Below are 144,179 nucleotides of genomic sequence, written 5' to 3' on the forward strand. Positions count from 1 at the left end.
CGGCTCTCCATCAGTTGTGAACATCTATTGGTTTATCCCAAGTCACTAAGCATATTTTTATTAGGTACACCTGTTTTTCCTTATACAGCTGTTTCTGGAGTATAGGGTCGCATACTCATAAACCCAGTGTAACTCAGAAACGCATCTAATAATCCAATAAACCCATCATAACGTTGAAGAATCACAAATCAAACCATCATAAGTCACGGTCTGTCCGTGGATATGGGCGTCATCAATTCCATTGTATTCAGTAATGCTGTACACCATTAACAATGGCAGACTGATTGGGAGTGGATATTGATAGCACAATAAATGTCAGTCATTAGAGGGCTACTTCTTTAACCTGACTGAAGAACTGATCTAATGGCTTTAGTACAGTGCATGATTATGTGAGATGTTTTGAGACAGAGTAGTACATTTGTGAATGAAATTTTATGGCTTTTTTTCAATTAGTAGGAACCATTGTGTGTGGAAAAGTGAGAAAATTGCTTTCTGCTGTAGAGTCTGGCATTCATTGTAGATTTAAGCTTATTTTTCTGTGAGCAAATCTTATTCAATAAAATACTACTCTTTATACTAAAAAACAAAAACAGTGGTGATGTGTGGTCATTATCCTCAGCAAACTAATCCAGGGAAAGAAAACCAAACGCCACATTCTCACTTATAATGGGAGCTGAAAAATGAGATCACATGGACACAGGAAGGGGAACAACACACACTGGGGCCTTTCGGGAGGCAGAGCGTTAGGAAAAACAGCTACTGCATGCTGGGCTTAATACCTCGGTGATGGGTTGACAGGTGCAGCAAACCACCATGGCACACGTTTACCTTAGTAATAAATCTGCACATCCTGCACATATACCCCAGAACTTAGAAACGAAACGAAACAAAAGAAAACGAAAAAGCAATAGCAAAACGCTAAAGGCATAATAAAGTTTCAAACTCAGAAAGTGACCGACCAATGTTTGGTTCAAATCTTGGTTCTCAACCCAGGTGCCATAAGGTCAGGAGAAAGAATTTGATTACATATTGTAAATAAGACATGCAGCAAATGACCAGAAAGATTATTCTCAACATATGTGTGTCTTCTAATTCAATGGTGACGCTATCTACCGGGACATAGCATTAGATTCCAAAGGGCCGAGTCCCGCCAGACAGGCCTCCCACACTAATAACAATGGGCAGCCCTACGTTGTTTTACCTGTGCTTCTCAGCAACTGGCTATAAATCAGGTTGCCACCACTCCCAGATTTAGTTGCATTCATTTGCTGGAAGAGCTCACAGCACGCAGGGAAACACTTACACTTGCCTTTGTATTTTAGCGGACATTGCAAAAAGTTGAGAGATAAATGTGGGGCCCGGCATGTGGGAAGGGGCGCACTACCTTCCGGGAAGTGTTATCCAGAAGCTCTCTGAACCCAGTCCTTTTGGGTTTTTATGGAGACCTCATTCTATAGGCATGATGTGTTAAACCATAGGCTATTGGTGATCAACTCCACCTGAGGCTCTCAACCCTCCCTGGAATTTGGGGTTGAGGCTTTGCCATTCTCAGTCTGACTTAAATAATTTACCCAAATGGAATTTTAAAACCGATGAGCATAACTATAATCTTAATTAGATGATTGGATTATCTGGAGCCACACCTTGATATTCCTCACCCGAGCACCCTCATCCAACGAATGCTCCACCCAACTGGCTCCCAAGTCTCTACGTGGTTCCAGAGCAAAAGAATGTTTATACAACGCATATCTCCACCTTTTCTTCAAAGTCTTTTCGCTTACACGGAAAGACTTCTTAAACTGCCATGCGTCAGGGTCAGGGGGAGGTCTTGTTACAACACAGATCTGTGCATCTCCGGGGTTTGATTGTGGCAAGGGTGCTGCTGGTGTGAAAACCACAACGTGGGAACCACGGAACCACTAGTTGTTTTTCAGTGTTTCAGTGTATACAATTCCTAATATATCTGGCCAAGAAAACTTGTAAGTTCTTAGATTGACCCCAAGGTGGCGCATGGAATCAATGCAGGAGAACAGTTTCTTAGGAGGTGTAGCCTGGGAAAGTTGGGGGTGACTGATGGAAAGGAGGAGTGAAGCTCCGCCCTTTCCGCTGCTAGGCTGCGCCCGAGGCTATTGAAACCCACCCTGGCTGGCCTGTACTCAGATCTTCGCGGAGCGGATCAGCGGCCGGAGCGTTTGGCGGACTCTGCGTGGACTTGGAGCTCACAGCGTCTTGCGACTTGGAAGCGGATTCAGAGGACAGGACAGAACACTTGGGCAAGTGAATCTCTGTCTGTCTGTCTGTCTCATTGGTTGGTTGATTTCCATTTTCTTAAGGGGCACATACCTCACACCGCACACACACAAACACACACACACACACACACACACATGCACGCACACACTCTACTTACTTCTGCGAGTTAGAAAATGAGAAGGGGCCCTGGGAGCTGCAGGGTTCCTAATCATGTCTGCCCCTAAGAACAGTAGGGTCTTGTCTGGCTCTTCTTATGAACAGTCCCCCAGCCCGGACTCCCCAAGGTCCATGCGAGCCTCACCCAGCTTCTCCCTCTCCCCTCTCAGAAACTCAGGCTTAAGGGGAAGCTCCCCACCAGGGATCCGGAGCTACCATTCACCATCCCCTAGGGCTTCACCACACTCACCTCTGTCATCACCAGAATCCCACAAGCTCCCATTTCCCTGTCCTCACCGTGATGGACAATTACTGAAGCCATTTGGCTCTCTCGTGTCCTCCTCTGAGGATTCCTCAGAGTCACCACGTTCATCAGTAATATACCACATGTTCTTACTGCCATCACCCAGCAGCTCACCCCCAGCTCTCGGGGGGTCTCCTGTGTCTCCCAGCTACTCTCCAAACACGGACCCTCCAGTCTGTCCCAGCTACTCTCCAACCACGCCCACATTTCAGCGCGGGTCAGTTCCAGGAACCCAGGGATCACCACCAAGCCCACCACTTTCACTGAGTTACTCCCCAGTCTCTAGCACGTCTTTATCTCCAACCCTCAGGGACTCGCCTGTCTGTCACAGCTACTCTCCAAACACGCCCACACTTCAGCGGGAGTCCGTTGCAGGCACCCAGAAATCACCACCAGACTCACCAATTTCACTGCGTTACTCCCCAGTCTCTCTCATGTCTTCACCATCCCTCAGGGACTCTCCGGTCGGTCCCAGCTACTCTCCAACCACGCCCACATTTCAGCTGGAGTCAGTTCCAGGCACCCCGGAATCACCACCAAACTCACCGATTTCACTCAGTTACTCCTCAGTCTCTAGCACGTCTTTATCTCCAACCCTCAGGGACTCTCCTGTGTGTCCCAGCTACTCTCCAACCACGCCCACACTTCAGCGGGAGTCAGTTCCAGGCACCCAGGAATCACCATCAAACTCACCAATTTCACTCAAGTACACTCCAGTCTCTCTCACGCCTTCACCAGCCCTCAGGGACTCTCCTGTCTGTCCCAGCTACTCTCCAACCACGCCCACATTTCAGCTGGAGTCAGTTCCAGGCACCCCGGAGTCACCACCAAACTCACCAGTTTCACTCAGTTACTCCCCGGTCTCTCTCATGTCTTCACCCCCAGCCCTCAGGGACTCTCCTGTGTGTCCCAGCTACTCTCCAACCATGCCCAGATTTCAGCGGGAGTCAGTTCCAGGCACCCAGGTATCACCACCAAACTCAGCAGTTTCACTGAGTTACTCCCCGGTCTCTCTCATGTCTTCACCCCCAGCTCCCTGGGACTCTCCTGTCTGTCCCAGCTACTCTCCCACCACGCCCAGATTTCAGCGGGAGTCAGCCTCCCACACTCCGGAATCACCTACAGACTCACAGACTTCACTGAGGTCCTCCCTGGTCTCTCTCAGGTCTTTGCCCTCAGCCCACAGGGACTCTTGTGTCTCTTTCAGCTACTCTCAAAACTTCTCTAGATTCCAGCTGGAGTCAGTTCCAGGCACCCACGATACACCACCGAACTCACGAATTTCACTGACTTACTCCCCAGTCTCCCTCATGTTCTCACCCCCAGCCCTCAGGGACTCTTCTGTCTCTCTCAGCTACTCTCCGACCATCTCCAGATTTCACCTGGAGTCAGCTTCCCGCACCCAGGAATCACCTACAAACTCACGGACCTTACTGCAACCCTCGCCCATTTCTTTCACCTCTTCGCCCCCTGCCTGCAGGGACTCTCCTGGGTCTCCCAGCTTCTCTCCAGCCTTCCCCAGATCTCTGCCACAGTCAGCCTCAGGCACCCAGGACAACCCTAGACACTCACAGGCCTCACGAGACTATCTCCCTATGACCTGTACCTATACAGGGATGGCTCCCAAGCATCCCTCAGTGACCCCAAACCCATCTCCACTTACACTCAGACACTCCCAGGGCCTGACAGCTACTCCCCGTTATTGTCCTTCAGTTCGAAGCCCTGGCCAATCTACTAGCCCACATGACGCAGTTACCTGGCCATTTCTCCACGGTTCCCGTGAGGGCCCCACACCCAGCCGCACAAGAGCCCCTCCTGCATTCCGTCCTCACACGCAGGCCTGTCCATCTACTTGCTACTGTCACACTCTTGCCAGCAGAAGAGGCCCCTGTAATGGCCGATATCACCACCCAGGCTATCCTCACCCCACAGCTGTGCAGCGGGACCCTCCTGCTGGCCCACGTGGCTGCCAGAGCCCATGCTGGCACGACGCTCCAGCAGGTCGGCGTCCCTGCGGGCCACACTACCGGTGACATGGCTAGCATGGCCCTCCTTCCTGACAGTGACACTGTTGATGTGAACCCCAGTTTCACATCTGTCATTTGTAAATAGGACCATTTTCCCTTTTCGCTCTCCCTTCCATTCACAGGGCTTTGCATTCTCTCTGTTTCTGCCTCCGTTTCAGATATTTACTCACCTTTTTCTCTCTCACTATGTCTGCCGTGGTGTCCATGAGAGTGCGCCACGTAAGATTCCCCCATTAAAAGTTATGAATTGAGTGGCTTTTAGTATACCTGTGGCTGTGCACATTCAATTTTAATCCGCAATCCATTGTAGAACGTCTTATCACCCCCGACCAGAGAAGAACCCTGTAGACATTAGTCACTCCTCATTCTGTCTCAAACCCTCTCCCTGACCCTCAGCCCTAGGTAGCAACTACCTAGTGCGATCAATCCCATATGCATAGATTTCCATATTGTGGACATTTCCTATAAACGGAATTGCACAATAGGTGAGCTGTTATGACTGACATAACACGTAGCACAATATTTTCAAGATTCATCCACATTGTAGGCTTACCCACAGGGGGAATCCATTTTTATGGGGGGGTTTTAGTAACACCGGTGTTTTCTCCTTCCTTTCGTCCTTCTTTCCTCCCTTCCTTCCTTCCTTCTTTCCTCCTATTTCTCTCTTACTCCTTCTGCCCTCTCTCTATTTCATTTGCCTTAGGTGCATCCCACATTCTGCGTTTTTTTGGGGAAATCCTCGACAGGTGCAGGAAAATTGTGTTACTGTAACTATTTACCTCTATCTCGATTTCACGGCTCTCCATCAGTTGTGAACATCTATTGGTTTATCCCAAGTCACTAAGCATATTTTTATTAGGTACACCTGTTTTTCCTTATACAGCTGTTTCTGGAGTATAGGGTCGCATACTCATAAACCCAGTGTAACTCAGAAACGCATCTAATAATCCAATAAACCCATCATAACGTTGAAGAATCACAAATCAAACCATCATAAGTCACGGTCTGTCCGTGGATATGGGCGTCATCAATTCCATTGTATTCAGTAATGCTGTACACCATTAACAATGGCAGACTGATTGGGAGTGGATATTGATAGCACAATAAATGTCAGTCATTAGAGGGCTACTTCTTTAACCTGACTGAAGAACTGATCTAATGGCTTTAGTACAGTGCATGATTATGTGAGATGTTTTGAGACAGAGTAGTACATTTGTGAATGAAATTTTATGGCTTTTTTTCAATTAGTAGGAACCATTGTGTGTGGAAAAGTGAGAAAATTGCTTTCTGCTGTAGAGTCTGGCATTCATTGTAGATTTAAGCTTATTTTTCTGTGAGCAAATCTTATTCAATAAAATACTACTCTTTATACTAAAAAACAAAAACAGTGGTGATGTGTGGTCATTATCCTCAGCAAACTAATCCAGGGAAAGAAAACCAAACGCCACATTCTCACTTATAATGGGAGCTGAAAAATGAGATCACATGGACACAGGAAGGGGAACAACACACACTGGGGCCTTTCGGGAGGCAGAGCGTTAGGAAAAACAGCTACTGCATGCTGGGCTTAATACCTCGGTGATGGGTTGACAGGTGCAGCAAACCACCATGGCACACGTTTACCTTAGTAATAAATCTGCACATCCTGCACATATACCCCAGAACTTAGAAACGAAACGAAACAAAAGAAAACGAAAAAGCAATAGCAAAACGCTAAAGGCATAATAAAGTTTCAAACTCAGAAAGTGACCGACCAATGTTTGGTTCAAATCTTGGTTCTCAACCCAGGTGCCATAAGGTCAGGAGAAAGAATTTGATTACATATTGTAAATAAGACATGCAGCAAATGACCAGAAAGATTATTCTCAACATATGTGTGTCTTCTAATTCAATGGTGACGCTATCTACCGGGACATAGCATTAGATTCCAAAGGGCCGAGTCCCGCCAGACAGGCCTCCCACACTAATAACAATGGGCAGCCCTACGTTGTTTTACCTGTGCTTCTCAGCAACTGGCTATAAATCAGGTTGCCACCACTCCCAGATTTAGTTGCATTCATTTGTTGGAAGAGCTCACAGCACGCAGGGAAACACTTACACTTGCCTTTGTATTTTAGCGGACATTGCAAAAAGTTGAGAGATAAATGTGGGGCCCGGCATGTGGGAAGGGGCGCACTACCTTCCGGGAAGTGTTATCCAGAAGCTCTCTGAACCCAGTCCTTTTGGGTTTTTATGGAGACCTCATTCTATAGGCATGATGGGTTAAACCATAGGCTATTGGTGATCAACTCCACCTGAGGCTCTCAACCCTCCCTGGAATTTGGGGTTGAGGCTTTGCCATTCTCAGTCTGACTTAAATAATTTACCCAAATGGAATTTTAAAACCGATGAGCATAACTATAATCTTAATTAGATGATTGGATTATCTGGAGCCACACCTTGATATTCCTCACCCGAGCACCCTCATCCAACGAATGCTCCACCCAACTGGCTCCCAAGTCTCTACGTGGTTCCAGAGCAAAAGAATGTTTATACAACGCATATCTCCACCTTTTCTTCAAAGTCTTTTCGCTTACACGGAAAGACTTCTTAAACTGCCATGCGTCAGGGTCAGGGGGAGGTCTTGTTACAACACAGATCTGTGCATCTCCGGGGTTTGATTGTGGCAAGGGTGCTGCTGGTGTGAAAACCACAACGTGGGAACCACGGAACCACTAGTTGTTTTTCAGTGTTTCAGTGTATACAATTCCTAATATATCTGGCCAAGAAAACTTGTAAGTTCTTAGATTGACCCCAAGGTGGCGCATGGAATCAATGCAGGAGAACAGTTTCTTAGGAGGTGTAGCCTGGGAAAGTTGGGGGTGACTGATGGAAAGGAGGAGTGAAGCTCCGCCCTTTCCGCTGCTAGGCTGCGCCCGAGGCTATTGAAACCCACCCTGGCTGGCCTGTACTCAGATCTTCGCGGAGCGGATCAGCGGCCGGAGCGTTTGGCGGACTCTGCGTGGACTTGGAGCTCACAGCGTCTTGCGACTTGGAAGCGGATTCAGAGGACAGGACAGAACACTTGGGCAAGTGAATCTCTGTCTGTCTGTCTGTCTCATTGGTTGGTTGATTTCCATTTTCTTAAGGGGCACATACCTCACACCGCACACACACAAACACACACACACACACACACACATGCACGCACACACTCTACTTACTTCTGCGAGTTAGAAAATGAGAAGGGGCCCTGGGAGCTGCAGGGTTCCTAATCATGTCTGCACCTAAGAACAGTAGGGTCTTGTCTGGCTCTTCTTATGAACAGTCCCCCAGCCCGGACTCCCCAAGGTCCATGCGAGCCTCACCCAGCTTCTCCCTCTCCCCTCTCAGAAACTCAGGCTTAAGGGGAAGCTCCCCACCAGGGATCCGGAGCTACCATTCACCATCCCCTAGGGCTTCACCACACTCACCTCTGTCATCACCAGAATCCCACAAGCTCCCATTTCCCTGTCCTCACCGTGATGGACAATTACTGAAGCCATTTGGCTCTCCCGTGTCCTCCTCTGAGGATTCCTCAGAGTCACCACGTTCATCAGTAATATACCACATGTTCTTACTGCCATCACCCAGCAGCTCACCCCCAGCTCTCGGGGGGTCTCCTGTGTCTCCCAGCTACTCTCCAAACACGGACCCTCCAGTCTGTCCCAGCTACTCTCCAACCACGCCCACATTTCAGCGCGGGTCAGTTCCAGGAACCCAGGGATCACCACCAAGCCCACCACTTTCACTGAGTTACTCCCCAGTCTCTAGCACGTCTTTATCTCCAACCCTCAGGGACTCGCCTGTCTGTCACAGCTACTCTCCAAACACGCCCACACTTCAGCGGGAGTCCGTTGCAGGCACCCAGAAATCACCACCAGACTCACCAATTTCACTGCGTTACTCCCCAGTCTCTCTCATGTCTTCACCATCCCTCAGGGACTCTCCGGTCGGTCCCAGCTACTCTCCAACCACGCCCACATTTCAGCTGGAGTCAGTTCCAGGCACCCCGGAATCACCACCAAACTCACCGATTTCACTCAGTTACTCCTCAGTCTCTAGCACGTCTTTATCTCCAACCCTCAGGGACTCTCCTGTGTGTCCCAGCTACTCTCCAACCACGCCCACACTTCAGCGGGAGTCAGTTCCAGGCACCCAGGAATCACCATCAAACTCACCAATTTCACTCAAGTACACTCCAGTCTCTCTCACGCCTTCACCAGCCCTCAGGGACTCTCCTGTCTGTCCCAGCTACTCTCCAACCACGCCCACATTTCAGCTGGAGTCAGTTCCAGGCACCCCGGAGTCACCACCAAACTCACCAGTTTCACTCAGTTACTCCCCGGTCTCTCTCATGTCTTCACCCCCAGCCCTCAGGGACTCTCCTGTGTGTCCCAGCTACTCTCCAACCATGCCCAGATTTCAGCGGGAGTCAGTTCCAGGCACCCAGGTATCACCACCAAACTCAGCAGTTTCACTGAGTTACTCCCCGGTCTCTCTCATGTCTTCACCCCCAGCTCCCTGGGACTCTCCTGTCTGTCCCAGCTACTCTCCCACCACGCCCAGATTTCAGCGGGAGTCAGCCTCCCACACTCCGGAATCACCTACAGACTCACAGACTTCACTGAGGTCCTCCCTGGTCTCTCTCAGGTCTTTGCCCTCAGCCCACAGGGACTCTTGTGTCTCTTTCAGCTACTCTCAAAACTTCTCTAGATTCCAGCTGGAGTCAGTTCCAGGCACCCACGATACACCACCGAACTCACGAATTTCACTGACTTACTCCCCAGTCTCCCTCATGTTCTCACCCCCAGCCCTCAGGGACTCTTCTGTCTCTCTCAGCTACTCTCCGACCATCTCCAGATTTCACCTGGAGTCAGCTTCCCGCACCCAGGAATCACCTACAAACTCACGGACCTTACTGCAACCCTCCCCCATTTCTTTCACCTCTTCGCCCCCTGCCTGCAGGGACTCTCCTGGGTCTCCCAGCTTCTCTCCAGCCTTCCCCAGATCTCTGCCACAGTCAGCCTCAGGCACCCAGGACAACCCTAGACACTCACAGGCCTCACGAGACTATCTCCCTATGACCTGTACCTATACAGGGATGGCTCCCACGCATCCCTCAGTGACCCCAAACCCATCTCCACTTACACTCAGACACTCCCAGGGCCTGACAGCTACTCCCCGTTATTGTCCTTCAGTTCGAAGCCCTGGCCAATCTACTAGCCCACATGACGCAGTTACCTGGCCATTTCTCCACGGTTCCCGTGAGGGCCCCACACCCAGCCGCACAAGAGCCCCTCCTGCATTCCGTCCTCACACGCAGGCCTGTCCATCTACTTGCTACTGTCACACTCTTGCCAGCAGAAGAGGCCCCTGTAATGGCCGATATCACCACCCAGGCTATCCTCACCCCACAGCTGTGCAGCGGGACCCTCCTGCTGGCCCACGTGGCTGCCAGAGCCCATGCTGGCACGACGCTCCAGCAGGTCGGCGTCCCTGCGGGCCACACTACCGGTGACATGGCTAGCATGACCCTCCTTCCTGACAGTGACACTGTTGATGTGAACCCCAGTTTCACATCTGTCATTTGTAAATAGGACCATTTTCCCTTTTCGCTCTCCCTTCCATTCACAGGGCTTTGCATTCTCTCTGTTTCTGCCTCCGTTTCAGATATTTACTCACCTTTTTCTCTCTCACTATGTCTGCCGTGGTGTCCATGAGAGTGCGCCACGTAAGATTCCCCCATTAAAAGTTATGAATTGAGTGGCTTTTAGTATACCTGTGGCTGTGCACATTCAATTTTAATCCGCAATCCATTGTAGAACGTCTTATCACCCCCGACCAGAGAAGAACCCTGTAGACATTAGTCACTCCTCATTCTGTCTCAAACCCTCTCCCTGACCCTCAGCCCTAGGTAGCAACTACCTAGTGCGATCAATCCCATATGCATAGATTTCCATATTGTGGACATTTCCTATAAACGGAATTGCACAATAGGTGAGCTGTTATGACTGACATAACACGTAGCACAATATTTTCAAGATTCATCCACATTGTAGGCTTACCCACAGGGGGAATCCATTTTTATGGGGGGGGTTTAGTAACACCGGTGTTTTCTCCTTCCTTTCGTCCTTCTTTCCTCCCTTCCTTCCTTCCTTCCTTCCTCCTATTTCTCTCTTACTCCTTCTGCCCTCTCTCTTTCATATGCCTTAGGTGCATCCCACATTCTGCGTTTTTTTGGGGAAATCCTCGACAGGTGCAGGAAAATTGTGTTACTGTAACTATTTACCTCTATCTCGCTTTCACGGCTCTCCATCAGTTGTGAACATCTATTGGTTTATCCCAAGTCACTAAGCATATTTTTATTAGGTACACCTGTTTTTCCTTATACAGCTGTTTCTGGAGTATAGGATCGCATACTCATAAACCCAGTGTAACTCAGAAACGCATCTAATAATCCAATAAACCCATCATAACGTTGAAGAATCACAAATCAAACCATCATAAGTCACGGTCTGTCCGTGGATATGGGCGTCATCAATTCCATTGTATTCAGTAATGCTGTACACCATTAACAATGGCAGAGTGATTGGGAGTGGATATTGATAGCACAATAAATGTCAGTCATTAGAGGGCTACTTCTTTAACCTGACTGAAGAACTGATCTAATGGCTTTAGTACAGTGCATGATTATGTGAGATGTTTTGAGACAGAGTAGTACATTTGTGAATGAAATTTTATGGCTTTTTTTCAATTAGTAGGAACCATTGTGTGTGGAAAAGTGAGAAAATTGCTTTCTGCTGTAGAGTCTGGCATTCATTGTAGATTTAAGCTTATTTTTCTGTGAGCAAATCTTATTCAATAAAATACTACTCTTTATACTAAAAAACAAAAACAGTGGTGATGTGTGGTCATTATCCTCAGCAAACTAATCCAGGGAAAGAAAACCAAACGCCACATTCTCACTTATAATGGGAGCTGAAAAATGAGATCACATGGACACAGGAAGGGGAACAACACACACTGGGGCCTTTCGGGAGGCAGAGCGTTAGGAAAAACAGCTACTGCATGCTGGGCTTAATACCTCGGTGATGGGTTGACAGGTGCAGCAAACCACCATGGCACACGTTTACCTTAGTAATAAATCTGCACATCCTGCACATATACCCCAGAACTTAGAAACGAAACGAAACAAAAGAAAACGAAAAAGCAATAGCAAAACGCTAAAGGCATAATAAAGTTTCAAACTCAGAAAGTGACCGACCAATGTTTGGTTCAAATCTTGGTTCTCAACCCAGGTGCCATAAGGTCAGGAGAAAGAATTTGATTACATATTGTAAATAAGACATGCAGCAAATGACCAGAAAGATTATTCTCAACATATGTGTGTCTTCTAATTCAATGGTGACGCTATCTACCGGGACATAGCATTAGATTCCAAAGGGCCGAGTCCCGCCAGACAGGCCTCCCACACTAATAACAATGGGGAGCCCTACGTTGTTTTACCTGTGCTTCTCAGCAACTGGCTATAAATCAGGTTGCCACCACTCCCAGATTTAGTTGCATTCATTTGCTGGAAGAGCTCACAGCACGCAGGGAAACACTTACACTTGCCTTTGTATTTTAGCGGACATTGCAAAAAGTTGAGAGATAAATGTGGGGCCCGGCATGTGGGAAGGGGCGCACTACCTTCCGGGAAGTGTTATCCAGAAGCTCTCTGAACCCAGTCCTTTTGGGTTTTTATGGAGACCTCATTCTATAGGCATGATGGGTTAAACCATAGGCTATTGGTGATCAACTCCACCTGAGGCTCTCAACCCTCCCTGGAATTTGGGGTTGAGGCTTTGCCATTCTCAGTCTGACTTAAATAATTTACCCAAATGGAATTTTAAAACCGATGAGCATAACTATAATCTTAATTAGATGATTGGATTATCTGGAGCCACACCTTGATATTCCTCACCCGAGCACCCTCATCCAACGAATGCTCCACCCAACTGGCTCCCAAGTCTCTACGTGGTTCCAGAGCAAAAGAATGTTTATACAACGCATATCTCCACCTTTTCTTCAAAGTCTTTTCGCTTACACGGAAAGACTTCTTAAACTGCCATGCGTCAGGGTCAGGGGGAGGTCTTGTTACAACACAGATCTGTGCATCTCCGGGGTTTGATTGTGGCAAGGGTGCTGCTGGTGTGAAAACCACAACGTGGGAACCACGGAACCACTAGTTGTTTTTCAGTGTTTCAGTGTATACAATTCCTAATATATCTGGCCAAGAAAACTTGTAAGTTCTTAGATTGACCCCAAGGTGGCGCATGGAATCAATGCAGGAGAACAGTTTCTTAGGAGGTGTAGCCTGGGAAAGTTGGGGGTGACTGATGGAAAGGAGGAGTGAAGCTCCGCCCTTTCCGCTGCTAGGCTGCGCCCGAGGCTATTGAAACCCACCCTGGCTGGCCTGTACTCAGATCTTCGCGGAGCGGATCAGCGGCCGGAGCGTTTGGCGGACTCTGCGTGGACTTGGAGCTCACAGCGTCTTGCGACTTGGAAGCGGATTCAGAGGACAGGACAGAACACTTGGGCAAGTGAATCTCTGTCTGTCTGTCTGTCTCATTGGTTGGTTGATTTCCATTTTCTTAAGGGGCACATACCTCACACCGCACACACACAAACACACACACACACACACACACATGCACGCACACACTCTACTTACTTCTGCGAGTTAGAAAATGAGAAGGGGCCCTGGGAGCTGCAGGGTTCCTAATCATGTCTGCACCTAAGAACAGTAGGGTCTTGTCTGGCTCTTCTTATGAACAGTCCCCCAGCCCGGACTCCCCAAGGTCCATGCGAGCCTCACCCAGCTTCTCCCTCTCCCCTCTCAGAAACTCAGGCTTAAGGGGAAGCTCCCCACCAGGGATCCGGAGCTACCATTCACCATCCCCTAGGGCTTCACCACACTCACCTCTGTCATCACCAGAATCCCACAAGCTCCCATTTCCCTGTCCTCACCGTGATGGACAATTACTGAAGCCATTTGGCTCTCCCGTGTCCTCCTCTGAGGATTCCTCAGAGTCACCACGTTCATCAGTAATATACCACATGTTCTTACTGCCATCACCCAGCAGCTCACCCCCAGCTCTCGGGGGGTCTCCTGTGTCTCCCAGCTACTCTCCAAACACGGACCCTCCAGTCTGTCCCAGCTACTCTCCAACCACGCCCACATTTCAGCGCGGGTCAGTTCCAGGAACCCAGGGATCACCACCAAGCCCACCACTTTCACTGAGTTACTCCCCAGTCTCTAGCACGTCTTTATCTCCAACCCTCAGGGACTCGCCTGTCTGTCACAGCTACTCTCCAAACACGCCCACACTTCAGCGGGAGTCCGTTGCAGGCACCCAGAAATCACCACCAGACTCACCAATTTCACTGCGTTACTCCCCAGTCTCTCTCATGTCTTCACCATCCCTCAGGGACTCTCCGGTCGGTCCCAGCTACTCTCCAACCACGCCCACATTTCAGCTGGAGTCAGTTCCAGGCACCCCGGAATCACCACCAAACTCACCGATTTCACTCAGTTACTCCTCAGTCTCTAGCACGTCTTTATCTCCAACCCTCAGGGACTCTCCTGTGTGTCCCAGCTACTCTCCAACCACGCCCACACTTCAGCGGGAGTCAGTTCCAGGCACCCAGGAATCACCATCAAACTCACCAATTTCACTCAAGTACACTCCAGTCTCTCTCACGCCTTCACCAGCCCTCAGGGACTCTCCTGTCTGTCCCAGCTACTCTCCAACCACGCCCACATTTCAGCTGGAGTCAGTTCCAGGCACCCCGGAGTCACCACCAAACTCACCAGTTTCACTCAGTTACTCCCCGGTCTCTCTCATGTCTTCACCCCCAGCCCTCAGGGACTCTCCTGTGTGTCCCAGCTACTCTCCAACCATGCCCAGATTTCAGCGGGAGTCAGTTCCAGGCACCCAGGTATCACCACCAAACTCAGCAGTTTCACTGAGTTACTCCCCGGTCTCTCTCATGTCTTCACCCCCAGCTCCCTGGGACTCTCCTGTCTGTCCCAGCTACTCTCCCACCACGCCCAGATTTCAGCGGGAGTCAGCCTCCCACACTCCGGAATCACCTACAGACTCACAGACTTCACTGAGGTCCTCCCTGGTCTCTCTCAGGTCTTTGCCCTCAGCCCACAGGGACTCTTGTGTCTCTTTCAGCTACTCTCAAAACTTCTCTAGATTCCAGCTGGAGTCAGTTCCAGGCACCCACGATACACCACCGAACTCACGAATTTCACTGACTTACTCCCCAGTCTCCCTCATGTTCTCACCCCCAGCCCTCAGGGACTCTTCTGTCTCTCTCAGCTACTCTCCGACCATCTCCAGATTTCACCTGGAGTCAGCTTCCCGCACCCAGGAATCACCTACAAACTCACGGACCTTACTGCAACCCTCCCCCATTTCTTTCACCTCTTCGCCCCCTGCCTGCAGGGACTCTCCTGGGTCTCCCAGCTTCTCTCCAGCCTTCCCCAGATCTCTGCCACAGTCAGCCCCAGGCACCCAGGACAACCCTAGACACTCACAGGCCTCACGAGACTATCTCCCTATGACCTGTACCTATACAGGGATGGCTCCCACGCATCCCTCAGTGACCCCAAACCCATCTCCACTTACACTCAGACACTCCCAGGGCCTGACAGCTACTCCCCGTTATTGTCCTTCAGTTCGAAGCCCTGGCCAATCTACTAGCCCACATGACGCAGTTACCTGGCCATTTCTCCACGGTTCCCGTGAGGGCCCCACACCCAGCCGCACAAGAGCCCCTCCTGCATTCCGTCCTCACACGCAGGCCTGTCCATCTACTTGCTACTGTCACACTCTTGCCAGCAGAAGAGGCCCCTGTAATGGCCGATATCACCACCCAGGCTATCCTCACCCCACAGCTGTGCAGCGGGACCCTCCTGCTGGCCCACGTGGCTGCCAGAGCCCATGCTGGCACGACGCTCCAGCAGGTCGGCGTCCCTGCGGGCCACACTACCGGTGACATGGCTAGCATGACCCTCCTTCCTGACAGTGACACTGTTGATGTGAACCCCAGTTTCACATCTGTCATTTGTAAATAGGACCATTTTCCCTTTTCGCTCTCCCTTCCATTCACAGGGCTTTGCATTCTCTCTGTTTCTGCCTCCGTTTCAGATATTTACTCACCTTTTTCTCTCTCACTATGTCTGCCGTGGTGTCCATGAGAGTGCGCCACGTAAGATTCCCCCATTAAAAGTTATGAATTGAGTGGCTTTTAGTATACCTGTGGCTGTGCACATTCAATTTTAATCCGCAATCCATTGTAGAACGTCTTATCACCCCCGACCAGAGAAGAACCCTGTAGACATTAGTCACTCCTCATTCTGTCTCAAACCCTCTCCCTGACCCTCAGCCCTAGGTAGCAACTACCTAGTGCGATCAATCCCATATGCATAGATTTCCATATTGTGGACATTTCCTATAAACGGAATTGCACAATAGGTGAGCTGTTATGACTGACATAACACGTAGCACAATATTTTCAAGATTCATCCACATTGTAGGCTTACCCACAGGGGGAATCCATTTTTATGGGGGGGTTTTAGTAACACCGGTGTTTTCTCCTTCCTTTCGTCCTTCTTTCCTCCCTTCCTTCCTTCCTTCCTTCCTCCTATTTCTCTCTTACTCCTTCTGCCCTCTCTCTTTCATATGCCTTAGGTGCATCCCACATTCTGCGTTTTTTTGGGGAAATCCTCGACAGGTGCAGGAAAATTGTGTTACTGTAACTATTTACCTCTATCTCGCTTTCACGGCTCTCCATCAGTTGTGAACATCTATTGGTTTATCCCAAGTCACTAAGCATATTTTTATTAGGTACACCTGTTTTTCCTTATACAGCTGTTTCTGGAGTATAGGGTCGCATACTCATAAACCCAGTGTAACTCAGAAACGCATCTAATAATCCAATAAACCCATCATAACGTTGAAGAATCACAAATCAAACCATCATAAGTCACGGTCTGTCCGTGGATATGGGCGTCATCAATTCCATTGTATTCAGTAATGCTGTACACCATTAACAATGGCAGACTGATTGGGAGTGGATATTGATAGCACAATAAATGTCAGTCATTAGAGGGCTACTTCTTTAACCTGACTGAAGAACTGATCTAATGGCTTTAGTACAGTGCATGATTATGTGAGATGTTTTGAGACAGAGTAGTACATTTGTGAATGAAATTTTATGGCTTTTTTTCAATTAGTAGGGACCATTGTGTGTGGAAAAGTGAGAAAATTGCTTTCTGCTGTAGAGTCTGGCATTCATTGTAGATTTAAGCTTATTTTTCTGTGAGCAAATCTTATTCAATAAAATACTACTCTTTATACTAAAAAACAAAAACAGTGGTGATGTGTGGTCATTATCCTCAGCAAACTAATCCAGGGAAAGAAAACCAAACGCCACATTCTCACTTATAATGGGAGCTGAAAAATGAGATCACATGGACACAGGAAGGGGAACAACACACACTGGGGCCTTTCGGGAGGCAGAGCGTTAGGAAAAACAGCTACTGCATGCTGGGCTTAATACCTCGGTGATGGGTTGACAGGTGCAGCAAACCACCATGGCACACGTTTACCTTAGTAATAAATCTGCACATCCTGCACATATACCCCAGAACTTAGAAACGAAACGAAACAAAAGAAAACGAAAAAGCAATAGCAAAACGCTAAAGGCATAATAAAGTTTCAAACTCAGAAAGTGACCGACCAATGTTTGGTTCAAATCTTGGTTCTCAACCCAGGTGCCATAAGGTCAGGAGAAAGAATTTGATTACATATTGTAAATAAGACATGCAGCAAATGACCAGAAAGATTATTCTCAACATATGTGTGTCTTCTAATTCAATGGTGACGCTATCTACCGGGACATAGCATTAGATTCCAAAGGGCCGAGTCCCGCCAGACAGGCCTCCCACACTAATAACAATGGGCAGCCCTACGTTGTTTTACCTGTGCTTCTCAGCAACTGGCTATAAATCAGGTTGCCACCACTCCCAGATTTAGTTGCATTCATTTGCTGGAAGAGCTCACAGCACGCAGGGAAACACTTACACTTGCCTTTGTATTTTAGCGGACATTGCAAAAAGTTGAGAGATAAATGTGGGGCCCGGCATGTGGGAAGGGGCGCACTACCTTCCGGGAAGTGTTATCCAGAAGCTCTCTGAACCCAGTCCTTTTGGGTTTTTATGGAGACCTCATTCTATAGGCATGATGGGTTAAACCATAGGCTATTGGTGATCAACTCCACCTGAGGCTCTCAACCCTCCCTGGAATTTGGGGTTGAGGCTTTGCCATTCTCAGTCTGACTTAAATAATTTACCCAAATGGAATTTTAAAACCGATGAGCATAACTATAATCTTAATTAGATGATTGGATTATCTGGAGCCACACCTTGATATTCCTCACCCGAGCACCCTCATCCAACGAATGCTCCACCCAACTGGCTCCCAAGTCTCTACGTGGTTCCAGAGCAAAAGAATGTTTATACAACGCATATCTCCACCTTTTCTTCAAAGTCTTTTCGCTTACACGGAAAGACTTCTTAAACTGCCATGCGTCAGGGTCAGGGGGAGGTCTTGTTACAACACAGATCTGTGCATCTCCGGGGTTTGATTGTGGCAAGGGTGCTGCTGGTGTGAAAACCACAACGTGGGAACCACGGAACCACTAGTTGTTTTTCAGTGTTTCAGTGTATACAATTCCTAATATATCTGGCCAAGAAAACTTGTAAGTTCTTAGATTGACCCCAAGGTGGCGCATGGAATCAATGCAGGAGAACAGTTTCTTAGGAGGTGTAGCCTGGGAAAGTTGGGGGTGACTGATGGAAAGGAGGAGTGAAGCTCCGCCCTTTCCGCTGCTAGGCTGCGCCCGAGGCTATTGAAACCCACCCTGGCTGGCCTGTACTCAGATCTTCGCGGAGCGGATCAGCGGCCGGAGCGTTTGGCGGACTCTGCGTGGACTTGGAGCTCACAGCGTCTTGCGACTTGGAAGCGGATTCAGAGGACAGGACAGAACACTTGGGCAAGTGAATCTCTGTCTGTCTGTCTGTCTCATTGGTTGGTTGATTTCCATTTTCTTAAGGGGCACATACCTCACACCGCACACACACAAACACACACACACACACACACATGCACGCACACACTCTACTTACTTCTGCGAGTTAGAAAATGAGAAGGGGCCCTGGGAGCTGCAGGGTTCCTAATCATGTCTGCACCTAAGAACAGTAGGGTCTTGTCTGGCTCTTCTTATGAACAGTCCCCCAGCCCGGACTCCCCAAGGTCCATGCGAGCCTCACCCAGCTTCTCCCTCTCCCCTCTCAGAAACTCAGGCTTAAGGGGAAGCTCCCCACCAGGGATCCGGAGCTACCATTCACCATCCCCTAGGGCTTCACCACACTCACCTCTGTCATCACCAGAATCCCACAAGCTCCCATTTCCCTGTCCTCACCGTGAGGGACAATTACTGAAGCCATTTGGCTCTCCCGTGTCCTCCTCTGAGGATTCCTCAGAGTCACCACGTTCATCAGTAATATACCACATGTTCTTACTGCCATCACCCAGCAGCTCACCCCCAGCTCTCGGGGGGTCTCCTGTGTCTCCCAGCTACTCTCCAAACACGGACCCTCCAGTCTGTCCCAGCTACTCTCCAACCACGCCCACATTTCAGCGCGGGTCAGTTCCAGGAACCCAGGGATCACCACCAAGCCCACCACTTTCACTGAGTTACTCCCCAGTCTCTAGCACGTCTTTATCTCCAACCCTCAGGGACTCGCCTGTCTGTCACAGCTACTCTCCAAACACGCCCACACTTCAGCGGGAGTCCGTTGCAGGCACCCAGAAATCACCACCAGACTCACCAATTTCACTGCGTTACTCCCCAGTCTCTCTCATGTCTTCACCATCCCTCAGGGACTCTCCGGTCGGTCCCAGCTACTCTCCAACCACGCCCACATTTCAGCTGGAGTCAGTTCCAGGCACCCCGGAATCACCACCAAACTCACCGATTTCACTCAGTTACTCCTCAGTCTCTAGCACGTCTTTATCTCCAACCCTCAGGGACTCTCCTGTGTGTCCCAGCTACTCTCCAACCACGCCCACACTTCAGCGGGAGTCAGTTCCAGGCACCCAGGAATCACCATCAAACTCACCAATTTCACTCAAGTACACTCCAGTCTCTCTCACGCCTTCACCAGCCCTCAGGGACTCTCCTGTCTGTCCCAGCTACTCTCCAACCACGCCCACATTTCAGCTGGAGTCAGTTCCAGGCACCCCGGAGTCACCACCAAACTCACCAGTTTCACTCAGTTACTCCCCGGTCTCTCTCATGTCTTCACCCCCAGCCCTCAGGGACTCTCCTGTGTGTCCCAGCTACTCTCCAACCATGCCCAGATTTCAGCGGGAGTCAGTTCCAGGCACCCAGGTATCACCACCAAACTCAGCAGTTTCACTGAGTTACTCCCCGGTCTCTCTCATGTCTTCACCCCCAGCTCCCTGGGACTCTCCTGTCTGTCCCAGCTACTCTCCCACCACGCCCAGATTTCAGCGGGAGTCAGCCTCCCACACTCCGGAATCACCTACAGACTCACAGACTTCACTGAGGTCCTCCCTGGTCTCTCTCAGGTCTTTGCCCTCAGCCCACAGGGACTCTTGTGTCTCTTTCAGCTACTCTCAAAACTTCTCTAGATTCCAGCTGGAGTCAGTTCCAGGCACCCACGATACACCACCGAACTCACGAATTTCACTGACTTACTCCCCAGTCTCCCTCATGTTCTCACCCCCAGCCCTCAGGGACTCTTCTGTCTCTCTCAGCTACTCTCCGACCATCTCCAGATTTCACCTGGAGTCAGCTTCCCGCACCCAGGAATCACCTACAAACTCACGGACCTTACTGCAACCCTCCCCCATTTCTTTCACCTCTTCGCCCCCTGCCTGCAGGGACTCTCCTGGGTCTCCCAGCTTCTCTCCAGCCTTCCCCAGATCTCTGCCACAGTCAGCCTCAGGCACCCAGGACAACCCTAGACACTCACAGGCCTCACGAGACTATCTCCCTATGACCTGTACCTATACAGGGATGGCTCCCACGCATCCCTCAGTGACCCCAAACCCATCTCCACTTACACTCAGACACTCCCAGGGCCTGACAGCTACTCCCCGTTATTGTCCTTCAGTTCGAAGCCCTGGCCAATCTACTAGCCCACATGACGCAGTTACCTGGCCATTTCTCCACGGTTCCCGTGAGGGCCCCACACCCAGCCGCACAAGAGCCCCTCCTGCATTCCGTCCTCACACGCAGGCCTGTCCATCTACTTGCTACTGTCACACTCTTGCCAGCAGAAGAGGCCCCTGTAATGGCCGATATCACCACCCAGGCTATCCTCACCCCACAGCTGTGCAGCGGGACCCTCCTGCTGGCCCACGTGGCTGCCAGAGCCCATGCTGGCACGACGCTCCAGCAGGTCGGCGTCCCTGCGGGCCACACTACCGGTGACATGGCTAGCATGACCCTCCTTCCTGACAGTGACACTGTTGATGTGAACCCCAGTTTCACATCTGTCATTTGTAAATAGGACCATTTTCCCTTTTCGCTCTCCCTTCCATTCACAGGGCTTTGCATTCTCTCTGTTTCTGCCTCCGTTTCAGATATTTACTCACCTTTTTCTCTCTCACTATGTCTGCCGTGGTGTCCATGAGAGTGCGCCACGTAAGATTCCCCCATTAAAAGTTATGAATTGAGTGGCTTTTAGTATACCTGTGGCTGTGCACATTCAATTTTAATCCGCAATCCATTGTAGAACGTCTTATCACCCCCGACCAGAGAAGAACCCTGTAGACATTAGTCACTCCTCATTCTGTCTCAAACCCTCTCCCTGACCCTCAGCCCTAGGTAGCAACTACCTAGTGCGATCAATCCCATATGCATAGATTTCCATATTGTGGACATTTCCTATAAACGGAATTGCACAATAGGTGAGCTGTTATGACTGACATAACACGTAGCACAATATTTTCAAGATTCATCCACATTGTAGGCTTACCCACAGGGGGAATCCATTTTTATGGGGGGGTTTTAGTAACACCGGTGTTTTCTCCTTCCTTTCGTCCTTCTTTCCTCCCTTCCTTCCTTCCTTCCTTCCTCCTATTTCTCTCTTACTCCTTCTGCCCTCTCTCTTTCATATGCCTTAGGTGCATCCCACATTCTGCGTTTTTTTGGGGAAATCCTCGACAGGTGCAGGAAAATTGTGTTACTGTAACTATTTACCTCTATCTCGCTTTCACGGCTCTCCATCAGTTGTGAACATCTATTGGTTTATCCCAAGTCACTAAGCATATTTTTATTAGGTACACCTGTTTTTCCTTATACAGCTGTTTCTGGAGTATAGGGTCGCATACTCATAAACCCAGTGTAACTCAGAAACGCATCTAATAATCCAATAAACCCATCATAACGTTGAAGAATCACAAATCAAACCATCATAAGTCACGGTCTGTCCGTGGATATGGGCGTCATCAATTCCATTGTATTCAGTAATGCTGTACACCATTAACAATGGCAGAGTGATTGGGAGTGGATATTGATAGCACAATAAATGTCAGTCATTAGAGGGCTACTTCTTTAACCTGACTGAAGAACTGATCTAATGGCTTTAGTACAGTGCATGATTATGTGAGATGTTTTGAGACAGAGTAGTACATTTGTGAATGAAATTTTATGGCTTTTTTTCAATTAGTAGGGACCATTGTGTGTGGAAAAGTGAGAAAATTGCTTTCTGCTGTAGAGTCTGGCATTCATTGTAGATTTAAGCTTATTTTTCTGTGAGCAAATCTTATTCAATAAAATACTACTCTTTATACTAAAAAACAAAAACAGTGGTGATGTGTGGTCATTATCCTCAGCAAACTAATCCAGGGAAAGAAAACCAAACGCCACATTCTCACTTATAATGGGAGCTGAAAAATGAGATCACATGGACACAGGAAGGGGAACAACACACACTGGGGCCTTTCGGGAGGCAGAGCGTTAGGAAAAACAGCTACTGCATGCTGGGCTTAATACCTCGGTGATGGGTTGACAGGTGCAGCAAACCACCATGGCACACGTTTACCTTAGTAATAAATCTGCACATCCTGCACATATACCCCAGAACTTAGAAACGAAACGAAACAAAAGAAAACGAAAAAGCAATAGCAAAACGCTAAAGGCATAATAAAGTTTCAAACTCAGAAAGTGACCGACCAATGTTTGGTTCAAATCTTGGTTCTCAACCCAGGTGCCATAAGGTCAGGAGAAAGAATTTGATTACATATTGTAAATAAGACATGCAGCAAATGACCAGAAAGATTATTCTCAACATATGTGTGTCTTCTAATTCAATGGTGACGCTATCTACCGGGACATAGCATTAGATTCCAAAGGGCCGAGTCCCGCCAGACAGGCCTCCCACACTAATAACAATGGGCAGCCCTACGTTGTTTTACCTGTGCTTCTCAGCAACTGGCTATAAATCAGGTTGCCACCACTCCCAGATTTAGTTGCATTCATTTGCTGGAAGAGCTCACAGCACGCAGGGAAACACTTACACTTGCCTTTGTATTTTAGCGGACATTGCAAAAAGTTGAGAGATAAATGTGGGGCCCGGCATGTGGGAAGGGGCGCACTACCTTCCGGGAAGTGTTATCCAGAAGCTCTCTGAACCCAGTCCTTTTGGGTTTTTATGGAGACCTCATTCTATAGGCATGATGGGTTAAACCATAGGCTATTGGTGATCAACTCCACCTGAGGCTCTCAACCCTCCCTGGAATTTGGGGTTGAGGCTTTGCCATTCTCAGTCTGACTTAAATAATTTACCCAAATGGAATTTTAAAACCGATGAGCATAACTATAATCTTAATTAGATGATTGGATTATCTGGAGCCACACCTTGATATTCCTCACCCGAGCACCCTCATCCAACGAATGCTCCACCCAACTGGCTCCCAAGTCTCTACGTGGTTCCAGAGCAAAAGAATGTTTATACAACGCATATCTCCACCTTTTCTTCAAAGTCTTTTCGCTTACACGGAAAGACTTCTTAAACTGCCATGCGTCAGGGTCAGGGGGAGGTCTTGTTACAACACAGATCTGTGCATCTCCGGGGTTTGATTGTGGCAAGGGTGCTGCTGGTGTGAAAACCACAACGTGGGAACCACGGAACCACTAGTTGTTTTTCAGTGTTTCAGTGTATACAATTCCTAATATATCTGGCCAAGAAAACTTGTAAGTTCTTAGATTGACCCCAAGGTGGCGCATGGAATCAATGCAGGAGAACAGTTTCTTAGGAGGTGTAGCCTGGGAAAGTTGGGGGTGACTGATGGAAAGGAGGAGTGAAGCTCCGCCCTTTCCGCTGCTAGGCTGCGCCCGAGGCTATTGAAACCCACCCTGGCTGGCCTGTACTCAGATCTTCGCGGAGCGGATCAGCGGCCGGAGCGTTTGGCGGACTCTGCGTGGACTTGGAGCTCACAGCGTCTTGCGACTTGGAAGCGGATTCAGAGGACAGGACAGAACACTTGGGCAAGTGAATCTCTGTCTGTCTGTCTGTCTCATTGGTTGGTTGATTTCCATTTTCTTAAGGGGCACATACCTCACACCGCACACACACAAACACACACACACACACACACACATGCACGCACACACTCTACTTACTTCTGCGAGTTAGAAAATGAGAAGGGGCCCTGGGAGCTGCAGGGTTCCTAATCATGTCTGCACCTAAGAACAGTAGGGTCTTGTCTGGCTCTTCTTATGAACAGTCCCCCAGCCCGGACTCCCCAAGGTCCATGCGAGCCTCACCCAGCTTCTCCCTCTCCCCTCTCAGAAACTCAGGCTTAAGGGGAAGCTCCCCACCAGGGATCCGGAGCTACCATTCACCATCCCCTAGGGCTTCACCACACTCACCTCTGTCATCACCAGAATCCCACAAGCTCCCATTTCCCTGTCCTCACCGTGATGGACAATTACTGAAGCCATTTGGCTCTCCCGTGTCCTCCTCTGAGGATTCCTCAGAGTCACCACGTTCATCAGTAATATACCACATGTTCTTACTGCCATCACCCAGCAGCTCACCCCCAGCTCTCGGGGGGTCTCCTGTGTCTCCCAGCTACTCTCCAAACACGGACCCTCCAGTCTGTCCCAGCTACTCTCCAACCACGCCCACATTTCAGCGCGGGTCAGTTCCAGGAACCCAGGGATCACCACCAAGCCCACCACTTTCACTGAGTTACTCCCCAGTCTCTAGCACGTCTTTATCTCCAACCCTCAGGGACTCGCCTGTCTGTCACAGCTACTCTCCAAACACGCCCACACTTCAGCGGGAGTCCGTTGCAGGCACCCAGAAATCACCACCAGACTCACCAATTTCACTGCGTTACTCCCCAGTCTCTCTCATGTCTTCACCATCCCTCAGGGACTCTCCGGTCGGTCCCAGCTACTCTCCAACCACGCCCACATTTCAGCTGGAGTCAGTTCCAGGCACCCCGGAATCACCACCAAACTCACCGATTTCACTCAGTTACTCCTCAGTCTCTAGCACGTCTTTATCTCCAACCCTCAGGGACTCTCCTGTGTGTCCCAGCTACTCTCCAACCACGCCCACACTTCAGCGGGAGTCAGTTCCAGGCACCCAGGAATCACCATCAAACTCACCAATTTCACTCAAGTACACTCCAGTCTCTCTCACGCCTTCACCAGCCCTCAGGGACTCTCCTGTCTGTCCCAGCTACTCTCCAACCACGCCCACATTTCAGCTGGAGTCAGTTCCAGGCACCCCGGAGTCACCACCAAACTCACCAGTTTCACTCAGTTACTCCCCGGTCTCTCTCATGTCTTCACCCCCAGCCCTCAGGGACTCTCCTGTGTGTCCCAGCTACTCTCCAACCATGCCCAGATTTCAGCGGGAGTCAGTTCCAGGCACCCAGGTATCACCACCAAACTCAGCAGTTTCACTGAGTTACTCCCCGGTCTCTCTCATGTCTTCACCCCCAGCTCCCTGGGACTCTCCTGTCTGTCCCAGCTACTCTCCCACCACGCCCAGATTTCAGCGGGAGTCAGCCTCCCACACTCCGGAATCACCTACAGACTCACAGACTTCACTGAGGTCCTCCCTGGTCTCTCTCAGGTCTTTGCCCTCAGCCCACAGGGACTCTTGTGTCTCTTTCAGCTACTCTCAAAACTTCTCTAGATTCCAGCTGGAGTCAGTTCCAGGCACCCACGATACACCACCGAACTCACGAATTTCACTGACTTACTCCCCAGTCTCCCTCATGTTCTCACCCCCAGCCCTCAGGGACTCTTCTGTCTCTCTCAGCTACTCTCCGACCATCTCCAGATTTCACCTGGAGTCAGCTTCCCGCACCCAGGAATCACCTACAAACTCACGGACCTTACTGCAACCCTCCCCCATTTCTTTCACCTCTTCGCCCCCTGCCTGCAGGGACTCTCCTGGGTCTCCCAGCTTCTCTCCAGCCTTCCCCAGATCTCTGCCACAGTCAGCCTCAGGCACCCAGGACAACCCTAGACACTCACAGGCCTCACGAGACTATCTCCCTATGACCTGTACCTATACAGGGATGGCTCCCACGCATCCCTCAGTGACCCCAAACCCATCTCCACTTACACTCAGACACTCCCAGGGCCTGACAGCTACTCCCCGTTATTGTCCTTCAGTTCGAAGCCCTGGCCAATCTACTAGCCCACATGACGCAGTTACCTGGCCATTTCTCCACGGTTCCCGTGAGGGCCCCACACCCAGCCGCACAAGAGCCCCTCCTGCATTCCGTCCTCACACGCAGGCCTGTCCATCTACTTGCTACTGTCACACTCTTGCCAGCAGAAGAGGCCCCTGTAATGGCCGATATCACCACCCAGGCTATCCTCACCCCACAGCTGTGCAGCGGGACCCTCCTGCTGGCCCACGTGGCTGCCAGAGCCCATGCTGGCACGACGCTCCAGCAGGTCGGCGTCCCTGCGGGCCACACTACCGGTGACATGGCTAGCATGACCCTCCTTCCTGACAGTGACACTGTTGATGTGAACCCCAGTTTCACATCTGTCATTTGTAAATAGGACCATTTTCCCTTTTCGCTCTCCCTTCCATTCACAGGGCTTTGCATTCTCTCTGTTTCTGCCTCCGTTTCAGATATTTACTCACCTTTTTCTCTCTCACTATGTCTGCCGTGGTGTCCATGAGAGTGCGCCACGTAAGATTCCCCCATTAAAAGTTATGAATTGAGTGGCTTTTAGTATACCTGTGGCTGTGCACATTCAATTTTAATCCGCAATCCATTGTAGAACGTCTTATCACCCCCGACCAGAGAAGAACCCTGTAGACATTAGTCACTCCTCATTCTGTCTCAAACCCTCTCCCTGACCCTCAGCCCTAGGTAGCAACTACCTAGTGCGATCAATCCCATATGCATAGATTTCCATATTGTGGACATTTCCTATAAACGGAATTGCACAATAGGTGAGCTGTTATGACTGACATAACACGTAGCACAATATTTTCAAGATTCATCCACATTGTAGGCTTACCCACAGGGGGAATCCATTTTTATGGGGGGGGTTTAGTAACACCGGTGTTTTCTCCTTCCTTTCGTCCTTCTTTCCTCCCTTCCTTCCTTCCTTCCTTCCTCCTATTTCTCTCTTACTCCTTCTGCCCTCTCTCTTTCATATGCCTTAGGTGCATCCCACATTCTGCGTTTTTTTGGGGAAATCCTCGACAGGTGCAGGAAAATTGTGTTACTGTAACTATTTACCTCTATCTCGCTTTCACGGCTCTCCATCAGTTGTGAACATCTATTGGTTTATCCCAAGTCACTAAGCATATTTTTATTAGGTACACCTGTTTTTCCTTATACAGCTGTTTCTGGAGTATAGGGTCGCATACTCATAAACCCAGTGTAACTCAGAAACGCATCTAATAATCCAATAAACCCATCATAACGTTGAAGAATCACAAATCAAACCATCATAAGTCACGGTCTGTCCGTGGATATGGGCGTCATCAATTCCATTGTATTCAGTAATGCTGTACACCATTAACAATGGCAGACTGATTGGGAGTGGATATTGATAGCACAATAAATGTCAGTCATTAGAGGGCTACTTCTTTAACCTGACTGAAGAACTGATCTAATGGCTTTAGTACAGTGCATGATTATGTGAGATGTTTTGAGACAGAGTAGTACATTTGTGAATGAAATTTTATGGCTTTTTTTCAATTAGTAGGAACCATTGTGTGTGGAAAAGTGAGAAAATTGCTTTCTGCTGTAGAGTCTGGCATTCATTGTAGATTTAAGCTTATTTTTCTGTGAGCAAATCTTATTCAATAAAATACTACTCTTTATACTAAAAAACAAAAACAGTGGTGATGTGTGGTCATTATCCTCAGCAAACTAATCCAGGGAAAGAAAACCAAACGCCACATTCTCACTTATAATGGGAGCTGAAAAATGAGATCACATGGACACAGGAAGGGGAACAACACACACTGGGGCCTTTCGGGAGGCAGAGCGTTAGGAAAAACAGCTACTGCATGCTGGGCTTAATACCTCGGTGATGGGTTGACAGGTGCAGCAAACCACCATGGCACACGTTTACCTTAGTAATAAATCTGCACATCCTGCACATATACCCCAGAACTTAGAAACGAAACGAAACAAAAGAAAACGAAAAAGCAATAGCAAAACGCTAAAGGCATAATAAAGTTTCAAACTCAGAAAGTGACCGACCAATGTTTGGTTCAAATCTTGGTTCTCAACCCAGGTGCCATAAGGTCAGGAGAAAGAATTTGATTACATATTGTAAATAAGACATGCAGCAAATGACCAGAAAGATTATTCTCAACATATGTGTGTCTTCTAATTCAATGGTGACGCTATCTACCGGGACATAGCATTAGATTCCAAAGGGCCGAGTCCCGCCAGACAGGCCTCCCACACTAATAACAATGGGCAGCCCTACGTTGTTTTACCTGTGCTTCTCAGCAACTGGCTATAAATCGGGTTGCCACCACTCCCAGATTTAGTTGCATTCATTTGCTGGAAGAGCTCACAGCACGCAGGGAAACACTTACACTTGCCTTTGTATTTTAGCGGACATTGCAAAAAGTTGAGAGATAAATGTGGGGCCCGGCATGTGGGAAGGGGCGCACTACCTTCCGGGAAGTGTTATCCAGAAGCTCTCTGAACCCAGTCCTTTTGGGTTTTTATGGAGACCTCATTCTATAGGCATGATGGGTTAAACCATAGGCTATTGGTGATCAACTCCACCTGAGGCTCTCAACCCTCCCTGGAATTTGGGGTTGAGGCTTTGCCATTCTCAGTCTGACTTAAATAATTTACCCAAATGGAATTTTAAAACCGATGAGCATAACTATAATCTTAATTAGATGATTGGATTATCTGGAGCCACACCTTGATATTCCTCACCCGAGCACCCTCATCCAACGAATGCTCCACCCAACTGGCTCCCAAGTCTCTACGTGGTTCCAGAGCAAAAGAATGTTTATACAACGCATATCTCCACCTTTTCTTCAAAGTCTTTTCGCTTACACGGAAAGACTTCTTAAACTGCCATGCGTCAGGGTCAGGGGGAGGTCTTGTTACAACACAGATCTGTGCATCTCCGGGGTTTGATTGTGGCAAGGGTGCTGCTGGTGTGAAAACCACAACGTGGGAACCACGGAACCACTAGTTGTTTTTCAGTGTTTCAGTGTATACAATTCCTAATATATCTGGCCAAGAAAACTTGTAAGTTCTTAGATTGACCCCAAGGTGGCGCATGGAATCAATGCAGGAGAACAGTTTCTTAGGAGGTGTAGCCTGGGAAAGTTGGGGGTGACTGATGGAAAGGAGGAGTGAAGCTCCGCCCTTTCCGCTGCTAGGCTGCGCCCGAGGCTATTGAAACCCACCCTGGCTGGCCTGTACTCAGATCTTCGCGGAGCGGATCAGCGGCCGGAGCGTTTGGCGGACTCTGCGTGGACTTGGAGCTCACAGCGTCTTGCGACTTGGAAGCGGATTCAGAGGACAGGACAGAACACTTGGGCAAGTGAATCTCTGTCTGTCTGTCTGTCTCATTGGTTGGTTGATTTCCATTTTCTTAAGGGGCACATACCTCACACCGCACACACACAAACACACACACACACACACACACATGCACGCACACACTCTACTTACTTCTGCGAGTTAGAAAATGAGAAGGGGCCCTGGGAGCTGCAGGGTTCCTAATCATGTCTGCACCTAAGAACAGTAGGGTCTTGTCTGGCTCTTCTTATGAACAGTCCCCCAGCCCGGACTCCCCAAGGTCCATGCGAGCCTCACCCAGCTTCTCCCTCTCCCCTCTCAGAAACTCAGGCTTAAGGGGAAGCTCCCCACCAGGGATCCGGAGCTACCATTCACCATCCCCTAGGGCTTCACCACACTCACCTCTGTCATCACCAGAATCCCACAAGCTCCCATTTCCCTGTCCTCACCGTGATGGGCAATTACTGAAGCCATTTGGCTCTCCCGTGTCCTCCTCTGAGGATTCCTCAGAGTCACCACGTTCATCAGTAATATACCACATGTTCTTACTGCCATCACCCAGCAGCTCACCCCCAGCTCTCGGGGGGTCTCCTGTGTCTCCCAGCTACTCTCCAAACACGGACCCTCCAGTCTGTCCCAGCTACTCTCCAACCACGCCCACATTTCAGCGCGGGTCAGTTCCAGGAACCCAGGGATCACCACCAAGCCCACCACTTTCACTGAGTTACTCCCCAGTCTCTAGCACGTCTTTATCTCCAACCCTCAGGGACTCGCCTGTCTGTCACAGCTACTCTCCAAACACGCCCACACTTCAGCGGGAGTCCGTTGCAGGCACCCAGAAATCACCACCAGACTCACCAATTTCACTGCGTTACTCCCCAGTCTCTCTCATGTCTTCACCATCCCTCAGGGACTCTCCGGTCGGTCCCAGCTACTCTCCAACCACGCCCACATTTCAGCTGGAGTCAGTTCCAGGCACCCCGGAATCACCACCAAACTCACCGATTTCACTCAGTTACTCCTCAGTCTCTAGCACGTCTTTATCTCCAACCCTCAGGGACTCTCCTGTGTGTCCCAGCTACTCTCCAACCACGCCCACACTTCAGCGGGAGTCAGTTCCAGGCACCCAGGAATCACCATCAAACTCACCAATTTCACTCAAGTACACTCCAGTCTCTCTCACGCCTTCACCAGCCCTCAGGGACTCTCCTGTCTGTCCCAGCTACTCTCCAACCACGCCCACATTTCAGCTGGAGTCAGTTCCAGGCACGCCGGAGTCACCACCAAACTCACCAGTTTCACTCAGTTACTCCCCGGTCTCTCTCATGTCTTCACCCCCAGCCCTCAGGGACTCTCCTGTGTGTCCCAGCTACTCTCCAACCATGCCCAGATTTCAGCGGGAGTCAGTTCCAGGCACCCAGGTATCACCACCAAACTCAGCAGTTTCACTGAGTTACTCCCCGGTCTCTCTCATGTCTTCACCCCCAGCTCCCTGGGACTCTCCTGTCTGTCCCAGCTACTCTCCCACCACGCCCAGATTTCAGCGGGAGTCAGCCTCCCACACTCCGGAATCACCTACAGACTCACAGACTTCACTGAGGTCCTCCCTGGTCTCTCTCAGGTCTTTGCCCTCAGCCCACAGGGACTCTTGTGTCTCTTTCAGCTACTCTCAAAACTTCTCTAGATTCCAGCTGGAGTCAGTTCCAGGCACCCACGATACACCACCGAACTCACGAATTTCACTGACTTACTCCCCAGTCTCCCTCATGTTCTCACCCCCAGCCCTCAGGGACTCTTCTGTCTCTCTCAGCTACTCTCCGACCATCTCCAGATTTCACCTGGAGTCAGCTTCCCGCACCCAGGAATCACCTACAAACTCACGGACCTTACTGCAACCCTCCCCCATTTCTTTCACCTCTTCGCCCCCTGCCTGCAGGGACTCTCCTGGGTCTCCCAGCTTCTCTCCAGCCTTCCCCAGATCTCTGCCACAGTCAGCCCCAGGCACCCAGGACAACCCTAGACACTCACAGGCCTCACGAGACTATCTCCCTATGACCTGTACCTATACAGGGATGGCTCCCACGCATCCCTCAGTGACCCCAAACCCATCTCCACTTACACTCAGACACTCCCAGGGCCTGACAGCTACTCCCCGTTATTGTCCTTCAGTTCGAAGCCCTGGCCAATCTACTAGCCCACATGACGCAGTTACCTGGCCATTTCTCCACGGTTCCCGTGAGGGCCCCACACCCAGCCGCACAAGAGCCCCTCCTGCATTCCGTCCTCACACGCAGGCCTGTCCATCTACTTGCTACTGTCACACTCTTGCCAGCAGAAGAGGCCCCTGTAATGGCCGATATCACCACCCAGGCTATCCTCACCCCACAGCTGTGCAGCGGGACCCTCCTGCTGGCCCACGTGGCTGCCAGAGCCCATGCTGGCACGACGCTCCAGCAGGTCGGCGTCCCTGCGGGCCACACTACCGGTGACATGGCTAGCATGACCCTCCTTCCTGACAGTGACACTGTTGATGTGAACCCCAGTTTCACATCTGTCATTTGTAAATAGGACCATTTTCCCTTTTCGCTCTCCCTTCCATTCACAGGGCTTTGCATTCTCTCTGTTTCTGCCTCCGTTTCAGATATTTACTCACCTTTTTCTCTCTCACTATGTCTGCCGTGGTGTCCATGAGAGTGCGCCACGTAAGATTCCCCCATTAAAAGTTATGAATTGAGTGGCTTTTAGTATACCTGTGGCTGTGCACATTCAATTTTAATCCGCAATCCATTGTAGAACGTCTTATCACCCCCGACCAGAGAAGAACCCTGTAGACATTAGTCACTCCTCATTCTGTCTCAAACCCTCTCCCTGACCCTCAGCCCTAGGTAGCAACTACCTAGTGCGATCAATCCCATATGCATAGATTTCCATATTGTGGACATTTCCTATAAACGGAATTGCACAATAGGTGAGCTGTTATGACTGACATAACACGTAGCACAATATTTTCAAGATTCATCCACATTGTAGGCTTACCCACAGGGGGAATCCATTTTTATGGGGGGGTTTTAGTAACACCGGTGTTTTCTCCTTCCTTTCGTCCTTCTTTCCTCCCTTCCTTCCTTCCTTCCTTCCTCCTATTTCTCTCTTACTCCTTCTGCCCTCTCTCTTTCATATGCCTTAGGTGCATCCCACATTCTGCGTTTTTTTGGGGAAATCCTCGACAGGTGCAGGAAAATTGTGTTACTGTAACTATTTACCTCTATCTCGCTTTCACGGCTCTCCATCAGTTGTGAACATCTATTGGTTTATCCCAAGTCACTAAGCATATTTTTATTAGGTACACCTGTTTTTCCTTATACAGCTGTTTCTGGAGTATAGGGTCGCATACTCATAAACCCAGTGTAACTCAGAAACGCATCTAATAATCCAATAAACCCATCATAACGTTGAAGAATCACAAATCAAACCATCATAAGTCACGGTCTGTCCGTGGATATGGGCGTCATCAATTCCATTGTATTCAGTAATGCTGTACACCATTAACAATGGCAGAGTGATTGGGAGTGGATATTGATAGCACAATAAATGTCAGTCATTAGAGGGCTACTTCTTTAACCTGACTGAAGAACTGATCTAATGGCTTTAGTACAGTGCATGATTATGTGAGATGTTTTGAGACAGAGTAGTACATTTGTGAATGAAATGTTATGGCTTTTTTTCAATTAGTAGGAACCATTGTGTGTGGAAAAGTGAGAAAATTGCTTTCTGCTGTAGAGTCTGGCATTCATTGTAGATTTAAGCTTATTTTTCTGTGAGCAAATCTTATTCAATAAAATACTACTCTTTATACTAAAAAACAAAAACAGTGGTGATGTGTGGTCATTATCCTCAGCAAACTAATCCAGGGAAAGAAAACCAAACGCCACATTCTCACTTATAATGGGAGCTGAAAAATGAGATCACATGGACACAGGAAGGGGAACAACACACACTGGGGCCTTTCGGGAGGCAGAGCGTTAGGAAAAACAGCTACTGCATGCTGGGCTTAATACCTCGGTGATGGATTGACAGGTGCAGCAAACCACCATGGCACACGTTTACCTTAGTAATAAATCTGCACATCCTGCACATATACCCCAGAACTTAGAAACGAAACGAAACAAAAGAAAACGAAAAAGCAATAGCAAAACGCTAAAGGCATAATAAAGTTTCAAACTCAGAAAGTGACCGACCAATGTTTGGTTCAAATCTTGGTTCTCAACCCAGGTGCCATAAGGTCAGGAGAAAGAATTTGATTACATATTGTAAATAAGACATGCAGCAAATGACCAGAAAGATTATTCTCAACATATGTGTGTCTTCTAATTCAATGGTGACGCTATCTACCGGGACATAGCATTAGATTCCAAAGGGCCGAGTCCCGCCAGACAGGCCTCCCACACTAATAACAATGGGGAGCCCTACGTTGTTTTACCTGTGCTTCTCAGCAACTGGCTATAAATCAGGTTGCCACCACTCCCAGATTTAGTTGCATTCATTTGCTGGAAGAGCTCACAGCACGCAGGGAAACACTTACACTTGCCTTTGTATTTTAGCGGACATTGCAAAAAGTTGAGAGATAAATGTGGGGCCCGGCATGTGGGAAGGGGCGCACTACCTTCCGGGAAGTGTTATCCAGAAGCTCTCTGAACCCAGTCCTTTTGGGTTTTTATGGAGACCTCATTCTATAGGCATGATGGGTTAAACCATAGGCTATTGGTGATCAACTCCACCTGAGGCTCTCAACCCTCCCTGGAATTTGGGGTTGAGGCTTTGCCATTCTCAGTCTGACTTAAATAATTTACCCAAATGGAATTTTAAAACCGATGAGCATAACTATAATCTTAATTAGATGATTGGATTATCTGGAGCCACACCTTGATATTCCTCACCCGAGCACCCTCATCCAACGAATGCTCCACCCAACTGGCTCCCAAGTCTCTACGTGGTTCCAGAGCAAAAGAATGTTTATACAACGCATATCTCCACCTTTTCTTCAAAGTCTTTTCGCTTACACGGAAAGACTTCTTAAACTGCCATGCGTCAGGGTCAGGGGGAGGTCTTGTTACAACACAGATCTGTGCATCTCCGGGGTTTGATTGTGGCAAGGGTGCTGCTGGTGTGAAAACCACAACGTGGGAACCACGGAACCACTAGTTGTTTTTCAGTGTTTCAGTGTATACAATTCCTAATATATCTGGCCAAGAAAACTTGTAAGTTCTTAGATTGACCCCAAGGTGGCGCATGGAATCAATGCAGGAGAACAGTTTCTTAGGAGGTGTAGCCTGGGAAAGTTGGGGGTGACTGATGGAAAGGAGGAGTGAAGCTCCGCCCTTTCCGCTGCTAGGCTGCGCCCGAGGCTATTGAAACCCACCCTGGCTGGCCTGTACTCAGATCTTCGCGGAGCGGATCAGCGGCCGGAGCGTTTGGCGGACTCTGCGTGGACTTGGAGCTCACAGCGTCTTGCGACTTGGAAGCGGATTCAGAGGACAGGACAGAACACTTGGGCAAGTGAATCTCTGTCTGTCTGTCTGTCTCATTGGTTGGTTGATTTCCATTTTCTTAAGGGGCACATACCTCACACCGCACACACACAAACACACACACACACACACACACATGCACGCACACACTCTACTTACTTCTGCGAGTTAGAAAATGAGAAGGGGCCCTGGGAGCTGCAGGGTTCCTAATCATGTCTGCACCTAAGAACAGTAGGGTCTTGTCTGGCTCTTCTTATGAACAGTCCCCCAGCCCGGACTCCCCAAGGTCCATGCGAGCCTCACCCAGCTTCTCCCTCTCCCCTCTCAGAAACTCAGGCTTAAGGGGAAGCTCCCCACCAGGGATCCGGAGCTACCATTCACCATCCCCTAGGGCTTCACCACACTCACCTCTGTCATCACCAGAATCCCACAAGCTCCCATTTCCCTGTCCTCACCGTGAGGGACAATTACTGAAGCCATTTGGCTCTCTCGTGTCCTCCTCTGAGGATTCCTCAGAGTCACCACGTTCATCAGTAATATACCACATGTTCTTACTGCCATCACCCAGCAGCTCACCCCCAGCTCTCGGGGGGTCTCCTGTGTCTCCCAGCTACTCTGCAAACACGGACCCTCCAGTCTGTCCCAGCTACTCTCCAACCACGCCCACATTTCAGCGCGGGTCAGTTCCAGGAACCCAGGGATCACCACCAAGCCCACCACTTTCACTGAGTTACTCCCCAGTCTCTAGCACGTCTTTATCTCCAACCCTCAGGGACTCGCCTGTCTGTCACAGCTACTCTCCAAACACGCCCACACTTCAGCGGGAGTCCGTTGCAGGCACCCAGAAATCACCACCAGACTCACCAATTTCACTGCGTTACTCCCCAGTCTCTCTCATGTCTTCACCATCCCTCAGGGACTCTCCGGTCGGTCCCAGCTACTCTCCAACCACGCCCACATTTCAGCTGGAGTCAGTTCCAGGCACCCCGGAATCACCACCAAACTCACCGATTTCACTCAGTTACTCCTCAGTCTCTAGCACGTCTTTATCTCCAACCCTCAGGGACTCTCCTGTGTGTCCCAGCTACTCTCCAACCACGCCCACACTTCAGCGGGAGTCAGTTCCAGGCACCCAGGAATCACCATCAAACTCACCAATTTCACTCAAGTACACTCCAGTCTCTCTCACGCCTTCACCAGCCCTCAGGGACTCTCCTGTCTGTCCCAGCTACTCTCCAACCACGCCCACATTTCAGCTGGAGTCAGTTCCAGGCACCCCGGAGTCACCACCAAACTCACCAGTTTCACTCAGTTACTCCCCGGTCTCTCTCATGTCTTCACCCCCAGCCCTCAGGGACTCTCCTGTGTGTCCCAGCTACTCTCCAACCATGCCCAGATTTCAGCGGGAGTCAGTTCCAGGCACCCAGGTATCACCACCAAACTCAGCAGTTTCACTGAGTTACTCCCCGGTCTCTCTCATGTCTTCACCCCCAGCTCCCTGGGACTCTCCTGTCTGTCCCAGCTACTCTCCCACCACGCCCAGATTTCAGCGGGAGTCAGCCTCCCACACTCCGGAATCACCTACAGACTCACAGACTTCACTGAGGTCCTCCCTGGTCTCTCTCAGGTCTTTGCCCTCAGCCCACAGGGACTCTTGTGTCTCTTTCAGCTACTCTCAAAACTTCTCTAGATTCCAGCTGGAGTCAGTTCCAGGCACCCACGATACACCACCGAACTCACGAATTTCACTGACTTACTCCCCAGTCTCCCTCATGTTCTCACCCCCAGCCCTCAGGGACTCTTCTGTCTCTCTCAGCTACTCTCCGACCATCTCCAGATTTCACCTGGAGTCAGCTTCCCGCACCCAGGAATCACCTACAAACTCACGGACCTTACTGCAACCCTCCCCCATTTCTTTCACCTCTTCGCCCCCTGCCTGCAGGGACTCTCCTGGGTCTCCCAGCTTCTCTCCAGCCTTCCCCAGATCTCTGCCACAGTCAGCCTCAGGCACCCAGGACAACCCTAGACACTCACAGGCCTCACGAGACTATCTCCCTATGACCTGTACCTATACAGGGATGGCTCCCACGCATCCCTCAGTGACCCCAAACCCATCTCCACTTACACTCAGACACTCCCAGGGCCTGACAGCTACTCCCCGTTATTGTCCTTCAGTTCGAAGCCCTGGCCAATCTACTAGCCCACATGATGCAGTTACCTGGCCATTTCTCCACGGTTCCCGTGAGGGCCCCACACCCAGCCGCACAAGAGCCCCTCCTGCATTCCGTCCTCACACGCAGGCCTGTCCATCTACTTGCTACTGTCACACTCTTGCCAGCAGAAGAGGCCCCTGTAATGGCCGATATCACCACCCAGGCTATCCTCACCCCACAGCTGTGCAGCGGGACCCTCCTGCTGGCCCACGTGGCTGCCAGAGCCCATGCTGGCACGACGCTCCAGCAGGTCGGCGTCCCTGCGGGCCACACTACCGGTGACATGGCTAGCATGACCCTCCTTCCTGACAGTGACACTGTTGATGTGAACCCCAGTTTCACATCTGTCATTTGTAAATAGGACCATTTTCCCTTTTCGCTCTCCCTTCCATTCACAGGGCTTTGCATTCTCTCTGTTTCTGCCTCCGTTTCAGATATTTACTCACCTTTTTCTCTCTCACTATGTCTGCCGTGGTGTCCATGAGAGTGCGCCACGTAAGATTCCCCCATTAAAAGTTATGAATTGAGTGGCTTTTAGTATACCTGTGGCTGTGCACATTCAATTTTAATCCGCAATCCATTGTAGAACGTCTTATCACCCCCGACCAGAGAAGAACCCTGTAGACATTAGTCACTCCTCATTCTGTCTCAAACCCTCTCCCTGACCCTCAGCCCTAGGTAGCAACTACCTAGTGCGATCAATCCCATATGCATAGATTTCCATATTGTGGACATTTCCTATAAACGGAATTGCACAATAGGTGAGCTGTTATGACTGACATAACACGTAGCACAATATTTTCAAGATTCATCCACATTGTAGGCTTACCCACAGGGGGAATCCATTTTTATGGGGGGGTTTTAGTAACACCGGTGTTTTCTCCTTCCTTTCATCCTTCTTTCCTCCCTTCCTTCCTTCCTTCCTCCTATTTCTCTCTTACTCCTTCTGCCCTCTCTCTTTCATATGCCTTAGGTGCATCCCAAATTCTGCGTTTTTTTGGGGAAATCCTCGACAGGTGCAGGAAAATTGTGTTACTGTAACTATTTACCTCTATCTCGCTTTCACGGCTCTCCATCAGTTGTGAACATCTATTGGTTTATCCCAAGTCACTAAGCATATTTTTATTAGGTACACCTGTTTTTCCTTATACAGCTGTTTCTGGAGTATAGGGTCGCATACTCATAAACCCAGTGTAACTCAGAAACGCATCTAATAATCCAATAAACCCATCATAACGTTGAAGAATCACAAATCAAACCATCATAAGTCACGGTCTGTCCGTGGATATGGGCGTCATCAATTCCATTGTATTCAGTAATGCTGTACACCATTAACAATGGCAGAGTGATTGGGAGTGGATATTGATAGCACAATAAATGTCAGTCATTAGAGGGCTACTTCTTTAACCTGACTGAAGAACTGATCTAATGGCTTTAGTACAGTGCATGATTATGTGAGATGTTTTGAGACAGAGTAGTACATTTGTGAATGAAATGTTATGGCTTTTTTTCAATTAGTAGGAACCATTGTGTGTGGAAAAGTGAGAAAATTGCTTTCTGCTGTAGAGTCTGGCATTCATTGTAGATTTAAGCTTATTTTTCTGTGAGCAAATCTTATTCAATAAAATACTACTCTTTATACTAAAAAACAAAAACAGTGGTGATGTGTGGTCATTATCCTCAGCAAACTAATCCAGGGAAAGAAAACCAAGCGCCACATTCTCACTTATAATGGGAGCTGAAAAATGAGATCACATGGACACAGGAAGGGGAACAACTCACACTGGGGCCTTTCGGGAGGCAGAGCGTTAGGAAAAACAGCTACTGCATGCTGGGCTTAATACCTCGGTGATGGGTTGACAGGTGCAGCAAACCACCATGGCACACGTTTACCTTAGTAATAAATCTGCACATCCTGCACATATACCCCAGAACTTAGAAACGAAACGAAACAAAAGAAAACGAAAAAGCAATAGCAAAACGCTAAAGGCATAATAAAGTTTCAAACTCAGAAAGTGACCGACCAATGTTTGGTTCAAATCTTGGTTCTCAACCCAGGTGCCATAAGGTCAGGAGAAAGAATTTGATTACATATTGTAAATAAGACATGCAGCAAATGACCAGAAAGATTATTCTCAACATATGTGTGTCTTCTAATTCAATGGTGACGCTATCTACCGGGACATAGCATTAGATTCCAAAGGGCCGAGTCCCGCCAGACAGGCCTCCCACACTAATAACAATGGGCAGCCCTACGTTGTTTTACCTGTGCTTCTCAGCAACTGGCTATAAATCGGGTTGCCACCACTCCCAGATTTAGTTGCATTCATTTGCTGGAAGAGCTCACAGCACGCAGGGAAACACTTACACTTGCCTTTGTATTTTAGCGGACATTGCAAAAAGTTGAGAGATAAATGTGGGGCCCGGCATGTGGGAAGGGGCGCACTACCTTCCGGGAAGTGTTATCCAGAAGCTCTCTGAACCCAGTCCTTTTGGGTTTTTATGGAGACCTCATTCTATAGGCATGATGGGTTAAACCATAGGCTATTGGTGATCAACTCCACCTGAGGCTCTCAACCCTCCCTGGAATTTGGGGTTGAGGCTTTGCCATTCTCAGTCTGACTTAAATAATTTACCCAAATGGAATTTTAAAACCGATGAGCATAACTATAATCTTAATTAGATGATTGGATTATCTGGAGCCACACCTTGATATTCCTCACCCGAGCACCCTCATCCAACGAATGCTCCACCCAACTGGCTCCCAAGTCTCTACGTGGTTCCAGAGCAAAAGAATGTTTATACAACGCATATCTCCACCTTTTCTTCAAAGTCTTTTCGCTTACACGGAAAGACTTCTTAAACTGCCATGCGTCAGGGTCAGGGGGAGGTCTTGTTACAACACAGATCTGTGCATCTCCGGGGTTTGATTGTGGCAAGGGTGCTGCTGGTGTGAAAACCACAACGTGGGAACCACGGAACCACTAGTTGTTTTTCAGTGTTTCAGTGTATACAATTCCTAATATATCTGGCCAAGAAAACTTGTAAGTTCTTAGATTGACCCCAAGGTGGCGCATGGAATCAATGCAGGAGAACAGTTTCTTAGGAGGTGTAGCCTGGGAAAGTTGGGGGTGACTGATGGAAAGGAGGAGTGAAGCTCCGCCCTTTCCGCTGCTAGGCTGCGCCCGAGGCTATTGAAACCCACCCTGGCTGGCCTGTACTCAGATCTTCGCGGAGCGGATCAGCGGCCGGAGCGTTTGGCGGACTCTGCGTGGACTTGGAGCTCACAGCGTCTTGCGACTTGGAAGCGGATTCAGAGGACAGGACAGAACACTTGGGCAAGTGAATCTCTGTCTGTCTGTCTGTCTCATTGGTTGGTTGATTTCCATTTTCTTAAGGGGCACATACCTCACACCGCACACACACAAACACACACACACACACACACATGCACGCACACACTCTACTTACTTCTGCGAGTTAGAAAATGAGAAGGGGCCCTGGGAGCTGCAGGGTTCCTAATCATGTCTGCACCTAAGAACAGTAGGGTCTTGTCTGGCTCTTCTTATGAACAGTCCCCCAGCCCGGACTCCCCAAGGTCCATGCGAGCCTCACCCAGCTTCTCCCTCTCCCCTCTCAGAAACTCAGGCTTAAGGGGAAGCTCCCCACCAGGGATCCGGAGCTACCATTCACCATCCCCTAGGGCTTCACCACACTCACCTCTGTCATCACCAGAATCCCACAAGCTCCCATTTCCCTGTCCTCACCGTGATGGGCAATTACTGAAGCCATTTGGCTCTCCCGTGTCCTCCTCTGAGGATTCCTCAGAGTCACCACGTTCATCAGTAATATACCACATGTTCTTACTGCCATCACCCAGCAGCTCACCCCCAGCTCTCGGGGGGTCTCCTGTGTCTCCCAGCTACTCTCCAAACACGGACCCTCCAGTCTGTCCCAGCTACTCTCCAACCACGCCCACATTTCAGCGCGGGTCAGTTCCAGGAACCCAGGGATCACCACCAAGCCCACCACTTTCACTGAGTTACTCCCCAGTCTCTAGCACGTCTTTATCTCCAACCCTCAGGGACTCGCCTGTCTGTCACAGCTACTCTCCAAACACGCCCACACTTCAGCGGGAGTCCGTTGCAGGCACCCAGAAATCACCACCAGACTCACCAATTTCACTGCGTTACACCCCAGTCTCTCTCATGTCTTCACCATCCCTCAGGGACTCTCCGGTCGGTCCCAGCTACTCTCCAACCATGCCCACATTTCAGCTGGAGTCAGTTCCAGGCACCCCGGAATCACCACCAAACTCACCGATTTCACTCAGTTACTCCTCAGTCTCTAGCACGTCTTTATCTCCAACCCTCAGGGACTCTCCTGTGTGTCCCAGCTACTCTCCAACCACGCCCACACTTCAGCGGGAGTCAGTTCCAGGCACCCAGGAATCACCATCAAACTCACCAATTTCACTCAAGTACACTCCAGTCTCTCTCACGCCTTCACCAGCCCTCAGGGACTCTCCTGTCTGTCCCAGCTACTCTCCAACCACGCCCACATTTCAGCTGGAGTCAGTTCCAGGCACCCCGGAGTCACCACCAAACTCACCAGTTTCACTCAGTTACTCCCCGGTCTCTCTCATGTCTTCACCCCCAGCCCTCAGGGACTCTCCTGTGTGTCCCAGCTACTCTCCAACCATGCCCAGATTTCAGCGGGAGTCAGTTCCAGGCACCCAGGTATCACCACCAAACTCAGCAGTTTCACTGAGTTACTCCCCGGTCTCTCTCATGTCTTCACCCCCAGCTCCCTGGGACTCTCCTGTCTGTCCCAGCTACTCTCCCACCACGCCCAGATTTCAGCGGGAGTCAGCCTCCCACACTCCGGAATCACCTACAGACTCACAGACTTCACTGAGGTCCTCCCTGGTCTCTCTCAGGTCTTTGCCCTCAGCCCACAGGGACTCTTGTGTCTCTTTCAGCTACTCTCAAAACTTCTCTAGATTCCAGCTGGAGTCAGTTCCAGGCACCCACGATACACCACCGAACTCACGAATTTCACTGACTTACTCCCCAGTCTCCCTCATGTTCTCACCCCCAGCCCTCAGGGACTCTTCTGTCTCTCTCAGCTACTCTCCGACCATCTCCAGATTTCACCTGGAGTCAGCTTCCCGCACCCAGGAATCACCTACAAACTCACAGACCTTACTGCAACCCTCCCCCATTTCTTTCACCTCTTCGCCCCCTGCCTGCAGGGACTCTCCTGGGTCTCCCAGCTTCTCTCCAGCCTTCCCCAGATCTCTGCCACAGTCAGCCCCAGGCACCCAGGACAACCCTAGACACTCACAGGCCTCACGAGACTATCTCCCTATGACCTGTACCTATACAGGGATGGCTCCCACGCATCCCTCAGTGACCCCAAACCCATCTCCACTTACACTCAGACACTCCCAGGGCCTGACAGCTACTCCCCGTTATTGTCCTTCAGTTCGAAGCCCTGGCCAATCTACTAGCCCACATGACGCAGTTACCTGGCCATTTCTCCACGGTTCCCGTGAGGGCCCCACACCCAGCCGCACAAGAGCCCCTCCTGCATTCCATCCTCACACGCAGGCCTGTCCATCTACTTGCTACTGTCACACTCTTGCCAGCAGAAGAGGCCCCTGTAATGGCCGATATCACCACCCAGGCTATCCTCACCCCACAGCTGTGCAGCGGGACCCTCCTGCTGGCCCACGTGGCTGCCAGAGCCCATGCTGGCACGACGCTCCAGCAGGTCGGCGTCCCTGCGGGCCACACTACCGGTGACATGGCTAGCATGACCCTCCTTCCTGACAGTGACACTGTTGATGTGAACCCCAGTTTCACATCTGTCATTTGTAAATAGGACCATTTTCCCTTTTCGCTCTCCCTTCCATTCACAGGGCTTTGCATTCTCTCTGTTTCTGCCTCCGTTTCAGATATTTACTCACCTTTTTCTCTCTCACTATGTCTGCCGTGGTGTCCATGAGAGTGCGCCACGTAAGATTCCCCCATTAAAAGTTATGAATTGAGTGGCTTTTAGTATACCTGTGGCTGTGCACATTCAATTTTAATCCGCAATCCATTGTAGAACGTCTTATCACCCCCGACCAGAGAAGAACCCTGTAGACATTAGTCACTCCTCATTCTGTCTCAAACCCTCTCCCTGACCCTCAGCCCTAGGTAGCAACTACCTAGTGCGATCAATCCCATATGCATAGATTTCCATATTGTGGACATTTCCTATAAACGGAATTGCACAATAGGTGAGCTGTTATGACTGACATAACACGTAGCACAATATTTTCAAGATTCATCCACATTGTAGGCTTACCCACAGGGGGAATCCATTTTTATGGGGGGGTTTTAGTAACACCGGTGTTTTCTCCTTCCTTTCGTCCTTCTTTCCTCCCTTCTTTCCTTCCTTCCTTCCTTCCTTCCTACCTTCCTACCTTCCTTCCTTCCTTCCTTCCTTTCTTCCTTCCTTCCTCCTATTTCTCTCTTACTCCTTCTGCCCTCTCTCTTTCATATGCCTTAGGTGCATCCCAAATTCTGCGTTTTTTTGGGGAAATCCTCGACAGGTGCAGGAAAATTGTGTTACTGTAACTATTTACCTCTATCTCGCTTTCACGGCTCTCCATCAGTTGTGAACATCTATTGGTTTATCCCAAGTCACTAAGCATATTTTTATTAGGTACACCTGTTTTTCCTTATACAGCTGTTTCTGGAGTATAGGGTCGCATACTCATAAACCCAGTGTAACTCAGAAACGCATCTAATAATCCAATAAACCCATCATAACGTTGAAGAATCACAAATCAAACCATCATAAGTCACGGTCTGTCCGTGGATATGGGCGTCATCAATTCCATTGTATTCAGTAATGCTGTACACCATTAACAATGGCAGAGTGATTGGGAGTGGATATTGATAGCACAATAAATGTCAGTCATTAGAGGGCTACTTCTTTAACCTGACTGAAGAACTGATCTAATGGCTTTAGTACAGTGCATGATTATGTGAGATGTTTTGAGACAGAGTAGTACATTTGTGAATGAAATGTTATGGCTTTTTTTCAATTAGTAGGAACCATTGTGTGTGGAAAAGTGAGAAAATTGCTTTCTGCTGTAGAGTCTGGCATTCATTGTAGATTTAAGCTTATTTTTCTGTGAGCAAATCTTATTCAATAAAATACTACTCTTTATACTAAAAAACAAAAACAGTGGTGATGTGTGGTCATTATCCTCAGCAAACTAATCCAGGGAAAGAAAACCAAGCGCCACATTCTCACTTATAATGGGAGCTGAAAAATGAGATCACATGGACACAGGAAGGGGAACAACACACACTGGGGCCTTTCGGGAGGCAGAGCGTTAGGAAAAACAGCTACTGCATGCTGGGCTTAATACCTCGGTGATGGGTTGACAGGTGCAGCAAACCACCATGGCACACGTTTACCTTAGTAATAAATCTGCACATCCTGCACATATACCCCAGAACTTAGAAACGAAACGAAACAAAAGAAAACGAAAAAGCAATAGCAAAACGCTAAAGGCATAATAAAGTTTCAAACTCAGAAAGTGACCGACCAATGTTTGGTTCAAATCTTGGTTCTCAACCCAGGTGCCATAAGGTCAGGAGAAAGAATTTGATTACATATTGTAAATAAGACATGCAGCAAATGACCAGAAAGATTATTGTCAACATATGTGTGTCTTCTAATTCAAGGGTGACGCTATCTACCGGGACATAGCATTAGATTCCAAAGGGCCGAGTCCCGCCAGACAGGCCTCCCACACTAATAACAATGGGCAGCCCTACGTTGTTTTACCTGTGCTTCTCAGCAACTGGCTATAAATCGGGTTGCCACCACTCCCAGATTTAGTTGCATTCATTTGCTGGAAGAGCTCACAGCACGCAGGGAAACACTTACACTTGCCTTTGTATTTTAGCGGACATTGCAAAAAGTTGAGAGATAAATGTGGGGCCCGGCATGTGGGAAGGGGCGCACTACCTTCCGGGAAGTGTTATCCAGAAGCTCTCTGAACCCAGTCCTTTTGGGTTTTTATGGAGACCTCATTCTATAGGCATGATGGGTTAAACCATAGGCTATTGGTGATCAACTCCACCTGAGGCTCTCAACCCTCCCTGGAATTTGGGGTTGAGGCTTTGCCATTCTCAGTCTGACTTAAATAATTTACCCAAATGGAATTTTAAAACCGATGAGCATAACTATAATCTTAATTAGATGATTGGATTATCTGGAGCCACACCTTGATATTCCTCACCCGAGCACCCTCATCCAACGAATGCTCCACCCAACTGGCTCCCAAGTCTCTACGTGGTTCCAGAGCAAAAGAATGTTTATACAACGCATATCTCCACCTTTTCTTCAAAGTCTTTTCGCTTACACGGAAAGACTTCTTAAACTGCCATGCGTCAGGGTCAGGGGGAGGTCTTGTTACAACACAGATCTGTGCATCTCCGGGGTTTGATTGTGGCAAGGGTGCTGCTGGTGTGAAAACCACAACGTGGGAACCACGGAACCACTAGTTGTTTTTCAGTGTTTCAGTGTATACAATTCCTAATATATCTGGCCAAGAAAACTTGTAAGTTCTTAGATTGACCCCAAGGTGGCGCATGGAATCAATGCAGGAGAACAGTTTCTTAGGAGGTGTAGCCTGGGAAAGTTGGGGGTGACTGATGGAAAGGAGGAGTGAAGCTCCGCCCTTTCCGCTGCTAGGCTGCGCCCGAGGCTATTGAAACCCACCCTGGCTGGCCTGTACTCAGATCTTCGCGGAGCGGATCAGCGGCCGGAGCGTTTGGCGGACTCTGCGTGGACTTGGAGCTCACAGCGTCTTGCGACTTGGAAGCGGATTCAGAGGACAGGACAGAACACTTGGGCAAGTGAATCTCTGTCTGTCTGTCTGTCTCATTGGTTGGTTGATTTCCATTTTCTTAAGGGGCACATACCTCACACCGCACACACACAAACACACACACACACACACACATGCACGCACACACTCTACTTACTTCTGCGAGTTAGAAAATGAGAAGGGGCCCTGGGAGCTGCAGGGTTCCTAATCATGTCTGCACCTAAGAACAGTAGGGTCTTGTCTGGCTCTTCTTATGAACAGTCCCCCAGCCCGGACTCCCCAAGGTCCATGCGAGCCTCACCCAGCTTCTCCCTCTCCCCTCTCAGAAACTCAGGCTTAAGGGGAAGCTCCCCACCAGGGATCCGGAGCTACCATTCACCATCCCCTAGGGCTTCACCACACTCACCTCTGTCATCACCAGAATCCCACAAGCTCCCATTTCCCTGTCCTCACCGTGATGGGCAATTACTGAAGCCATTTGGCTCTCCCGTGTCCTCCTCTGAGGATTCCTCAGAGTCACCACGTTCATCAGTAATATACCACATGTTCTTACTGCCATCACCCAGCAGCTCACCCCCAGCTCTCGGGGGGTCTCCTGTGTCTCCCAGCTACTCTCCAAACACGGACCCTCCAGTCTGTCCCAGCTACTCTCCAACCACGCCCACATTTCAGCGCGGGTCAGTTCCAGGAACCCAGGGATCACCACCAAGCCCACCACTTTCACTGAGTTACTCCCCAGTCTCTAGCACGTCTTTATCTCCAACCCTCAGGGACTCGCCTGTCTGTCACAGCTACTCTCCAAACACGCCCACACTTCAGCGGGAGTCCGTTGCAGGCACCCAGAAATCACCACCAGACTCACCAATTTCACTGCGTTACACCCCAGTCTCTCTCATGTCTTCACCATCCCTCAGGGACTCTCCGGTCGGTCCCAGCTACTCTCCAACCATGCCCACATTTCAGCTGGAGTCAGTTCCAGGCACCCCGGAATCACCACCAAACTCACCGATTTCACTCAGTTACTCCTCAGTCTCTAGCACGTCTTTATCTCCAACCCTCAGGGACTCTCCTGTGTGTCCCAGCTACTCTCCAACCACGCCCACACTTCAGCGGGAGTCGGTTCCAGGCACCCAGGAATCACCATCAAACTCACCAATTTCACTCAAGTACACTCCAGTCTCTCTCACGCCTTCACCAGCCCTCAGGGACTCTCCTGTCTGTCCCAGCTACTCTCCAACCACGCCCACATTTCAGCTGGAGTCAGTTCCAGGCACCCCGGAGTCACCACCAAACTCACCAGTTTCACTCAGTTACTCCCCGGTCTCTCTCATGTCTTCACCCCCAGCCCTCAGGGACTCTCCTGTGTGTCCCAGCTACTCTCCAACCATGCCCAGATTTCAGCGGGAGTCAGTTCCAGGCACCCAGGTATCACCACCAAACTCAGCAGTTTCACTGAGTTACTCCCCGGTCTCTCTCATGTCTTCACCCCCAGCTCCCTGGGACTCTCCTGTCTGTCCCAGCTACTCTCCCACCACGCCCAGATTTCAGCGGGAGTCAGCCTCCCACACTCCGGAATCACCTACAGACTCACAGACTTCACTGAGGTCCTCCCTGGTCTCTCTCAGGTCTTTGCCCTCAGCCCACAGGGACTCTTGTGTCTCTTTCAGCTACTCTCAAAACTTCTCTAGATTCCAGCTGGAGTCAGTTCCAGGCACCCACGATACACCACCGAACTCACGAATTTCACTGACTTACTCCCCAGTCTCCCTCATGTTCTCACCCCCAGCCCTCAGGGACTCTTCTGTCTCTCTCAGCTACTCTCCGACCATCTCCAGATTTCACCTGGAGTCAGCTTCCCGCACCCAGGAATCACCTACAAACTCACAGACCTTACTGCAACCCTCCCCCATTTCTTTCACCTCTTCGCCCCCTGCCTGCAGGGACTCTCCTGGGTCTCCCAGCTTCTCTCCAGCCTTCCCCAGATCTCTGCCACAGTCAGCCTCAGGCACCCAGGACAACCCTAGACACTCACAGGCCTCACGAGACTATCTCCCTATGACCTGTACCTATACAGGGATGGCTCCCACGCATCCCTCAGTGACCCCAAACCCATCTCCACTTACACTCAGACACTCCCAGGGCCTGACAGCTACTCCCCGTTATTGTCCTTCAGTTCGAAGCCCTGGCCAATCTACTAGCCCACATGACGCAGTTACCTGGCCATTTCTCCACGGTTCCCGTGAGGGCCCCACACCCAGCCGCACAAGAGCCCCTCCTGCATTCCATCCTCACACGCAGGCCTGTCCATCTACTTGCTACTGTCACACTCTTGCCAGCAGAAGAGGCCCCTGTAATGGCCGATATCACCACCCAGGCTATCCTCACCCCACAGCTGTGCAGCGGGACCCTCCTGCTGGCCCACGTGGCTGCCAGAGCCCATGCTGGCACGACGCTCCAGCAGGTCGGCGTCCCTGCGGGCCACACTACCGGTGACATGGCTAGCATGACCCTCCTTCCTGACAGTGACACTGTTGATGTGAACCCCAGTTTCACATCTGTCATTTGTAAATAGGACCATTTTCCCTTTTCGCTCTCCCTTCCATTCACAGGGCTTTGCATTCTCTCTGTTTCTGCCTCCGTTTCAGATATTTACTCACCTTTTTCTCTCTCACTATGTCTGCCGTGGTGTCCATGAGAGTGCGCCACGTAAGATTCCCCCATTAAAAGTTATGAATTGAGTGGCTTTTAGTATACCTGTGGCTGTGCACATTCAATTTTAATCCGCAATCCATTGTAGAACGTCTTATCACCCCCGACCAGAGAAGAACCCTGTAGACATTAGTCACTCCTCATTCTGTCTCAAACCCTCTCCCTGACCCTCAGCCCTAGGTAGCAACTACCTAGTGCGATCAATCCCATATGCATAGATTTCCATATTGTGGACATTTCCTATAAACGGAATTGCACAATAGGTGAGCTGTTATGACTGACATAACACGTAGCACAATATTTTCAAGATTCATCCACATTGTAGGCTTACCCACAGGGGGAATCCATTTTTATGGGGGGGTTTTAGTAACACCGGTGTTTTCTCCTTCCTTTCGTCCTTCTTTCCTCCCTTCTTTCCTTCCTTCCTTCCTTCCTTCCTACCTTCCTACCTTCCTTCCTTCCTTCCTTCCTTTCTTCCTTCCTTCCTCCTATTTCTCTCTTACTCCTTCTGCCCTCTCTCTTTCATATGCCTTAGGTGCATCCCAAATTCTGCGTTTTTTTGGGGAAATCCTCGACAGGTGCAGGAAAATTGTGTTACTGTAACTATTTACCTCTATCTCGCTTTCACGGCTCTCCATCAGTTGTGAACATCTATTGGTTTATCCCAAGTCACTAAGCATATTTTTATTAGGTACACCTGTTTTTCCTTATACAGCTGTTTCTGGAGTATAGGGTCGCATACTCATAAACCCAGTGTAACTCAGAAACGCATCTAATAATCCAATAAACCCATCATAACGTTGAAGAATCACAAATCAAACCATCATAAGTCACGGTCTGTCCGTGGATATGGGCGTCATCAATTCCATTGTATTCAGTAATGCTGTACACCATTAACAATGGCAGACTGATTGGGAGTGGATATTGATAGCACAATAAATGTCAGTCATTAGAGGGCTACTTCTTTAACCTGACTGAAGAACTGATCTAATGGCTTTAGTACAGTGCATGATTATGTGAGATGTTTTGAGACAGAGTAGTACATTTGTGAATGAAATGTTATGGCTTTTTTTCAATTAGTAGGAACCATTGTGTGTGGAAAAGTGAGAAAATTGCTTTCTGCTGTAGAGTCTGGCATTCATTGTAGATTTAAGCTTATTTTTCTGTGAGCAAATCTTATTCAATAAAATACTACTCTTTATACTAAAAAACAAAAACAGTGGTGATGTGTGGTCATTATCCTCAGCAAACTAATCCAGGGAAAGAAAACCAAGCGCCACATTCTCACTTATAATGGGAGCTGAAAAATGAGATCACATGGACACAGGAAGGGGAACAACACACACTGGGGCCTTTCGGGAGGCAGAGCGTTAGGAAAAACAGCTACTGCATGCTGGGCTTAATACCTCGGTGATGGGTTGACAGGTGCAGCAAACCACCATGGCACACGTTTACCTTAGTAATAAATCTGCACATCCTGCACATATACCCCAGAACTTAGAAACGAAACGAAACAAAAGAAAACGAAAAAGCAATAGCAAAACGCTAAAGGCATAATAAAGTTTCAAACTCAGAAAGTGACCGACCAATGTTTGGTTCAAATCTTGGTTCTCAACCCAGGTGCCATAAGGTCAGGAGAAAGAATTTGATTACATATTGTAAATAAGACATGCAGCAAATGACCAGAAAGATTATTGTCAACATATGTGTGTCTTCTAATTCAATGGTGACGCTATCTACCGGGACATAGCATTAGATTCCAAAGGGCCGAGTCCCGCCAGACAGGCCTCCCACACTAATAACAATGGGCAGCCCTACGTTGTTTTACCTGTGCTTCTCAGCAACTGGCTATAAATCGGGTTGCCACCACTCCCAGATTTAGTTGCATTCATTTGCTGGAAGAGCTCACAGCACGCAGGGAAACACTTACACTTGCCTTTGTATTTTAGCGGACATTGCAAAAAGTTGAGAGATAAATGTGGGGCCCGGCATGTGGGAAGGGGCGCACTACCTTCCGGGAAGTGTTATCCAGAAGCTCTCTGAACCCAGTCCTTTTGGGTTTTTATGGAGACCTCATTCTATAGGCATGATGGGTTAAACCATAGGCTATTGGTGATCAACTCCACCTGAGGCTCTCAACCCTCCCTGGAATTTGGGGTTGAGGCTTTGCCATTCTCAGTCTGACTTAAATAATTTACCCAAATGGAATTTTAAAACCGATGAGCATAACTATAATCTTAATTAGATGATTGGATTATCTGGAGCCACACCTTGATATTCCTCACCCGAGCACCCTCATCCAACGAATGCTCCACCCAACTGGCTCCCAAGTCTCTACGTGGTTCCAGAGCAAAAGAATGTTTATACAACGCATATCTCCACCTTTTCTTCAAAGTCTTTTCGCTTACACGGAAAGACTTCTTAAACTGCCATGCGTCAGGGTCAGGGGGAGGTCTTGTTACAACACAGATCTGTGCATCTCCGGGGTTTGATTGTGGCAAGGGTGGTGCTGGTGTGAAAACCACAACGTGGGAACCACGGAACCACTAGTTGTTTTTCAGTGTTTCAGTGTATACAATTCCTAATATATCTGGCCAAGAAAACTTGTAAGTTCTTAGATTGACCCCAAGGTGGCGCATGGAATCAATGCAGGAGAACAGTTTCTTAGGAGGTGTAGCCTGGGAAAGTTGGGGGTGACTGATGGAAAGGAGGAGTGAAGCTCCGCCCTTTCCGCTGCTAGGCTGCGCCCGAGGCTATTGAAACCCACCCTGGCTGGCCTGTACTCAGATCTTCGCGGAGCGGATCAGCGGCCGGAGCGTTTGGCGGACTCTGCGTGGACTTGGAGCTCACAGCGTCTTGCGACTTGGAAGCGGATTCAGAGGACAGGACAGAACACTTGGGCAAGTGAATCTCTGTCTGTCTGTCTGTCTCATTGGTTGGTTGATTTCCATTTTCTTAAGGGGCACATACCTCACACCGCACACACACAAACACACACACACACACACACATGCACGCACACACTCTACTTACTTCTGCGAGTTAGAAAATGAGAAGGGGCCCTGGGAGCTGCAGGGTTCCTAATCATGTCTGCACCTAAGAACAGTAGGGTCTTGTCTGGCTCTTCTTATGAACAGTCCCCCAGCCCGGACTCCCCAAGGTCCATGCGAGCCTCACCCAGCTTCTCCCTCTCCCCTCTCAGAAACTCAGGCTTAAGGGGAAGCTCCCCACCAGGGATCCGGAGCTACCATTCACCATCCCCTAGGGCTTCACCACACTCACCTCTGTCATCACCAGAATCCCACAAGCTCCCATTTCCCTGTCCTCACCGTGATGGGCAATTACTGAAGCCATTTGGCTCTCCCGTGTCCTCCTCTGAGGATTCCTCAGAGTCACCACGTTCATCAGTAATATACCACATGTTCTTACTGCCATCACCCAGCAGCTCACCCCCAGCTCTCGGGGGGTCTCCTGTGTCTCCCAGCTACTCTCCAAACACGGACCCTCCAGTCTGTCCCAGCTACTCTCCAACCACGCCCACATTTCAGCGCGGGTCAGTTCCAGGAACCCAGGGATCACCACCAAGCCCACCACTTTCACTGAGTTACTCCCCAGTCTCTAGCACGTCTTTATCTCCAACCCTCAGGGACTCGCCTGTCTGTCACAGCTACTCTCCAAACACGCCCACACTTCAGCGGGAGTCCGTTGCAGGCACCCAGAAATCACCACCAGACTCACCAATTTCACTGCGTTACACCCCAGTCTCTCTCATGTCTTCACCATCCCTCAGGGACTCTCCGGTCGGTCCCAGCTACTCTCCAACCATGCCCACATTTCAGCTGGAGTCAGTTCCAGGCACCCCGGAATCACCACCAAACTCACCGATTTCACTCAGTTACTCCTCAGTCTCTAGCACGTCTTTATCTCCAACCCTCAGGGACTCTCCTGTGTGTCCCAGCTACTCTCCAACCACGCCCACACTTCAGCGGGAGTCGGTTCCAGGCACCCAGGAATCACCATCAAACTCACCAATTTCACTCAAGTACACTCCAGTCTCTCTCACGCCTTCACCAGCCCTCAGGGACTCTCCTGTCTGTCCCAGCTACTCTCCAACCACGCCCACATTTCAGCTGGAGTCAGTTCCAGGCACCCCGGAGTCACCACCAAACTCACCAGTTTCACTCAGTTACTCCCCGGTCTCTCTCATGTCTTCACCCCCAGCCCTCAGGGACTCTCCTGTGTGTCCCAGCTACTCTCCAACCATGCCCAGATTTCAGCGGGAGTCAGTTCCAGGCACCCAGGTATCACCACCAAACTCAGCAGTTTCACTGAGTTACTCCCCGGTCTCTCTCATGTCTTCACCCCCAGCTCCCTGGGACTCTCCTGTCTGTCCCAGCTACTCTCCCACCACGCCCAGATTTCAGCGGGAGTCAGCCTCCCACACTCCGGAATCACCTACAGACTCACAGACTTCACTGAGGTCCTCCCTGGTCTCTCTCAGGTCCTTGCCCTCAGCTCACAGGGACTCTTGTGTCTCTTTCAGCTACTCTCAAAACTTCTCTAGATTCCAGCTGGAGTCAGTTCCAGGCACCCACGATACACCACCGAACTCACGAATTTCACTGACTTACTCCCCAGTCTCCCTCATGTTCTCACCCCCAGCCCTCAGGGACTCTTCTGTCTCTCTCAGCTACTCTCCGACCATCTCCAGATTTCACCTGGAGTCAGCTTCCCGCACCCAGGAATCACCTACAAACTCACAGACCTTACTGCAACCCTCCCCCATTTCTTTCACCTCTTCGCCCCCTGCCTGCAGGGACTCTCCTGGGTCTCCCAGCTTCTCTCCAGCCTTCCCCAGATCTCTGCCACAGTCAGCCCCAGGCACCCAGGACAACCCTAGACACTCACAGGCCTCACGAGACTATCTCCCTATGACCTGTACCTATACAGGGATGGCTCCCACGCATCCCTCAGTGACCCCAAACCCATCTCCACTTACACTCAGACACTCCCAGGGCCTGACAGCTACTCCCCGTTATTGTCCTTCAGTTCGAAGCCCTGGCCAATCTACTAGCCCACATGACGCAGTTACCTGGCCATTTCTCCACGGTTCCCGTGAGGGCCCCACACCCAGCCGCACAAGAGCCCCTCCTGCATTCCATCCTCACACGCAGGCCTGTCCATCTACTTGCTACTGTCACACTCTTGCCAGCAGAAGAGGCCCCTGTAATGGCCGATATCACCACCCAGGCTATCCTCACCCCACAGCTGTGCAGCGGGACCCTCCTGCTGGCCCACGTGGCTGCCAGAGCCCATGCTGGCACGACGCTCCAGCAGGTCGGCGTCCCTGCGGGCCACACTACCGGTGACATGGCTAGCATGACCCTCCTTCCTGACAGTGACACTGTTGATGTGAACCCCAGTTTCACATCTGTCATTTGTAAATAGGACCATTTTCCCTTTTCGCTCTCCCTTCCATTCACAGGGCTTTGCATTCTCTCTGTTTCTGCCTCCGTTTCAGATATTTACTCACCTTTTTCTCTCTCACTATGTCTGCCGTGGTGTCCATGAGAGTGCGCCACGTAAGATTCCCCCATTAAAAGTTATGAATTGAGTGGCTTTTAGTATACCTGTGGCTGTGCACATTCAATTTTAATCCGCAATCCATTGTAGAACGTCTTATCACCCCCGACCAGAGAAGAACCCTGTAGACATTAGTCACTCCTCATTCTGTCTCAAACCCTCTCCCTGACCCTCAGCCCTAGGTAGCAACTACCTAGTGCGATCAATCCCATATGCATAGATTTCCATATTGTGGACATTTCCTATAAACGGAATTGCACAATAGGTGAGCTGTTATGACTGACATAACACGTAGCACAATATTTTCAAGATTCATCCACATTGTAGGCTTACCCACAGGGGGAATCCATTTTTATGGGGGGGTTTTAGTAACACCGGTGTTTTCTCCTTCCTTTCGTCCTTCTTTCCTCCCTTCTTTCCTTCCTTCCTTCCTTCCTTCCTACCTTCCTACCTTCCTTCCTTCCTTCCTTCCTTTCTTCCTTCCTTCCTCCTATTTCTCTCTTACTCCTTCTGCCCTCTCTCTTTCATATGCCTTAGGTGCATCCCAAATTCTGCGTTTTTTTGGGGAAATCCTCGACAGGTGCAGGAAAATTGTGTTACTGTAACTATTTACCTCTATCTCGCTTTCACGGCTCTCCATCAGTTGTGAACATCTATTGGTTTATCCCAAGTCACTAAGCATATTTTTATTAGGTACACCTGTTTTTCCTTATACAGCTGTTTCTGGAGTATAGGGTCGCATACTCATAAACCCAGTGTAACTCAGAAACGCATCTAATAATCCAATAAACCCATCATAACGTTGAAGAATCACAAATCAAACCATCATAAGTCACGGTCTGTCCGTGGATATGGGCGTCATCAATTCCATTGTATTCAGTAATGCTGTACACCATTAACAATGGCAGACTGATTGGGAGTGGATATTGATAGCACAATAAATGTCAGTCATTAGAGGGCTACTTCTTTAACCTGACTGAAGAACTGATCTAATGGCTTTAGTACAGTGCATGATTATGTGAGATGTTTTGAGACAGAGTAGTACATTTGTGAATGAAATGTTATGGCTTTTTTTCAATTAGTAGGAACCATTGTGTGTGGAAAAGTGAGAAAATTGCTTTCTGCTGTAGAGTCTGGCATTCATTGTAGATTTAAGCTTATTTTTCTGTGAGCAAATCTTATTCAATAAAATACTACTCTTTATACTAAAAAACAAAAACAGTGGTGATGTGTGGTCATTATCCTCAGCAAACTAATCCAGGGAAAGAAAACCAAGCGCCACATTCTCACTTATAATGGGAGCTGAAAAATGAGATCACATGGACACAGGAAGGGGAACAACACACACTGGGGCCTTTCGGGAGGCAGAGCGTTAGGAAAAACAGCTACTGCATGCTGGGCTTAATACCTCGGTGATGGGTTGACAGGTGCAGCAAACCACCATGGCACACGTTTACCTTAGTAATAAATCTGCACATCCTGCACATATACCCCAGAACTTAGAAACGAAACGAAACAAAAGAAAACGAAAAAGCAATAGCAAAACGCTAAAGGCATAATAAAGTTTCAAACTCAGAAAGTGACCGACCAATGTTTGGTTCAAATCTTGGTTCTCAACCCAGGTGCCATAAGGTCAGGAGAAAGAATTTGATTACATATTGTAAATAAGACATGCAGCAAATGACCAGAAAGATTATTGTCAACATATGTGTGTCTTCTAATTCAATGGTGACGCTATCTACCGGGACATAGCATTAGATTCCAAAGGGCCGAGTCCCGCCAGACAGGCCTCCCACACTAATAACAATGGGCAGCCCTACGTTGTTTTACCTGTGCTTCTCAGCAACTGGCTATAAATCGGGTTGCCACCACTCCCAGATTTAGTTGCATTCATTTGCTGGAAGAGCTCACAGCACGCAGGGAAACACTTACACTTGCCTTTGTATTTTAGCGGACATTGCAAAAAGTTGAGAGATAAATGTGGGGCCCGGCATGTGGGAAGGGGCGCACTACCTTCCGGGAAGTGTTATCCAGAAGCTCTCTGAACCCAGTCCTTTTGGGTTTTTATGGAGACCTCATTCTATAGGCATGATGGGTTAAACCATAGGCTATTGGTGATCAACTCCACCTGAGGCTCTCAACCCTCCCTGGAATTTGGGGTTGAGGCTTTGCCATTCTCAGTCTGACTTAAATAATTTACCCAAATGGAATTTTAAAACCGATGAGCATAACTATAATCTTAATTAGATGATTGGATTATCTGGAGCCACACCTTGATATTCCTCACCCGAGCACCCTCATCCAACGAATGCTCCACCCAACTGGCTCCCAAGTCTCTACGTGGTTCCAGAGCAAAAGAATGTTTATACAACGCATATCTCCACCTTTTCTTCAAAGTCTTTTCGCTTACACGGAAAGACTTCTTAAACTGCCATGCGTCAGGGTCAGGGGGAGGTCTTGTTACAACACAGATCTGTGCATCTCCGGGGTTTGATTGTGGCAAGGGTGCTGCTGGTGTGAAAACCACAACGTGGGAACCACGGAACCACTAGTTGTTTTTCAGTGTTTCAGTGTATACAATTCCTAATATATCTGGCCAAGAAAACTTGTAAGTTCTTAGATTGACCCCAAGGTGGCGCATGGAATCAATGCAGGAGAACAGTTTCTTAGGAGGTGTAGCCTGGGAAAGTTGGGGGTGACTGATGGAAAGGAGGAGTGAAGCTCCGCCCTTTCCGCTGCTAGGCTGCGCCCGAGGCTATTGAAACCCACCCTGGCTGGCCTGTACTCAGATCTTCGCGGAGCGGATCAGCGGCCGGAGCGTTTGGCGGACTCTGCGTGGACTTGGAGCTCACAGCGTCTTGCGACTTGGAAGCGGATTCAGAGGACAGGACAGAACACTTGGGCAAGTGAATCTCTGTCTGTCTGTCTGTCTCATTGGTTGGTTGATTTCCATTTTCTTAAGGGGCACATACCTCACACCGCACACACACAAACACACACACACACACACACATGCACGCACACACTCTACTTACTTCTGCGAGTTAGAAAATGAGAAGGGGCCCTGGGAGCTGCAGGGTTCCTAATCATGTCTGCACCTAAGAACAGTAGGGTCTTGTCTGGCTCTTCTTATGAACAGTCCCCCAGCCCGGACTCCCCAAGGTCCATGCGAGCCTCACCCAGCTTCTCCCTCTCCCCTCTCAGAAACTCAGGCTTAAGGGGAAGCTCCCCACCAGGGATCCGGAGCTACCATTCACCATCCCCTAGGGCTTCACCACACTCACCTCTGTCATCACCAGAATCCCACAAGCTCCCATTTCCCTGTCCTCACCGTGATGGGCAATTACTGAAGCCATTTGGCTCTCCCGTGTCCTCCTCTGAGGATTCCTCAGAGTCACCACGTTCATCAGTAATATACCACATGTTCTTACTGCCATCACCCAGCAGCTCACCCCCAGCTCTCGGGGGGTCTCCTGTGTCTCCCAGCTACTCTCCAAACACGGACCCTCCAGTCTGTCCCAGCTACTCTCCAACCACGCCCACATTTCAGCGCGGGTCAGTTCCAGGAACCCAGGGATCACCACCAAGCCCACCACTTTCACTGAGTTACTCCCCAGTCTCTAGCACGTCTTTATCTCCAACCCTCAGGGACTCGCCTGTCTGTCACAGCTACTCTCCAAACACGCCCACACTTCAGCGGGAGTCCGTTGCAGGCACCCAGAAATCACCACCAGACTCACCAATTTCACTGCGTTACACCCCAGTCTCTCTCATGTCTTCACCATCCCTCAGGGACTCTCCGGTCGGTCCCAGCTACTCTCCAACCATGCCCACATTTCAGCTGGAGTCAGTTCCAGGCACCCCGGAATCACCACCAAACTCACCGATTTCACTCAGTTACTCCTCAGTCTCTAGCACGTCTTTATCTCCAACCCTCAGGGACTCTCCTGTGTGTCCCAGCTACTCTCCAACCACGCCCACACTTCAGCGGGAGTCGGTTCCAGGCACCCAGGAATCACCATCAAACTCACCAATTTCACTCAAGTACACTCCAGTCTCTCTCACGCCTTCACCAGCCCTCAGGGACTCTCCTGTCTGTCCCAGCTACTCTCCAACCACGCCCACATTTCAGCTGGAGTCAGTTCCAGGCACCCCGGAGTCACCACCAAACTCACCAGTTTCACTCAGTTACTCCCCGGTCTCTCTCATGTCTTCACCCCCAGCCCTCAGGGACTCTCCTGTGTGTCCCAGCTACTCTCCAACCATGCCCAGATTTCAGCGGGAGTCAGTTCCAGGCACCCAGGTATCACCACCAAACTCAGCAGTTTCACTGAGTTACTCCCCGGTCTCTCTCATGTCTTCACCCCCAGCTCCCTGGGACTCTCCTGTCTGTCCCAGCTACTCTCCCACCACGCCCAGATTTCAGCGGGAGTCAGCCTCCCACACTCCGGAATCACCTACAGACTCACAGACTTCACTGAGGTCCTCCCTGGTCTCTCTCAGGTCTTTGCCCTCAGCCCACAGGGACTCTTGTGTCTCTTTCAGCTACTCTCAAAACTTCTCTAGATTCCAGCTGGAGTCAGTTCCAGGCACCCACGATACACCACCGAACTCACGAATTTCACTGACTTACTCCCCAGTCTCCCTCATGTTCTCACCCCCAGCCCTCAGGGACTCTTCTGTCTCTCTCAGCTACTCTCCGACCATCTCCAGATTTCACCTGGAGTCAGCTTCCCGCACCCAGGAATCACCTACAAACTCACAGACCTTACTGCAACCCTCCCCCATTTCTTTCACCTCTTCGCCCCCTGCCTGCAGGGACTCTCCTGGGTCTCCCAGCTTCTCTCCAGCCTTCCCCAGATCTCTGCCACAGTCAGCCTCAGGCACCCAGGACAACCCTAGACACTCACAGGCCTCACGAGACTATCTCCCTATGACCTGTACCTATACAGGGATGGCTCCCACGCATCCCTCAGTGACCCCAAACCCATCTCCACTTACACTCAGACACTCCCAGGGCCTGACAGCTACTCCCCGTTATTGTCCTTCAGTTCGAAGCCCTGGCCAATCTACTAGCCCACATGACGCAGTTACCTGGCCATTTCTCCACGGTTCCCGTGAGGGCCCCACACCCAGCCGCACAAGAGCCCCTCCTGCATTCCATCCTCACACGCAGGCCTGTCCATCTACTTGCTACTGTCACACTCTTGCCAGCAGAAGAGGCCCCTGTAATGGCCGATATCACCACCCAGGCTATCCTCACCCCACAGCTGTGCAGCGGGACCCTCCTGCTGGCCCACGTGGCTGCCAGAGCCCATGCTGGCACGACGCTCCAGCAGGTCGGCGTCCCTGCGGGCCACACTACCGGTGACATGGCTAGCATGACCCTCCTTCCTGACAGTGACACTGTTGATGTGAACCCCAGTTTCACATCTGTCATTTGTAAATAGGACCATTTTCCCTTTTCGCTCTCCCTTCCATTCACAGGGCTTTGCATTCTCTCTGTTTCTGCCTCCGTTTCAGATATTTACTCACCTTTTTCTCTCTCACTATGTCTGCCGTGGTGTCCATGAGAGTGCGCCACGTAAGATTCCCCCATTAAAAGTTATGAATTGAGTGGCTTTTAGTATACCTGTGGCTGTGCACATTCAATTTTAATCCGCAATCCATTGTAGAACGTCTTATCACCCCCGACCAGAGAAGAACCCTGTAGACATTAGTCACTCCTCATTCTGTCTCAAACCCTCTCCCTGACCCTCAGCCCTAGGTAGCAACTACCTAGTGCGATCAATCCCATATGCATAGATTTCCATATTGTGGACATTTCCTATAAACGGAATTGCACAATAGGTGAGCTGTTATGACTGACATAACACGTAGCACAATATTTTCAAGATTCATCCACATTGTAGGCTTACCCACAGGGGGAATCCATTTTTATGGGGGGGTTTTAGTAACACCGGTGTTTTCTCCTTCCTTTCGTCCTTCTTTCCTCCCTTCTTTCCTTCCTTCCTTCCTTCCTTCCTACCTTCCTACCTTCCTTCCTTCCTTCCTTCCTTTCTTCCTTCCTTCCTCCTATTTCTCTCTTACTCCTTCTGCCCTCTCTCTTTCATATGCCTTAGGTGCATCCCAAATTCTGCGTTTTTTTGGGGAAATCCTCGACAGGTGCAGGAAAATTGTGTTACTGTAACTATTTACCTCTATCTCGCTTTCACGGCTCTCCATCAGTTGTGAACATCTATTGGTTTATCCCAAGTCACTAAGCATATTTTTATTAGGTACACCTGTTTTTCCTTATACAGCTGTTTCTGGAGTATAGGGTCGCATACTCATAAACCCAGTGTAACTCAGAAACGCATCTAATAATCCAATAAACCCATCATAACGTTGAAGAATCACAAATCAAACCATCATAAGTCACGGTCTGTCCGTGGATATGGGCGTCATCAATTCCATTGTATTCAGTAATGCTGTACACCATTAACAATGGCAGAGTGATTGGGAGTGGATATTGATAGCACAATAAATGTCAGTCATTAGAGGGCTACTTCTTTAACCTGACTGAAGAACTGATCTAATGGCTTTAGTACAGTGCATGATTATGTGAGATGTTTTGAGACAGAGTAGTACATTTGTGAATGAAATGTTATGGCTTTTTTTCAATTAGTAGGAACCATTGTGTGTGGAAAAGTGAGAAAATTGCTTTCTGCTGTAGAGTCTGGCATTCATTGTAGATTTAAGCTTATTTTTCTGTGAGCAAATCTTATTCAATAAAATACTACTCTTTATACTAAAAAACAAAAACAGTGGTGATGTGTGGTCATTATCCTCAGCAAACTAATCCAGGGAAAGAAAACCAAGCGCCACATTCTCACTTATAATGGGAGCTGAAAAATGAGATCACATGGACACAGGAAGGGGAACAACACACACTGGGGCCTTTCGGGAGGCAGAGCGTTAGGAAAAACAGCTACTGCATGCTGGGCTTAATACCTCGGTGATGGGTTGACAGGTGCAGCAAACCACCATGGCACACGTTTACCTTAGTAATAAATCTGCACATCCTGCACATATACCCCAGAACTTAGAAACGAAACGAAACAAAAGAAAACGAAAAAGCAATAGCAAAACGCTAAAGGCATAATAAAGTTTCAAACTCAGAAAGTGACCGACCAATGTTTGGTTCAAATCTTGGTTCTCAACCCAGGTGCCATAAGGTCAGGAGAAAGAATTTGATTACATATTGTAAATAAGACATGCAGCAAATGACCAGAAAGATTATTCTCAACATATGTGTGTCTTCTAATTCAATGGTGACGCTATCTACCGGGACATAGCATTAGATTCCAAAGGGCCGAGTCCCGCCAGACAGGCCTCCCACACTAATAACAATGGGCAGCCCTACGTTGTTTTACCTGTGCTTCTCAGCAACTGGCTATAAATCGGGTTGCCACCACTCCCAGATTTAGTTGCATTCATTTGCTGGAAGAGCTCACAGCACGCAGGGAAACACTTACACTTGCCTTTGTATTTTAGCGGACATTGCAAAAAGTTGAGAGATAAATGTGGGGCCCGGCATGTGGGAAGGGGCGCACTACCTTCCGGGAAGTGTTATCCAGAAGCTCTCTGAACCCAGTCCTTTTGGGTTTTTATGGAGACCTCATTCTATAGGCATGATGGGTTAAACCATAGGCTATTGGTGATCAACTCCACCTGAGGCTCTCAACCCTCCCTGGAATTTGGGGTTGAGGCTTTGCCATTCTCAGTCTGACTTAAATAATTTACCCAAATGGAATTTTAAAACCGATGAGCATAACTATAATCTTAATTAGATGATTGGATTATCTGGAGCCACACCTTGATATTCCTCACCCGAGCACCCTCATCCAACGAATGCTCCACCCAACTGGCTCCCAAGTCTCTACGTGGTTCCAGAGCAAAAGAATGTTTATACAACGCATATCTCCACCTTTTCTTCAAAGTCTTTTCGCTTACACGGAAAGACTTCTTAAACTGCCATGCGTCAGGGTCAGGGGGAGGTCTTGTTACAACACAGATCTGTGCATCTCCGGGGTTTGATTGTGGCAAGGGTGGTGCTGGTGTGAAAACCACAACGTGGGAACCACGGAACCACTAGTTGTTTTTCAGTGTTTCAGTGTATACAATTCCTAATATATCTGGCCAAGAAAACTTGTAAGTTCTTAGATTGACCCCAAGGTGGCGCATGGAATCAATGCAGGAGAACAGTTTCTTAGGAGGTGTAGCCTGGGAAAGTTGGGGGTGACTGATGGAAAGGAGGAGTGAAGCTCCGCCCTTTCCGCTGCTAGGCTGCGCCCGAGGCTATTGAAACCCACCCTGGCTGGCCTGTACTCAGATCTTCGCGGAGCGGATCAGCGGCCGGAGCGTTTGGCGGACTCTGCGTGGACTTGGAGCTCACAGCGTCTTGCGACTTGGAAGCGGATTCAGAGGACAGGACAGAACACTTGGGCAAGTGAATCTCTGTCTGTCTGTCTGTCTCATTGGTTGGTTGATTTCCATTTTCTTAAGGGGCACATACCTCACACCGCACACACACAAACACACACACACACACACACATGCACGCACACACTCTACTTACTTCTGCGAGTTAGAAAATGAGAAGGGGCCCTGGGAGCTGCAGGGTTCCTAATCATGTCTGCACCTAAGAACAGTAGGGTCTTGTCTGGCTCTTCTTATGAACAGTCCCCCAGCCCGGACTCCCCAAGGTCCATGCGAGCCTCACCCAGCTTCTCCCTCTCCCCTCTCAGAAACTCAGGCTTAAGGGGAAGCTCCCCACCAGGGATCCGGAGCTACCATTCACCATCCCCTAGGGCTTCACCACACTCACCTCTGTCATCACCAGAATCCCACAAGCTCCCATTTCCCTGTCCTCACCGTGATGGGCAATTACTGAAGCCATTTGGCTCTCCCGTGTCCTCCTCTGAGGATTCCTCAGAGTCACCACGTTCATCAGTAATATACCACATGTTCTTACTGCCATCACCCAGCAGCTCACCCCCAGCTCTCGGGGGGTCTCCTGTGTCTCCCAGCTACTCTCCAAACACGGACCCTCCAGTCTGTCCCAGCTACTCTCCAACCACGCCCACATTTCAGCGCGGGTCAGTTCCAGGAACCCAGGGATCACCACCAAGCCCACCACTTTCACTGAGTTACTCCCCAGTCTCTAGCACGTCTTTATCTCCAACCCTCAGGGACTCGCCTGTCTGTCACAGCTACTCTCCAAACACGCCCACACTTCAGCGGGAGTCCGTTGCAGGCACCCAGAAATCACCACCAGACTCACCAATTTCACTGCGTTACACCCCAGTCTCTCTCATGTCTTCACCATCCCTCAGGGACTCTCCGGTCGGTCCCAGCTACTCTCCAACCATGCCCACATTTCAGCTGGAGTCAGTTCCAGGCACCCCGGAATCACCACCAAACTCACCGATTTCACTCAGTTACTCCTCAGTCTCTAGCACGTCTTTATCTCCAACCCTCAGGGACTCTCCTGTGTGTCCCAGCTACTCTCCAACCACGCCCACACTTCAGCGGGAGTCGGTTCCAGGCACCCAGGAATCACCATCAAACTCACCAATTTCACTCAAGTACACTCCAGTCTCTCTCACGCCTTCACCAGCCCTCAGGGACTCTCCTGTCTGTCCCAGCTACTCTCCAACCACGCCCACATTTCAGCTGGAGTCAGTTCCAGGCACCCCGGAGTCACCACCAAACTCACCAGTTTCACTCAGTTACTCCCCGGTCTCTCTCATGTCTTCACCCCCAGCCCTCAGGGACTCTCCTGTGTGTCCCAGCTACTCTCCAACCATGCCCAGATTTCAGCGGGAGTCAGTTCCAGGCACCCAGGTATCACCACCAAACTCAGCAGTTTCACTGAGTTACTCCCCGGTCTCTCTCATGTCTTCACCCCCAGCTCCCTGGGACTCTCCTGTCTGTCCCAGCTACTCTCCCACCACGCCCAGATTTCAGCGGGAGTCAGCCTCCCACACTCCGGAATCACCTACAGACTCACAGACTTCACTGAGGTCCTCCCTGGTCTCTCTCAGGTCTTTGCCCTCAGCCCACAGGGACTCTTGTGTCTCTTTCAGCTACTCTCAAAACTTCTCTAGATTCCAGCTGGAGTCAGTTCCAGGCACCCACGATACACCACCGAACTCACGAATTTCACTGACTTACTCCCCAGTCTCCCTCATGTTCTCACCCCCAGCCCTCAGGGACTCTTCTGTCTCTCTCAGCTACTCTCCGACCATCTCCAGATTTCACCTGGAGTCAGCTTCCCGCACCCAGGAATCACCTACAAACTCACAGACCTTACTGCAACCCTCCCCCATTTCTTTCACCTCTTCGCCCCCTGCCTGCAGGGACTCTCCTGGGTCTCCCAGCTTCTCTCCAGCCTTCCCCAGATCTCTGCCACAGTCAGCCTCAGGCACCCAGGACAACCCTAGACACTCACAGGCCTCACGAGACTATCTCCCTATGACCTGTACCTATACAGGGATGGCTCCCACGCATCCCTCAGTGACCCCAAACCCATCTCCACTTACACTCAGACACTCCCAGGGCCTGACAGCTACTCCCCGTTATTGTCCTTCAGTTCGAAGCCCTGGCCAATCTACTAGCCCACATGACGCAGTTACCTGGCCATTTCTCCACGGTTCCCGTGAGGGCCCCACACCCAGCCGCACAAGAGCCCCTCCTGCATTCCATCCTCACACGCAGGCCTGTCCATCTACTTGCTACTGTCACACTCTTGCCAGCAGAAGAGGCCCCTGTAATGGCCGATATCACCACCCAGGCTATCCTCACCCCACAGCTGTGCAGCGGGACCCTCCTGCTGGCCCACGTGGCTGCCAGAGCCCATGCTGGCACGACGCTCCAGCAGGTCGGCGTCCCTGCGGGCCACACTACCGGTGACATGGCTAGCATGACCCTCCTTCCTGACAGTGACACTGTTGATGTGAACCCCAGTTTCACATCTGTCATTTGTAAATAGGACCATTTTCCCTTTTCGCTCTCCCTTCCATTCACAGGGCTTTGCATTCTCTCTGTTTCTGCCTCCGTTTCAGATATTTACTCACCTTTTTCTCTCTCACTATGTCTGCCGTGGTGTCCATGAGAGTGCGCCACGTAAGATTCCCCCATTAAAAGTTATGAATTGAGTGGCTTTTAGTATACCTGTGGCTGTGCACATTCAATTTTAATCCGCAATCCATTGTAGAACGTCTTATCACCCCCGACCAGAGAAGAACCCTGTAGACATTAGTCACTCCTCATTCTGTCTCAAACCCTCTCCCTGACCCTCAGCCCTAGGTAGCAACTACCTAGTGCGATCAATCCCATATGCATAGATTTCCATATTGTGGACATTTCCTATAAACGGAATTGCACAATAGGTGAGCTGTTATGACTGACATAACACGTAGCACAATATTTTCAAGATTCATCCACATTGTAGGCTTACCCACAGGGGGAATCCATTTTTATGGGGGGGTTTTAGTAACACCGGTGTTTTCTCCTTCCTTTCGTCCTTCTTTCCTCCCTTCTTTCCTTCCTTCCTTCCTTCCTTCCTACCTTCCTACCTTCCTTCCTTCCTTCCTTCCTTTCTTCCTTCCTTCCTCCTATTTCTCTCTTACTCCTTCTGCCCTCTCTCTTTCATATGCCTTAGGTGCATCCCAAATTCTGCGTTTTTTTGGGGAAATCCTCGACAGGTGCAGGAAAATTGTGTTACTGTAACTATTTACCTCTATCTCGCTTTCACGGCTCTCCATCAGTTGTGAACATCTATTGGTTTATCCCAAGTCACTAAGCATATTTTTATTAGGTACACCTGTTTTTCCTTATACAGCTGTTTCTGGAGTATAGGGTCGCATACTCATAAACCCAGTGTAACTCAGAAACGCATCTAATAATCCAATAAACCCATCATAACGTTGAAGAATCACAAATCAAACCATCATAAGTCACGGTCTGTCCGTGGATATGGGCGTCATCAATTCCATTGTATTCAGTAATGCTGTACACCATTAACAATGGCAGACTGATTGGGAGTGGATATTGATAGCACAATAAATGTCAGTCATTAGAGGGCTACTTCTTTAACCTGACTGAAGAACTGATCTAATGGCTTTAGTACAGTGCATGATTATGTGAGATGTTTTGAGACAGAGTAGTACATTTGTGAATGAAATGTTATGGCTTTTTTTCAATTAGTAGGAACCATTGTGTGTGGAAAAGTGAGAAAATTGCTTTCTGCTGTAGAGTCTGGCATTCATTGTAGATTTAAGCTTATTTTTCTGTGAGCAAATCTTATTCAATAAAATACTACTCTTTATACTAAAAAACAAAAACAGTGGTGATGTGTGGTCATTATCCTCAGCAAACTAATCCAGGGAAAGAAAACCAAGCGCCACATTCTCACTTATAATGGGAGCTGAAAAATGAGATCACATGGACACAGGAAGGGGAACAACACACACTGGGGCCTTTCGGGAGGCAGAGCGTTAGGAAAAACAGCTACTGCATGCTGGGCTTAATACCTCGGTGATGGGTTGACAGGTGCAGCAAACCACCATGGCACACGTTTACCTTAGTAATAAATCTGCACATCCTGCACATATACCCCAGAACTTAGAAACGAAACGAAACAAAAGAAAACGAAAAAGCAATAGCAAAACGCTAAAGGCATAATAAAGTTTCAAACTCAGAAAGTGACCGACCAATGTTTGGTTCAAATCTTGGTTCTCAACCCAGGTGCCATAAGGTCAGGAGAAAGAATTTGATTACATATTGTAAATAAGACATGCAGCAAATGACCAGAAAGATTATTGTCAACATATGTGTGTCTTCTAATTCAATGGTGACGCTATCTACCGGGACATAGCATTAGATTCCAAAGGGCCGAGTCCCGCCAGACAGGCCTCCCACACTAATAACAATGGGCAGCCCTACGTTGTTTTACCTGTGCTTCTCAGCAACTGGCTATAAATCGGGTTGCCACCACTCCCAGATTTAGTTGCATTCATTTGCTGGAAGAGCTCACAGCACGCAGGGAAACACTTACACTTGCCTTTGTATTTTAGCGGACATTGCAAAAAGTTGAGAGATAAATGTGGGGCCCGGCATGTGGGAAGGGGCGCACTACCTTCCGGGAAGTGTTATCCAGAAGCTCTCTGAACCCAGTCCTTTTGGGTTTTTATGGAGACCTCATTCTATAGGCATGATGGGTTAAACCATAGGCTATTGGTGATCAACTCCACCTGAGGCTCTCAACCCTCCCTGGAATTTGGGGTTGAGGCTTTGCCATTCTCAGTCTGACTTAAATAATTTACCCAAATGGAATTTTAAAACCGATGAGCATAACTATAATCTTAATTAGATGATTGGATTATCTGGAGCCACACCTTGATATTCCTCACCCGAGCACCCTCATCCAACGAATGCTCCACCCAACTGGCTCCCAAGTCTCTACGTGGTTCCAGAGCAAAAGAATGTTTATACAACGCATATCTCCACCTTTTCTTCAAAGTCTTTTCGCTTACACGGAAAGACTTCTTAAACTGCCATGCGTCAGGGTCAGGGGGAGGTCTTGTTACAACACAGATCTGTGCATCTCCGGGGTTTGATTGTGGCAAGGGTGCTGCTGGTGTGAAAACCACAACGTGGGAACCACGGAACCACTAGTTGTTTTTCAGTGTTTCAGTGTATACAATTCCTAATATATCTGGCCAAGAAAACTTGTAAGTTCTTAGATTGACCCCAAGGTGGCGCATGGAATCAATGCAGGAGAACAGTTTCTTAGGAGGTGTAGCCTGGGAAAGTTGGGGGTGACTGATGGAAAGGAGGAGTGAAGCTCCGCCCTTTCCGCTGCTAGGCTGCGCCCGAGGCTATTGAAACCCACCCTGGCTGGCCTGTACTCAGATCTTCGCGGAGCGGATCAGCGGCCGGAGCGTTTGGCGGACTCTGCGTGGACTTGGAGCTCACAGCGTCTTGCGACTTGGAAGCGGATTCAGAGGACAGGACAGAACACTTGGGCAAGTGAATCTCTGTCTGTCTGTCTGTCTCATTGGTTGGTTGATTTCCATTTTCTTAAGGGGCACATACCTCACACCGCACACACACAAACACACACACACACACACACATGCACGCACACACTCTACTTACTTCTGCGAGTTAGAAAATGAGAAGGGGCCCTGGGAGCTGCAGGGTTCCTAATCATGTCTGCACCTAAGAACAGTAGGGTCTTGTCTGGCTCTTCTTATGAACAGTCCCCCAGCCCGGACTCCCCAAGGTCCATGCGAGCCTCACCCAGCTTCTCCCTCTCCCCTCTCAGAAACTCAGGCTTAAGGGGAAGCTCCCCACCAGGGATCCGGAGCTACCATTCACCATCCCCTAGGGCTTCACCACACTCACCTCTGTCATCACCAGAATCCCACAAGCTCCCATTTCCCTGTCCTCACCGTGATGGGCAATTACTGAAGCCATTTGGCTCTCCCGTGTCCTCCTCTGAGGATTCCTCAGAGTCACCACGTTCATCAGTAATATACCACATGTTCTTACTGCCATCACCCAGCAGCTCACCCCCAGCTCTCGGGGGGTCTCCTGTGTCTCCCAGCTACTCTCCAAACACGGACCCTCCAGTCTGTCCCAGCTACTCTCCAACCACGCCCACATTTCAGCGCGGGTCAGTTCCAGGAACCCAGGGATCACCACCAAGCCCACCACTTTCACTGAGTTACTCCCCAGTCTCTAGCACGTCTTTATCTCCAACCCTCAGGGACTCGCCTGTCTGTCACAGCTACTCTCCAAACACGCCCACACTTCAGCGGGAGTCCGTTGCAGGCACCCAGAAATCACCACCAGACTCACCAATTTCACTGCGTTACACCCCAGTCTCTCTCATGTCTTCACCATCCCTCAGGGACTCTCCGGTCGGTCCCAGCTACTCTCCAACCATGCCCACATTTCAGCTGGAGTCAGTTCCAGGCACCCCGGAATCACCACCAAACTCACCGATTTCACTCAGTTACTCCTCAGTCTCTAGCACGTCTTTATCTCCAACCCTCAGGGACTCTCCTGTGTGTCCCAGCTACTCTCCAACCACGCCCACACTTCAGCGGGAGTCAGTTCCAGGCACCCAGGAATCACCATCAAACTCACCAATTTCACTCAAGTACACTCCAGTCTCTCTCACGCCTTCACCAGCCCTCAGGGACTCTCCTGTCTGTCCCAGCTACTCTCCAACCACGCCCACATTTCAGCTGGAGTCAGTTCCAGGCACCCCGGAGTCACCACCAAACTCACCAGTTTCACTCAGTTACTCCCCGGTCTCTCTCATGTCTTCACCCCCAGCCCTCAGGGACTCTCCTGTGTGTCCCAGCTACTCTCCAACCATGCCCAGATTTCAGCGGGAGTCAGTTCCAGGCACCCAGGTATCACCACCAAACTCAGCAGTTTCACTGAGTTACTCCCCGGTCTCTCTCATGTCTTCACCCCCAGCTCCCTGGGACTCTCCTGTCTGTCCCAGCTACTCTCCCACCACGCCCAGATTTCAGCGGGAGTCAGCCTCCCACACTCCGGAATCACCTACAGACTCACAGACTTCACTGAGGTCCTCCCTGGTCTCTCTCAGGTCTTTGCCCTCAGCCCACAGGGACTCTTGTGTCTCTTTCAGCTACTCTCAAAACTTCTCTAGATTCCAGCTGGAGTCAGTTCCAGGCACCCACGATACACCACCGAACTCACGAATTTCACTGACTTACTCCCCAGTCTCCCTCATGTTCTCACCCCCAGCCCTCAGGGACTCTTCTGTCTCTCTCAGCTACTCTCCGACCATCTCCAGATTTCACCTGGAGTCAGCTTCCCGCACCCAGGAATCACCTACAAACTCACAGACCTTACTGCAACCCTCCCCCATTTCTTTCACCTCTTCGCCCCCTGCCTGCAGGGACTCTCCTGGGTCTCCCAGCTTCTCTCCAGCCTTCCCCAGATCTCTGCCACAGTCAGCCCCAGGCACCCAGGACAACCCTAGACACTCACAGGCCTCACGAGACTATCTCCCTATGACCTGTACCTATACAGGGATGGCTCCCACGCATCCCTCAGTGACCCCAAACCCATCTCCACTTACACTCAGACACTCCCAGGGCCTGACAGCTACTCCCCGTTATTGTCCTTCAGTTCGAAGCCCTGGCCAATCTACTAGCCCACATGACGCAGTTACCTGGCCATTTCTCCACGGTTCCCGTGAGGGCCCCACACCCAGCCGCACAAGAGCCCCTCCTGCATTCCGTCCTCACACGCAGGCCTGTCCATCTACTTGCTACTGTCACACTCTTGCCAGCAGAAGAGGCCCCTGTAATGGCCGATATCACCACCCAGGCTATCCTCACCCCACAGCTGTGCAGCGGGACCCTCCTGCTGGCCCACGTGGCTGCCAGAGCCCATGCTGGCACGACGCTCCAGCAGGTCGGCGTCCCTGCGGGCCACACTACCGGTGACATGGCTAGCATGACCCTCCTTCCTGACAGTGACACTGTTGATGTGAACCCCAGTTTCACATCTGTCATTTGTAAATAGGACCATTTTCCCTTTTCGCTCTCCCTTCCATTCACAGGGCTTTGCATTCTCTCTGTTTCTGCCTCCGTTTCAGATATTTACTCACCTTTTTCTCTCTCACTATGTCTGCCGTGGTGTCCATGAGAGTGCGCCACGTAAGATTCCCCCATTAAAAGTTATGAATTGAGTGGCTTTTAGTATACCTGTGGCTGTGCACATTCAATTTTAATCCGCAATCCATTGTAGAACGTCTTATCACCCCCGACCAGAGAAGAACCCTGTAGACATTAGTCACTCCTCATTCTGTCTCAAACCCTCTCCCTGACCCTCAGCCCTAGGTAGCAACTACCTAGTGCGATCAATCCCATATGCATAGATTTCCATATTGTGGACATTTCCTATAAACGGAATTGCACAATAGGTGAGCTGTTATGACTGACATAACACGTAGCACAATATTTTCAAGATTCATCCACATTGTAGGCTTACCCACAGGGGGAATCCATTTTTATGGGGGGGTTTTAGTAACACCGGTGTTTTCTCCTTCCTTTCGTCCTTCTTTCCTCCCTTCTTTCCTTCCTTCCTTCCTTCCTTCCTACCTTCCTACCTTCCTTCCTTCCTTCCTTCCTTTCTTCCTTCCTTCCTCCTATTTCTCTCTTACTCCTTCTGCCCTCTCTCTTTCATATGCCTTAGGTGCATCCCAAATTCTGCGTTTTTTTGGGGAAATCCTCGACAGGTGCAGGAAAATTGTGTTACTGTAACTATTTACCTCTATCTCGCTTTCACGGCTCTCCATCAGTTGTGAACATCTATTGGTTTATCCCAAGTCACTAAGCATATTTTTATTAGGTACACCTGTTTTTCCTTATACAGCTGTTTCTGGAGTATAGGGTCGCATACTCATAAACCCAGTGTAACTCAGAAACGCATCTAATAATCCAATAAACCCATCATAACGTTGAAGAATCACAAATCAAACCATCATAAGTCACGGTCTGTCCGTGGATATGGGCGTCATCAATTCCATTGTATTCAGTAATGCTGTACACCATTAACAATGGCAGACTGATTGGGAGTGGATATTGATAGCACAATAAATGTCAGTCATTAGAGGGCTACTTCTTTAACCTGACTGAAGAACTGATCTAATGGCTTTAGTACAGTGCATGATTATGTGAGATGTTTTGAGACAGAGTAGTACATTTGTGAATGAAATGTTATGGCTTTTTTTCAATTAGTAGGAACCATTGTGTGTGGAAAAGTGAGAAAATTGCTTTCTGCTGTAGAGTCTGGCATTCATTGTAGATTTAAGCTTATTTTTCTGTGAGCAAATCTTATTCAATAAAATACTACTCTTTATACTAAAAAACAAAAACAGTGGTGATGTGTGGTCATTATCCTCAGCAAACTAATCCAGGGAAAGAAAACCAAGCGCCACATTCTCACTTATAATGGGAGCTGAAAAATGAGATCACATGGACACAGGAAGGGGAACAACACACACTGGGGCCTTTCGGGAGGCAGAGCGTTAGGAAAAACAGCTACTGCATGCTGGGCTTAATACCTCGGTGATGGGTTGACAGGTGCAGCAAACCACCATGGCACACGTTTACCTTAGTAATAAATCTGCACATCCTGCACATATACCCCAGAACTTAGAAACGAAACGAAACAAAAGAAAACGAAAAAGCAATAGCAAAACGCTAAAGGCATAATAAAGTTTCAAACTCAGAAAGTGACCGACCAATGTTTGGTTCAAATCTTGGTTCTCAACCCAGGTGCCATAAGGTCAGGAGAAAGAATTTGATTACATATTGTAAATAAGACATGCAGCAAATGACCAGAAAGATTATTGTCAACATATGTGTGTCTTCTAATTCAATGGTGACGCTATCTACCGGGACATAGCATTAGATTCCAAAGGGCCGAGTCCCGCCAGACAGGCCTCCCACACTAATAACAATGGGCAGCCCTACGTTGTTTTACCTGTGCTTCTCAGCAACTGGCTATAAATCGGGTTGCCACCACTCCCAGATTTAGTTGCATTCATTTGCTGGAAGAGCTCACAGCACGCAGGGAAACACTTACACTTGCCTTTGTATTTTAGCGGACATTGCAAAAAGTTGAGAGATAAATGTGGGGCCCGGCATGTGGGAAGGGGCGCACTACCTTCCGGGAAGTGTTATCCAGAAGCTCTCTGAACCCAGTCCTTTTGGGTTTTTATGGAGACCTCATTCTATAGGCATGATGGGTTAAACCATAGGCTATTGGTGATCAACTCCACCTGAGGCTCTCAACCCTCCCTGGAATTTGGGGTTGAGGCTTTGCCATTCTCAGTCTGACTTAAATAATTTACCCAAATGGAATTTTAAAACCGATGAGCATAACTATAATCTTAATTAGATGATTGGATTATCTGGAGCCACACCTTGATATTCCTCACCCGAGCACCCTCATCCAACGAATGCTCCACCCAACTGGCTCCCAAGTCTCTACGTGGTTCCAGAGCAAAAGAATGTTTATACAACGCATATCTCCACCTTTTCTTCAAAGTCTTTTCGCTTACACGGAAAGACTTCTTAAACTGCCATGCGTCAGGGTCAGGGGGAGGTCTTGTTACAACACAGATCTGTGCATCTCCGGGGTTTGATTGTGGCAAGGGTGCTGCTGGTGTGAAAACCACAACGTGGGAACCACGGAACCACTAGTTGTTTTTCAGTGTTTCAGTGTATACAATTCCTAATATATCTGGCCAAGAAAACTTGTAAGTTCTTAGATTGACCCCAAGGTGGCGCATGGAATCAATGCAGGAGAACAGTTTCTTAGGAGGTGTAGCCTGGGAAAGTTGGGGGTGACTGATGGAAAGGAGGAGTGAAGCTCCGCCCTTTCCGCTGCTAGGCTGCGCCCGAGGCTATTGAAACCCACCCTGGCTGGCCTGTACTCAGATCTTCGCGGAGCGGATCAGCGGCCGGAGCGTTTGGCGGACTCTGCGTGGACTTGGAGCTCACAGCGTCTTGCGACTTGGAAGCGGATTCAGAGGACAGGACAGAACACTTGGGCAAGTGAATCTCTGTCTGTCTGTCTGTCTCATTGGTTGGTTGATTTCCATTTTCTTAAGGGGCACATACCTCACACCGCACACACACAAACACACACACACACACACATGCACGCACACACTCTACTTACTTCTGCGAGTTAGAAAATGAGAAGGGGCCCTGGGAGCTGCAGGGTTCCTAATCATGTCTGCACCTAAGAACAGTAGGGTCTTGTCTGGCTCTTCTTATGAACAGTCCCCCAGCCCGGACTCCCCAAGGTCCATGCGAGCCTCACCCAGCTTCTCCCTCTCCCCTCTCAGAAACTCAGGCTTAAGGGGAAGCTCCCCACCAGGGATCCGGAGCTACCATTCACCATCCCCTAGGGCTTCACCACACTCACCTCTGTCATCACCAGAATCCCACAAGCTCCCATTTCCCTGTCCTCACCGTGATGGGCAATTACTGAAGCCATTTGGCTCTCCCGTGTCCTCCTCTGAGGATTCCTCAGAGTCACCACGTTCATCAGTAATATACCACATGTTCTTACTGCCATCACCCAGCAGCTCACCCCCAGCTCTCGGGGGGTCTCCTGTGTCTCCCAGCTACTCTCCAAACACGGACCCTCCAGTCTGTCCCAGCTACTCTCCAACCACGCCCACATTTCAGCGCGGGTCAGTTCCAGGAACCCAGGGATCACCACCAAGCCCACCACTTTCACTGAGTTACTCCCCAGTCTCTAGCACGTCTTTATCTCCAACCCTCAGGGACTCGCCTGTCTGTCACAGCTACTCTCCAAACACGCCCACACTTCAGCGGGAGTCCGTTGCAGGCACCCAGAAATCACCACCAGACTCACCAATTTCACTGCGTTACACCCCAGTCTCTCTCATGTCTTCACCATCCCTCAGGGACTCTCCGGTCGGTCCCAGCTACTCTCCAACCATGCCCACATTTCAGCTGGAGTCAGTTCCAGGCACCCCGGAATCACCACCAAACTCACCGATTTCACTCAGTTACTCCTCAGTCTCTAGCACGTCTTTATCTCCAACCCTCAGGGACTCTCCTGTGTGTCCCAGCTACTCTCCAACCACGCGCACACTTCAGCGGGAGTCGGTTCCAGGCACCCAGGAATCACCATCAAACTCACCAATTTCACTCAAGTACACTCCAGTCTCTCTCACGCCTTCACCAGCCCTCAGGGACTCTCCTGTCTGTCCCAGCTACTCTCCAACCACGCCCACATTTCAGCTGGAGTCAGTTCCAGGCACCCCGGAGTCACCACCAAACTCACCAGTTTCACTCAGTTACTCCCCGGTCTCTCTCATGTCTTCACCCCCAGCCCTCAGGGACTCTCCTGTGTGTCCCAGCTACTCTCCAACCATGCCCAGATTTCAGCGGGAGTCAGTTCCAGGCACCCAGGTATCACCACCAAACTCAGCAGTTTCACTGAGTTACTCCCCGGTCTCTCTCATGTCTTCACCCCCAGCTCCCTGGGACTCTCCTGTCTGTCCCAGCTACTCTCCCACCACGCCCAGATTTCAGCGGGAGTCAGCCTCCCACACTCCGGAATCACCTACAGACTCACAGACTTCACTGAGGTCCTCCCTGGTCTCTCTCAGGTCTTTGCCCTCAGCCCACAGGGACTCTTGTGTCTCTTTCAGCTACTCTCAAAACTTCTCTAGATTCCAGCTGGAGTCAGTTCCAGGCACCCACGATACACCACCGAACTCACGAATTTCACTGACTTACTCCCCAGTCTCCCTCATGTTCTCACCCCCAGCCCTCAGGGACTCTTCTGTCTCTCTCAGCTACTCTCCGACCATCTCCAGATTTCACCTGGAGTCAGCTTCCCGCACCCAGGAATCACCTACAAACTCACAGACCTTACTGCAACCCTCCCCCATTTCTTTCACCTCTTCGCCCCCTGCCTGCAGGGACTCTCCTGGGTCTCCCAGCTTCTCTCCAGCCTTCCCCAGATCTCTGCCACAGTCAGCCCCAGGCACCCAGGACAACCCTAGACACTCACAGGCCTCACGAGACTATCTCCCTATGACCTGTACCTATACAGGGATGGCTCCCACGCATCCCTCAGTGACCCCAAACCCATCTCCACTTACACTCAGACACTCCCAGGGCCTGACAGCTACTCCCCGTTATTGTCCTTCAGTTCGAAGCCCTGGCCAATCTACTAGCCCACATGACGCAGTTACCTGGCCATTTCTCCACGGTTCCCGTGAGGGCCCCACACCCAGCCGCACAAGAGCCCCTCCTGCATTCCATCCTCACACGCAGGCCTGTCCATCTACTTGCTACTGTCACACTCTTGCCAGCAGAAGAGGCCCCTGTAATGGCCGATATCACCACCCAGGCTATCCTCACCCCACAGCTGTGCAGCGGGACCCTCCTGCTGGCCCACGTGGCTGCCAGAGCCCATGCTGGCACGACGCTCCAGCAGGTCGGCGTCCCTGCGGGCCACACTACCGGTGACATGGCTAGCATGACCCTCCTTCCTGACAGTGACACTGTTGATGTGAACCCCAGTTTCACATCTGTCATTTGTAAATAGGACCATTTTCCCTTTTCGCTCTCCCTTCCATTCACAGGGCTTTGCATTCTCTCTGTTTCTGCCTCCGTTTCAGATATTTACTCACCTTTTTCTCTCTCACTATGTCTGCCGTGGTGTCCATGAGAGTGCGCCACGTAAGATTCCCCCATTAAAAGTTATGAATTGAGTGGCTTTTAGTATACCTGTGGCTGTGCACATTCAATTTTAATCCGCAATCCATTGTAGAACGTCTTATCACCCCCGACCAGAGAAGAACCCTGTAGACATTAGTCACTCCTCATTCTGTCTCAAACCCTCTCCCTGACCCTCAGCCCTAGGTAGCAACTACCTAGTGCGATCAATCCCATATGCATAGATTTCCATATTGTGGACATTTCCTATAAACGGAATTGCACAATAGGTGAGCTGTTATGACTGACATAACACGTAGCACAATATTTTCAAGATTCATCCACATTGTAGGCTTACCCACAGGGGGAATCCATTTTTATGGGGGGGTTTTAGTAACACCGGTGTTTTCTCCTTCCTTTCGTCCTTCTTTCCTCCCTTCTTTCCTTCCTTCCTTCCTTCCTTCCTACCTTCCTACCTTCCTTCCTTCCTTCCTTCCTTTCTTCCTTCCTTCCTCCTATTTCTCTCTTACTCCTTCTGCCCTCTCTCTTTCATATGCCTTAGGTGCATCCCAAATTCTGCGTTTTTTTGGGGAAATCCTCGACAGGTGCAGGAAAATTGTGTTACTGTAACTATTTACCTCTATCTCGCTTTCACGGCTCTCCATCAGTTGTGAACATCTATTGGTTTATCCCAAGTCACTAAGCATATTTTTATTAGGTACACCTGTTTTTCCTTATACAGCTGTTTCTGGAGTATAGGGTCGCATACTCATAAACCCAGTGTAACTCAGAAACGCATCTAATAATCCAATAAACCCATCATAACGTTGAAGAATCACAAATCAAACCATCATAAGTCACGGTCTGTCCGTGGATATGGGCGTCATCAATTCCATTGTATTCAGTAATGCTGTACACCATTAACAATGGCAGAGTGATTGGGAGTGGATATTGATAGCACAATAAATGTCAGTCATTAGAGGGCTACTTCTTTAACCTGACTGAAGAACTGATCTAATGGCTTTAGTACAGTGCATGATTATGTGAGATGTTTTGAGACAGAGTAGTACATTTGTGAATGAAATGTTATGGCTTTTTTTCAATTAGTAGGAACCATTGTGTGTGGAAAAGTGAGAAAATTGCTTTCTGCTGTAGAGTCTGGCATTCATTGTAGATTTAAGCTTATTTTTCTGTGAGCAAATCTTATTCAATAAAATACTACTCTTTATACTAAAAAACAAAAACAGTGGTGATGTGTGGTCATTATCCTCAGCAAACTAATCCAGGGAAAGAAAACCAAGCGCCACATTCTCACTTATAATGGGAGCTGAAAAATGAGATCACATGGACACAGGAAGGGGAACAACACACACTGGGGCCTTTCGGGAGGCAGAGCGTTAGGAAAAACAGCTACTGCATGCTGGGCTTAATACCTCGGTGATGGGTTGACAGGTGCAGCAAACCACCATGGCACACGTTTACCTTAGTAATAAATCTGCACATCCTGCACATATACCCCAGAACTTAGAAACGAAACGAAACAAAAGAAAACGAAAAAGCAATAGCAAAACGCTAAAGGCATAATAAAGTTTCAAACTCAGAAAGTGACCGACCAATGTTTGGTTCAAATCTTGGTTCTCAACCCAGGTGCCATAAGGTCAGGAGAAAGAATTTGATTACATATTGTAAATAAGACATGCAGCAAATGACCAGAAAGATTATTCTCAACATATGTGTGTCTTCTAATTCAATGGTGACGCTATCTACCGGGACATAGCATTAGATTCCAAAGGGCCGAGTCCCGCCAGACAGGCCTCCCACACTAATAACAATGGGCAGCCCTACGTTGTTTTACCTGTGCTTCTCAGCAACTGGCTATAAATCGGGTTGCCACCACTCCCAGATTTAGTTGCATTCATTTGCTGGAAGAGCTCACAGCACGCAGGGAAACACTTACACTTGCCTTTGTATTTTAGCGGACATTGCAAAAAGTTGAGAGATAAATGTGGGGCCCGGCATGTGGGAAGGGGCGCACTACCTTCCGGGAAGTGTTATCCAGAAGCTCTCTGAACCCAGTCCTTTTGGGTTTTTATGGAGACCTCATTCTATAGGCATGATGGGTTAAACCATAGGCTATTGGTGATCAACTCCACCTGAGGCTCTCAACCCTCCCTGGAATTTGGGGTTGAGGCTTTGCCATTCTCAGTCTGACTTAAATAATTTACCCAAATGGAATTTTAAAACCGATGAGCATAACTATAATCTTAATTAGATGATTGGATTATCTGGAGCCACACCTTGATATTCCTCACCCGAGCACCCTCATCCAACGAATGCTCCACCCAACTGGCTCCCAAGTCTCTACGTGGTTCCAGAGCAAAAGAATGTTTATACAACGCATATCTCCACCTTTTCTTCAAAGTCTTTTCGCTTACACGGAAAGACTTCTTAAACTGCCATGCGTCAGGGTCAGGGGGAGGTCTTGTTACAACACAGATCTGTGCATCTCCGGGGTTTGATTGTGGCAAGGGTGCTGCTGGTGTGAAAACCACAACGTGGGAACCACGGAACCACTAGTTGTTTTTCAGTGTTTCAGTGTATACAATTCCTAATATATCTGGCCAAGAAAACTTGTAAGTTCTTAGATTGACCCCAAGGTGGCGCATGGAATCAATGCAGGAGAACAGTTTCTTAGGAGGTGTAGCCTGGGAAAGTTGGGGGTGACTGATGGAAAGGAGGAGTGAAGCTCCGCCCTTTCCGCTGCTAGGCTGCGCCCGAGGCTATTGAAACCCACCCTGGCTGGCCTGTACTCAGATCTTCGCGGAGCGGATCAGCGGCCGGAGCGTTTGGCGGACTCTGCGTGGACTTGGAGCTCACAGCGTCTTGCGACTTGGAAGCGGATTCAGAGGACAGGACAGAACACTTGGGCAAGTGAATCTCTGTCTGTCTGTCTGTCTCATTGGTTGGTTGATTTCCATTTTCTTAAGGGGCACATACCTCACACCGCACACACACAAACACACACACACACACACACATGCACGCACACACTCTACTTACTTCTGCGAGTTAGAAAATGAGAAGGGGCCCTGGGAGCTGCAGGGTTCCTAATCATGTCTGCACCTAAGAACAGTAGGGTCTTGTCTGGCTCTTCTTATGAACAGTCCCCCAGCCCGGACTCCCCAAGGTCCATGCGAGCCTCACCCAGCTTCTCCCTCTCCCCTCTCAGAAACTCAGGCTTAAGGGGAAGCTCCCCACCAGGGATCCGGAGCTACCATTCACCATCCCCTAGGGCTTCACCACACTCACCTCTGTCATCACCAGAATCCCACAAGCTCCCATTTCCCTGTCCTCACCGTGATGGGCAATTACTGAAGCCATTTGGCTCTCCCGTGTCCTCCTCTGAGGATTCCTCAGAGTCACCACGTTCATCAGTAATATACCACATGTTCTTACTGCCATCACCCAGCAGCTCACCCCCAGCTCTCGGGGGGTCTCCTGTGTCTCCCAGCTACTCTCCAAACACGGACCCTCCAGTCTGTCCCAGCTACTCTCCAACCACGCCCACATTTCAGCGCGGGTCAGTTCCAGGAACCCAGGGATCACCACCAAGCCCACCACTTTCACTGAGTTACTCCCCAGTCTCTAGCACGTCTTTATCTCCAACCCTCAGGGACTCGCCTGTCTGTCACAGCTACTCTCCAAACACGCCCACACTTCAGCGGGAGTCCGTTGCAGGCACCCAGAAATCACCACCAGACTCACCAATTTCACTGCGTTACACCCCAGTCTCTCTCATGTCTTCACCATCCCTCAGGGACTCTCCGGTCGGTCCCAGCTACTCTCCAACCATGCCCACATTTCAGCTGGAGTCAGTTCCAGGCACCCCGGAATCACCACCAAACTCACCGATTTCACTCAGTTACTCCTCAGTCTCTAGCACGTCTTTATCTCCAACCCTCAGGGACTCTCCTGTGTGTCCCAGCTACTCTCCAACCACGCCCACACTTCAGCGGGAGTCAGTTCCAGGCACCCAGGAATCACCATCAAACTCACCAATTTCACTCAAGTACACTCCAGTCTCTCTCACGCCTTCACCAGCCCTCAGGGACTCTCCTGTCTGTCCCAGCTACTCTCCAACCACGCCCACATTTCAGCTGGAGTCAGTTCCAGGCACCCCGGAGTCACCACCAAACTCACCAGTTTCACTCAGTTACTCCCCGGTCTCTCTCATGTCTTCACCCCCAGCCCTCAGGGACTCTCCTGTGTGTCCCAGCTACTCTCCAACCATGCCCAGATTTCAGCGGGAGTCAGTTCCAGGCACCCAGGTATCACCACCAAACTCAGCAGTTTCACTGAGTTACTCCCCGGTCTCTCTCATGTCTTCACCCCCAGCTCCCTGGGACTCTCCTGTCTGTCCCAGCTACTCTCCCACCACGCCCAGATTTCAGCGGGAGTCAGCCTCCCACACTCCGGAATCACCTACAGACTCACAGACTTCACTGAGGTCCTCCCTGGTCTCTCTCAGGTCTTTGCCCTCAGCCCACAGGGACTCTTGTGTCTCTTTCAGCTACTCTCAAAACTTCTCTAGATTCCAGCTGGAGTCAGTTCCAGGCACCCACGATACACCACCGAACTCACGAATTTCACTGACTTACTCCCCAGTCTCCCTCATGTTCTCACCCCCAGCCCTCAGGGACTCTTCTGTCTCTCTCAGCTACTCTCCGACCATCTCCAGATTTCACCTGGAGTCAGCTTCCCGCACCCAGGAATCACCTACAAACTCACAGACCTTACTGCAACCCTCCCCCATTTCTTTCACCTCTTCGCCCCCTGCCTGCAGGGACTCTCCTGGGTCTCCCAGCTTCTCTCCAGCCTTCCCCAGATCTCTGCCACAGTCAGCCCCAGGCACCCAGGACAACCCTAGACACTCACAGGCCTCACGAGACTATCTCCCTATGACCTGTACCTATACAGGGATGGCTCCCACGCATCCCTCAGTGACCCCAAACCCATCTCCACTTACACTCAGACACTCCCAGGGCCTGACAGCTACTCCCCGTTATTGTCCTTCAGTTCGAAGCCCTGGCCAATCTACTAGCCCACATGACGCAGTTACCTGGCCATTTCTCCACGGTTCCCGTGAGGGCCCCACACCCAGCCGCACAAGAGCCCCTCCTGCATTCCATCCTCACACGCAGGCCTGTCCATCTACTTGCTACTGTCACACTCTTGCCAGCAGAAGAGGCCCCTGTAATGGCCGATATCACCACCCAGGCTATCCTCACCCCACAGCTGTGCAGCGGGACCCTCCTGCTGGCCCACGTGGCTGCCAGAGCCCATGCTGGCACGACGCTCCAGCAGGTCGGCGTCCCTGCGGGCCACACTACCGGTGACATGGCTAGCATGACCCTCCTTCCTGACAGTGACACTGTTGATGTGAACCCCAGTTTCACATCTGTCATTTGTAAATAGGACCATTTTCCCTTTTCGCTCTCCCTTCCATTCACAGGGCTTTGCATTCTCTCTGTTTCTGCCTCCGTTTCAGATATTTACTCACCTTTTTCTCTCTCACTATGTCTGCCGTGGTGTCCATGAGAGTGCGCCACGTAAGATTCCCCCATTAAAAGTTATGAATTGAGTGGCTTTTAGTATACCTGTGGCTGTGCACATTCAATTTTAATCCGCAATCCATTGTAGAACGTCTTATCACCCCCGACCAGAGAAGAACCCTGTAGACATTAGTCACTCCTCATTCTGTCTCAAACCCTCTCCCTGACCCTCAGCCCTAGGTAGCAACTACCTAGTGCGATCAATCCCATATGCATAGATTTCCATATTGTGGACATTTCCTATAAACGGAATTGCACAATAGGTGAGCTGTTATGACTGACATAACACGTAGCACAATATTTTCAAGATTCATCCACATTGTAGGCTTACCCACAGGGGGAATCCATTTTTATGGGGGGGTTTTAGTAACACCGGTGTTTTCTCCTTCCTTTCGTCCTTCTTTCCTCCCTTCTTTCCTTCCTTCCTTCCTTCCTACCTTCCTACCTTCCTTCCTTCCTTCCTTCCTTTCTTCCTTCCTTCCTCCTATTTCTCTCTTACTCCTTCTGCCCTCTCTCTTTCATATGCCTTAGGTGCATCCCAAATTCTGCGTTTTTTTGGGGAAATCCTCGACAGGTGCAGGAAAATTGTGTTACTGTAACTATTTACCTCTATCTCGCTTTCACGGCTCTCCATCAGTTGTGAACATCTATTGGTTTATCCCAAGTCACTAAGCATATTTTTATTAGGTACACCTGTTTTTCCTTATACAGCTGTTTCTGGAGTATAGGGTCGCATACTCATAAACCCAGTGTAACTCAGAAACGCATCTAATAATCCAATAAACCCATCATAACGTTGAAGAATCACAAATCAAACCATCATAAGTCACGGTCTGTCCGTGGATATGGGCGTCATCAATTCCATTGTATTCAGTAATGCTGTACACCATTAACAATGGCAGACTGATTGGGAGTGGATATTGATAGCACAATAAATGTCAGTCATTAGAGGGCTACTTCTTTAACCTGACTGAAGAACTGATCTAATGGCTTTAGTACAGTGCATGATTATGTGAGATGTTTTGAGACAGAGTAGTACATTTGTGAATGAAATGTTATGGCTTTTTTTCAATTAGTAGGAACCATTGTGTGTGGAAAAGTGAGAAAATTGCTTTCTGCTGTAGAGTCTGGCATTCATTGTAGATTTAAGCTTATTTTTCTGTGAGCAAATCTTATTCAATAAAATACTACTCTTTATACTAAAAAACAAAAACAGTGGTGATGTGTGGTCATTATCCTCAGCAAACTAATCCAGGGAAAGAAAACCAAGCGCCACATTCTCACTTATAATGGGAGCTGAAAAATGAGATCACATGGACACAGGAAGGGGAACAACACACACTGGGGCCTTTCGGGAGGCAGAGCGTTAGGAAAAACAGCTACTGCATGCTGGGCTTAATACCTCGGTGATGGGTTGACAGGTGCAGCAAACCACCATGGCACACGTTTACCTTAGTAATAAATCTGCACATCCTGCACATATACCCCAGAACTTAGAAACGAAACGAAACAAAAGAAAACGAAAAAGCAATAGCAAAACGCTAAAGGCATAATAAAGTTTCAAACTCAGAAAGTGACCGACCAATGTTTGGTTCAAATCTTGGTTCTCAACCCAGGTGCCATAAGGTCAGGAGAAAGAATTTGATTACATATTGTAAATAAGACATGCAGCAAATGACCAGAAAGATTATTGTCAACATATGTGTGTCTTCTAATTCAATGGTGACGCTATCTACCGGGACATAGCATTAGATTCCAAAGGGCCGAGTCCCGCCAGACAGGCCTCCCACACTAATAACAATGGGCAGCCCTACGTTGTTTTACCTGTGCTTCTCAGCAACTGGCTATAAATCGGGTTGCCACCACTCCCAGATTTAGTTGCATTCATTTGCTGGAAGAGCTCACAGCACGCAGGGAAACACTTACACTTGCCTTTGTATTTTAGCGGACATTGCAAAAAGTTGAGAGATAAATGTGGGGCCCGGCATGTGGGAAGGGGCGCACTACCTTCCGGGAAGTGTTATCCAGAAGCTCTCTGAACCCAGTCCTTTTGGGTTTTTATGGAGACCTCATTCTATAGGCATGATGGGTTAAACCATAGGCTATTGGTGATCAACTCCACCTGAGGCTCTCAACCCTCCCTGGAATTTGGGGTTGAGGCTTTGCCATTCTCAGTCTGACTTAAATAATTTACCCAAATGGAATTTTAAAACCGATGAGCATAACTATAATCTTAATTAGATGATTGGATTATCTGGAGCCACACCTTGATATTCCTCACCCGAGCACCCTCATCCAACGAATGCTCCACCCAACTGGCTCCCAAGTCTCTACGTGGTTCCAGAGCAAAAGAATGTTTATACAACGCATATCTCCACCTTTTCTTCAAAGTCTTTTCGCTTACACGGAAAGACTTCTTAAACTGCCATGCGTCAGGGTCAGGGGGAGGTCTTGTTACAACACAGATCTGTGCATCTCCGGGGTTTGATTGTGGCAAGGGTGCTGCTGGTGTGAAAACCACAACGTGGGAACCACGGAACCACTAGTTGTTTTTCAGTGTTTCAGTGTATACAATTCCTAATATATCTGGCCAAGAAAACTTGTAAGTTCTTAGATTGACCCCAAGGTGGCGCATGGAATCAATGCAGGAGAACAGTTTCTTAGGAGGTGTAGCCTGGGAAAGTTGGGGGTGACTGATGGAAAGGAGGAGTGAAGCTCCGCCCTTTCCGCTGCTAGGCTGCGCCCGAGGCTATTGAAACCCACCCTGGCTGGCCTGTACTCAGATCTTCGCGGAGCGGATCAGCGGCCGGAGCGTTTGGCGGACTCTGCGTGGACTTGGAGCTCACAGCGTCTTGCGACTTGGAAGCGGATTCAGAGGACAGGACAGAACACTTGGGCAAGTGAATCTCTGTCTGTCTGTCTGTCTCATTGGTTGGTTGATTTCCATTTTCTTAAGGGGCACATACCTCACACCGCACACACACAAACACACACACACACACACACACATGCACGCACACACTCTACTTACTTCTGCGAGTTAGAAAATGAGAAGGGGCCCTGGGAGCTGCAGGGTTCCTAATCATGTCTGCACCTAAGAACAGTAGGGTCTTGTCTGGCTCTTCTTATGAACAGTCCCCCAGCCCGGACTCCCCAAGGTCCATGCGAGCCTCACCCAGCTTCTCCCTCTCCCCTCTCAGAAACTCAGGCTTAAGGGGAAGCTCCCCACCAGGGATCCGGAGCTACCATTCACCATCCCCTAGGGCTTCACCACACTCACCTCTGTCATCACCAGAATCCCACAAGCTCCCATTTCCCTGTCCTCACCGTGATGGGCAATTACTGAAGCCATTTGGCTCTCCCGTGTCCTCCTCTGAGGATTCCTCAGAGTCACCACGTTCATCAGTAATATACCACATGTTCTTACTGCCATCACCCAGCAGCTCACCCCCAGCTCTCGGGGGGTCTCCTGTGTCTCCCAGCTACTCTCCAAACACGGACCCTCCAGTCTGTCCCAGCTACTCTCCAACCACGCCCACATTTCAGCGCGGGTCAGTTCCAGGAACCCAGGGATCACCACCAAGCCCACCACTTTCACTGAGTTACTCCCCAGTCTCTAGCACGTCTTTATCTCCAACCCTCAGGGACTCGCCTGTCTGTCACAGCTACTCTCCAAACACGCCCACACTTCAGCGGGAGTCCGTTGCAGGCACCCAGAAATCACCACCAGACTCACCAATTTCACTGCGTTACACCCCAGTCTCTCTCATGTCTTCACCATCCCTCAGGGACTCTCCGGTCGGTCCCAGCTACTCTCCAACCATGCCCACATTTCAGCTGGAGTCAGTTCCAGGCACCCCGGAATCACCACCAAACTCACCGATTTCACTCAGTTACTCCTCAGTCTCTAGCACGTCTTTATCTCCAACCCTCAGGGACTCTCCTGTGTGTCCCAGCTACTCTCCAACCACGCCCACACTTCAGCGGGAGTCAGTTCCAGGCACCCAGGAATCACCATCAAACTCACCAATTTCACTCAAGTACACTCCAGTCTCTCTCACGCCTTCACCAGCCCTCAGGGACTCTCCTGTCTGTCCCAGCTACTCTCCAACCACGCCCACATTTCAGCTGGAGTCAGTTCCAGGCACCCCGGAGTCACCACCAAACTCACCAGTTTCACTCAGTTACTCCCCGGTCTCTCTCATGTCTTCACCCCCAGCCCTCAGGGACTCTCCTGTGTGTCCCAGCTACTCTCCAACCATGCCCAGATTTCAGCGGGAGTCAGTTCCAGGCACCCAGGTATCACCACCAAACTCAGCAGTTTCACTGAGTTACTCCCCGGTCTCTCTCATGTCTTCACCCCCAGCTCCCTGGGACTCTCCTGTCTGTCCCAGCTACTCTCCCACCACGCCCAGATTTCAGCGGGAGTCAGCCTCCCACATTCCGGAATCACCTACAGACTCACAGACTTCACTGAGGTCCTCCCTGGTCTCTCTCAGGTCTTTGCCCTCAGCCCACAGGGACTCTTGTGTCTCTTTCAGCTACTCTCAAAACTTCTCTAGATTCCAGCTGGAGTCAGTTCCAGGCACCCACGATACACCACCGAACTCACGAATTTCACTGACTTACTCCCCAGTCTCCCTCATGTTCTCACCCCCAGCCCTCAGGGACTCTTCTGTCTCTCTCAGCTACTCTCCGACCATCTCCAGATTTCACCTGGAGTCAGCTTCCCGCACCCAGGAATCACCTACAAACTCACGGACCTTACTGCAACCCTCCCCCATTTCTTTCACCTCTTCGCCCCCTGCCTGCAGGGACTCTCCTGGGTCTCCCAGCTTCTCTCCAGCCTTCCCCAGATCTCTGCCACAGTCAGCCCCAGGCACCCAGGACAACCCTAGACACTCACAGGCCTCACGAGACTATCTCCCTATGACCTGTACCTATACAGGGATGGCTCCCACGCATCCCTCAGTGACCCCAAACCCATCTCCACTTACACTCAGACACTCCCAGGGCCTGACAGCTACTCCCCATTATTGTCCTTCAGTTCGAAGCCCTGGCCAATCTACTAGCCCACATGACGCAGTTACCTGGCCATTTCTCCACGGTTCCCGTGAGGGCCCCACACCCAGCCGCACAAGAGCCCCTCCTGCATTCCATCCTCACACGCAGGCCTGTCCATCTACTTGCTACTGTCACACTCTTGCCAGCAGAAGAGGCCCCTGTAATGGCCGATATCACCACCCAGGCTATCCTCACCCCACAGCTGTGCAGCGGGACCCTCCTGCTGGCCCACGTGGCTGCCAGAGCCCATGCTGGCACGACGCTCCAGCAGGTCGGCGTCCCTGCGGGCCACACTACCGGTGACATGGCTAGCATGACCCTCCTTCCTGACAGTGACACTGTTGATGTGAACCCCAGTTTCACATCTGTCATTTGTAAATAGGACCATTTTCCCTTTTCGCTCTCCCTTCCATTCACAGGGCTTTGCATTCTCTCTGTTTCTGCCTCCGTTTCAGATATTTACTCACCTTTTTCTCTCTCACTATGTCTGCCGTGGTGTCCATGAGAGTGCGCCACGTAAGATTCCCCCATTAAAAGTTATGAATTGAGTGGCTTTTAGTATACCTGTGGCTGTGCACATTCAATTTTAATCCGCAATCCATTGTAGAACGTCTTATCACCCCCGACCAGAGAAGAACCCTGTAGACATTAGTCACTCCTCATTCTGTCTCAAACCCTCTCCCTGACCCTCAGCCCTAGGTAGCAACTACCTAGTGCGATCAATCCCATATGCATAGATTTCCATATTGTGGACATTTCCTATAAACGGAATTGCACAATAGGTGAGCTGTTATGACTGACATAACACGTAGCACAATATTTTCAAGATTCATCCACATTGTAGGCTTACCCACAGGGGGAATCCATTTTTATGGGGGGGTTTTAGTAACACCGGTGTTTTCTCCTTCCTTTCGTCCTTCTTTCCTCCCTTCCTTCCTTCCTTCCTTCCTTCCTACCTTCCTACCTTCCTTCCTTCCTTCCTTCCTTCCTTCCTTTCTTCCTTCCTTCCTCCTATTTCTCTCTTACTCCTTCTGCCCTCTCTCTTTCATATGCCTTAGGTGCATCCCACATTCTGCGTTTTTTTGGGGAAATCCTCGACAGGTGCAGGAAAATTGTGTTACTGTAACTATTTACCTCTATCTCGCTTTCACGGCTCTCCATCAGTTGTGAACATCTATTGGTTTATCCCAAGTTACTAAGCATATTTTTATTAGGTACACCTGTTTTTCCTTATACAGCTGTTTCTGGAGTATAGGGTCGCATACTCATAAACCCAGTGTAACTCAGAAACGCATCTAATAATCCAATAAACCCATCATAACGTTGAAGAATCACAAATCAAACCATCATAAGTCACGGTCTGTCCGTGGATATGGGCGTCATCAATTCCATTGTATTCAGTAATGCTGTACACCATTAACAATGGCAGACTGATTGGGAGTGGATATTGATAGCACAATAAATGTCAGTCATTAGAGGGCTACTTCTTTAACCTGACTGAAGAACTGATCTAATGGCTTTAGTACAGTGCATGATTATGTGAGATGTTTTGAGACAGAGTAGTACATTTGTGAATGAAATGTTATGGCTTTTTTTCAATTAGTAGGAACCATTGTGTGTGGAAAAGTGAGAAAATTGCTTTCTGCTGTAGAGTCTGGCATTCATTGTAGATTTAAGCTTATTTTTCTGTGAGCAAATCTTATTCAATAAAATACTACTCTTTATACTAAAAAACAAAAACAGTGGTGATGTGTGGTCATTATCCTCAGCAAACTAATCCAGGGAAAGAAAACCAAACGCCACATTCTCACTTATAATGGGAGCTGAAAAATGAGATCACATGGACACAGGAAGGGGAACAACACACACTGGGGCCTTTCGGGAGGCAGAGCGTTAGGAAAAACAGCTACTGCATGCTGGGCTTAATACCTCGGTGATGGATTGACAGGTGCAGCAAACCACCATGGCACACGTTTACCTTAGTAATAAATCTGCACATCCTGCACATATACCCCAGAACTTAGAAACGAAACGAAACAAAAGAAAACGAAAAAGCAATAGCAAAACGCTAAAGGCATAATAAAGTTTCAAACTCAGAAAGTGACCGACCAATGTTTGGTTCAAATCTTGGTTCTCAACCCAGGTGCCATAAGGTCAGGAGAAAGAATTTGATTACATATTGTAAATAAGACATGCAGCAAATGACCAGAAAGATTATTCTCAACATATGTGTGTCTTCTAATTCAATGGTGACGCTATCTACCGGGACATAGCATTAGATTCCAAAGGGCCGAGTCCCGCCAGACAGGCCTCCCACACTAATAACAATGGGCAGCCCTACGTTGTTTTACCTGTGCTTCTCAGCAACTGGCTATAAATCGGGTTGCCACCACTCCCAGATTTAGTTGCATTCATTTGCTGGAAGAGCTCACAGCACGCAGGGAAACACTTACACTTGCCTTTGTATTTTAGCGGACATTGCAAAAAGTTGAGAGATAAATGTGGGGCCCGGCATGTGGGAAGGGGCGCACTACCTTCCGGGAAGTGTTATCCAGAAGCTCTCTGAACCCAGTCCTTTTGGGTTTTTATGGAGACCTCATTCTATAGGCATGATGGGTTAAACCATAGGCTATTGGTGATCAACTCCACCTGAGGCTCTCAACCCTCCCTGGAATTTGGGGTTGAGGCTTTGCCATTCTCAGTCTGACTTAAATAATTTACCCAAATGGAATTTTAAAACCGATGAGCATAACTATAATCTTAATTAGATGATTGGATTATCTGGAGCCACACCTTGATATTCCTCACCCGAGCACCCTCATCCAACGAATGCTCCACCCAACTGGCTCCCAAGTCTCTACGTGGTTCCAGAGCAAAAGAATGTTTATACAACGCATATCTCCACCTTTTCTTCAAAGTCTTTTCGCTTACACGGAAAGACTTCTTAAACTGCCATGCGTCAGGGTCAGGGGGAGGTCTTGTTACAACACAGATCTGTGCATCTCCGGGGTTTGATTGTGGCAAGGGTGCTGCTGGTGTGAAAACCACAACGTGGGAACCACGGAACCACTAGTTGTTTTTCAGTGTTTCAGTGTATACAATTCCTAATATATCTGGCCAAGAAAACTTGTAAGTTCTTAGATTGACCCCAAGGTGGCGCATGGAATCAATGCAGGAGAACAGTTTCTTAGGAGGTGTAGCCTGGGAAAGTTGGGGGTGACTGATGGAAAGGAGGAGTGAAGCTCCGCCCTTTCCGCTGCTAGGCTGCGCCCGAGGCTATTGAAACCCACCCTGGCTGGCCTGTACTCAGATCTTCGCGGAGCGGATCAGCGGCCGGAGCGTTTGGCGGACTCTGCGTGGACTTGGAGCTCACAGCGTCTTGCGACTTGGAAGCGGATTCAGAGGACAGGACAGAACACTTGGGCAAGTGAATCTCTGTCTGTCTGTCTGTCTCATTGGTTGGTTGATTTCCATTTTCTTAAGGGGCACATACCTCACACCGCACACACACAAACACACACACACACACACACATGCACGCACACACTCTACTTACTTCTGCGAGTTAGAAAATGAGAAGGGGCCCTGGGAGCTGCAGGGTTCCTAATCATGTCTGCACCTAAGAACAGTAGGGTCTTGTCTGGCTCTTCTTATGAACAGTCCCCCAGCCCGGACTCCCCAAGGTCCATGCGAGCCTCACCCAGCTTCTCCCTCTCCCCTCTCAGAAACTCAGGCTTAAGGGGAAGCTCCCCACCAGGGATCCGGAGCTACCATTCACCATCCCCTAGGGCTTCACCACACTCACCTCTGTCATCACCAGAATACCACAAGCTCCCATTTCCCTGTCCTCACCGTGATGGGCAATTACTGAAGCCATTTGGCTCTCCCGTGTCCTCCTCTGAGGATTCCTCAGAGTCACCACGTTCATCAGTAATATACCACATGTTCTTACTGCCATCACCCAGCAGCTCACCCCCAGCTCTCGGGGGGTCTCCTGTGTCTCCCAGCTACTCTCCAAACACGGACCCTCCAGTCTGTCCCAGCTACTCTCCAACCACGCCCACATTTCAGCGCGGGTCAGTTCCAGGAACCCAGGGATCACCACCAAGCCCACCACTTTCACTGAGTTACTCCCCAGTCTCTAGCACGTCTTTATCTCCAACCCTCAGGGACTCGCCTGTCTGTCACAGCTACTCTCCAAACACGCCCACACTTCAGCGGGAGTCCGTTGCAGGCACCCAGAAATCACCACCAGACTCACCAATTTCACTGCGTTACACCCCAGTCTCTCTCATGTCTTCACCATCCCTCAGGGACTCTCCGGTCGGTCCCAGCTACTCTCCAACCATGCCCACATTTCAGCTGGAGTCAGTTCCAGGCACCCCGGAATCACCACCAAACTCACCGATTTCACTCAGTTACTCCTCAGTCTCTAGCACGTCTTTATCTCCAACCCTCAGGGACTCTCCTGTGTGTCCCAGCTACTCTCCAACCACGCCCACACTTCAGCGGGAGTCAGTTCCAGGCACCCAGGAATCACCATCAAACTCACCAATTTCACTCAAGTACACTCCAGTCTCTCTCACGCCTTCACCAGCCCTCAGGGACTCTCCTGTCTGTCCCAGCTACTCTCCAACCACGCCCACATTTCAGCTGGAGTCAGTTCCAGGCACCCCGGAGTCACCACCAAACTCACCAGTTTCACTCAGTTACTCCCCGGTCTCTCTCATGTCTTCACCCCCAGCCCTCAGGGACTCTCCTGTGTGTCCCAGCTACTCTCCAACCATGCCCAGATTTCAGCGGGAGTCAGTTCCAGGCACCCAGGTATCACCACCAAACTCAGCAGTTTCACTGAGTTACTCCCCGGTCTCTCTCATGTCTTCACCCCCAGCTCCCTGGGACTCTCCTGTCTGTCCCAGCTACTCTCCCACCACGCCCAGATTTCAGCGGGAGTCAGCCTCCCACACTCCGGAATCACCTACAGACTCACAGACTTCACTGAGGTCCTCCCTGGTCTCTCTCAGGTCTTTGCCCTCAGCCCACAGGGACTCTTGTGTCTCTTTCAGCTACTCTCAAAACTTCTCTAGATTCCAGCTGGAGTCAGTTCCAGGCACCCACGATACACCACCGAACTCACGAATTTCACTGACTTACTCCCCAGTCTCCCTCATGTTCTCACCCCCAGCCCTCAGGGACTCTTCTGTCTCTCTCAGCTACTCTCCGACCATCTCCAGATTTCACCTGGAGTCAGCTTCCCGCACCCAGGAATCACCTACAAACTCACGGACCTTACTGCAACCCTCCCCCATTTCTTTCACCTCTTCGCCCCCTGCCTGCAGGGACTCTCCTGGGTCTCCCAGCTTCTCTCCAGCCTTCCCCAGATCTCTGCCACAGTCAGCCCCAGGCACCCAGGACAACCCTAGACACTCACAGGCCTCACGAGACTATCTCCCTATGACCTGTACCTATACAGGGATGGCTCCCACGCATCCCTCAGTGACCCCAAACCCATCTCCACTTACACTCAGACACTCCCAGGGCCTGACAGCTACTCCCCGTTATTGTCCTTCAGTTCGAAGCCCTGGCCAATCTACTAGCCCACATGACGCAGTTACCTGGCCATTTCTCCACGGTTCCCGTGAGGGCCCCACACCCAGCCACACAAGAGCCCCTCCTGCATTCCATCCTCACACGCAGGCCTGTCCATCTACTTGCTACTGTCACACTCTTGCCAGCAGAAGAGGCCCCTGTAATGGCCGATATCACCACCCAGGCTATCCTCACCCCACAGCTGTGCAGCGGGACCCTCCTGCTGGCCCACGTGGCTGCCAGAGCCCATGCTGGCACGACGCTCCAGCAGGTCGGCGTCCCTGCGGGCCACACTACCGGTGACATGGCTAGCATGACCCTCCTTCCTGACAGTGACACTGTTGATGTGAACCCCAGTTTCACATCTGTCATTTGTAAATAGGACCATTTTCCCTTTTCGCTCTCCCTTCCATTCACAGGGCTTTGCATTCTCTCTGTTTCTGCCTCCGTTTCAGATATTTACTCACCTTTTTCTCTCTCACTATGTCTGCCGTGGTGTCCATGAGAGTGCGCCACGTAAGATTCCCCCATTAAAAGTTATGAATTGAGTGGCTTTTAGTATACCTGTGGCTGTGCACATTCAATTTTAATCCGCAATCCATTGTAGAACGTCTTAACACCCCCGACCAGAGAAGAACCCTGTAGACATTAGTCACTCCTCATTCTGTCTCAAACCCTCTCCCTGACCCTCAGCCCTAGGTAGCAACTACCTAGTGCGATCAATCCCATATGCATAGATTTCCATATTGTGGACATTTCCTATAAACGGAATTGCACAATAGGTGAGCTGTTATGACTGACATAACACGTAGCACAATATTTTCAAGATTCATCCACATTGTAGGCTTACCCACAGGGGGAATCCATTTTTATGGGGGGGTTTTAGTAACACCGGTGTTTTCTCCTTCCTTTCGTCCTTCTTTCCTCCCTTCCTTCCTTCCTTCCTTCCTTCCTACCTTCCTACCTTCCTTCCTTCCTTCCTTCCTTCCTTCCTTTCTTCCTTCCTTCCTCCTATTTCTCTCTTACTCCTTCTGCCCTCTCTCTTTCATATGCCTTAGGTGCATCCCACATTCTGCGTTTTTTTGGGGAAATCCTCGACAGGTGCAGGAAAATTGTGTTACTGTAACTATTTACCTCTATCTCGCTTTCACGGCTCTCCATCAGTTGTGAACATCTATTGGTTTATCCCAAGTTACTAAGCATATTTTTATTAGGTACACCTGTTTTTCCTTATACAGCTGTTTCTGGAGTATAGGGTCGCATACTCATAAACCCAGTGTAACTCAGAAACGCATCTAATAATCCAATAAACCCATCATAACGTTGAAGAATCACAAATCAAACCATCATAAGTCACGGTCTGTCCGTGGATATGGGCGTCATCAATTCCATTGTATTCAGTAATGCTGTACACCATTAACAATGGCAGACTGATTGGGAGTGGATATTGATAGCACAATAAATGTCAGTCATTAGAGGGCTACTTCTTTAACCTGACTGAAGAACTGATCTAATGGCTTTAGTACAGTGCATGATTATGTGAGATGTTTTGAGACAGAGTAGTACATTTGTGAATGAAATGTTATGGCTTTTTTTCAATTAGTAGGAACCATTGTGTGTGGAAAAGTGAGAAAATTGCTTTCTGCTGTAGAGTCTGGCATTCATTGTAGATTTAAGCTTATTTTTCTGTGAGCAAATCTTATTCAATAAAATACTACTCTTTAAACTAAAAAACAAAAACAGTGGTGATGTGTGGTCATTATCCTCAGCAAACTAATCCAGGGAAAGAAAACCAAACGCCACATTCTCACTTATAATGGGAGCTGAAAAATGAGATCACATGGACACAGGAAGGGGAACAACACACACTGGGGCCTTTCGGGAGGCAGAGCGTTAGGAAAAACAGCTACTGCATGCTGGGCTTAATACCTCGGTGATGGGTTGACAGGTGCAGCAAACCACCATGGCACACGTTTACCTTAGTAATAAATCTGCACATCCTGCACATATACCCCAGAACTTAGAAACGAAACGAAACAAAAGAAAACGAAAAAGCAATAGCAAAACGCTAAAGGCATAATAAAGTTTCAAACTCAGAAAGTGACCGACCAATGTTTGGTTCAAATCTTGGTTCTCAACCCAGGTGCCATAAGGTCAGGAGAAAGAATTTGATTACATATTGTAAATAAGACATGCAGCAAATGACCAGAAAGATTATTGTCAACATATGTGTGTCTTCTAATTCAATGGTGACGCTATCTACCGGGACATAGCATTAGATTCCAAAGGGCCGAGTCCCGCCAGACAGGCCTCCCACACTAATAACAATGGGCAGCCCTACGTTGTTTTACCTGTGCTTCTCAGCAACTGGCTATAAATCGGGTTGCCACCACTCCCAGATTTAGTTGCATTCATTTGCTGGAAGAGCTCACAGCACGCAGGGAAACACTTACACTTGCCTTTGTATTTTAGCGGACATTGCAAAAAGTTGAGAGATAAATGTGGGGCCCGGCATGTGGGAAGGGGCGCACTACCTTCCGGGAAGTGTTATCCAGAAGCTCTCTGAACCCAGTCCTTTTGGGTTTTTATGGAGACCTCATTCTATAGGCATGATGGGTTAAACCATAGGCTATTGGTGATCAACTCCACCTGAGGCTCTCAACCCTCCCTGGAATTTGGGGTTGAGGCTTTGCCATTCTCAGTCTGACTTAAATAATTTACCCAAATGGAATTTTAAAACCGATGAGCATAACTATAATCTTAATTAGATGATTGGATTATCTGGAGCCACACCTTGATATTCCTCACCCGAGCACCCTCATCCAACGAATGCTCCACCCAACTGGCTCCCAAGTCTCTACGTGGTTCCAGAGCAAAAGAATGTTTATACAACGCATATCTCCACCTTTAATTCAAAGTCTTTTCGCTTACACGGAAAGACTTCTTAAACTGCCATGCGTCAGGGTCAGGGGGAGGTCTTGTTACAACACAGATCTGTGCATCTCCGGGGTTTGATTGTGGCAAGGGTGCTGCTGGTGTGAAAACCACAACGTGGGAACCACGGAACCACTAGTTGTTTTTCAGTGTTTCAGTGTATACAATTCCTAATATATCTGGCCAAGAAAACTTGTAAGTTCTTAGATTGACCCCAAGGTGGCGCATGGAATCAATGCAGGAGAACAGTTTCTTAGGAGGTGTAGCCTGGGAAAGTTGGGGGTGACTGATGGAAAGGAGGAGTGAAGCTCCGCCCTTTCCGCTGCTAGGCTGCGCCCGAGGCTATTGAAACCCACCCTGGCTGGCCTGTACTCAGATCTTCGCGGAGCGGATCAGCGGCCGGAGCGTTTGGCGGACTCTGCGTGGACTTGGAGCTCACAGCGTCTTGCGACTTGGAAGCGGATTCAGAGGACAGGACAGAACACTTGGGCAAGTGAATCTCTGTCTGTCTGTCTGTCTCATTGGTTGGTTGATTTCCATTTTCTTAAGGGGCACATACCTCACACCGCACACACACAAACACACACACACACACACACACATGCACGCACACACTCTACTTACTTCTGCGAGTTAGAAAATGAGAAGGGGCCCTGGGAGCTGCAGGGTTCCTAATCATGTCTGCACCTAAGAACAGTAGGGTCTTGTCTGGCTCTTCTTATGAACAGTCCCCCAGCCCGGACTCCCCAAGGTCCATGCGAGCCTCACCCAGCTTCTCCCTCTCCCCTCTCAGAAACTCAGGCTTAAGGGGAAGCTCCCCACCAGGGATCCGGAGCTACCATTCACCATCCCCTAGGGCTTCACCACACTCACCTCTGTCATCACCAGAATCCCACAAGCTCCCATTTCCCTGTCCTCACCGTGATGGGCAATTACTGAAGCCATTTGGCTCTCCCGTGTCCTCCTCTGAGGATTCCTCAGAGTCACCACGTTCATCAGTAATATACCACATGTTCTTACTGCCATCACCCAGCAGCTCACCCCCAGCTCTCGGGGGGTCTCCTGTGTCTCCCAGCTACTCTCCAAACACGGACCCTCCAGTCTGTCCCAGCTACTCTCCAACCACGCCCACATTTCAGCGCGGGTCAGTTCCAGGAACCCAGGGATCACCACCAAGCCCACCACTTTCACTGAGTTACTCCCCAGTCTCTAGCACGTCTTTATCTCCAACCCTCAGGGACTCGCCTGTCTGTCACAGCTACTCTCCAAACACGCCCACACTTCAGCGGGAGTCCGTTGCAGGCACCCAGAAATCACCACCAGACTCACCAATTTCACTGCGTTACTCCCCAGTCTCTCTCATGTCTTCACCATCCCTCAGGGACTCTCCGGTCGGTCCCAGCTACTCTCCAACCACGCCCACATTTCAGCTGGAGTCAGTTCCAGGCACCCCGGAATCACCACCAAACTCACCGATTTCACTCAGTTACTCCTCAGTCTCTAGCACGTCTTTATCTCCAACCCTCAGGGACTCTCCTGTGTGTCCCAGCTACTCTCCAACCACGCCCGCACTTCAGCGGGAGTCGGTTCCAGGCACCCAGGAATCACCATCAAACTCACCAATTTCACTCAAGTACACTCCAGTCTCTCTCACGCCTTCACCAGCCCTCAGGGACTCTCCTGTCTGTCCCAGCTACTCTCCAACCACGCCCACATTTCAGCTGGAGTCAGTTCCAGGCACCCCGGAGTCACCACCAAACTCACCAGTTTCACTCAGTTACTCCCCGGTCTCTCTCATGTCTTCACCCCCAGCCCTCAGGGACTCTCCTGTGTGTCCCAGCTACTCTCCAACCATGCCCAGATTTCAGCGGGAGTCAGTTCCAGGCACCCAGGTATCACCACCAAACTCAGCAGTTTCACTGAGTTACTCCCCGGTCTCTCTCATGTCTTCACCCCCAGCTCCCTGGGACTCTCCTGTCTGTCCCAGCTACTCTCCCACCACGCCCAGATTTCAGCGGGAGTCAGCCTCCCACACTCCGGAATCACCTACAGACTCACAGACTTCACTGAGGTCCTCCCTGGTCTCTCTCAGGTCTTTGCCCTCAGCCCACAGGGACTCTTGTGTCTCTTTCAGCTACTCTCAAAACTTCTCTAGATTCCAGCTGGTGTCAGTTCCAGGCACCCACGATACACCACCGAACTCACGAATTTCACTGACTTACTCCCCAGTCTCCCTCATGTTCTCACCCCCAGCCCTCAGGGACTCTTCTGTCCCTCTCAGCTACTCTCCGACCATCTCCAGATTTCACCTGGAGTCAGCTTCCCGCACCCAGGAATCACCTACAAACTCACGGACCTTACTGCAACCCTCCCCCATTTCTTTCACCTCTTCGCCCCCTGCCTGCAGGGACTCTCCTGGGTCTCCCAGCTTCTCTCCAGCCTTCCCCAGATCTCTGCCACAGTCAGCCCCAGGCACCCAGGACAACCCTAGACACTCACAGGCCTCACGAGACTATCTCCCTATGACCTGTACCTATACAGGGATGGCTCCCACGCATCCCTCAGTGACCCCAAACCCATCTCCACTTACACTCAGACACTCCCAGGGCCTGACAGCTACTCCCCGTTATTGTCCTTCAGTTCGAAGCCCTGGCCAATCTACTAGCCCACATGACGCAGTTACCTGGCCATTTCTCCACGGTTCCCGTGAGGGCCCCACACCCAGCCGCACAAGAGCCCCTCCTGCATTCCGTCCTCACACGCAGGCCTGTCCATCTACTTGCTACTGTCACACTCTTGCCAGCAGAAGAGGCCCCTGTAATGGCCGATATCACCACCCAGGCTATCCTCACCCCACAGCTGTGCAGCGGGACCCTCCTGCTGGCCCACGTGGCTGCCAGAGCCCATGCTGGCACGACGCTCCAGCAGGTCGGCGTCCCTGCGGGCCACACTACCGGTGACATGGCTAGCATGACCCTCCTTCCTGACAGTGACACTGTTGATGTGAACCCCAGTTTCACATCTGTCATTTGTAAATAGGACCATTTTCCCTTTTCGCTCTCCCTTCCATTCACAGGGCTTTGCATTCTCTCTGTTTCTGCCTCCGTTTCAGATATTTACTCACCTTTTTCTCTCTCACTATGTCTGCCGTGGTGTCCATGAGAGTGCGCCACGTAAGATTCCCCCATTAAAAGTTATGAATTGAGTGGCTTTTAGTATACCTGTGGCTGTGCACATTCAATTTTAATCCGCAATCCATTGTAGAACGTCTTATCACCCCCGACCAGAGAAGAACCCTGTAGACATTAGTCACTCCTCATTCTGTCTCAAACCCTCTCCCTGACCCTCAGCCCTAGGTAGCAACTACCTAGTGCGATCAATCCCATATGCATAGATTTCCATATTGTGGACATTTCCTATAAACGGAATTGCACAATAGGTGAGCTGTTATGACTGACATAACACGTAGCACAATATTTTCAAGATTCATCCACATTGTAGGCTTACCCACAGGGGGAATCCATTTTTATGGGGGGGTTTTAGTAACACCGGTGTTTTCTCCTTCCTTTCGTCCTTCTTTCCAACCTTCCTACCTTCCTACCTTCCTTCCTTCCTTCCTACCTTCCTACCTTCCTTCCTTCCTTCCTTCCTTTCTTCCTTCCTTCCTCCTATTTCTCTCTTACTCCTTCTGCCCTCTCTCTTTCATATGCCTTAGGTGCATCCCACATTCTGCGTTTTTTTGGGGAAATCCTCGACAGGTGCAGGAAAATTGTGTTACTGTAACTATTTACCTCTATCTCGCTTTCACGGCTCTCCATCAGTTGTGAACATCTATTGGTTTATCCCAAGTCACTAAGCATATTTTTATTAGGTACACCTGTTTTTCCTTATACAGCTGTTTCTGGAGTATAGGGTCGCATACTCATAAACCCAGTGTAACTCAGAAACGCATCTAATAATCCAATAAACCCATCATAACGTTGAAGAATCACAAATCAAACCATCATAAGTCACGGTCTGTCCGTGGATATGGGCGTCATCAATTCCATTGTATTCAGTAATGCTGTACACCATTAACAATGGCAGACTGATTGGGAGTGGATATTGATAGCACAATAAATGTCAGTCATTAGAGGGCTACTTCTTTAACCTGACTGAAGAACTGATCTAATGGCTTTAGTACAGTGCATGATTATGTGAGATGTTTTGAGACAGAGTAGTACATTTGTGAATGAAATGTTATGGCTTTTTTTCAATTAGTAGGAACCATTGTGTGTGGAAAAGTGAGAAAATTGCTTTCTGCTGTAGAGTCTGGCATTCATTGTAGATTTAAGCTTATTTTTCTGTGAGCAAATCTTATTCAATAAAATACTACTCTTTAAACTAAAAAACAAAAACAGTGGTGATGTGTGGTCATTATCCTCAGCAAACTAATCCAGGGAAAGAAAACCAAACGCCACATTCTCACTTATAATGGGAGCTGAAAAATGAGATCACATGGACACAGGAAGGGGAACAACACACACTGGGGCCTTTCGGGAGGCAGAGCGTTAGGAAAAACAGCTACTGCATGCTGGGCTTAATACCTCGGTGATGGGTTGACAGGTGCAGCAAACCACCATGGCACACGTTTACCTTAGTAATAAATCTGCACATCCTGCACATATACCCCAGAACTTAGAAACGAAACGAAACAAAAGAAAACGAAAAAGCAATAGCAAAACGCTAAAGGCATAATAAAGTTTCAAACTCAGAAAGTGACCGACCAATGTTTGGTTCAAATCTTGGTTCTCAACCCAGGTGCCATAAGGTCAGGAGAAAGAATTTGATTACATATTGTAAATAAGACATGCAGCAAATGACCAGAAAGATTATTGTCAACATATGTGTGTCTTCTAATTCAATGGTGACGCTATCTACCGGGACATAGCATTAGATTCCAAAGGGCCGAGTCCCGCCAGACAGGCCTCCCACACTAATAACAATGGGGAGCCCTACGTTGTTTTACCTGTGCTTCTCAGCAACTGGCTATAAATCGGGTTGCCACCACTCCCAGATTTAGTTGCATTCATTTGCTGGAAGAGCTCACAGCACGCAGGGAAACACTTACACTTGCCTTTGTATTTTAGCGGACATTGCAAAAAGTTGAGAGATAAATGTGGGGCCCGGCATGTGGGAAGGGGCGCACTACCTTCCGGGAAGTGTTATCCAGAAGCTCTCTGAACCCAGTCCTTTTGGGTTTTTATGGAGACCTCATTCTATAGGCATGATGGGTTAAACCATAGGCTATTGGTGATCAACTCCACCTGAGGCTCTCAACCCTCCCTGGAATTTGGGGTTGAGGCTTTGCCATTCTCAGTCTGACTTAAATAATTTACCCAAATGGAATTTTAAAACCGATGAGCATAACTATAATCTTAATTAGATGATTGGATTATCTGGAGCCACACCTTGATATTCCTCACCCGAGCACCCTCATCCAACGAATGCTCCACCCAACTGGCTCCCAAGTCTCTACGTGGTTCCAGAGCAAAAGAATGTTTATACAACGCATATCTCCACCTTTTCTTCAAAGTCTTTTCGCTTACACGGAAAGACTTCTTAAACTGCCATGCGTCAGGGTCAGGGGGAGGTCTTGTTACAACACAGATCTGTGCATCTCCGGGGTTTGATTGTGGCAAGGGTGCTGCTGGTGTGAAAACCACAACGTGGGAACCACGGAACCACTAGTTGTTTTTCAGTGTTTCAGTGTATACAATTCCTAATATATCTGGCCAAGAAAACTTGTAAGTTCTTAGATTGACCCCAAGGTGGCGCATGGAATCAATGCAGGAGAACAGTTTCTTAGGAGGTGTAGCCTGGGAAAGTTGGGGGTGACTGATGGAAAGGAGGAGTGAAGCTCCGCCCTTTCCGCTGCTAGGCTGCGCCCGAGGCTATTGAAACCCACCCTGGCTGGCCTGTACTCAGATCTTCGCGGAGCGGATCAGCGGCCGGAGCGTTTGGCGGACTCTGCGTGGACTTGGAGCTCACAGCGTCTTGCGACTTGGAAGCGGATTCAGAGGACAGGACAGAACACTTGGGCAAGTGAATCTCTGTCTGTCTGTCTGTCTCATTGGTTGGTTGATTTCCATTTTCTTAAGGGGCACATACCTCACACCGCACACACACAAACACACACACACACACACACACATGCACGCACACACTCTACTTACTTCTGCGAGTTAGAAAATGAGAAGGGGCCCTGGGAGCTGCAGGGTTCCTAATCATGTCTGCACCTAAGAACAGTAGGGTCTTGTCTGGCTCTTCTTATGAACAGTCCCCCAGCCCGGACTCCCCAAGGTCCATGCGAGCCTCACCCAGCTTCTCCCTCTCCCCTCTCAGAAACTCAGGCTTAAGGGGAAGCTCCCCACCAGGGATCCGGAGCTACCATTCACCATCCCCTAGGGCTTCACCACACTCACCTCTGTCATCACCAGAATCCCACAAGCTCCCATTTCCCTGTCCTCACCGTGATGGGCAATTACTGAAGCCATTTGGCTCTCCCGTGTCCTCCTCTGAGGATTCCTCAGAGTCACCACGTTCATCAGTAATATACCACATGTTCTTACTGCCATCACCCAGCAGCTCACCCCCAGCTCTCGGGGGGTCTCCTGTGTCTCCCAGCTACTCTCCAAACACGGACCCTCCAGTCTGTCCCAGCTACTCTCCAACCACGCCCACATTTCAGCGCGGGTCCGTTCCAGGAACCCAGGGATCACCACCAAGCCCACCACTTTCACTGAGTTACTCCCCAGTCTCTAGCACGTCTTTATCTCCAACCCTCAGGGACTCGCCTGTCTGTCACAGCTACTCTCCAAACACGCCCACACTTCAGCGGGAGTCCGTTGCAGGCACCCAGAAATCACCACCAGACTCACCAATTTCACTGCGTTACTCCCCAGTCTCTCTCATGTCTTCACCATCCCTCAGGGACTCTCCGGTCGGTCCCAGCTACTCTCCAACCACGCCCACATTTCAGCTGGAGTCAGTTCCAGGCACCCCGGAATCACCACCAAACTCACCGATTTCACTCAGTTACTCCTCAGTCTCTAGCACGTCTTTATCTCCAACCCTCAGGGACTCTCCTGTGTGTCCCAGCTACTCTCCAACCAAGCCCACACTTCAGCGGGAGTCGGTTCCAGGCACCCAGGAATCACCATCAAACTCACCAATTTCACTCAAGTACACTCCAGTCTCTCTCACGCCTTCACCAGCCCTCAGGGACTCTCCTGTCTGTCCCAGCTACTCTCCAACCACGCCCACATTTCAGCTGGAGTCAGTTCCAGGCACCCCGGAGTCACCACCAAACTCACCAGTTTCACTCAGTTACTCCCCGGTCTCTCTCATGTCTTCACCCCCAGCCCTCAGGGACTCTCCTGTGTGTCCCAGCTACTCTCCAACCATGCCCAGATTTCAGCGGGAGTCAGTTCCAGGCACCCAGGTATCACCACCAAACTCAGCAGTTTCACTGAGTTACTCCCCGGTCTCTCTCATGTCTTCACCCCCAGCTCCCTGGGACTCTCCTGTCTGTCCCAGCTACTCTCCCACCACGCCCAGATTTCAGCAGGAGTCAGCCTCCCACACTCCGGAATCACCTACAGACTCACAGACTTCACTGAGGTCCTCCCTGGTCTCTCTCAGGTCTTTGCCCTCAGCCCACAGGGACTCTTGTGTCTCTTTCAGCTACTCTCAAAACTTCTCTAGATTCCAGCTGGTGTCAGCTCCAGGCACCCACGATACACCACCGAACTCACGAATTTCACTGACTTACTCCCCAGTCTCCCTCATGTTCTCACCCCCAGCCCTCAGGGACTCTTCTGTCCCTCTCAGCTACTCTCCGACCATCTCCAGATTTCACCTGGAGTCAGCTTCCCGCACCCAGGAATCACCTACAAACTCACGGACCTTACTGCAACCCTCCCCCATTTCTTTCACCTCTTCGCCCCCTGCCTGCAGGGACTCTCCTGGGTCTCCCAGCTTCTCTCCAGCCTTCCCCAGATCTCTGCCACAGTCAGCCCCAGGCACCCAGGACAACCCTAGACACTCACAGGCCTCTCGAGACTATCTCCCTATGACCTGTACCTATACAGGGATGGCTCCCACGCATCCCTCAGTGACCCCAAACCCATCTCCACTTACACTCAGACACTCCCAGGGCCTGACAGCTACTCCCCGTTATTGTCCTTCAGTTCGAAGCCCTGGCCAATCTACTAGCCCACATGACGCAGTTACCTGGCCATTTCTCCACGGTTCCCGTGAGGGCCCCACACCCAGCCGCACAAGAGCCCCTCCTGCATTCCGTCCTCACACGCAGGCCTGTCCATCTACTTGCTACTGTCACACTCTTGCCAGCAGAAGAGGCCCCTGTAATGGCCGATATCACCACCCAGGCTATCCTCACCCCACAGCTGTGCAGCGGGACCCTCCTGCTGGCCCACGTGGCTGCCAGAGCCCATGCTGGCACGACGCTCCAGCAGGTCGGCGTCCCTGCGGGCCACACTACCGGTGACATGGCTAGCATGACCCTCCTTCCTGACAGTGACACTGTTGATGTGAACCCCAGTTTCACATCTGTCATTTGTAAATAGGTCCATTTTCCCTTTTCGCTCTCCCTTCCATTCACAGGGCTTTGCATTCTCTCTGTTTCTGCCTCCGTTTCAGATATTTACTCACCTTTTTCTCTCTCACTATGTCTGCCGTGGTGTCCATGAGAGTGCGCCACGTAAGATTCCCCCATTAAAAGTTATGAATTGAGTGGCTTTTAGTATACCTGTGGCTGTGCACATTCAATTTTAATCCGCAATCCATTGTAGAACGTCTTATCACCCCCGACCAGAGAAGAACCCTGTAGACATTAGTCACTCCTCATTCTGTCTCAAACCCTCTCCCTGACCCTCAGCCCTAGGTAGCAACTACCTAGTGCGATCAATCCCATATGCATAGATTTCCATATTGTGGACATTTCCTATAAACGGAATTGCACAATAGGTGAGCTGTTATGACTGACATAACACGTAGCACAATATTTTCAAGATTCATCCACATTGTAGGCTTACCCACAGGGGGAATCCATTTTTATGGGGGGGTTTTAGTAACACCGGTGTTTTCTCCTTCCTTTCGTCCTTCTTTCCTCCCTTCCTTCCTTCCTTCCTTCCTTCCTTCCTACCTTCCTACCTTCCTTCCTTCCTTCCTTCCTTTCTTCCTTCCTTCCTCCTATTTCTCTCTTACTCCTTCTGCCCTCTCCCTTTCATATGCCTTAGGTGCATCCCACATTCTGCGTTTTTTTGGGGAAATCCTCTACAGGTGCAGGAAAAGGACACCAAATATATCTTATATACTGTACATAAAATATCAAAAAGTACAGTAAATATATTTCATATATTGTACATATAATATTAACTAAAAGTACACCAAATACGTTTTATATACTGTAAATAAAATATCAAAAATACAGTAAATATATATTATATACTGTACATAAAATATCAAAAAGTACACCAAATATGTGTTACACATACTGTAAATATACTATCAAAAACTACACTAATTATATTTAATATACTGTACATAAAATATCAAAAATTACACCAAATGAATATTATATACTGTAAATAAAATATCAAAAAGGACAGTAAATATATATTACACTCTATGTAAATTATCAAAAACTACACAAAATATATATTATATAATTTACATAAAATATCAAAAAGAAACCAAATATATCTTATATAATGTACATAAAATATCAAAAAGTACAGTATATATATTTCATATATTGTACATATAATATTTACTAAAAGTACACCAAATACATATTATATACTGTAAATAAAATATCAAAAAGTACAGTAAATATACATTACATACTGTACATACTATATCAAAAAGTACACCAAATATGTGTTATATATACTGTAAATAAACTATCAAAAACTACAGTAATTATGTTTAATATACAGTACATAAAATATCAAAAATTACACCAAATGTATATTATATACTGTAAATAATATATGAAAATTACAGTAAATATATATTACACTCTATGTAAAATATCAAAACCTGCACCAAATATATATTATATAATTTACATAAAATATCAAAAGTACACCAAATATATCTTATATACTGTACATAAAATATCAAAAAGTACACCAAATGTATATTATATACTTTAAATAAAATATCAAAAAGGACAGTAAATATATATGACACATCCTATGTAAAATATCAAAAACTACACCAAATATATATTATGAAATTTACATAAAATATCAAAAGGACACCAAATATATATTATATGCTCTACATAAAATATCAAAAAGTACAGTAAATATATTTCATATATTGTACATATAATATTAACTAAAAGTACACCAAATACATTTTATATACTGTAAATAAAATATCAAAGGTAAAGTAAATATATATTACATACTGTACATAAAATATCAAAAAGTACACCAAATATGTGTTATATACACTGTAAATAAACTATCAAATACTACAGTTCTTATATATAATATACTGTATATAAAATAACAAAAATTACACCGGATGTATAATATATACTGTAAATAAAATATCAAAAAGGACAGTAAATATATACTACACACCCTATGTAAAATATCAAAAACTACACCAAATATATATTATATAATTTACATAAAATATCAAAAGGACACCAAATATATCTTATATACTGTACATAAAATATCAAAGGTACAGTAAATATATGTCATATATTGTACATATAATATTAACTAAAAGTACACCAAATACATTTTATATACTGTAAATAAAATATCAAAAATACAGTAAATATATATTACATACTGTACATAAAATATCAAAAAGTACACCAAATATGTGTTATATATACTGTAAATAAACTATCAAAAACTACTGTAATTATATTTAATATACTGTATATAAAATATCAAAAATTACACCAAATGTATATTATATACTGTAAATAAATTATCAAAAACTACAGTACATATATATTACACAATCTATGTAAAATATCACAAACTACACCAAATATATATTATATAATTTACATAAAATATCAAAAGGACACCAAATATATCTTATATACTGTACATAAAATATCAAATAGTACAGTAAATATATTTCATATATTGTACATATAATACTAACTAAAAGTACACCAAATACATTTTATATACTGTAAATAAAATATCAAAAATTACAGTAAATATATATTACATTATGTACATAAAATATCAAAAAGTACACCAAATATGTGTTATATATACTGTAAATAAAGTATCAAAAACTACAGTAATTATATTTAATATACTGTACATAAAATATCAAAAATTACAACAAATGTATATTATATAGTGTAAAGAAATTATCAAAAAGGACGGTAAATATATATTACACACCCTATGTAAAATATCAAAAACTACACCAAATATATATTATATAATTTACATAAAATATGAAAAGGACACCAAATATATCTTATATACTGTACATAAAATATCAAAAATTACAGTAAATATGTTTCATATATTGTACATATAATATTAACTAAAAGTACACCAAATACATTTTATATACTGTAAATAAAATATCAAAAAGTACAGTAAATATATATTACATACTGTCCATAAAATATCAAAAAGTACACCAAATATGTGTTATATATACTGTAAATATCAAAAACTACAGTAATTATATTCAATGTGCTGTATATAAAATATCAAAAATAACACCAAATGTAAATTAAATACTGTAAATAAAATATCAAAAAGGACAGTAAATATAAACTACACACACTATGAAAATATCAAAAATTACACCAAATATATATTATATAATTTACATAAAATATAAAAAGAACACCAAATAGATCTTATATAGTACATAAAATATCAAAAAGTACAGTATATATATTTCATATATTATACATATATTATTAACTAAAAGTACACCAAATACATTTTGTATACTGTAAATAAAATATCAAAAAGTACAGTAAATATATATTACATACTGTACATAAAATATCAAAAAGTACACCAAATATATGTAATATATACTGTAAACAAACTATCAAAAACTACAGTAATTATATTTAATATACTGTACATAAAATATCAAAAATTACACCAAATTTATATTATATACTGTAAATTAAATATCAAAAAGTACAGTAAATATACATTACACACCCTATGTAAAATATCACAAACTACACCAAATATATATTATATAATTTACATAAAATATCAAAAGGACACCAAATATATCTTCTATACTGTATATAAAATATCAAAAAGTACACCAAATATGTGTTATATATACTGTAAATAAAGTATCAAAAACTACAGTAATTATATTTAATATACTGTACATAAAATATCAAAAATTACAACAAATGTATATTATATAGTGTAAAGAAATTATCAAAAAGGACGGTAAATATATATTACACACCCTATGTAAAATATCAAAAACTACACCAAATATATATTATAAAATTCACATAAAATATCAAAAGGAAATCAAATATATATTATATACTGTACATAAAATATCAAAAATACAGTAAATATATTTCATATATCGTACATATACTATTAACTAAAAGTACACCAAATATATTTTTATACTGTAAATAAAATATCAAAAAGTACAGTAAATATATATTACATACTGTACATTAAATATCAAAAAGTACACCAAATATGTGTTATATATACTGTAAATAAACTATCAAAACTACAGTAATTATATTTAATATACTGTACATAAATTATCAAAAATTATAACAAATGTATATTATATACTGTAAATAAAATATCAAAAAGTATAGTAAATATATATTACACACCTTATGTAAAATATCACAAACTACACCAAATATATATTATATAATTTACATAAAATATCAAAAGGACACCAAATATATCTTCTATACTGTACATAAAATATCAAAAAGTACAGTAAATATATTTCATATATTGTTTATATAATATTAACTAAAAGTACACCAAATACTTTTTATATACTGTAAATAAATTATCAAAATTTACACTAAATATATATTACATACTGTACATAAAATATCAAAAAGTACACCAAATATGTGTTATATATACTGTAAATAAACTATCAAAAACTACAGTAATTATATTCAATATACTGTACATAAAATATCAAAAATTACACCAAATGTATATTATTTACTGTAAATAAAATATCAAAAATTACAGTAAATATATATTACATACCCTTTGTAAAATATCAAAATCTACCCCAAATATATATTGTAAAATTCACATAAAATATCAAAAGGACACCAAATATATAGTATATACTTTACATAAAATATCATAAAGTACAGTAAATATATTTCATATGTTGTACATATAATATTAACTAAAAGTACACCAAATACATATTATATACTGTAAATAAAATATCAAAAAGTGCAGTAAATATATATTACATACTGTACATAAAATATCAAAATTACACCAAATATGTGTTATATATACTATAAAAAAACTATCAAAACTACAGTAATTATATATAATATACTGTACATAAAATATCAAAAATTACACCAAATCTATATTATATACTTTAAATAAAATATCAAAAAGGACAGTAAATATATATGACACATCCTATGTAAAATATCACAAACTACACCAAATATATATAATATAATTTACATAAAATATCAAAAGGACACCAAATATATATTCTTTACTGTACATAAAATATCAAAAAGTACAGTAAATATATTTCATATATTGTATATATAATATTAACTAAAAGTACACGAAATACATGTTATATACTGTAAATAAAATATCAAAAATTACAGTAAATATATATTACATACTGTACATAAAATATCAAAAAGTACACCAAATATGTGTTATATATACTGTAAATATCAAAAACTACAGTAATTATAGTCAATGTACTGTACATAAAATATCAAAAATTACACCAAATGTAAATTAAAGACTGTAAATAAAATATCAAAAAGGACAGTAAATATATACTACACACCCTATGTAAAATATCAAAAATTACACAAAATATATATTATATAATTTACATAAAATATAAAAAGGACACCAAATATATCTTATATATTGTACATAAAATATCAAAAAGTACAGTATATATATTTCATATATTGTACATATATTATTAACTAAAAGTACACCAAATACATTTTGTATACTGTAAATAAAATATAAAAAAGTACAGTAAATATATATTACATACTGTACATAAAATATCAAAAAGTACACCAAATATGTGTTATATATACTGTAAATAAACTATCAAAAACTACAGTAATTATATTTAATATAATGTTCATAAAATATCAAAAATTACACCAAATGTATATTACATACTGTAAATAAAATATCAAAAAGTACAGTAAATATATATTACACACCCTATGTAAAATATCACATACTACAGCAAGTATATATTATATAATTTACATAAAATATCAAAAGGACACCAAATATATCTTCTATACTGTACATAATATATCAAAAAATACAGTAAATATATTTCATATATTGTATATATAATATTAACTAAAAGTACACCAAATACATTTTATATACTGTAAATAAACTATCAAAAATTACAGTAAATATATATTACGTACTGTACATAAAATATGAAAAAGTACACCAAATATGTGTTATATATACTGTAAATCAACTATCCAAATCTACAGTAATTATATTTAATATACTGTACATAAAATATCAAAAATTACACCAAATGTATATTATTTACTGTAAATAAAATATCAAAAAGTACAGTAAATATATATTACACACCCTATGTAAAATATCACAAACAACACCAAATATATATTATATAATTTACATAAAATATCAGAAGGACACCAAATATATCTTCTATATGGTACATAAAATATCAAAAAGTACAGTAAATATATTTCATATATTGTATGTATAATATTAACTAAAAGTACACCAAATACATTTTATATACTGTAAATAAATTATCAAAAATTACAGTAAATATATATCACATACTGTACATAAAATATCAAAAAGTACACCAAATATGTGTTATATATACTGTAAATAAACTATCAAAAACTACAGTAATTATAGTTAACATACTGTACATAAAATATCAAAAATTACACCAAATGTATATTATATAATGTAAAAAAAAATCAAAAAGTACAGTAAATATATATGACACACCCTATGTAAAATATCAAAAACTACACCATATATATATTATATAATTTTCATGAAATATCAAAAGGACACCAAATATATATTATATACTGTACATAAAATATTAAAAAGTACAGTAAGTTTATTTAATATATTGTGCATATAATATTAACTAAATGTACACCAAATACATTTTATATACTGTAAATAAAATATCAAAAAGTACAGTAAATACATATTACATACTGTACATAAAATATCAAAAAGTACACCAAATATGTGTTATAAATACTGTAAATAAACTACCAAAACTACAGTAATTATATATAATATACTGTACATAAAATATCACAAATTACACCAAATGTATATTATATACTGTAAATAAAATATCAGAAAGTACAGTAAATATATATGACACACATTATGTAAAATATCACAAACTACACCAAATATATAGTATATAATTTACATAAAATATCAAAAGGACACCAAATATATCTTCTATACTCTACAAAAAATATCAAAAAGTACAGTAAATATATTTCATATATTGTATATATTATATTAACTAAAAGTACACCAAATACATTTTATATACTGTAAATAATTTTCAAAAATTACAGTAAATATATCTAACATACTGTACATAAAATATCAAATAGTACACCAAATATGTGTTATATATACTGTAAATAAACTATCAAAAACTACAGTAATTATATTTAATATACTGTACATAAAATATCAAAAATTACACCAAATGTATATTATTTACTGTAAATAAAATATCAAAAATTACAGTAAATATATATTACACACCCTATGTAAAATAACAAAAACTACACCAAATATATATTATAAAATTCACATATAATATCAAAAGGACACCAAATATATATTATATACTGTACATAAAATATCAAAAAGTACAGTAAATATATTTCACTTATGGTACATATAATATTAACTAAAAGTACACCAAATACATTTTATATACTGTAAATAAAATATCAAAAAGTACAGTAAATATGTATTACATACTGTACATAAAATATCAAAAAGTACACCAAATATGTGTTATATATACTGTAAATAAACTACTAAAAACTACAAGAATTATATTTAATATACTGTACATAAAATATCAAAAATTACACCAAATGTATATTATATACTGTAAATAATATATCAAAAAGGACAGTAAATATATATGACACACCCTATGTAAAATATCAAAAACTACACCTATTATATATTATATAATTCACATAAAATATCAAAAGGACACCAAATATATCTTATATACTGTACATAAAATATCAAAAAGTACAGTAAATATATTTCATATATTGTACATATATTATTAACTAAAAGTACACCAAATACATTTTATATACTGTAAATAAAATATCAAAAATTACAGTAAATATAAACTACATACTGTACATAAAATACCAAAAAGTACACCAAATGTGTGTTATATATACGTTAAATAAACTATCAAAAGCTCCAGTAATTATATTTAATATACTGTACATAAAATATCACAAATTACACCAAATGTATATTATATACTGTAAATAAAATATCAAAAAGGACAGTAAATATATATGACACAGCGTATGTAAAATATCAAAAACTTCACCAAATATATGTTATATAATTTACATAAAATATCAAAAGGACACAAAATATATCTTATATACTGTACATAAAATATCAAAAAGTACAGTAAATATATTTCATACATTGTACATATAATATTAACTAAAAGTACACCAAATACATTTTATATAATGTAAATAAAATATCAAAAATTACAGTAAATATATATTACATACTGTAAATAAAATACCAAAATGTACACCAAATATGTGTTATATATACTGTAAATAAACTATCAAAAACTACGGTAATTATATTTAATATACTGTACATAAAATATCAAAAATTAATCCAAATGTACATTATATAGTGTAAATAAAATATCCAAAATACAGTAAATATATATTACACACCCTATGTAAAATATCAAAAATTACACCAAATATATATTATATAATTTACAAAAAATATCGGAAGGACACCAAATATATCTTATATACTGTACGTAAAATATCAAAAACTACAGTAAATATATTTCATATATTATATATAATATTAACTAAAAGTACACCAAATACATTTTATATACTGTAAATAAAATATCAAAAAGTACAGTAAATATATATTACTTACTGTACATAAAATATCAAAAAGTACACCAAATATGTGTTATATATACTGTAAATATCAAAAACTACAGTAATTATATTCAATGTACTGTATATAAAATATCAAATATTACACCAAATATAAATTAAATACTGTAAATAGAAAATCAAAAAGGACAGTAAATATATACTGCACACCCTATGTAAAATATCAAAAATTACACCAAATATATATTATATAATTTACATAAAATATAAAAAGGACACCAAATGTATCTTATATATTTTACAAAAAATATCAAAAAGTACAGTATATATATTTCATATATTGTAAATATATTATTTACTAAAAGTACACCAAATACATTTTGTATACTGTAAATAAAATATCAAAAATTACAGTAAATATATATTACATACTGTACATTAAACATCAAAAAGTACACCAAATATGTGTTATATATACTGTAAATAAACTATCAAAGGCTACAGTAATTATATTTAATATACTGTACATAAAATATCAAAAATTATAACAAATGTATATTATATACTGTAAATAATATATCAAAAAGTATAGTAAATATATATTACACACCCTATGTAAAATATCACAAACTACACCAAATATATATTATATAATTTACATAAAATATCAAAAGGACACCAAATATATCTTCTATACTGTACATAAAATATCAAAAAGTACATCAAATATGTGTTATATATACTGTAAATAAACTATCAAAAACTACAGTAATTATATTTAATATACTGTACATAAAATATCAAAAATTACACCAAATGTATATTATATACTCTAAATAAAATATGAAAAAGGACAGTAAATATATATTACACTCTATGTAAAATATCAAAAACTACATCAAATATATATTATATAATTTACATAAAATATCAGAAGTACACCAAATATATATTATATACTGTACATAAAATATCAAAAAGTACACCAAATATGTGTTATATATACTGTAAATAAACTATCAAAAACTACAGTAATTATATTTAATATACTGTACATAAAATATCAAAAATTACACCAAATGTATATTATAAACTGTAAATAAAATATCAAATAGGACAGTAAATATATACGACACACCCCATGTAAAATATCAAAAACTACACCAAATATATATTATATAATTTACATAAAATATCAAAAGGACACCAAATATATCTTATATACTCTACATAAAATATCAAAAAGTACAGTAAATATATTTCATATACTGAACATATAATATTAACTAAAAATACACCAAATACATTTTATATACTCTAAATGAGATATCAAAAAGTACAGTAAATAAATATTACATAATGTACTAAGGATATCAAAAAGTACACCAAATATGTGTTATATATACTGTAAATAAACTATCACAAACTACAGTAGTTATATTTAATATACTGTACATAAAATATGAAAAATTACACCAAATGTATATTATATACTCTAAATAAAATATCAAAAAGGACAGTAAATATATATTACACTCTATGTAAAATGTCAAAAACTACACCATATATATTATATAATTTACATAAAATATCAAAAGGACACCAAATATATAGTATATACTGTACATAAAATATCAAAAACTACCGTAAATATATTTCATATATTTTACATATATTATTAACTAAAAGTACACCAAATATATTTTATATACTTTAAATAATATATCATAATACAGTACATATATATTACATACTGAACATAAAATATCAAAAATACACCAAATATGTGTTATATATACTGTAAATAAACTATCAAAAACTACAGTAATTATATTTAATATACTGAATATAAAATATCAAAAATTACACCAAATGTATATTATAAACTGCAAATAAAATATCAAATAGGACAGTAAATATATACTAAACACCCTATGAAAAATATCAAAAACTACACCAAATACATATTATATAATTTACATAAAATATCAAAAGGACACCAAATATATCTTATATAGAGTGCATAAAATATCAAAAAGTACAGTAAATATATTTCATATATTGTACATATAATATTAACTAAAATTACACCAAATACATTTTATATACTGTAAATGAGATATCAAAAAGTACAGTAAATGTATATTACACACTGTACTAAAGATATCAAAAAGAACACCAAGTATGTGTTATATATACTGTAAATAAGCTATCAAAAACTACAGTAATTATATTTAATATACTGTACATAAAATTTCAAAAATTACACCAAATGTATGTTATATACTGTGAAGAAAATATCAAAAATGACTGTAAATGTATATGACACACCCTATGTAAAATATCAAAAACTACACCAAATATATATTATATTATTTACCTAAAATATCACAAGGACTCCAAATATATCTCATATACTGTACATAAAATATCTAAAAGTACAGTAAATATATTTCATATATTGTACAAATTAACTAATTGTACACCAAATACATTTTATATAGTGTAAATAAAATATCAAAAAGTACACTAAATATATATTACATACTGTATATAAAATATCAAAAAGTAAACCAAATATGTGTTATATATACTGTAAATAAACTATCAAAAACTACAGTACTTATATTTAACATACTGTACATAAAATATCAAAAATTACACCAAATGTATATTATATACTGTAAATAAAATATCAAAAAGTACAGTAAAGATATATTACACACCCTATGTAAATTATCAAAAACTACACCAAATATATATTATATAATTTACATAAAATATCAAAAGGACACCAAATATATATTATACACTGTACATAAAATATCAAAAAGTACAGTAAATACATTTCATATATTGTACATATAATAATAACGAAAAGTACACCAAATACATTTTATATACTGTAAATAAAACATCAAAATGTACGGTAAATATGTAATATATACTGTACATAATATATCAAAAAGTACACCAAATATGTGTTATATATACTGTAAATAAACTATCAAAATCTACAGTAATCATATTTAGTATACTGTACATAAAATATCAAAAATTACACGAAAGGTATAATATACAATGTAAATAAAATATCAAAAAGGACAGTAAATATGTACGACACACAGTAAATAGATATTACACACTATACCGAAAATATCAAAAACTGCACCAAATATATATTATATAATTTACAGAATATATCAACAGTACACCAAATACATATTATATACTCTACATAAAATATTAAAATGTAGAGTAAATATATTTCATATATTTTACATATAATATTATATGTACACCAAATACATTTTATACACTGTAAATAAAATATCCAAAAGCACAGTAAATATATATTACATACTGTACATAAAATATCAAAAAGTACACCAAATATGTGTTATATATACTGTAAATAAACTATCAAAATCTACAGTAATTATATTTAATATAATGTACATAAAATATCAGAAATTACACCAAATGTATATTATAAATTGTAAATAAAATATCAAAAAGGACAGTAAATATATACTACACACCCTATGTAAAATATCAAAAACTACACCAAATATATATTATATTATTTACATAAAAGATCAAAAGGACAGAAAATATATCTTATATACAGTGCATAAAATATCAAAAAGAACAGCAAATATATTTCATATATTGATTATATAATATTAACTAAAAGTACACCAAATACATTTTTTATACTGTAAATAAAATATCAAAAAGTACAGTAAATATATATTACATAATGTACATAAAATATCAAAAAGTACACCAAATATGTGTTACATATACTGTAAATAAACTATCAAAAACTGCAGTAATTATATTTAATGTACCGTACATAAAATATCAAAAATTACACCAAATGTATATTATATACTGTAAATAAAATATCAAAAAGTACAGTAAATATATATCACACACCCTATGTAAAATATCAAAAACTACACCAAATATATACTATATAATTTACATAAAATATCAAAGGGCAACAAATATGTCTTAAATACTGTACAAAAAATATCAAAAAGTACAGTAAATATGTTTTATATATTGTACATATAATATTAACTAAAAGTACACCAAATACATTTTATATACTGTAAATAAAATATCAAAAAGTACAGTAAATATATATTACATACTGTACATAGAATATCAAAAAGTACACCAAATATGAGTTATATATACTGTAAATAAACTATCAAAAACTACAGTAATTATATTTAATATACTGTACATAAAATATTAAAAATCACAACAAATGTATATTATATACTCTAAATAAAATATGAAAAAGGTCAGTAAATATATATTACACTCTATGTAAAATATCAAAAATTGCACCAAATATATATTATATAATTTACATAAAATATCAAAAGTGCACCAAATATATATTATATACTGTACATAAAATATAAAAAACTACAGTAAATATATTTCATATATTTTACATATATTATTAACTAAAAGTACACCGAATACATTTTATATACTGTAACTGAAATATCAAAAATTATAGTAAATATATATTACATACTGTACTAAAGATATCAAAAAGTACACCAAATATGTGTTATATATACTGTAAATAAACTGTAAAAAACTACAGTAATTATATTTAATATACTGTACATAAAATATCAAAAATTACACCAAATGTATATTATATACTGTAAATAAAATATCAAAAAGGACAGTAAATATATACGACACACCCAATGTAAAATATCAAAAACTACACCAAATATATATTATATAATTTACATAAAATATCAAAAGGACACCAAATATGTCTTATATACTGTACATAAAATATCAAAAAGTACAGTAAATACATTTCATATATTGTACATATAATATTAACTAAAATTACACCAAATACATTTTATATGCTGTAAATAAATATCAAAAAGTACAGTAAATGTATATTGCATACTGTACATAAAGTATAAAAACGTACACCAAATATGTGTTATATATACTGTAAATAAACCATAAAAACTTCAGTAATTATATTTAATATACTGTACATAAAATATTAAAAATTACACTAAATGCATATTATATACTGTAAATAAAATATCAAATATTACAGTAAATATTTATTACACACTCTATGTAAAATATCAAAAACTACACGAAATATATATTATATAATTTACATAAAATATCAAAAGTACACCAAATATATATTATATACTGTACATAAAATATCAAAAATTATAGCAAATTTATTGCAAATATTGTACGTATAATATTAACTAAAAGTACACCAAATACATTTTATATACTGTAAATAAAGTATCCAAAAGTACAGTAAATATATATTACATACTGTACATAAAATATCAAAAAGTACCCCAAATATGTGTTATATATACTGTAAATAAACTATAAAAACTACAGTAATTATATTTAATATACTGTACATAAAATATCAAATATTACACAAAATGTATATTATATACTGTAAATAAAATATCAAAAATTACAGTAAATATATATTACGCATTCTATTTAAAATATCAAAAACTACACCAAAAATATATTTTATAATTTACATAAAATATCAAAAGTACACTTAATATATTTTATATACTGTACATAAAATATGAAAATGTACAGTCAATATATTTCCTATAGTGTACATATAATATTAAATAAAGTACACCAAATACATTTTATATACTGTAAATAAACAATCCAAAATACAGTAAATATATATTACATACTGTAAATAAAATATCGAAAAGTACACCAAATATGTGTTATATATACTGTAAATAAGCTATCAAAAACTACAGTAATTATATTTAATATACTGTACATAAATTATCAAAAATTACACGAAATGTATACTATATACCGTAAAAAAAATCTAAAATTACAGTAAATATATATTACACACTCTATGTAAAATATCAAATACTCCGCCAAATATATATTATATAATTTACATAAAATATCAAAAGTACACCAAATAGATATTATATACTGTACATAAATTATCAAAAAGTACAGTAAATATATTTCAAATATTGTACATATAATATTAACTAAAAATACACCAAATACATTTTATATACTGTAAATAAAATATCCAAAAGTAAAGTAAATATATATTACATACTGTACATAAAATATCAAAAAGTACACCAAATACGTGTTATATATACTGTAAATAAACTATAAAAACTACAGTAATTATATTTAATGTACTGTACATAAAATATCAAAAATTACACAAAATGTATATTATATATTGTAAATAAAACATCAAAAATTACAGTAAATATATATTACACATTCTATTTAAAATATCAAAAACTTCACCAAAAATATATTTTATAATTTACATCAAATATCAAAAGTACACTTAATATATTTTATATACTGTACATAAAATATGAAAATGTACAGTCAATATATTTCATATAGTGTACCTATAATATTAAATAAAGTACACCAAATACATTTTATATACTGTAAATAAACAATCCAAAATACAATAAATATATATTACATACTGTAAATAAAATATCGAAAAGTACACCAAATATGTGTTATATATACTGTAAATAAGCTATCAAAAACAACAGTAATTATATTTAATATACTGTACATAAAATATCAAAAATTACACTAAATGCATATTATATACTGTAAATAAAATATCAAATAGTACAGTAAATATTTATTACACACTCCATGTAAAATATCAAAAACTACACCAAATATATGTTATATAATTTACATAAAATATCTAAAGTACACCAAATATATATTATATACTGTACATAAAATATCAAAAATTACACGAAATGTATACTATATACTGTAAAAAAAATCTAAAATTACAGTAAATATATATTACACACTCTATGTAAAATATCAAAAACTCCGCCAAATATATATTATATAATTTACATAAAATATTAAAAGTACACCAAATATATATTATATACTGTACATAAAATATCAAAAAGTACAGTAAATATATTGCAAATAATGTACATATAATATTAACTAAAAGTACACCAAATACAATTTATATACTGTAAATAAAATATCCAAAAGTACAGTAAATATATATTACATAATGTAAATAAAATATCAAAAACTACACCCAATATGTGTTATATATACTGTAATTAAGCTATCAAAAACTACAGTAATTATATTTAATATACTGTACATGAAATATCAAAAATTACACTAAATGCATATTATATACTGTAAATAATATATCAAATAGTACAGTAAATACTTATTACACACTCTTTGTAAAATATCAAAAACTACACCAAATATATGTTATATAATTTACATAAAATATCAAAAGTACACCAAATAGATATTATATACTGTACATAAAATATCAAAAAGTACAGTAAATATATTTCATATATTGTACATATAATATTAACTAAAGTACACTAAATACATTTTATAAACTGTAAATAAAATATCCAATATTACAGTAAATATATATTACATACTGTACACTAAATAACAAAAAGTACACCAAATATGTGTTATATATACTGTAAATAAGCTATCAAAAACTACAGTAATTATATTTAATATACTGTACATAAAATATCAAAAATTACACTAAATTCAGTGTATACTGTAAATAAAATATGAAAAAGGACAGTAAATATATATTACACACTCTATCTAAAATATCAAAAACTACACCAAATATATGTTATATAATTTATATAAAATATCAAAAGTACACCAAATATATATTATATACTGTACATAAAATAACAAAAAGTACAGTAAATATATTGCAAATATTGTACATATAATATTAACTAAAAGTACACCAAATACATTTTATATACTGTAAATAAAATATCCAAAAGTACAGTAAATATATATTACATACTGTACATAAAATATCAAAAAGTACACCAAATATGTGTTATATATACTGTAAATAAACTATAAAAACTACAGTAATTATATTTAATATACTGTACATAAAATATCAAAAATTACACTAAATGCATATTATATACTGTAAATAAAATATCACATAGTACAGTAAATATTTATTACACACTCTATGTAAAATATCAAAAACTACACCAAATATATGTTATATAATTTACATAAAATATGAAAAGTACACCATATATATATTATATGCTGTACATAAAATATCGAAAATTACACGAAATGTATGCTATACACTGTAAAAAAAATCTAAAATTACAGTAAATATATATTACACACTCTATGTAAAATATCAAAAACTACGCCAAATATATATTGTTTAATTTACATAAAATATCAAAAGTACACCAAATATATATTATATACTGTACATAAAATATCAAAAAGTATAGTAAATGTATTGCAAATATTGTACGTATAATATTAACTAAAAGTGCACCAAATACATTTTATATACTGTAAATAAAATATCCAAAAGTACAGTAAATATATATTACATACTGTTCATAAAATATCAAATAGTACACCAAATATGTGTTATATATGCTGTAAATAAACCAGAAAAACTACAGTAATTATATTTAATATACTGTACATAAAATATCAAAAATTACACAAGATGTATACTATATACTGTTAATAAAATATCAAAAATTACAGTAAATATATATTACACATTCTATTTAAAATATCAAAACTACACCAAAAATATATTTTATAATTTACATAAAATATCAAAAGTACACTTAATATATTTTATATACTGTACATAAATTATGAAAATGTACAGAAAATATATTTCATATATTGTACATATAATATTAAATAAAGTACACCAAATACATTTTATATAATGTAAATAAACCATCCAAAAGTACGGTAAATATATAATACATACTGTAAATAAAATATCAAAAAGTACACCAAATATGTGTTATATATACTGTAAATAAACTGTCAAAAACTTCAGTAATTATATTTAATATACTGTACATAAAATGTCAGAAATTACACCAAACGTATAATATACACTGTAAATAAAATATCAAAAAGGACAGTAAATATATACGACACACAGTAAATATATATTACACACTGTACCGAAAATATCAAAAACTACACCAAATATATATTATATAATTTACAGAAAATATAAACAGTACACCAAATACATATTATATACTCTATATAAAATATCAAAATGTAGAGTAAATATATTTCATATATTTTACATATAATATTATATGTACACCAAATACATTTTATATAATGTAAATAAAATATCCAAAAGCACAGTAAATCTATATTACATACTGTACATAAAATATCAAAAAGTACACCAAATATGTGTTATATATACTGTAAATAAACAATCAAGAAATACAGAAGTTTTATTTAATATAGTGTACATAAAATATCAAAAATTACACGAAATGAATACTATATACTGTAAAAAAAATCTAAAATTACAGTAAATATATATTACACAATCTATGTAAAATATCAAAAACTACGCCAAATATATATTATATAATTTACATAAAATACCAAAAGTACACCAAATATATGTTATACACTGTACATAAAATATCAAAAGTACACGAAATATATATTATATACTGTACATGAAATATCAAAAAGTACAGTAAATATATTTCATATATTGTTCATATAATATTAGCTCAAAGTACACCAAATACATTTTATATACTGTTAATTAAATATCCAAATTTCAGTAAATATATATTACATACTGTACATAAAATATCAAAAAGTACACCAAATATGTGTTATTTATAGTGTAGATAAACTATCATAAACTACAGTAATTATATTTAACATAGTGTACATAAAATATCAAAAATTACTACAAATATATATTATATACTGTAAATAAAATATCAAAAATTACAATAAATATATATTACACAATCTATGTAAAATATCAAAAACTACACCAAATATATATTATAAAATTTACATAAAATATCAAATGTACAACACATATATATTATATACTGTACATAAAATATCAAAAAGTACAGTAAATATATTTCATATATTGTACATATAATATTAACTAAAAGTACAACAAATACATCTTATATACTGTAAATAAACTATCCAAAGGTACAGTAAATATATATTACATACTGTAGATAAAATATCAAATAGTACACCAAATATGTGTTTTATATACTGTAAATAGACTATCAAAAACTACAGTAATTATATTTAACATACTGTACATAAAATATCAAAAATTACACGAAATATATGTTATATACACTAAATAAAATAAAAAAAGTACAGTAAATATTTATACACACTCTATGTAAAATATCAAAAACTACACAAAATATATATTATATAATTTACATAAAATAACAAAAGTACACCAAATATATATTATGTACTGTACATAAAATGTCAAAATGCTCAGTAAATATATTTCATATATTGTACATATAATATTAAGTAAAAGTACACCAAATACATTTTACATACTGTAAATTCAATATCCAAAATACAGTAAATATATATTACATACTGTACATAAAATATCAAAAAGTACACCAAATATGTTATATATACTGTAAATAAACTATCAAAAACTACAGTAATTATATTTAATATACTGTACATTAAATATCAAATATTACACCAAATGTATATTATATACTCTAAATTAAATATCAAAAAGTACAGTAAATATTTATTACACACTCTATGTAAAATATCAAAAACTACACCAAATATATATTATATAATTTACATAAAATATCAAAACCACAGCAAACACATATTATATACTGTACATAAAATAACAAAATGCACAGTAAATATATTTCATATATTGTACATATAATATTAACTAAAAGTACACCAACTACATTTTATATACTGTAAATAATATATCCAAAAGTACAGTAAATATATATTACCTACTGTACATAAAATATCAAAAAGTACATCTAATATGTGTCATATATACGGTAAATAAACTATCAAAAACTACAGTAATTTTATTTAATATACTAAACATAAAATATCAAAAATTACACCAAACGTATATTATATAGTGTAAATAAAATATCAAAAATTACTGTAAATATATATTACACACTCTATGTAAAATATCAAAAACAACACCAAATATATATTATATAATTTACATAAAATATCAAAAGTACACCAAATATATATTATATACTTTACATAAAGTATCAGAAAGTTCTGTAAATATATTTCATATAGTGTACATATAATATTAACTAAAAGTACACCAAATACATTTTATACACCGTAAATTAAATATCCAAACGTTCAGTAAATATATATTACTTACTTTACATAAAATATCAAAAAGTACACCAAATATGTGTTATGTATACTGTAAATAAACTATCAAAAACTACAGTAATTTTATTTAGTATACTGTACATAAAATATCAAAAATTACACCAAATGTATATTATATACTGTAAATAAAGTATCAAAAAGTACAGTAAATATATAATACACACTCTATGTAAAATATCAAAAACTACACCAAATATATATTATATAACTTACATAAAATATCAAAAGTACACCAAATATATATTATATAGTGTACATGAAATATCAAAAGGTACAGTAAATATATTTCATATATTGTACATATAATATTAACTGAAAGTACACCAAATACATTTTATATACTGTTAATTAAATATCCAGTAGTTCAGTAAATATATATTACATACTGTACATAAAATATCAAAAAGCACACCAAATATGTGTTACATATACTGTAAATAAACTATAAAAAGTACAGAAATTATATTTAATATACTGTACATAAAATATCAAAAATTATACTAAATGCATATAATATACTGTAAATAAAATATGAAATAGTACACTAAATATTTATTACACACTCTATGTAAAATATCAAAAACTACACCAAATATGTGTTATATATACTGTAAATAAACAATCAAAAAATACAGTAATTATATTAAATATACTGTACATAAAATATCAAAAATTACAAGAAATGTATACTATATACTGTAAAAAAAATATCTAAAATTACAGTAAATATATATTACACACTCTATGTAAAATATCAAAAACTACATCAAATATGTACTGACTTCTATAATGCTATCAATATCCACTCCCAATCAGTCTGCCATTGTTAATGGTGTACAGCATTACTGAATACAATGGAATTGATGACGCCCATATCCACGGACACACCGTGACTTACGTTGTTTGATTTATGATTTTTCAACGTTATGATGGGATTATTGGAATATTAGATGCGTTTCTGAGTTACAGTGGGTTTATGAGTATGCCACCCTATACTCCAGAAACAGCTGTATAAGGAAAAACAGGTGTACCTAATAAAAATATGCTTAATGACTTGGGATAAACCAATAGATGTTCACAACTGATGGAGAGCCGTGAAAGAGAGATAGCGGTAAATAGTTACAATAACACAATTTTCCTGCACCTGTCGAGGATTTCTCCCAAAAAACGCAGAATGTGGGATGCACCTAAGGCATATGAAAGGGAGAGGGCAGAAGGAGTAAGAGAGAAATAGGAGGAAGGAAGGAAGGAAGGAAAGAAAGAAGGAAGGTAGGAAGGAAGGAAGGAAGGAAGGAAGGAAGGAAGGAAAGAAGGACGAAAGGAAGGAGAAAACACCCGGTGTTACTAAAACCCCCCAAAAAATGGTTTCCCCCTGTGGGTAAGCCTACAATGTGGATGAATCTTGAAAATATTGTGCTACGTGTTGTGTCAGTCATAACAGCTCACCTATTGTGCAATTCCGTTGATAGGAAATGTCCACAATATGGAAATCTATGCATATGGGATTGATCGCACTAGGTAGTTGCTACCTAGGGCTGAGGGTCAGGGAGAGGGTTTGAGACAGAATGAGGAGTGACTAATGTCTACAGGGTTTTTCTCTGGTCGGGGGTGATAAGACGTTCTACAATGGAATGCGAATTAAAATTGAATGTGCACCACCACAGGTATACTAAAAGCCACTCAATTCATGACTTTTAATGGGGGAATCTTCTGTGGCGCACTCTCATGGAGACCACGGCAGACATAGTGAGAGAGAAAAAGGTGAGTAAATATCTGAAACGGAGGCAGAAAGAGAGAGAATGAGAAGCCCTGTGAATGGAAGGGAGAGCGAAAAGGGAAAATGGTCCTATTTACAAATGACAGATGTGAAACCGGGGTTCACATCAACAGTGTCACTGCCAGGAAGGAGGGTCATGCTAGCCATGTCACCGGTAGTGTGGCCCGCAGGGACGCCGACCTGCTGGAGCGTCGTGCCAGCATGGGCTCTGGCAGCCACGTGGGCCAGCAGGAGGGTCCCGCTGCACAGCTGTGGGGTGAGGATAGACTGGGTGGTGATATCGCCCATTACAGGGGCCTCTTCTGCTGGCAAGAGTGTGACAGTAGCAAGTAGATGGACAAGCCTGCGTGTGAGGACGGAATGCAGGAGGGGCTCTTGTGCTGCTGGGTGTGGGGCCCTCACGGGAACCGTGGAGAAATGGCCAGGTAACTGCGTCATGTGGGCTAGTAGATTGGCCAGGGCTTCGAACTGAAGGACAATAACGGGGAGTAGCTGTCAGGCCCTGGGAGTGTCTGAGTGTAAGTGGAGATGGGTTTGGGGTCACTGAGGGATGCGTGGGAGCCATCCCTGTATAGGTACAGGTCATAGGGAGATAGTCTCGTGAGGCCTGTGAGTGTCTAGGGTTGTCCTGGGTGCCTGGGGCTGACTGTGGCAGAAATCTGGGGAAGGCTGGAGAGAATCTGGGAGACCCAGGAGAGTCCCTGAAGGCAGGGGGTGAAGAGGTGAAAGAAATGGGGGAGGGTTGCAGTAAGGTCCGTGAGTTTGTAGGTGATTCTTGGGTGCGGGAAGCTGACTCCAGGTGAAATCTGGAGATGGTCGGAGTGTAGCTGAGAGAGACAGAAGAGTCCTTGAGGGCTGGGGGTGAGAACATGAGGGAGACTGGGGAGTAAGTCAGTGAAATTCGTGAGTTCGGTGGTGTATCGTGGGTGCCTGGAACTGACTCCAGCTGGAATCTAGCGAAGTTTTGAGAGTAGCTGAAAGAGACACAAGAGTCCCTGTGGGCTGAGGGCAAAGACCTGAGAGAGACCAGGGAGGACCTCAGTGAAGTCTGTGAGTCTGTAGGTGATTCCGGAGTGTGGGAGGCTGAGTGCCGCTGAAATCTGGGCGTGGTGGGAGAGTAGCTGGGACAGACAGGAGAGTCCCAGGGGGCTGGGGGTGAAGACATGACAGAGACTGGGGAGTAACTCAGCGAAACTGCTGAGTTTGGTGGTGATACCTGGGTGCCTGGAACTGACTCCCGCTGAAATCTGGGCATGGTTGGAGAGTAGCTGGGACACACAGGAGAGTCCCTGAGGGCTGGGGGTGAAGACATGAGAGAGACCGGGGAGTACCTCAGTGAAACTGGTGAGTTTGGTGGTGACTCCGGGGTGCCTGGGACTGACTCCAGCTGAAATGTGTGCGTGGTTGGAGAGTAGCTGGGACAGGCAGGAGAGTCCCTGAGGGCTGGTGAAGACATGAGAGAGACTGGAGAGTAAGTGAGTGAAATTGGTGAGTTTGGTGGTGCTTCCTGGGTGCCTGGAACTGACTCCCGCTGAAGTGTGGGCGTGGTTGGAGAGTAGCTGGGACACACAGGAGAGTCCCTGAGGGTTGGAGATAAAGACGTGCTAGAGAGTGAGGAGTAACTGAGTGAAATTGGGGAGTTTGTTGGTGATTCCGGGGTGCCTGGAACTGACTCCAGCTGAAATGTGGGCGTGGTTGGAGAGTAGCTGGGACAGACGGGAGAGTCCCTGAGGGATGGTGAAGACATGAGAGAGACTGGGGAGTAACGCAGTGAAATTGGTGAGTTTGGTGGTGATTTCTGGGTGCCTGCAACGGACTCCCGCTGAAGTGTGGGCGTGTTTGGAGAGTAGCTGGGACAGACAGGCGAGTCCCTGAGGGTTGGAGATAAAGACGTGCTAGAGACTGGGGAGTAACTCAGTGAAAGTGGTGGGCTTGGTGGTGATCCCTGGGTTCCTGGAACTGACCCGCGCTGAAATGTGGGCGTGGTTGGAGAGTAGCTGGGACAGACTGGAGGGTCCGTAAGGGCTGGGGGTGAAGACGTGAGAGAGACTGGCGAGGATCTCACTGAGGTCTGTGAGTTTGTAGGTGTTTCTGGGGTGTGGGGTAGAGACTCCCGCTGAAATCTGGGCGTAGTTGGAGAGTAGCTGGGACAGACAGGAGAGTCATGGGTGGCTGTGGGTGAGCTGCTGGATGATGGCAGTAAGAACATATGGTATATTACTGATGAATAAGGTGACTGTGAAGAATCTCCAGAGGTGGACACGGGAGAACACAATGACATGAGTGACTGTCCTGCTTGGTTAGGAAAGGGAAACGTAAAGTTGTGGAATTCTGTTGATGATGGATGTGAGAGTGGTGAAGCCCTGCGGGGTGATGTAGAGTACTTCCACATCCCTGGTGAGGAGCTGCCCCTTGGGTCTGAGTTTCTGGGAGGGGAGAGGGAGAAGCTGGGTGAGGCAGGCATGAATCTTGAGGAGTCAGGGCTGGGGGACCGCTCATATTCTCCCGAGACGTGTGAGTCTCTGGGGGACTCCTGGGTGCATGGGGCTGACTCCCGCAGGAACCTGGGGATGGCTGGAGAGTAACTGGGAGCCACAGGAGAGTCCCTGAGGCCTGGGGGTGAAGAGATGAAAGACACAGGGGTGGAGCACCGTGAGGCTCGTGAGTTTGTAGGTGATTCCCGGGTGTGGGGGGCTGACTCCAGCTGAAATCTGGGGTTGTTTGGAGAGTAGCTGGGAGACACAGGAGATCCCCCGAGAGCTGGGGGTGAGCTGCTGGGTGATGGCAGTAAGAACATGTGGTATATTATTGATGAACGTGGGGACTCTGAGGAATCCTCAGAGGAGGACACGGGAGAGCCCAATGGCTTCATTGATTGCCCATCACGGTGAGGACAGGGAAATGGGAGCTTGTGGGATTCTGGTGATGACAGAGGTGAGTGTGGTGAAGCCCTAGGGGATGGTGAATGGTAGCTCCGGATCCCTGGTGAGGAGCTTCCCCTGAAGCCTGAGTTTCTGAGAGGGGAGAGGGAGAAGCTGGGTGAGGCTCGCATGGACCTTGGGGAGTCCGTGCTGGGGGACCGTTCATAGGAAGAGCCGGACAAGACCCTACTGTTCTTAGGTGCAGACATGATTAGGAAACCTGCAGCTCCCAGGGGCCCCTACTAATTTTCTAACTCGCAGAAGGAAGGAGTGTGTGTGCGTGTGTGTGTGTGTGCGGTGTGAGGTATGTGCCCCTTAAGAAAATGGAAATCAACCAACCAATGAGACAGACAGACAGACAGACAGACAGAGATTCACTTGCCCAAGTGTTCAGTCCTGTCCTCTGAATCCGCTTCCAAGTCGCAAGACGCTGTGAGCTCCAAGTCCACGCAGAGTCCGCCAAACGCTCCGGCCGCTGATCCGCTCCGCGAAGATCTGAGTACAGGACAGCCAGGGTGGGTTTAAATGGCCTCGGGCGCAGCCTAGCAGCGGAAAGGGCGGAGCTTCACTCCTCCTTTCCATCAGTCACCCCCAACTTTCCCAGGCTACACCTCGTAGGAAACTGTTCTCCTGCTTTGATTTCATGCGCCACCTTTGGGACAATCTAAGAACTTACAAGTTTTCTTGGCCAGATATATTAGGAATTGTATGCACTGAAACACTGAAAACCAACTAGTGGTTCTGTGGTTCCCACGTTGTGGTTTTGACACCAGCAGCATCCTTGCCACAATCAAACCCCGGAGATCCACAGATCTGCGGTGTAACAATACCTCCCCCTGATCCGGATGCATGGCAGTTTAAGAAGTCTTTCCGTGTAAGCGAAAAGACTTTGTAGAAAAGGTGGAGATTTGCGTTGTAGAAACATTCTTTTGCTCTGGAACCACGTAGAGACTTGGGAGCCAGTTGGGTGGAGCATTCGTTGGATGAGGGTGCTCGGGTTAGGAATATCAAGGTGTGGCTCCAGATAATCCAATCATCTAATTAAGATTCCAGTTATGCTCATCTGTTTTAAAATTCCGTTTGGGTAAATTCTTTTAGTCAGACTGAGAATGGCAAAGCCTCAACCCCAATTTCCAGGGAGGGTTGAGAGCCTCAGGTGGAGTTGATCACCAATAGCCTATGGTTTAACCCGTCATGCCTATAGAATGAGGTCTCCATAAAAACCCAAAAGGACTGGGTTCAGAGAGCTTGTGGATAACACTTCCTGGAAGGTAGTGCACCCCTCCCCACACGCCGGGCCCCGCATTTATTTCTGAACTTTTGGCAAAGTCCGCTAAAATACAACGGCAAATGTAAGTGTTTCCCTGCGTGCTGTGAGCTCTTCCAGCCAATGAATGCAACTAAATCTGGGAGTGGTGGCAACCTGATTTATAGCCAGTTGCTGAGAAGCACAGGTAAAACAACGTGGGGCTTCCCATTGTTATTAGTGTGGGAGGCCTGTCTGGCGGGACTCGGCCCTTTGGAATCTAAAGCTATGTCCCGGTAGATAGCGTCACCATTGAATTAGAAGACACACATATGTTGAGAATAATCTTTCTGGTCATTTGCTGCATGTCTTATTTACAATATGTAATCAAATTCTTTATCCTGGCCTTATGGCACCTGGGTTGAGAACCATGATTTGAACCAAACATTGGTCTGTCACGTTCTGAGTTTGAAACTTTATTTTGCCTTTAGCGTTTTGCTATTGCTTTTTCGTTTTCTTTTGTTTCGTTTCGTTTCTAAGTTCTGGGGTATATGTGCAGGATGTGCAGATTTGTTACTAAGGTAAACGTGTGCCATGGTGGTTCGCTGCACCTGTCAACCCATCACCTAGGTATTAAGCCCAGCATGCAGTAGCTGTTTTTCTTAACGCTCTGCCTCCCGAAAGGCCCCAGTGAGTGTTGTTCCCCTTCCTGTGTCCATGTCATCTCATTTTTCAGCTCTCATTATAAGTGAGAATGTGGCGTTTGGTTTTCTTTCCCTGGATTAGTTTGCTGAGCATAATGACCACACATCACCAATGTTTCTGTTTTTTAGTATAAAGAGTAGTATTTTATTGAATAAGATTTGCTCACAGAAAAAAAAGCTTAAGTCTACAATGAATGCCAGACTCTACAGCAGAAAGCAATTTTCTCACTTTTCCACACACAATGGTTCCTACTAAGTGAAAAAACTTCATTCACAAATGTACTACTCTGTCTCAAAACATCTCACATAATCATGCACTGTACTAAAGCCATTAGATCAGTTCTTCAGTCAGGTTAAAGAAGTATCCCTCTAATAACTGACTTTTATAATGCTATCAATATCCACTCCCAATCAGTCTGCCATTGTTAATGGTGTACAGCATTACTGAATACAATGGAATTGATGACGCCCATATCCACGGACACACCGTGACTTACGGTGGTTTGATTTATGATTTTTCAACGTTATGATGGGATTATTGGAATATTAGATGCGTTTCTGAGTTATAGTGGGTTTATGAGTATGCGACCCTATACTCCAGAAACAGCTGTATAAGGAAAAACAGGTGTACCTAATAAAAATATGCTTAGTGACTTGGGATAAACCAATAGATGTTCACAACTGATGGAGAGCCGTGAAAGAGAGATAGCGGTAAATAGTTACAATAACACAATTTTCCTGCACCTGTCGAGGATTTCTCCCAAAAAACGCAGAATGTGGGATGCACCTAAGGCATATGAAAGAGAGAGGGCAGAAGGAGTAAGAGAGAAATAGGAGGAAGGAAGGAAGGAAGGAAAGAAAGAAGGAAGATAGGAAGGAATGAAGGAAGGAAGGAAGGAAGGAAGGAAGGAAGGAAGGAAGGACGAAAGGAAGGAGAAAACACCCGGTGTTACTAAAACCCCCCAAAAAATGGTTTCCCCCTGTGGGTAAGCCTACAATGTGGATGAATCTTGAAAATATTGTGCTACGTGTTGTGTCAGTCATAACAGCTCACCTATTGTGCAATTCCGTTGATAGGAAATGTCCACAATATGGAAATCTATGCATATGGGATTGATCGCACTAGGTAGTTGCTACCTAGGGCTGAGGGTCAGGGAGAAGGTTTGAGACAGAATGAGGAGTGACTAATGTCTACAGGGTTTTTCTCTGGTCGAGGGTGATAAGACGTTCTACAATGGATTGCAAATTAAAATTGAATGTGCACCACCACAGGTATACTAAAAGCCACTCAATTCATGACTTTTAATGGGGGAATCTTCTGTGGCGCACTCTCATGGAGACCACGGCAGACATAGTGAGAGAGAAAAAGGTGAGTAAATATCTGAAACGGAGGCAGAAAGAGAGAGAATGAGAAGCCCTGTGAATGGAAGGGAGAGCGAAAAGGGAAAATGGTCCTATTTACAAATGACAGATGTGAAACTGGGGTTCACATCAACAGTGTCACTGCCAGGAAGGAGGGTCATGCTAGCCATGTCACCGGTAGTGTGGCCCGCAGGGACGCCGACCTGCTGGAGCGTCGTGCCAGCATGGGCTCTGGCAGCCACGTGGGCCAGCAGGAGGGTCCCGCTGCACAGCTGTGGGGTGAGGATAGACTGGGTGGTGATATCGCCCATTACAGGGGCCTCTTCTGCTGGCAAGAGTGTGACAGTAGCAAGTAGATGGACAAGCCTGCGTGTGAGGACGGAATGCAGGAGGGGCTCTTGTGCGGCTGGGTGTGGGGCCCTCACGGGAACCGTGGAGAAATGGCCAGGTAACTGCGTCATGTGGGCTAGTAGATTGGCCAGGGCTTCGAACTGAAGGACAATAACGGGGAGTAGCTGTCAGGCCCTGGGAGTGTCTGAGTGTAAGTGGAGATGGGTTTGGGGTCACTGAGGGATGCGTGGGAGCCATCCCTGTATAGGTACAGGTCATAGGGAGATAGTCTCGTGAGGCCTGTGAGTGTCTAGGGTTGTCCTGGGTGCCTGGGGCTGACTGTGGCAGAAATCTGGGGAAGGCTGGAGAGAAGCTGGGAGACCCAGGAGAGTCCCTGAAGGCAGGGGGTGAAGAGGTGAAAGAAATGGGGGAGGGTTGCAGTAAGGTCCGTGAGTTTGTAGGTGATTCCTGGGTGCGGGAAGCTGACTCCAGGTGAAATCTGGAGATGGTCGGAGTGTAGCTGAGAGAGATAGAAGAGTCCTTGAGGGCTGGGGGTGAGAACATGAGGGAGACTGGGGAGTAAGTCAGTGAAATTCGTGAGTTCGGTGGTGTATCGTGGGTGCCTGGAACTGACTCCAGCTGGAATCTAGCGAAGTTTTGAGAGTAGCTGAAAGAGACACAGGAGTCCCTGTGGGCTGAGGGCAAAGACCTGAGAGAGACCAGGGAGGACCTCAGTGAAGTCTGTGAGTCTGTAGGTGATTCCGGAGTGTGGGAGGCTGAGTGCCGCTGAAATCTGGGCGTGGTGGGAGAGTAGCTGGGACAGACAGGAGAGTCCCAGGGGGCTGGGGGTGAAGACATGACAGAGACTGGGGAGTAACTCAGCGAAACTGCTGAGTTTGGTGGTGATACCTGGGTGCCTGGAACTGACTCCCGCTGAAATCTGGGCATGGTTGGAGAGTAGCTGGGACACACAGGAGAGTCCCTGAGGGCTGGGGGTGAAGACATGAGAGAGACCGGGGAGTACCTCAGTGAAACTGGTGAGTTTGGTGGTGACTCCGGGGTGCCTGGGACTGACTCCAGCTGAAATGTGTGCGTGGTTGGAGAGTAGCTGGGACAGGCAGGAGAGTCCCTGAGGGCTGGTGAAGACATGAGAGAGACTGGAGAGTAAGTGAGTGAAATTGGTGAGTTTGGTGGTGCTTCCTGGGTGCTTGGAACTGACTCCCGCTGAAGTGTGGGCGTGGTTGGAGAGTAGCTGGGACACACAGGAGAGTCCCTGAGGGTTGGTGATAAAGACGTGCTAGAGAGTGAGGAGTTACTGAGTGAAATTGGGGAGTTTGGTGGTGATTCCGGGGTGCCTGGAACTGACTGCAGCTGAAATGTGGGCGTGGTTGGAGAGTAGCTGGGACAGACGGGAGAGTCCCTGAGGGATGGTGAAGACATGAGAGAGACTGGGGAGTAACGCAGTGAAATTGGTGAGTTTGGTGGTGATTTCTGGGTGCCTGCAACGGACTCCCGCTGAAGTGTGGGCGTGTTTGGAGAGTAGCTGGGACAGAGAGGCGAGTCCCTGAGGGTTGGAGATAAAGACGTGCTAGAGACTGGGGAGTAACTCAGTGAAAGTGGTGGGCTTGGTGGTGATCCCTGGGTTCCTGGAACTGACCCGCGCTGAAATGTGGGCGTGGTTGGAGAGTAGCTGGGACAGACTGGAGGGTCCGTAAGGGCTGGGGGTGAAGACGTGAGAGAGACTGGCGAGGATCTCACTGAGGTCTGTGAGTTTGTAGGTGTTTCTGGGGTGTGGGGTAGAGACTCCCGCTGAAATCTGGGCGTAGTTGGAGAGTAGCTGGGACAGACAGGAGAGTCATGGGTGGCTGGGGGTGAGCTGCTGGATGATGGCAGTAAGAACATATGGTATATTATTGATGAATGAGGTGACTGTGAAGAATCTCCAGAGGAGGACACGGGAGAACACAATGACATGAGTGACTGTCCTGCTTGGTTAGGAAAGGGAAACGTAAAGTTGTGGAATTCTGTTGATGATGGATGTGAGAGTGGTGAAGCCCTGCGGGGTGATGTAGAGTACTTCCACATCCCTGGTGAGGAGCTGCCCCTTGGGTCTGAGTTTCTGGGAGGGGAGAGGGAGAAGCTGGGTGAGGCAGGCATGAATCTTGAGGAGTCAGGGCTGGGGGACCGCTCATATTCTCCCGAGACGTGTGAGTCTCTGGGGGACTCCTGGGTGCATGGGGCTGACTCCCGCAGGAACCTGGGGATGGCTGGAGAGTAACTGGGAGCCACAGGAGAGTCCCTGAGGCCTGGGGGTGAAGAGATGAAAGACACAGGGGTGGAGCACCGTGAGGCTCGTGAGTTTGTAGGTGATTCCCGGGTGTGGGGGGCTGACTCCAGCTGAAATCTGGGGTTGTTTGGAGAGTAGCTGGGAGACACAGGAGATCCCCCGAGAGCTGGGGGTGAGCTGCTGGGTGATGGCAGTAAGAACATGTGGTATATTATTGATGAACGTGGGGACTCTGAGGAATCCTCAGAGGAGGACACGGGAGAGCCCAATGGCTTCATTGATTGCCCATCACGGTGAGGACAGGGAAATGGGAGCTTGTGGGATTCTGGTGATGACAGAGGTGAGTGTGGTGAAGCCCTAGGGGATGGTGAATGGTAGCTCCGGATCCCTGGTGAGGAGCTTCCCCTGAAGCCTGAGTTTCTGAGAGGGGAGAGGGAGAAGCTGGGTGAGGCTCGCATGGACCTTGGGGAGTCCGTGCTGGGGGACCGTTCATAAGAAGAGCCGGACAAGACCCTACTGTTCTTAGGTGCAGACATGATTAGGAAACCTGCAGCTCCCAGGGGCCCCTACTAATTTTCTAACTCGCAGAAGGAAGGAGTGTGTGTGCGTGTGTGTGTGTGTGCGGTGTGAGGTATGTGCCCCTTAAGAAAATGGAAATCAACCAACCAATGAGACAGACAGACAGACAGACAGACAGAGATTCACTTGCCCAAGTGTTCTGTCCTGTCCTCTGAATCCGCTTCCAAGTCGCAAGACGCTGTGAGCTCCAAGTCCACGCAGAGTCCGCCAACCGCTCCGGCCGCTGATCCGCTCCGCGAAGATCTGAGTACAGGCCAGCCAGGGTGGGTTTAAATAGCCTCGGGCGCAGCCTAGCAGCGGAAAGGGCGGAGCTTCACTCCTCCTTTCCATCAGTCACCCCCAACTTTCCCAGGCTACACCTCGTAGGAAACTGTTCTCCTGCTTTGATTTCATGCGCCACCTTTGGGACAATCTAAGAACTTACAAGTTTTCTTGGCCAGATATATTAGGAATTGTATGCACTGAAACACTGGAAACCAACTAGTGGTTCTGTGGTTCCCACGTTGTGGTTTTGACACCAGCAGCATCCTTGCCACAATCAAACCCCGGAGATCCACAGATCTGCGGTGTAACAATACCTCCCCCTGATCCGGATGCATGGCAGTTTAAGAAGTCTTTCCGTGTAAGGGAAAAGACTTTGAAGAAAAGCTGGAGATATGCGTTGTAGAAACATTCTTTTGCTCTGGAACCACGTAGAGACTTGGGAGCCAGTTGGGTGGAGCATTCGTTGGATGAGGGTGCTCGGGTTAGGAATATCAAGGTGTGGCTCCAGATAATCCAATCATCTAATTAAGATTCCAGTTATGCTCATCTGTTTTAAAATTCCGTTTGGGTAAATTCTTTTAGTCAGACTGAGAATGGCAAAGCCTCAACCCCAATTTCCAGGGAGGGTTGAGAGCCTCAGGTGGAGTTGATCACCAATAGCCTATGGTTTAACCCGTCATGCCTATAGAATGAGGTCTCCATAAAAACCCAAAAGGACTGGGTTCAGAGAGCTTGTGGATAACACTTCCTGGAAGGTAGTGCACCCCTCCCCACACGCCGGGCCCCGCATTTATTTCTGAACTTTTGGCAAAGTCCGCTAAAATACAACGGCAAATGTAAGTGTTTCCCTGCGTGCTGTGAGCTCTTCCAGCCAATGAATGCAACTAAATCTGGGAGTGGTGGCAACCTGATTTATAGCCAGTTGCTGAGAAGCACAGGTAAAACAACGTGGGGCTTCCCATTGTTATTAGTGTGGGAGGCCTGTCTGGCGGGACTCGGCCCTTTGGAATCTAAAGCTATGTCCCGGTAGATAGCGTCACCATTGAATTAGAAGACACACATATGTTGAGAATAATCTTTCTGGTCATTTGCTGCATGTCTTATTTACAATATGTAATCAAATTCTTTATCCTGGCCTTATGGCACCTGGGTTGAGAACCATGATTTGAACCAAACATTGGTCTGTCACGTTCTGAGTTTGAAACTTTATTTTGCCTTTAGCGTTTTGCTATTGCTTTTTCGTTTTCTTTTGTTTCGTTTCGTTTCTAAGTTCTGGGGTATATGTGCAGGATGTGCAGATTTGTTACTAAGGTAAACGTGTGCCATGGTGGTTTGCTGCACCTGTCAACCCATCACCTAGGTATTAAGCCCAGCATGCAGTAGCTGTTTTTCTTAACGCTCTGCCTCCCGAAAGGCCCCAGTGAGTGTTGTTCCCCTTCCTGTGTCCATGTCATCTCATTTTTCAGCTCTCATTATAAGTGAGAATGTGGCGTTTGGTTTTCTTTCCCTGGATTAGTTTGCTGAGCATAATGACCACACATCACCACTGTTTCTGCTTTTTAGTATAAAGAGTAGTATTTTATTGAATAAGATTTGCTCACAGAAAAATAAGCTTAAGTCTACAATGAATGCCAGACTCTACAGCAGAAAGCAATTTTCTCACTTTTCCACACACAATGGTTCCTACTAAGTGAAAAAACTTCATTCACAAATGTACTACTCTGTCTCAAAACATCTCACATAATCATGCACTGTACTAAAGCCATTAGATCAGTTCTTCAGTCAGGTTAAAGAAGTATCCCTCTAATAACTGACTTTTATAATGCTATCAATATCCACTCCCAATCAGTCTGCCATTGTTAATGGTGTACAGCATTACTGAATACAATGGAATTGATGACGCCCATATCCACGGACACACCGTGACTTACGGTGGTTTGATTTATGATTTTTCAACGTTATGATGGGATTATTGGAATATTAGATGCGTTTCTGAGTTACAGTGGGTTTATGAGTATGCGACCCTATACTCCAGAAACAGCTGTATAAGGAAAAACAGGTGTACCTAATAAGAATATGCTTAGTGACTTGGGATAAACCAATAGATGTTCACAACTGATGGAGAGCCGTGAAAGAGAGATAGCGGTAAATAGTTACAATAACACAATTTTCCTGCACCTGTCGAGGATTTCTCCCAAAAAACGCAGAATGTGGGATGCACCTAAGGCATATGAAAGAGAGAGGGCAGAAGGAGTAAGAGAGAAATAGGAGGAAGGAAGGAAGGAAGGAAAGAAAGAAGAAAGGTAGGAAGGAAGGAAAGAAGGAAGGAAAGAAGGACGAAAGGAAGGAGAAAACACCCGGTGTTACTAAAACCCCCCAAAAAATGGTTTCCCCCTGTGGGTAAGCCTACAATGTGGATGAATCTTGAAAATATTGTGCTACGTGTTGTGTCAGTCATAACAGCTCACCTATTGTGCAATTCCGTTGATAGGAAATGTCCACAATATGGAAATCTATGCATATGGGATTGATCGCACTAGGTAGTTGCTACCTAGGGCTGAGGGTCAGGGAGAGGGTTTGAGACAGAATGAGGAGTGACTAATGTCTACAGGGTTTTTCTCTGGTCGGGGGTGATAAGACGTTCTACAATGGATTGCGAATTAAAATTGAATGTGCACCACCACAGGTATACTAAAAGCCACTCAATTCATGACTTTTAATGGGGGAATCTTCTGTGGCGCACTCTCATGGAGACCACGGCAGACATAGTGAGAGAGAAAAAGGTGAGTAAATATCTGAAACGGAGGCAGAAAGAGAGAGAATGAGAAGCCCTGTGAATGGAAGGGAGAGCGAAAAGGGAAAATGGTCCTGTTTACAAATGACAGATGTGAAACCGGGGTTCACATCAACAGTGTCACTGCCAGGAAGGAGGGTCATGCTAGCCATGTCACCGGTAGTGTGGCCCGCAGGGACGCCGACCTGCTGGAGCGTCGTGCCAGCATGGGCTCTGGCAGCCACGTGGGCCAGCAGGAGGGTCCCGCTGCACAGCTGTGGGGTGAGGATAGACTGGGTGGTGATATCGCCCATTACAGGGGCCTCTTCTGCTGGCAAGAATGTGACAGTAGCAAGTAGATTGACAAGGCTGCGTGTGAGGACGGAATGCAGGAGGGGCTCTTGTGCGGCTGGGTGTGGGGCCCTCACGGGAACCGTGGAGAAATGGCCAGGTAACTGCGTCATGTGGGCTAGTAGATTGGCCAGGGCTTCGAACTGAAGGACAATAACGGGGAGTAGCTGTCAGGCCCTGGGAGTGTCTGAGTGTAAGTGGAGATGGGTTTGGGGTCACTGAGGGATGCGTGGGAGCCATCCCTGTATAGGTACAGGTCATAGGGAGATAGTCTCGTGAGGCCTCTGAGTGTCTAGGGTTGTCCTGGGTGCCTGGGGCTGACTGTGGCAGAAATGTGGGGAAGGCTGGAGAGAATCTGGGAGACCCAGGAGAGTCCCTGAAGGCAGGGGGTGAAGAGGTGAAAGAAATGGGGGAGGGTTGCAGTAAGGTCCGTGAGTTTGTAGGTGATTCCTGGGTGCGGGAAGCTGACTCCAGGTGAAATCTGGAGATGGTCGGAGTGTAGCTGAGAGAGATAGAAGAGTCCTTGAGGGCTGTGGGTGAGAACATGAGGGAGACTGGGGAGTAAGTCAGTGAAATTCGTGAGTTCGGTGGTGTATCGTGGGTGCCTGGAACTGACTCCAGCTGGAATCTAGCGAAGTTTTGAGAGTAGCTGAAAGAGACACAGGAGTCCCTGTGGGCTGAGGGCAAAGACCTGAGAGAGACCAGGGAGGACCTCAGTGAAGTCTGTGAGTCTGTAGGTGATTCCGGAGTGTGGGAGGCTGAGTGCCGCAGAAATCTGGGCGTGGTGGGAGAGTAGCTGGGACAGACAGGAGAGTCCCAGGGGGCTGGGGGTGAAGACATGACAGAGACTGGGGAGTAACTCAGCGAAACTGCTGAGTTTGGTGGTGATACCTGGGTGCCTGGAACTGACTCCCGCTGAAATCTGGGCATGGTTGGAGAGTAGCTGGGACACACAGGAGAGTCCCTGAGGGCTGGGGGTGAAGACATGAGAGAGACCGGGGAGTACCTCAGTGAAACTGGTGAGTTCGGTGGTGACTCCGGGGTGCCTGGGACTGACTCCAGCTGAAATGTGGGCGTGGTTGGAGAGTAGCTGGGACAGGCAGGAGAGTCCCTGAGGGCTGGTGAAGACATGAGAGAGACTGGAGAGTAAGTGAGTGAAATTGGTGAGTTTGGTGGTGCTTCCTGGGTGCTTGGAACTGACTCCCGCTGAAGTGTGGGCGTGGTTGGAGAGTAGCTGGGACACACAGGAGAGTCCCTGAGGGTTGGTGATAAAGACGTGCTAGAGAGTGAGGAGTTACTGAGTGAAATTGGGGAGTTTGGTGGTGATTCCGGGGTGCCTGGAACTGACTGCAGCTGAAATGTGGGCGTGGTTGGAGAGTAGCTGGGACAGACGGGAGAGTCCCTGAGGGATGGTGAAGACATGAGAGAGACTGGGGAGTAACGCAGTGAAATTGGTGAGTTTGGTGGTGATTTCTGGGTGCCTGCAACGGACTCCCGCTGAAGTGTGGGCGTGTTTGGAGAGTAGCTGGGACAGACAGGCGAGTCCCTGAGGGTTGGAGATAAAGACGTGCTAGAGACTGGGGAGTAACTCAGTGAAAGTGGTGGGCTTGGTGGTGATCCCTGGGTTCCTGGAACTGACCCGCGCTGAAATGTGGGCGTGGTTGGAGAGTAGCTGGGACAGACTGGAGGGTCCGTAAGGGCTGGGGGTGAAGACGTGAGAGAGACTGGCGAGGATCTCACTGAGGTCTGTGAGTTTGTAGGTGTTTCTGGGGTGTGGGGTAGAGACTCCCGCTGAAATCTGGGCGTAGTTGGAGAGTAGCTGGGACAGACAGGAGAGTCATGGGTGGCTGTGGGTGAGCTGCTGGATGATGGCAGTAAGAACATATGGTATATTATTGATGAATGAGGTGACTGTGAAGAATCTCCAGAGGAGGACACGGGAGAACACAATGACATGAGTGACTGTCCTGCTTGGTTAGGAAAGGGAAACGTAAAGTTGTGGAATTCTGTTGATGATGGATGTGAGAGTGGTGAAGCCCTGCGGGGTGATGTAGAGTACTTCCACATCCCTGGTGAGGAGCTGCCCCTTGGGTCTGAGTTTCTGGGAGGGGAGAGGGAGAAGCTGGGTGAGGCAGGCATGAATCTTGAGGAGTCAGGGCTGGGGGACCGCTCATATTCTCCCGAGACGTGTGAGTCTCTGGGGGACTCCTGGGTGCATGGGGCTGACTCCCGCAGGAACCTGGGGATGGCTGGAGAGTAACTGGGAGCCACAGGAGAGTCCCTGAGGCCTGGGGGTGAAGAGATGAAAGACACAGGGGTGGAGCACCGTGAGGCTCGTGAGTTTGTAGGTGATTCCCGGGTGTGGGGGGCTGACTCCAGCTGAAATCTGGGGTTGTTTGGAGAGTAGCTGGGAGACACAGGAGATCCCCCGAGAGCTGGGGGTGAGCTGCTGGGTGATGGCAGTAAGAACATGTGGTATATTATTGATGAACGTGGGGACTCTGAGGAATCCTCAGAGGAGGACACGGGAGAGCCCAATGGCTTCATTGATTGCCCATCACGGTGAGGACAGGGAAATGGGAGCTTGTGGGATTCTGGTGATGACAGAGGTGAGTGTGGTGAAGCCCTAGGGGATGGTGAATGGTAGCTCCGGATCCCTGGTGAGGAGCTTCCCCTGAAGCCTGAGTTTCTGAGAGGGGAGAGGGAGAAGCTGGGTGAGGCTCGCATGGACCTTGGGGAGTCCGTGCTGGGGGACCGTTCATAAGAAGAGCCGGACAAGACCCTACTGTTCTTAGGTGCAGACATGATTAGGAAACCTGCAGCTCCCAGGGGCCCCTACTAATTTTCTAACTCGCAGAAGGAAGGAGTGTGTGTGCGTGTGTGTGTGTGTGCGGTGTGAGGTATGTGCCCCTTAAGAAAATGGAAATCAACCAACCAATGAGACAGACAGACAGACAGACAGACAGACAGACAGAGATTCACTTGCCCAAGTGTTCTGTCCTGTCCTCTGAATCCGCTTCCATGTCGCAAGACGCTGTGAGCTCCAAGTCAACGCAGAGTCCGCCAACCGCTCCGGCCGCTGATCCGCTCCGCGAAGATCTGAGTACAGGCCAGCCAGGGTGGGTTTAAATAGCCTCGGGCGCAGCCTAGCAGCGGAAAGGGCGGAGCTTCACTCCTCCTTTCCATCAGTCACCCCCAACTTTCCCAGGCTACACCTCGTAGGAAACTGTTCTCCTGCTTTGATTTCATGCGCCACCTTTGGGACAATCTAAGAACTTACAAGTTTTCTTGGCCAGATATATTAGGAATTGTATGCACTGAAACACTGGAAACCAACTAGTGGTTCTGTGGTTCCCACGTTGTGGTTTTGACACCAGCAGCATCCTTGCCACAATCAAACCCCGGAGATCCACAGATCTGCGGTGTAACAATACCTCCCCCTGATCCGGATGCATGGCAGTTTAAGAAGTCTTTCCGTGTAAGGGAAAAGACTTTGAAGAAAAGCTGGAGATATGCGTTGTAGAAACATTCTTTTGCTCTGGAACCACGTAGAGACTTGGGAGCCAGTTGGGTGGAGCATTCGTTGGATGAGGGTGCTCGGGTTAGGAATATCAAGGTGTGGCTCCAGATAATCCAATCATCTAATTAAGATTCCAGTTATGCTCATCTGTTTTAAAATTCCGTTTGGGTAAATTCTTTTAGTCAGACTGAGAATGGCAAAGCCTCAACCCCAATTTCCAGGGAGGGTTGAGAGCCTCAGGTGGAGTTGATCACCAATAGCCTATGGTTTAACCCGTCATGCCTATAGAATGAGGTCTCCATAAAAACCCAAAAGGACTGGGTTCAGAGAGCTTGTGGATAACACTTCCTGGAAGGTAGTGCACCCCTCCCCACACGCCGGGCCCCGCATTTATTTCTGAACTTTTTGCAAAGTCCGCTAAAATACAACGGCAAATGTAAGTGTTTCCCTGCGTGCTGTGAGCTCTTCCAGCCAATGAATGCAACTAAATCTGGGAGTGGTGGCAACCTGATTTATAGCCAGTTGCTGAGAAGCACAGGTAAAACAACGTGGGGCTTCCCATTGTTATTAGTGTGGGAGGCCTGTCTGGCGGGACTCGGCCCTTTGGAATCTAAAGCTATGTCCCGGTAGATAGCGTCACCATTGAATTAGAAGACACACATATGTTGAGAATAATCTTTCTGGTCATTTGCTGCATGTCTTATTTACAATATGTAATCAAATTCTTTATCCTGGCCTTATGGCACCTGGGTTGAGAACCATGATTTGAACCAAACATTGGTCTGTCACGTTCTGAGTTTGAAACTTTATTTTGCCTTTAGCGTTTTGCTATTGCTTTTTCGTTTTCTTTTGTTTCGTTTCGTTTCTAAGTT

Source organism: Pan paniscus, chromosome 14 (assembly GCF_029289425.2).
Source record: "Pan paniscus chromosome 14, NHGRI_mPanPan1-v2.0_pri, whole genome shotgun sequence".
Lineage (NCBI taxonomy): Eukaryota > Metazoa > Chordata > Mammalia > Primates > Hominidae > Pan > Pan paniscus.